General features: G+C 42.1%; 3 protein-coding genes across 12 annotated transcripts; 1 reads left to right on the top strand and 2 right to left on the bottom strand.

The window, feature by feature from the left end:
* Positions 1–29,224: 29,224 nt before the first annotated feature.
* Positions 29,225–125,868, bottom strand: myo6b (myosin VIb). Of its 5 annotated transcripts, XM_029713963.1 has the most exons (35): positions 125,683–125,865; positions 116,073–116,215; positions 96,057–96,126; positions 94,153–94,226; positions 93,655–93,784; positions 93,342–93,447; positions 91,761–91,816; positions 91,562–91,659; positions 91,238–91,402; positions 81,409–81,489; positions 74,708–74,888; positions 73,670–73,814; positions 72,457–72,614; positions 72,074–72,165; positions 65,745–65,817; positions 63,135–63,262; positions 60,818–60,913; positions 55,222–55,392; positions 53,927–53,965; positions 53,717–53,810; positions 53,428–53,558; positions 53,246–53,323; positions 52,826–52,955; positions 52,154–52,244; positions 51,214–51,364; positions 48,928–49,136; positions 48,461–48,539; positions 46,178–46,338; positions 45,795–45,839; positions 45,314–45,349; positions 44,604–44,642; positions 43,241–43,341; positions 32,789–32,920; positions 30,955–31,173; positions 29,225–30,709 (listed from the first exon to the last, which is right to left on the bottom strand). In XM_029713963.1, the coding sequence occupies exons 2-35, from the start codon at positions 116,187–116,189 to the stop codon at positions 30,510–30,512; spliced, it is 3,876 nt and encodes a 1,291-aa protein (XP_029569823.1). In that variant the 5' UTR covers positions 116,190–116,215; positions 125,683–125,865; the 3' UTR covers positions 29,225–30,509. The 5 variants fall into 5 exon arrangements, 4 of the variants coding, with proteins under 4 accessions (XP_029569823.1, XP_029569824.1, XP_029569825.1 ...); XM_029713964.1 differs by lacking the exon at positions 44,604–44,642; XM_029713965.1 differs by lacking the exons at positions 44,604–44,642; positions 45,314–45,349.
* A 1,095-nt stretch (positions 125,869–126,963) lies between these two features.
* On the bottom strand, positions 126,964–133,561 carry LOC115162547 (sentrin-specific protease 6). 5 transcript variants are annotated; one of them, XM_029713960.1, is made up of 20 exons: positions 133,445–133,559; positions 132,831–132,947; positions 132,563–132,715; positions 132,418–132,488; positions 132,134–132,324; positions 131,729–131,902; positions 131,565–131,598; positions 131,051–131,212; positions 130,702–130,889; positions 130,449–130,517; positions 130,117–130,259; positions 129,908–130,024; positions 129,641–129,763; positions 129,454–129,546; positions 128,897–129,264; positions 128,717–128,784; positions 128,502–128,569; positions 128,175–128,243; positions 127,934–128,084; positions 126,964–127,691 (listed from the first exon to the last, which is right to left on the bottom strand). In XM_029713960.1, exons 2-20 carry the CDS (start codon positions 132,920–132,922, stop codon positions 127,545–127,547), a joined length of 2,481 nt encoding a protein of 826 aa, XP_029569820.1. In that variant the 5' UTR covers positions 132,923–132,947; positions 133,445–133,559; the 3' UTR covers positions 126,964–127,544. The 5 variants fall into 5 exon arrangements, with proteins under 5 accessions (XP_029569820.1, XP_029569818.1, XP_029569821.1 ...); XM_029713958.1 differs by lacking the exon at positions 130,449–130,517 and having other exon boundaries at positions 130,117–130,394; positions 133,506–133,561; XM_029713961.1 differs by lacking the exon at positions 130,449–130,517 and having other exon boundaries at positions 130,117–130,394; positions 132,418–132,459; positions 133,506–133,561.
* A 2,439-nt stretch (positions 133,562–136,000) lies between these two features.
* LOC115162546 (collectin-11) lies at positions 136,001–140,460 on the top strand. Of its 2 annotated transcripts, none has more exons than XM_029713955.1 (7): positions 136,001–136,168; positions 137,319–137,473; positions 137,636–137,707; positions 139,214–139,285; positions 139,379–139,432; positions 139,512–139,607; positions 139,808–140,460. In XM_029713955.1, exons 2-7 carry the CDS (start codon positions 137,344–137,346, stop codon positions 140,215–140,217), a joined length of 834 nt encoding a protein of 277 aa, XP_029569815.1. In that variant the 5' UTR covers positions 136,001–136,168; positions 137,319–137,343; the 3' UTR covers positions 140,218–140,460. The 2 variants fall into 2 exon arrangements, with proteins under 2 accessions (XP_029569815.1, XP_029569816.1); XM_029713956.1 differs by having other exon boundaries at positions 136,006–136,168; positions 139,826–140,460.
* The last annotated feature ends 3,719 nt before the right edge of the window (positions 140,461–144,179 follow it).

Genomic DNA, 144,179 nt, shown 5'->3' with positions numbered 1-144,179 from the left:
CGTACTCCAAAACACAACCCTGCCAAGCCGCACTGCTACTTGACACACTGTTCACTTAACCCAGAAGCCAGCCGCAGCAATTTGTCATCCAATTGGCGACTGAAGTCAGCTTGCAGGTGCCCGGCCCGCCAACAAGGAGTTGCTAGATCGCGATGGGACAAGGACATCCCGGCCAGCCAAACTCTTCCCTAACCCGGACGACGCTGGGCCAATTGTGTACCGCCTCATGGGTCTCCCGGTTGCAGCTGGCTGTGACACAGCCTAGGATCGAACCTGGGGACTACTTAATACTTTTTAGCTACTTTGCAACTACTTAGCATGTTAGCTAACCCTTTCCCTAACCTTAACCCTTTAACCTTACTCCTTACTCCTAACCCTAAATTCTAATCTCTAGCCTAGGTAACGTTAACCATCTAGGCTAGCTAACGTTAACCACCTAGCTAACGTTAGCATTAGCTACCTAGCTAACATATCATATAAAATGGATAATGGATATCCACAAATGAATACATACCATGCAAAACATAACATATACTAATTGGAGTGTCATGGATTTCCGTTTACTATGTTACGTCTACCCCTGAGTCCAGGTTGAAGGACTGCCTTTTGCTAGTCTAGCAATACAAATGGTGATTTTCCATCTAGACTTGCCAGTGTTTGGCTCCAAGTCAGAGCAGGTCCGTCGGAGCCATGGCCCAGTGAGACACGGGTCCAGGCCGGGTTTGATGGAAATAGAAAAGTCTGAGCCTTTAGGGTAAAACGCTGGGGTAAATTCTCAGTGGAAATGTGCAATAACATCCCAAATGAGCTTGTGCTTTAAAGGAGCTTATGATAAAAGGTAGACAAAGGGTAAAGCCAGCAATGTATTGGGCAACATCAAAAGACTGCATTGGATTTGTTACCCCAGAAAGATAAAGTGTGTAAACCTCATGAATGATTCCTAGAGAAAATTCACCCCTTCCGGATAAAGAATAAATTCACAAAAGCCTGACAGCACTTAGAGGATTCTACAGTGACAAATCTATACTGAGTGTACAAAACATTAGGAACACCTGCTCTTTCCATGACACCAGGTGAATACAGGTAAAAGCTATGATCCCTTATTGATGTCACTTGTTAAATCCACTTCAATCAGTGTAGATGAAGGGGGGGAGAGATTTTTTTGTGTGCCATTCAGAGAGTGAATGGGCAAGAGAAAATATTTAATTGCATTTGAACGGGGTATGTTAGTAGGTGCCAGGCACAACAGTTTGAGTCCATCAAGAACTGCAATGCTGCTGAGTTTTTCACACTCAACAATTTCCCATGTGTGTGAAGAATGGTCCACCACCCAAAGGACATCCAGCCAACTTGACACAACTGTGGGAAGCATTGGAGTCAACATGGGCCAGCATCCCTGTGGAACGCTTTTGACACCTTGTCGTCCATGCCCCTACGAATTGAGGCTGTTCTGAGAGCAAAAGGGGGGTGCAACTCAATATTAGGAAGGTGTTCTTAATGTTTTGTACACTCAGTGTACATTATACTGCAGGCCACTTATTTGTGTTGGCTACATCGTTTCCAGTTGCGTGATGTTATTTTGTTTAGAGTGATTACTGCCCCAGAGAGAATGCTAAACATAACCATCAGATGTCTCTCTTTTCCACAGATGGTTCACGTTTTTGACAAACTTCCTGGGTTCAAAAATCTTCGTGTTTTGGGATTTCGGTTGGTTGAATTTCGGTAGGTTGTTCAAGGAAATGTGAAAGTACTAAGAAGTGAGCCAACTCTTTCATTTAATTTAACAGGCACCATTAGTCATATCATCACTTCTCAGAGAGTGTACTGTATATGTCATTAGCAAAGGAAAAACAAAGCAGTGCTATATTAGCCAGAGGTATTTCAAACTTTGGTCTTTGCCATATCTGCTAAAATGCTAAGATAGGAAATACTGCGAGAAAGACATACTATTTCTCCAATATAAGCTCTGCTTTGTTGACAGATCTGATGATGTGTCAGTCCGCTATGCTGTGGTGTTTGAGACTAATGGAGAAGACCGTGAAGAAGAATCTGTTTCCACTATAGAACCAGGCACAAGAACAAGGACAGTTGTTTACACAAATGGACACAGACTGAAAGATATGGTTTCCAAGGCCTTAAGCGGAGAGACGTCCCTGCCTGTGGAAATACATACACTCAGTTTTGAACCTGGTAAGCTTCATTTAAAGCTCAGGTCAGTTGGGATATAATCATTGAGGAGAATGCTAACTTTTCATTTTCCCCCTTCAGATCCCACTGTTTCTCTAAGAGAGGAGTTGGAAGCGACAACCTTGGTAACCTTGCCAGACGAGGGTGTCGGGCACACTGAAGGTTTTTTCCCAACTGTTGCTGTCGGGGAGGACTATCTTGAGGCTTTTACAGACATGCCTGAGGAATACACCATTGTCCCTTTCATTGACTCAGTTATTGTTCTTCCTGCTGAGGCTACCACTGCCAGAGCCCCAGATACACCCCCCGCGGATATTAGTGAGGGTCCTCCCTCAGTAGAAGCAGTAGAGGAGACTGTAGTGGATGCTAGAGATGAGACAGTTGATGAAGAGGCTACAGATGAGGCACTTGGCATAGAGGAGCCTCCAGTGGATGTTACAGAGGAGATGATTGAGGTAGAGGAAACTGTGGATGCCACTGAGGAGACCATTTACATGAAGCCTGCAGAGGATGCCACAGAGGAGACACTTGATATAGAGGAGACTGTGGATGTGACAGAAGAAGACTACCTTTGGGTTTGGCCACCAGTAACAACAATGGCGGCCATTACGGAACAGCCTTCCACTGAGGAGACACTTGATGTAGAGGAAACTGTGGATGCGACAGAAGTCTACCTTTGGGTTTGGCCACCAGTTACAAGAACGTCTGTTATGAAACAGCCTACCACAAAATTGATTACTCCCTTTCCTCCTGAGAAAGATGTTGTAGATGAAGAAACCCTCCCAACTGTTGAACCTGAGGAAGATGAAGGTAACATTCCTCTTATAACACGAGTGACAACATTTCTGGGAGCATTTTTTGATTTTAATTTCAATCTTTTTGACTGAAATGGATTTGAATGTCATTTTCTGATATTTTTGATTTTCTTTAAAAGGACCCACAACTACTGAGGCGGCTTTAGAGGAGCAACTGGACAGAGAAAATCTAATGATCACCGCTACAGCATCTCTAGAAGTAGAACCTGCATCCATCGGAACATTCACCACTGCTACAAAATCACAAACCGTGCCTTCGTCGGAGGATGACATCATCCAAGCAGAGCCTGAGGAAATCCCCTCGGCATCTTTTCCCCCTATAGCCCATGGACCTTCAGAAGGAGGGGACACCACCCGAGAACAGGAACCACTTGAGACGGCCGTGGACATCTCTACTGATGACTCTGACATGCAGGAGGATGTAGAAAAGGTACAAACGGACGGTACAGAAGCCGCCGATACGCTGGATGAGTTTGGCAGTGGATTGAAAGGTCCATTTGAGTCCACTGCAGCCCCCGGACTCAGAAACATGAGCACCCCTTTAATGGCCACTACTGAAAAGGACAAAGAGATGGTGGTTTTCTTTAGTTTGCGAGTCACTAACATGATGTTTTCCGAGGACCTGTCCAACAAGAGCTCTCCTGAGTACAGGTCATTGGAGAATACTTTTCTTGAGCTGGTAGGTAGATACAATTTTGTGTTCGATATTATGTTTCTGCATGCCTTGTTGTCATACTTGTATTTTTAGCTCCAAACTCTTCTTTCAAACTGTTTGATAATCTAATTGTGCAGTAAGTAATGGTTGGATGTGGTTTGAAGTGACACCTCAGTAAGAACTAAAGATTTGAGTAGCCCCAAGTGACAAGAGGCTATTTTTTAACGTATACAAGTGATATACTGTAAACCTTAAGGCGTCTGCATTAGAGGTCAACCGATTATGATTTTTCAACACCGACACCAAAAAAAAGCCGATACCGATTAATCGGACGATTTTTATATGTATTTGTAATAATGACAATTACAACAATACTGAATGAACAATGAACCCTTTTATTTTACCTTAATATAATACATAAATAAAATCTAATTAGTCTCAAATAAATAATGAAACATGTTCAATTTGGTTTAAATAATGCAAAAACACAGTGTTGGAGAAGAAAATAAAAGTGCAATATGTGCCATGTAAAAAAGCCAACGTTTAAGTTTCTTGCTCAGAACATGAGAACATATGAAAGCTTGCGATTCAATATTCCCAGTTCTTCAATATTCCCAGTTAAGAAGTTTTAGGTTGTAGTTATTATAGGAATTGTGACGCTTCGACTATTTCTCTCTATACCATTTGTATTTCATATACCTTTGACTATTGGATGTTCTTATAGGCACTTTAGTATTGCCAGCCTAATCTCGGGAGTTGATAGGCTTCAAGTCATAAATAGCGCTGTGCCTCAAGGATTGCTAAGAGCTGCTCGCAAACGCAGTAAAGTGCTGTTTGTGTCACGACTTCCGCCGAAGTCGGTTCCTCTCCTTGTTCGGGCGGCGTTCGGCGGTCGACGTCACCGGTCTTCTAGCCATCGCCGATCCACCTTTCATTTTCCATTTGTTTTGTCTTGTTTTCCCACACACCTGGTTTACATTGCCCTCATTACTTGTCATGTATTTAACCCTCTGTTCCCCCAATGTCTGTGTGTGTAATTGTTTTTTGTCAGGTTGGCAATATAACCCGGCTGGTTTGCGCCGGGTTATATTGTTACACACGTGCTTTTGACAGCCTGTACTTTGTACTTTGTTATTTTTGTACATTGTGCTGCCTCACTTGTTCTGTGGGCATTTCTTATTGTGACGCAGTTGCGTTCTATTCATATATTGCCTCAGTAAAGTGCCTTGTCCACTAATCTCTGCTCTCCTGCGCCTGACTTCCAATGCACCAGCTACACCCACACCTTGACAGAATTACACACCTCTAAGATGGAGTCAGCAGGAGCAGGTACCCCGGGTATAGGGGTTGAGGAGCGCGTCCGGGAGCACACTGCGATTATCCACCGCCTCGGCGCCGCCATGGACCGCGTCGTCGCCATGGACCGCGTCGTCCAGACGATGGACCACTGGGAGAGACAGAGAGTCCCTCCAGCGTCTCCCCCAGCACCACAGGGGTCTCCACTACTCACCCTCTCCACACCCGGTTCCAGTGGCATTCGTCTCACACTTCCCAGGGAGTACGACGGGACGGCTGCACGCTGCCAGGGTTTCCTGTTACAACTGGACCTTTACCTAGCAACCGTCCACCCGGCTCCTTCGGGCTGTGAAGAGGTGTCCGCCCTCATCTCATGCCTCTTGGGGAAGACCCTGGAGTGGACCATTTAGAGGATTTCACTCGCCGTTTCTGGGCAGTCTTCGACCACCTGCCCGAGGGTAGAGCGACGGGTGAACATCTCTTTCATCTGAGGCAGAGGACGAGGAGCACCCAGGAGTTCGCTATGGACTTTTGGACCCTGGCCGCCGGCGCGGGATGGAACGACAGGGCCGTGATCAACCACGATCGCTGCAGTTTGCTCGAGGACGTCCGTCGGAAGTTGGCCTGCAGGGACATCACCCGCACCTTCGACCAGCTGGTGGACCTGTCCATTCGGCTGGATAACCTGCTGGCCACCCGCGGAGGTCCAGACGGGGGTCTGTCGGTTCCATCCCTCAGCACCACCGCTCCGATGCCCATGGAGCTGGGAGGTGCTGCGCTCAGGGAGACCGGAGGAGGTCTCGTGCACCATCTGTGGCCGCAGAGGTCACACTGCCGGTCGGTATCGGGTTGGTTCCTCTAGGAGTCGAGGCAGCAGGCAGGGCACTCTGGCGTCACCCCAGGTGAGAAGCCACCATACTCACCCAGAGCCCTCTGTTGCACACATGTTTTTGTTTGTTACTTTTCCTGAGTTTTCCCCGCATTCCCAGCATAAGGCGCTCGTCGATTCAGGCGTGGCTGGGAATTTTATAGACACATCATTCGCCCATAGTTTAGGGATCCCCGTCGTTCCAGTGGCTATGCCCTTCCCAGTTCACGCCTTAGACAGTCGACCATTAGGGTCAGGGTTGATTAGGGAGGCCACCGCTCCTCTGGGCATGGTTATGCAGGGGGGTCACACGGAGAGAATCGGTCTTTCTCATTGACTCTCCTGCGTTTCCTGTGGTGCTAGGCCTACCCTGGTTAGCTTGTCATGACCCCACTGTTTCATGGCAATGGAGGGCTCTCACGGGGTGGTCACGAGAGTGCTTGGGGAGGTGTTAGGGGTTTCCGTTGGTGCTACTAAAGTGGAAAGTCCAGACCAGGTCTCCACCGTGCGCATTCTCCCCGAGTATGCCGATTTGGCTCTCGCCTTCTCCAAAAAGAAGGAAACTCAATTACCACCCCATCGACGGGGGGATTGTGCGATAAATCTCCTGGTAGACGCCGTACTTCCCAGGAGTCACGTGTACCCCATATGTCTCCGAATCCCTGCGTCAGGGCACATTCGGTCCTCCACTTCACCCGCCTCCTCGAGTTTCTTTTTTGTGAAGAAGAAGGAGGGAGGTCTGCGCCCGTGTATTGACTGTCGAGGCCTAAATCAGATCACTGTGAGGTACAGTTACCCGCTACCTCTTATCGCCTCTGCAATTGAGTCAATGCACGGGGCGCGCTTTTTCACCAAACTGGATCTCAGGAGTGCTTACAACCTGGTGCGTATCCGGGAGGGAGACGAGTGGAAGACGGCGTTCAGTACGACCTCAGGGCATTATGAGTACCTCGTCATGCCGTACGGGTTGGTGAATGCTCCATCAGTCTTCCAAGCCTTTGTAGATGAGATTTTCAGGGGCCTGCACGGGCAGGGTGTAGTGGTGTATATTGATGACATTCTGATATATTCCGCTACATGCGCCAGTCATGTGTCCCTGGTACGCAGGGTGCTGGGTCGACTGTTGGAGCATGACCTGTACGTCAAGGCTGAGAAATGCCTGTTCTTCCAACAGTCCATCTCCTTCCTAGGGTACCGCATTTCCACCTCAGGGGTGGAGATGGAGAGTGACTGCATTTCAGCCGTGCGTAATTGGCCGACTCCCACCACGGTAAAGGAGGTGCAGCAGTTTCTAGGGTTTTCCAATTACTACCGGAGGTTTATCCAGGGTTTTGGTCAGGTAGCGGCTCCCATTACCTCACTGCTGAACGGGGGCCCGGTACGTTTAGAGTGGTCGGCTGAGGCGGACAGGGCTATTGGTCACCTGAGGGATCTGTTTACCTTGGCTCCCATTCTGGCCCATCCGGATCCCTCTTTGGCATTCATAGTGGAGGTGGACGCGTCCGAGGCTGGGATAGGAGCCGTGCTCTCTCAGCGCTTGGGTACGCCACCGAAGCTCCGCCCCTGTGCCTTCTTCTCGAGGAAGCTCAGCCCGGCGGAGTGAAACTATGACGTGGGGGACCGGGAGCTGTTGGCTGTCCTCAAGGCCTTGAAGGCGTGGAGGCATTGGCTTGAGGGGGCTAAACACCCTTTTCTCATCTGGACTGACCACCACAATCTGGAGTACATCCGGGCAGCGAGGAGACTGAACCCTCGCCAGGCAAGGTGTTGTTTTTACCCTTTCTTACAGACCAGGTTCCCAGAACGTGAAGGCAGACGCACTCTCCCGGCTGTATGACACAGAGGAGCGGCCCATGGATCCCACCCCCATACTCCCGGCCTCCTGCCTGGTGGTGCCGGTAGTGAGGGAGCTGGACGCGGACATTGAGCAGGCGCTACGTGCAGAGCCCACTCCTCTCCAGTGTCCCACTGGGCGTCTGTATGTTCCGTCTGCTGTCCGTGACCGGGTGATCTATTGGGTCCACACGTCACCCTCCTCTGGTCATCCAGAGGAGGTACTGCCTACCACCGCTCAGTCAGACTGTTCTATCAAATATCAAATCATAGACTTAATTATAATAAACACACAGAAATACGAGCCTTTGGTCATTAATATGGTCAAATCCGGAAACTATCATTTTGAAAACAAGATGTTTATTCTTTCAGTGAAATACGGAACCACTCCGTATTTTGTCGAACGGGTGGCAACCCTAAGTGTAAATATTGCAGTTACATTGCACAACCTTCAATGTTATGTCATAATTATGTAAAATTCTGGCAAATTAATTACGGTCTTTGTTAGGAAGATTCACAGTTCGCAATGAGCCAGGCGGCCCAAACTGTTGCTTATACCCTGACTCTGCTTGCACTGAACGTAAGATAAGTGACACAATTTCCCTAGTTAATATTGCCTGCTAACATGCATTTATTTTAACTAAATATGCAGGTTTAAAAAAATATACTTCTGTGTATTGATTTTAAGAAAGGCATTGATGTTTATGGTTAGGTACATTTGTGCAACGAATGTGCTTTTTTGCGAATGCACTTTTGTTAAATCATCACCCGTTTGGCGAAAATGAATTAGGCTGGGATTCGATGATAAGTTAACAGGCACTGCATTGATTATATGCAACACAGGACAAGCTACTTAACCTAGTAATATTATCAACCATGTTTAGTTAACTAGTGATTGTGAAGATAATTTAATGTTTTTTATAAGATAAGTTTAATGCAGCTAGCAACTTACCTTGGCTCATTGCAGCCACAAGGTCCTTTTGACGCTGCACTCGTGTAACAGGTGGTCAGCCTGCCACACAGTTTCCTCATGGATTGCAATGTAATCGGCCATAATCGGTGTCCAGAAAGGCCGATTACCGATTGGTTAATCTTCAGCTACCAAACTTCGGCTTGTCTCAAGAAAAAATAGGGTGTGCTCAAACAGCCCCAAAAAAACCTGCCAAACACCAAAACGCTGTCATAATATATGTCCAAACTGTTTAGACTGGGACGCATACGGTTAGCTTTATCCTCACTGGTGCTATATCTTAATGCATTGGTGGAGAGTTCTCACAGTTCATCAGAAGTCCTGTCCATATAAAAACTGGCTACATTTTGTTTTACTTAGAACCATTTCTCTGAGCCCAGACGCTCGCCAAATCCTGGAGCCAATAATCGGGTACTGGAAGACAGAGGACGTTAGCTTCAATATCGGTATTTCCATATTGGAACTACATCTTCCAAGCCTCAGAGAGAGCATGACCTATTTATTTTCTATATTTTCTGTACATACAGTTGAAGTAGGACGTTTACATACACTTAGGTTGGAGCCATTAAACTCGTTTTTCAACACTCCACAAATTTCTTGTTAACAAACTATAGTTTTGGCAAGTCGGACATCTACTTTGTGCATGACACAACTAATTTTTCCAACAATTGTTTACAGACAGATTATTTCACTTATAACTCACTGTATCACAATTCCAGTGGGTCAGAAGTTTACATACACTAAGTTGACTGTGCCTTTAAACAGCTTGGAAAATTCCAGAAAATTATGTCATGGCTTTAGAAGCTTCTGATAGGCTAACAACAGAACAACAGCAAAGGACCTTGTGAAGATGCTGGAGGAAACAGGTACAAAAAAGATAGTACTTTTTGGAGAAATGTCCTCTGGTCTGATGAAACAAAAATAAAACTGTTTGGCCATAATGACCATCGTTATGTTTGGAGGAAAAAGGGGGATGCTTGCAAGTCGAAGAACACCATCCCAACCATGAAGCACGGGTGGCAGCATCATGTTGAGGGGGTGCTTTGCTGCAGGAGGGACTGGTGCACTTCACAAAATAGATGGCATCATGAGGTAGGACAATTATGTGGATATATTGAAGCAACATCTCAAGACATCAGTCAGGAAGTTAAAGCTTGGTCGCAAATGCGTCTTCCAAATGGACAATGACCCCAAGCATACTTCCAAAGTTTTGGCAAAATGGCTTAAGGACAACAAAGTCAAGGTTTTGGAGTGGCCATCACAAAGCCCTGACCTCAATCCTATAGAGAATGTGTGGGCAGAACTGAAAAAGCGTGTGCGATCAAGGAGGCCTACAAACCTGACTCAGTTTCACCAGCTCTGTCAGGAGGAATTGATCAAAATTCACCCAACTTATTGTGGGAAGCTTGTGGAAGGCTACCCGATTCAAGTTAAATAATTTAAAGGCAATGCTACCAAATACTAATTGAGTGTATGTAAACTTCTGACCCACTGGGAATGTGATGAAAGAAATAAAAGCTGAAATAAATCATTCTCTCTACTATTATTCTGACATTTCACATTCTTAAAATAAAGTGGTGATCCAAACTGACCTAAAAACAGGGAATTTTTACTAGGATTAAATGTCAGGAATTGTGAAAAACTGAGTTTAAATATGTTTGGCTAAGGTGTATTTAAACTTCGACTTCAACTGTAGCTTCTAAAATCTAAAAAAATAATTACAACCTACTATTTGCTTTCGTTGACTAACACTTGCCTGTGAGTTGCACTTACCAAATAGTCTCTACAACCATGACTTGTCAATGGTGTGATTGATATCAATCACCAAAGTTAAAAGTTTGAAAGATTATAGTCTAAAGATTGATTACTAAATCACAATTTCTTAGCTGATTGTTCATCTGTGTATTTCCCTTATTTTGTCTTCTATGTTGTTTGTTTTGTCTAAGACATTGACAAAGTGTATTTGCTTTAATCCTGTGCATTCTGCTCAAGTTTTGGTTTTTCAGGGTCTCATTGGTGCTAAGAGTTAACTCATGGCAAAGAGGTTTGTTCATTAATGAACCATGTTTTAGGATGTGTATACAATCTTTAGGTCTGTCCACTAAGATTTGCCAAGGTTTTATTAGGTAAAGAAAGTTAGGAATTTCCGTTTCAGGTACAAAAGAAACAGTTCATAGTAATGGCAATATGGGTAGTGTGTGTGCAAGACACTATTTCTTTTCACTTATGCCAGAACACGAAATAAAATGTTGATATTGGTATCCTGTTTATCTTAAAGCTGAGATCCGCGATCGGCGAAACAGCGTCACTGGCCGTCGCAGGTCCATTTGTTTTTGTTTTGGTTTAGAGGAAATTAGCATCCTGTCACGACTTCCGCCGAAGTTGGTGACTCTCCTTGTTCGGGCGGCGTTCGGTGGTCGACGTCACCGGCTTTCTAGCTGCCACCGATCTACGTTTCATTGTCCATTTGTTTTGTCTTTATTGTACACACCTGGTTTCCAATACATTATTATTTATTCCCTATTTAACCCCCTGGTTCCCACATGGTTTTGTGTGTGTTTGTTCTTTGTTAAGTGTTCGCTATTGCTGTGAGCTGGAGTATTTTCCCTGCGTGGAATTATTTAGTTGGTTTATTTCGAGTAAAGTACATTTTTTACTCAGTTCTGTGTCTTGCGCCTGACTCCGTCCTACCCGCTGCACGTTGACACTTGACACATCTAGCATCGTGGTAAAAAAAATCGTAGTATAAACTCTGCTTTTCTATCTCGCATGCAATGATGTGCAGTGATGTCAGAGGGAAAAAACTGTGTTCGTTGTTTGAAGTAACGTCTTTGTTGTTGTAATATCACAAACGGACGTGGCAGTTTCATCGCTGTGGATTTCAGCTTTAAAATGTTAAAAACAGTGACCGAATCAAATATTAGCTGGAATTGGTTTTTAGGAGTATCCAACTATTGTTGAAAGCTTAGAAGTTTGCTTGGAATAATTTGTAATCTTGTGCTATTTTGCTTTTTATTCTCAATTTATATGTATCACAATGTTTGTAATACATTCTGACTAGTATGCATGCTTGCTTTAGCTTGCTACATACATTTGAAAGAGGCACTGTGGTCAAGGAGGGTATTATTTTCACATGTTGGCTTCTTACAGTATGTGTGCATACGTGTGAGTAGGACTCTAGTAGTGAATGAATTGTGCCTATGGTTTGATGAACTGAATAAGTGCCTGATATTGCAAAAGCAGGAAAGTCTCCATCTTTTGTTCCATGATGGGAGTGAGCTTTGCTAAACTCCCTTATAGCAAACTGTATGTGGACAGCCCTGGGTGGTCTGAATCAGGGGTCCCAGTACTATAGGCAATGTTTGCCTCAGGGGGTATCTGACTGAGTAAGAGGCTTTAGGTAATTCTGGTTAGCACAAGCACCACACATGTTCTACGTGAGCTCTCTTTTTAGTAGTCTCAATCCGCTTATTTCAACATCAGTCAATTGTGTGTGTTTTAGTGTGCACGAACATGCATGTATGAGATTTCAGGTACATCTTTTGAGGATATGGGCAGGATTACAGCTAATGGCATGGGTAATACAATTGGTTCAAGTGCACAAGAGAGAACAAGTGCTTAGGGAGCGAGCTTTTGTCCCAATACAAGTAGTTTGTAATGAATTGGTACGTCGTCACACTGTATACGTCTGCCAGGTCAGCACTACCATTGCTATGTTGGACAGCCCTGCCTAGTACAAACTATAATCACTTAAGCCCATGAAAGATAAACGCTGCTCTCTTTTAGAGATCTGAATTCATACCAATTGCAATTGAATCTTTGGATTCTTCCAACTTGCACTCATTGATATACATCAGTGAAAGTAGTATCTGTTGATGTTTGTATTTAGTTTGACAGTGGGAAATATACTTGGATTCCGCAGAAGTGCCTTAACTTCGTGTTATGTAAAGTCGTCAGCCTTTAACTTGGGATGTACACTGAGTATACCAACCAATAGGAGCACCTTCCTGATATTGCCCTCAGAACAGCCTCAATTCATCAGGGTATGGGCTCTACAAGGTGTTGAAAGCGTTCTACAGGTATGATGGCCCATGTTGACTCCAATGCTTTCCACAGTTGTGTCAAGTTGGCTAGATGCCCTTTGGGTGCTGGACCATTCTGGGTACACACGGGAAACTGTTTGACGTCAAAAACTCAGCAGCGTTGCAGTTCTTCACACAAACCAGTGCGCCTGGCACCTACTACCATACCCCATTGAAAGGGACAAAAAAAATGTGTCTTGCCCATTCACCCTCTGAATGGCACTCATACACAGTCCTTGTCTCATTTGTCTGAAGGCTTAAAAATCTTTCATTAACCTGTCTCCTCCCCTTTATTTACACTGATTGAAGTGGATTTAAGAAGTGACATAAATAAGGGATCATATCCTTTACCTGGATTCACCTGGTCAGTCTATATGTCAAGGAAAGTGCGGGTGTTTGTAATGTTTTGTATACTGGGTGTACTGTATTGCAGTCATGGCTCATCCTATATAACTACTGCTTTACACACCTTTTCTATTTATATACTGTCCATAATGTCTATATACACCATTATTAGTACAAGTCAACATTTTGGACATACCTACTCATTCAAGGGTTTGTAGAATAAAAGTGAAGACATAAAACTATGAAATAACACATATGGAATCATGTAGTAACCAAAACAGTGTTAAACAAATCAAAATATATTTTATATTTGAGATTATTCAAAGTAGCCACCCTTTGCCTTGATGACAGCTTTGCACACTCTTGCATTCTCTCAACCAGCTTCATGAGGTAGTCACCTGGAATGCATTTCAATTAAAAAGTGTGCCTTGTTAAAAGTTCATTTGTGGAATTTCTTTCCTTCTTTAGTGTGTTTGAGCCAATCAGTTGTGTTGTGACAAGGTAGGGGTAGTATACAGAATATAGCCCTATTTGGTAAAAGACCAAGTCCATATTGTGGCAAGAACAGCTCAAATAAGCAAAGACAAACGGCAGTCCATCATTACTTTAAGACATGAAGGTCAGTCAATGCAGAAGATCTCAAGAACTCTGAAAGTTTCTTCAAGTGCAGTCACAAAAAACATCAAGCACTATGATGAAACAGGCTCTCATGAGGACCGCCACAGGAAAGGAAGACCCAGAGTTACCTCTGCTGCAGAGGATAAGTTCATTAGATTTACCAGCCTCAGAAATTGCAGCTCAAATACATGCTTCACAGAGTTCAAGTAACAGACACATCTCAACGTCAACTGTTCAGAGGAGACTGCGTGAATCAGGCCTGCGTAGTCAAATTGCTGCAAAGAAACCTCTATAATAAGAACCTCCACCAATAAGAAGAATAGACTTGCTTGGGCCAAGAAACACGAGCAATGGAAATTAGACCGGTAGAAATCTGTTCTTAGTTCTGTCCTGAGTCTGTCCTGAGTCAAAACGTTATGCCTTTGTGAGACGCAGAGTAGGGGGTACGGATGATCTCTGGATGTGTGGTTCCCACCGTGAAGCATGGAAGAGGAGGTGTGATGGTGTGGGGGTGCTTTGCTGGTGACACTGTCTGTGATTTATTTAGAATTCAAGGCACACTTAAGGCACACACCACAGCATTCTGCAGCAAAACGCCATCCTTCTGGTTTGGGCTTAGTGGGACTATCATTTATTTTTCAAAAGGACAATGACCCAACACACCTTGAGGCTATGTAAGGGCTATTTGACCAAGAAGGAGAGTAATGGAGTGCTGCATCAGATGGCCTGGCCTCCAAAATCACCCAACCTCAAACCAATTCAGATGGTTTGGGATGAGTTGGAAAGCATATTTCTATCGGTCTAATGTCCATTGCTCGTGTTTCTGGGCCCAAGCAAGTCTCTTCTTCTCATTGGTGTCCTTTAGTAGTGGTGTCTTTGCAGCAATTTGTCCATGAAGGTCTGATTTCAAGCAGTGTAGAAAATAGTAAAAATAAAGAAAAACCTTTCAATGAGTAGCTGTGTCCAAACCTTTGACTGGTACTGTATATGTTGTCCCCTAATCAATCTACACACAATACCCCTTAATGACAAAGCAAAAACATGTTTTTTGAACTTTTTGTAAATGTTTCTACAACTTGATTGGAGTCCACCTGTGGTAAATGTAATTGATTGGACATTTATTTATTTTAATTTATTTTACCTTTATTTAACCAGGTAGGCAAGTTGAAAACAAGTTCTCATTTACAATTGCGACCTGGCCAAGATAAAGCAAAGCAGTTTGACACATACAACAACACAGAGTTACACATGGAGTAAAACAAACATACAGTCAATAATACAGTAGAAAAATAAGTCTATATACAATGTGAGCAAATGAGGTGAGATAAGGGAGGCAAAGGCAAAAAAAAGGCCTTGGTGGCGAAGTACATACAATATAGCAAGTAAAACACTGGAATGGTAGATTTGCAGTGGAAGAAAGTGCAAAGTAGAAATAGAAATAATGGGGTGCAAAGGAGCAAAATAAATAAATACAGTAGGGGAAGAGGTAGTTGTTTGGGCTAAATTATAGATGGGCTATGTACAGGTGCAGTAACCTGTGAGCTGCTCTGACAGCTGGTGCTTAAAGCTAGTGAGGGAGATAAGTGTTTCCAGTTTCAGAGATTTTTGTAGTTCGTTCCAGTCATTGGCAGCAGAGAACTGGAAGGAGAGGCGGCCGAAGGAGGAATTGGCTTTGGGGGTGACCAGTGAGATATACCTGCTGGAGCGCGTGCTACAGGTGGGTGCTGCTATGGTGACCAACGAGCTGAGATAAGGGGGGACTTTACCTAGCAGGGTCTTGTAGATGACCTGGAGCCAGTGGGTTTGGCGACGAGTATGAAGCGAGGGCCAGCCAACGAGAGCGTACAGGTCGCAGTGGGGGGTAGTATATGGGACTTTGGTGACAAAACGGATGGCACTGTGATAGACTGCATCCAATTCATTGAGTAGGGTATTGGAGGCTATTTTGTAAATGACATCGTCGAAGTCGAGGATCGGTAGGATGGTCAGTTTTACAAGGGTATGTTTGGCAGCATGAGTGAAGGATGCTTTGTTGCGAAATAGGAAGCTGATTCTAGATTTACCTTTGGATTGGAGATGTTTGATGTGAGTCTGGAAGGAGAGTTTACAGTCTAACCAGACACCTACTGTAGGTATTTGTAGTTGTCCACATATTCAAAGTCAGAACCGTCCAGAGTAGTGATGCTGGACGGGCGGGCAGGTGCAGCCAGCGATCGGTTGAAGAGCATGCATTTAGTTTTACTTGTATTTAAGAGCATTTGGAGGCCACGGAAGGAGAGTTGTATGGCATTGCTCTGGCACCCCAATGGTGGAACAAGCTCCCTCACGACGCCAGGACAGCGGAGTCAATCAGACACCTGAAACCCCACCTCTTTAAGGAATACCTGGGATAAGATAAAGTAATCTTTCTAACCCCCCCCCCCCAAAAAAAAAGATATAGATGTACTATTGTAAAGTGGTTGTTCCACTGGATATCATAAGGTGAATGCACCAATTTGTAAGTCGCTCTGGATAAGAGCGTCTGCTAAATGACGTAAATGTAATGTAAATGTAGTTGGTGAACCAGGCGAGGCAATCATTTGAGAAACCAAGACTATTGAGTCTGCCGATGAGGATGTGGTGATTGACAGAGTCGAAAGCCTTGGCCAGGTCAATGAATATGGCTGCACAGTATTGTTTCTTATCGATGGCGGTTAAGATGTCGTTTAGGACCTTGAGCATGGCTGATGTGCACCCATGACCAGCTCTGAAACCAGATTGCATAGCGGAGAAGGTGCGGTGGGATTCAAAATGGTCGGTAATCTGTTTGTTGACTTGGCTTTCGAAGACCTTAGAAAGGCAGGGTAGGATAGATATAGGTCTGTAGCAGTTTGGGTCAAGAGCGTCCCCCCCTTTGAAGAGGGGGATGACCGCAGCTGCTTTCCGATCACAAAAGAGAGGTTGAACAGGCTAGTAATAGGGGTTGCAACAATTTCGGCAGATAATTTTGAAAGAAATGGTCCAGATTGTCTAGCCCGGCTAATTTGTAGGGGTCCAGATCTTGCAGCTCTTTCAGAACATCAGCAAACTGGATTTGGGAGAAGGAGAAATGGGGAAGGCTTGGGCGAGTTGCTGTGGGGGGTGCAGTGCTGTTGACCGGGTTAGGGGTAGCCAGGTGGAAAGCATGGCCAGCCGTAGAAAAATGCTTATTGAAATTCTCAATTATAGTGGATTTATCGGTGGTGACAGAGTTTCCTATCCTCAGTGCAGTGGGCAGTTGGGAGGAGGTGCTCTTATTCTCCATGGACTTTACAGTGTCCCAGAACTTTTTTAAATTGTGTTGCAGGAAACAAATTTCAGCTTGAAAAAGCTTGCCTTGGTTTTTCTAACTGCCTGTGTATATTGGTTTCTAACTTCCCTGAAAAGTTGCATATCACGGGGGGAATGATGACTCATATCACAGAACGGGGAATGATGACTCTGCAGTCCCTGGGCGAAAAACAGTAGGGGTTTTGGAAAGTGGTCGATCTGAGAACATTGACACGGTGCGCACGTGCATGTGACGACTCCATTTTACTTCTTTCAGTCTTTGAACGGATACAACGTCTCCCGGTCGGAATATTATCGCTATTTTACGAGAAAAATCGCATAAAAATTGATTTTAAACAGCGTTTGACATGCTTCGAAGTACGATAATGGAATATTTAGAATTTTTTTGTCACGATATGCGCCGGCGCGTCACCCTTCGGATAGTGTCTTGAACGCAAGAACAGAATGCAGCTATTTGGATATAACTATGGATTACTTGGAACCAAAACAACATTGGGTGTTGAAGTAGAAGTCCTGGGAGTGCATTCTAACGAAGGACAGCAAAGGTAATACCATTTTTCTTATAGTAAATCTGAGTTTGGTGAGTGCCAAACTTGGTGGGTGTCAAAATAGCTAGCCATGATGGACGGGCTATCTACTCAGAATATTGCAAAATGTGCTTTCACCGAAAAGCTATTTTAAAATCGGACACCGCGATTGCATAAAGGAGTTCTGTATCTATAATTCTTAAAATAATTGTTATGTTTTTTTGAACGTTTATCGTGAGTAATTTAGTAAATTCACCGGAAGTGTTCGGTGGGTATGCTGGTTCTGAACGTCACATGCTAATGTAAAAAGCTGGTTTTTGATATAAATATGAACTTGATTGAACAAAACATGCATGTATTGTATAACATAATGTCCTAGGAGTGTCATCTGATGAAGATCATCAAAGGTTAGTGCTGCATTTAGCTGTGGTTTTGGTTTTTGTGACATTATATGCTAGCTTGAACATCTAGCGGAACATCTAGATGTAAGAGGTTTTAAGAGAGGTGGATTTTTAAAAGTAGAAGTTCAAATTGTTTGGGTACAGACCTTGATAGTAGGACAGAACTCTGCAGGAGATTGCAACAATGCCCCCTTTGTTCTATCTTGTCTGAAAATGTTGTAGTTAGGGATGGAGATTTCAGAGTTTTTGGTGGTCTTCCTAAGCCAGGATTCAGACATGGCTAGGACATCCTGGTTGGCAGAGTGTGCTAAAGCAGTGAATTAAAACAAACTTAGGGAGGAGGCTTCTAATGTTAACATGCATGAAACCAAGACTATTACTGTTACAGAAGTCATCAAAAGAGAGCGCCTGGGGAATAGGAGTGGAGCTAGGCACTGCAGGGCCTGGATTCACCTCTACATCAGCAGAGGAACAGAGGAGGAGTAGGATAAGGGTACGGCTAAAAGTGTGAGAATTGGTCATCTAGGACGTCCGGAACAGAGAGTAAAAGGAGCAGGTTTCTGGGGGCGATAAAATAGCTTCATGGTATAATGTACAGACAAAGGTATGGTAGGATGTGAATACAGTGGAGGTAAACCTAGGCATTGAGTGATGAAGAGAGAGATATTGTCTCTAGAAACATCATTGATTTGGAAAGGAATACACCTGTCTATATAAGGTCCCGCAGTTGACAGTGCATGTCAGAGCAAAAACCAAGCCATGAGGTCGAAGGAATTATCCGTGGAGCGCCGAGACAGGATTGTGTCGAGGCACAGATCTGGGGAAGGGTACAAAAAACATTCTGCAGCATTGAAGGCCCCCAAGAATACAGTGGCCTCCATCATTCTTAAATGGCATAAGTTAGGAACCACCAATACTCGTGCTATAGCTGGCCGCCCGGCCAAACTGAGCAATCGGGGGGGGCCTTGGTCAGGGAGGTGACCAAGAACCCGATGGTCACTCTGACAGAGCTCCAGTGTTCCTCTGTGGAGATGGGAGAACCTTCCAGAAGGACAACCATCTCTGCAGCACTCTACTAATCAGAGTGGCAAGATGAAAGCCACTCCTCAGTAAGGCACCTGAAATCCTCTCAGACCATGAGAAACAAGTTTCTCTGGTCTGATGAAACCACGATTGAAATCTTTAGCCTGAATGCCAAGCGTCACATCTGAAGGAAAACTGGCACCATCCCTATGGTGAAGCATAGTGGTAGCAGCATCATGCTGTGGGGATGTTTTTCAGCGGCAGGGACTGGGAGACTAGTCAGGATCTAGGGAAAGATGAACAAGGGCAAAGTACAGAAATATCCTTGATGAAAACCTGCCACAGAGTGCTCAGGACCTCAGACTGGGGCGAAGGTTCACCTTACAACAGGACAACGTCCCTAAGCACACAGCCAAGACAATGCAGGAGTAGCTTTGGGACAAGTCTCTGTCCTTGAGTGGCCCAGCCAGAGCCTGGATTTGAACCCGATCTAACATCTCTGGAGAGACCTGAAAATAGCTGTGCAGCGACGCTCCCTATCCAATCTGACGGAGCTTGAGAGGATCTGCAGAGAAGAATGGGAGAAACTCCCCAAATACAGCTGTGCCAAGCTTGTAGCATCATACCCAAGAAGACTCGAGGCTGTGATCGCTGCCAAAGGTGCTTCAACAAAGTGCTGATTAAAGGGTCTGAATACTTATGTAAATATGATATTTCTGTTTTACATTTTTAATACATCTGCAAGAATCTCAACTTTTTTTTGCTTTGTCACTATGGGGTATTGTGTGTAGATTGATGAGCGAAAAATGTAATCCATTTTAGAATAAGGCTGTAATGTAACCAAATGTGGAAAAAGTCAAGGGGGCTGAATACTTTCCAAATGCACTATATATGTCACGGTCGTGATAATGGATGGACCAAGGCGCAGCGTGATTTGAGTTCCACATCTTTTTATTAAGTGAAACATCTCAACAAAACAAATAAACAAGCAACGAAACGTGACTTACGTGGTGCAACAAGCACAAACACAAACAATATCCCACAAAAGCAGGTGGGAACAGGGACACCTTAAGTATGATCCCCAATTAGAGACAACGATAATCAGTTGCCTCTAATTGTGAACCATACTCACTCCCAAACATAGAAATGAATCGACTAGAACACCCCCTAGAACCAAGGGCTCTCTATGGTCAGGGCGTGACAGTATACGTATACTGAACAAAAATATAAATGCAACATGATACAACTTCAAAGATTTGACTGAGTTTCAGTTCATAGAAGGAAATCAGTCAATTGAAATAAATAAATTAAGCCCTAATCTATGGATTTCACACGACTGGGTATATAACTCAGTGTATATCAATACAAATTGGATTGCCTGCTCTTACTGACAGGGAGGCAGACACTGCAGAGTACAAAGAAGCCTACAGTACTGGAGGATAGAAAGTTACTGGTACAGTCTTGGAATGGAAAATTCTGTTTTAAGAGCTAACATTTACTTTATATTGTAGTAATATAAGATACATGAAAACACAAGTCAGTCAGCTCATATTAAGTTAGGGTATTTGTCAATCATGAGATAAGATGTTTGGAATACTATAGGTCAAACTTGATTCTTAATCAGATTTTACTATGCATTTAATGCATTGCAATGTTGCGATGCAGGTCAAACAGCGTAGCAATCCCTGGGTTTATCCTTTAGAAAATGGGGAACTTTCTGCCTCATTGCTTTTAGATCATTTTAAATAAGCTAACCTCAACTAAACCAGTCAAGTCAGTTAATTGACTACTAAGAACTCCAAGTTATTTGATCATTGAATAATTAGGTAGTGTAACACAGCTGCATCCATTTAAGTTGAAACAGATTTCTTCTTATAATTTTAATCAGCTACATATCTAATAAAAAAATACTTAATCAAAAAATCCATACTCCATCTCCAATTTTAAGTTGTTGCCCAAACCAGGGATCCAAAATGATGTTCCTCATTAACCAGTGTGTCCAATTATTCTGCAATATAATGTTTTCTGCCAAAACTAATGTGGTCAGAAGTTTGAATTGGTAAGTACAGTATTCACACAATACTTGTAAGTATTGACAATAACTGTATATTTTCCTAATAGCTTAACTGTTGTTTGAATGGGCTATCAAAACAAATGTAGCAATATTTCAATACAAAACAACTATTTCAGGCCCAGTTAAACGAATAATCAAATTTCTGTTAAACGTCATAGCCCATTTGTGATTTATCCTAGAGCCCCCTGCTTCCCTTTTGTCATACGACTTATTTTACTCCTGTCTCTACTGGTTTGTGTAACAACCAATAACATTTGATATGGAGGTTTCAGTAACTTCATACAAAAACACTACCTATTTGATTGATTGGAAAATTTTAACATGTTCAATAATTGAGACTATGGTAGGGGGGTTTCACCAGGACATCCAAGAAGAACCAGTAGATACAAGTGTAACATTTGGACAAGTATGGGCGGGTTTGTCATAGACTGCATGCAATTACATTCTGTAGGTTCGTGTACATAATTTGATATTAAGAAAAACATTATTTTAGTGACATATTGTACTCTACAGTTTTCAGTTATTTTCTCAAACAAACATTGCAAGGTTATTGCTATACGGACCTAGCTTGAGCAAAGCAGGATGTTAAGACTACAGCACAGCGAGGATTGCTAACTTGTTGATTTGAAATGTTGAGACAAATGGATGTACAGTATCTGAGAAGTGCACCTGTCTAGCAGTCCATTTGCTGGAGGCCTTGAGCATGGTGCTCTGTTTGTGTGGTAAATGAGGTTGTATGAGGCCAATAGTGACCTGGCCCTCTGCCTGCCAGTGATAAGTGGAGTAACCAGATCAGATAGAGCTCCTTAATGCCTCTTATCTCTTTGTATACAGGCATGGAACAGCTGAGTTAAGGCACCGTAGTCTCTCCTCACAGTAATTGGTTTTCCTGCAGTTCCTTGTCTAAATGCAGGTACCTTACTCTTGAAGACTGAGAGAGCAGCTATAATAGCAATGCTCAGTCTTATTCTCGCTGGCAGTCAGGGACATTTTTTTAAATTGCCAATCACGTTTTAGAAATGGACATGCTAGATAGAGATGCCATAGATATGGCTAAAATATAGAGCTTGACGGATTTGAGATTGTTCTGGTGGATTTGAACTGTTGTATTGTTGGTTTTTGTATTTGTTTCTTGGACAGATTTTCACGGACAGATTGGTTGTCGTACAGGTCTCAATGGCCTTGCATTCTCAATGGCCTTGCATTCTCGGTTTCTTATATTTGAACCTTTTTCTCTTTTAACGTGGAACAAACACTGCTTGACTGTCCATAACACCTTACATAATAGTTGCTAACTAATGCTGGGTTTTGTGCTACATTTGGTAACGTTGATAATTTCCTTGTAATTGGCAGGATTTTACTATTGAGAAGGATGAGATTATTTATACATGCATTTTATCAGTAAAAACACCCTGACCTGAATACAACTGCCCGGTTACAACCTGTATAGATGTAGAACTGACAGACTGTGTGGTCCTCTACAGCTTTTGACGTGTTCCAGATAATGTTCTCCCAATCTTGGTCCTGGGAGGAAACAGATGTGCAGTTTTGTTGAAATGAAACTGTCAAATGAGAGATAAAAAGTGGAACTTTTTAATAAAACATTACATTTAACTTTTATGCTTCCAGGAGCCAGATGAATTCACTAGTCCTTCATGGAGATGGAATTGGTGATGATTTTAAGATGACCTTCATGTAAAATACTGTATGCCAAATTGTCATGCCGTGTCCCAAATGACCATAATCATTTCGAATCGAAATGGTATGTTTGCCATAATTTTATTTTATTTGCCATAATGCCGTCTTGAGAATAAACTAGCCAACCAACACCGTTTCCTCCTTGAAACTAAAAGCGAATCAAATCAGATAGTTTTGAATGTCAACAGAATTAGAAGTCAAATTAACATGAGAGAGTGGAATGACAAATGTGACTAAAATAAAATTGATGAAGCATTAAATGTGTGCTCTATACATACTATGTTTGTTCTTTCCCCTATTTTCTAGATTCTCCCATATCTGCAATCTAATTTGACAGGATTTAAGCAATTGGAAATCCTCAACTTCAGGAATGGTAGTGTTGTGGTGAACAGCAAGATGAAATTAGACAAAGATGTGCCACATAACGTGACACAGGCCGTGCACAGTGTGCTCGAAGACTTCTGCAACACTGCATCTAAACGACTAGACATTGAGATTGATAGTCGCTACCTGGACATAGAACCTGGTAAGATATCTCTATATTGGCCTCAGAAAGTTCTCACTTTTCTATGTGATGGGGGATATCATAGACAGAATCAGCTCCTATCTAAGTTATGGCATACTAGAGGTCCCATGTCTTAATTATACTGTACTTCTAGAATGCTCAATCTGGAAAGGTCAAAAGAATGCATGCCACAGCTTTGTCCTCTGCGAATCATGTCAAAAATTATTCTCCAATATAGACTCACAAGCACTTCTCTGGCTGAAACCTAATCACCTGCACCTTATTTAAAGCAGACGCCTTCATTCACATCAATCAATGTGTCCTCTAGTTTGTCCTTTGCATGTGAGGACAATGAAGGAACAAAACAGGGAGAGACAGGCGGACAGCATTTAATTAATGCAAATTATTTATCTTCTTACTCATTTCAGCTGACCAAGCAACTCCCTGCAAGTTCTTAGCCTGCAATGAGTTTTCCCAATGTATGGTAAACAGTTGGACTGAGGAGGCTGAGTGCTTGTGTGACCCTGGCTACAGCACTATGGATGGCCTGCCCTGCCAGAGTATTTGTAGCCTAGAGCCACACTACTGCTTCAACGGGGGCCTTTGTGAAATCATCCAGGACCACGGAGCCACCTGCAGGTACCACCGAGCTAAACGATCAAGCGAACTGAGATAGCTATGGTCCTAACCAGTGGATGCTGCTGAGGGGAGGACAGCTCATAATAATGGCTGGAATGGAGCGAATGGAATGGCATCAAACCACGTTTGATGTATTTGATACCATTCCACTCATACCGCTCCAGCCATTGCCATGAACCTGTCCCCCCCAATTAAGATGCCACCAACCTCCTGTGGTCCTCACCCTCTACAAACTGAAACGCTGACAACAGCTCTTCTTGATGTTGTCTTGCAGTAAAAAAAAATAAAAAAAATATGTCAATTCTGCAAGATTCAAAAATGCTCCAGCATGTGCCTAGAGGCACTGTTCAATCCGAAAGGCTTTTTGATGTATTGTTACCATAGTAGAAGACCAACAGCTGATAGGGTTGACTCTAATCCTGTTTTCTCTTTAACATTTAGATGTCCGGTAGGGAAATACTGGCACTATCACGGAGTGCGCTGCAATGAGCTCGTGTTGCTGCCTGTAGACCCAACCATTTTCATAGCCTGCCTGGTGGGAAGCCTCACCTTGGTTTGTGCCACCATAGGCATCTTGGTATTCATAAACAAGAAATGTATCGGGACCCGAAAGACCGTGACTTTGGTGTAAGCAGGCCTTTTGAACCTTTTTCATTTGTTTTAGAGTTTTGCTCCAATAGCTCTACCAGTTGTTGTTTTATAGCTTGGCTATTACAGCCGTATCTGCTTTATATTATAGACACAGTCTTGCTCCCTATGCCTTTGAGAACACATTGAGAGTGAACCCTGTTTTTGAAAATGACTCAAGTATCAGGCATAAGTACCCCACCAACATGGAGCAGTGGTGCTCGTTCTTCCCAAACAGAGCAAGAAGCTTCTCGCTCAATTGAAAATATACATCTTAGTATTGAGCTAATCCATAGAGCTCAATTGGCCCCATGTTCTAAATAAACTAATACTACTAATTGAAACCTTAAGCAATCACCTAATATCTACTGATTCCGCTTATGACAAATGATCATTACGAGCCCCAGGAAACAACTTAGTATCCTTTCTATAGTAAGAATAGGGTTGACAAAATAAGAAAAAAGAAGAGCTTAAATCTTTGAGATTTAAAGTAAAGCTTTAAGGAAGTAAAAGTACTCACAACAGAAATGTGCTGTGGTATATCTTAAAAATATCTAGAACAGATTACATAAGAAAGGCTTAAGAAAACACTCAGTGAGCACGCAAGGCATTGCCTGAGGGAGACCAATAGGTTGAAACGCGGTGCGTGCTCTCCGAGTGTTTGTTATGTGATACGTTTTATTTGTTGAAGATAAAGCACTGAGTACTTTCCTTCATTAAATCTCTTTTTTTCAAAGGAGCTCTCTTTCCTCGTATTTTGCATGATCTGCTCTTTTGCGCTCCTTTTCTTTCCACTCTCTTATGGCTTCAACAAACATTTGGGGTGGTTAGTTCCTTCAACAAACTCTGAAGGAACACTTTACTGCTTCATTGTACAGTGAGATATACTTTCATACACTTAACCCATGTAATAATATCCTCATGATACAGTATCCATGAAATTGGTTGAACCCTCAATGATACTGTTTAGAGATTAAATGTCTGTCTATATATCAATTCGTAAAATATCTAAGTCATGTGCATGCATTTCAATTCCCCTGCACTTATGGGCCAGATTATATATCTATTGTATTGCAGTGATTTTACTTGAGATCCTTTGTGGTCATGATCAATGTACCCAAAAACATCCAAGCCCTGGTTGATTTGAGGTCAGACATTTTAGACTACTACGGTAGATGTGGTGCAGTTTCAAGAGAATACTCTATGCCAAACCATGCTGGGAAGGCAAAGGGGGGATACCTAGTCAGTTGCACAACTGAATGCATTCAATCTAAATGTGTCTTTCGCATTTAACCCAACCCCTCTGAATCAGAGAGGTGCGGGGGGCTACCTTAATTGACGTCCATGTCATTGGCGCCTGGGGAGCAGTTGTTGGGGGTTCGAACCAGCAACCTTTCATTTACTGGCCCAAACCTCTTAAAAGCTAGGTTACCTGTAGTAATAGAGCCATGTACTTGTAGATGTCCGGTGTAATACTCATTTATCATCATTGCAGAAAAATATTACCCAACCTCCACCCTCAAGTGATGTCTCCCCTTGAAATTATATTTAGTGCCAAACGCTTGCCTGCTTACCCCTTTGCTCAGCCTTTTAAAAAGCTTCTAGTGAGTTCCTTTTGAACTATGAACAGTGTAAAGCTGTGTTTCTCTTATGCTTTTTCACAGATCCCCAGACAGCTCTACACAACCAGACACGACAAGCTAGTCTCTGAAATGGTAGATTTACATCACTGTATACCACACAACAAGGTAAGGCCAAAAATCTGATCTTGGGCTCAGTTTGAATGAGTCATATTGTACCATGTGCAAATATGTTTATATATTACTTTAAATACTTTCTTGGAAATGTATTTAAAAATCATTAAAAGGTAAGACATGAATTGATAAGGTTGATTCAGAGTTATTACTTAACCAAATCATATTTTTGAGCTTTCCATTGTATTTCTTTAAATCAAAAAGTATGATTCAGAAAACGTACTGGTTGTGACATTTTCCATCTAACATGAGCATAATTACTTACGAGTAGGAATTATTTTAAAATGGATGTGAATGATAATTGCAATATTTCTGCATGCTAAAGTGAAATTATTCACCAAATGATTGTCTGCAAGATAACCTAAAAACAACCATAATGTGTATTGTTTGTAATATACACTAACGTTCAAAAATGTACCAGTTTTGAAAGAAACGCAAAAAAAATTGGTCCATTAAAATAACATCAAATTGATCAGAAATACAGTGTAGACATTGTTCATGTTGTAAATGTCTATTGTAGCTGGAAACGGCAGATTTTTTATGGAATATCTACATAGGCGTACAGAGGTCCATTATCAGCAATCATCACTCCAATGGCACGTTGTGTTAGCTAATCCAAGTTTATCATTTAAAAAAAATCATTAGAAAACCCTTTTGCAATTATGTTAGCACAGCTGAAAACTGTTGTGCTGATTAAAGAACCATTACAACTGTCCTTCTTTAGACTAGTTGAGTATCTGGAGCATCAGCATTTGTGGGTTCTATTACAGGCTCAAAATGGCCAGAAACAAAGACCTTTCTTCTGAAACTCGTCACTCTATTCTTGTTCTGAGAAATGAAGGCTATTCCATGTGAGAAATTGCCAAGAAACTGAAGATCTCGCACAATGCTGTGTACTACTCCCTTCACAGAACAGTGCAAACTGTTTCTAACCAGAATAGAAAGAGGAGTGGGAGGCCGCGGTGCACAACTGAGCAAGAGGACAAGTACATTAGAGTGTCTAGTATGAGAAACATACGCCTCACAAGTCCTCAACTGGCAGCTTCAAAAAATAGTACCCGCAAAACACCAGTCTCAACGTCAACAGTGAAGAGGCGACTCCGGGATGCTGGCCTTCTAGGCAGAGTTGTAAAGAAAAAGCCATATCTCAGACTGGCCAATAAAAAGAAAAGATTAAGATGGGCAAAAGAACACAGGGTTGTACGAGACCTTCAGTCTCTTGGCAATTTCTCGCATGGAATAGCCTTCATTCCTCAGAACAAGAATAGACTGACGAGTTTGAGGAGAAAATCTTTGTTTCTGGACATTTTGAGCCTGTAATCAAACCCGCAAATGCTGATGCTCCAGATACTCAACTAGTCTAAAGAAGGCCAGTTTATTTGCTTCTTTAATCAGAACAATAGTTTTCAACTGTGCTAACATCATTGCAAAAGGGTTTTCCAATGATCAGTTAGCCTTTTAAAATGATAAACTTGGATTAGCTAACACAACGTGCCATTGGAATACAGGAGTGATGGTTGCTGTTAATGGGCCTTTGTACGCCTATGTAGATTTTCATTAAACCAGCAGTTTCCGGCTACAATAGTCATTTACAACAATAACAATGTCTACACAGTATTTCTGATCAATTTGATGTTATTTTAATGGAGAAAAAAAGTGACCCCAAACTTTTGAACGATAGCGTATGTAAATTAGTCTGGCATGCTATAATCAGCTGTTTGAGTCATTAAGGGATAATTTCACCTTGACATTTAGCACATATTAATTTATTTTAAGTGGGTGTTTAATAATGACGTACCGTTGAGCATGTATCATTTAAGTTAACTATTTTAATTGGGGTATATTTATATAATTTACCACTATTTTGGATATATTATTTCACAGTTCAATATGATTACAAAGGTTATATGCAATTTGTGACATGGAATAACATTTGGTATACCCTTTTTCACTTGTCCCCTTTTCAGTTTTGGCGACCACCAAATGAATACCGAACTTGTTGCCTGTTAAGGGCTTCAGATAACAAATGCTTTGAGGTAATTGTTCTTTGATGGCTCACCTCTTGCCAGTCTACACACAGACTTTAAAAGCAACATAAGTCTCGGTTGCTTTGAAGTTGAGCTGTATATACATGTCATGGCAGTGGACTCCTCTATTACTGGAATTACATGGTGAAATGTACCTAGGATAGGATGCATCATTTCAGACAGTGTGGGGATATTATATGCTAGACTAGAGGGTTGTGTTAAGGCTAGCAATGTTTTTCAGATACTGTATATCCTTCACAAAGGTTGTTTTCTTTCCTCACAATGAGGAATTTATGTACACATTGATACACATGGTGGTCTCATGACCTTAGATGAGATTGTTGTTTCAATGTTATTCTAACTTGTGTTCAATGTCCCAAAAAAGAAAATGAATGTGAACTTTGACTCCAGTCTTGTTTTGAAGCAATACTCTTGTATATGATTATAGCCTCGTGTTGTGTAGGTGAAAAATGTAGCAACACATCTGTGTGAAGAAAAAGTCAGTCCTATACTACTGGTCAATACATTTCCACCATTTACTTGTGTTTTGAGTACAGGATCAGAACACACTTGGAGAATGTGTAAAGATTTTTTTTACACTCTTACATTTGATAGTAAAAAAATAAAGTATTTTCCTACAAAGTTTTTTGGGGGATCAATTGGTTGTTTCATTGAATTGCTAACAATCACAATGCATTTCAATTGTTTTTCCATTATCGGATTCTGTTATTTTCTCATGATTATGAGAAGATCCATTCAAAGTCAAGTTTTTATTTTTACTGCCCTTCATGGCTTCATTTGGATCAGTAATACAACATGAGGACCACCATTTTTTCATCGTTCATTCTTAAATCAGTCATCTTGTTAGATTCTGTAATCAATAAGCTAGTCTAAGCTGTTTAGGGAGGTACTAATAGAAGACCTGACTTAATGGGCAAGTCTTGCAATTAACTAGAGTCTACACAATGATAAAAGGTTGAATGCATTTATTTCCTATATTGCAATACTCAGCATACAATTGAAGTTGAATCTGAAATCGCAAAAAATTTTACTATACAGAAAAGAATACAAACAATTAGATCACTCATTATCAAATTATAACTGGGGATCCACAATGAGATGAATTACTCATATCAGAACATCAAGGATAGGCAAAAGAAGTCAAGCAATCTAGATTGAAAGACCAATACAAATCACACCTAGAAACCTTAAACTTTCAACAATGTTATTAAAATAGTTGGACAATTCGGTTTTTAGGATTTTATATTAGTGGTGAACAGAAAGTGCTTGGGAGTTCCCTCTGAAAAGACGTTTACAAGTTCTACAATTTCTTTTAAAAAGGAGTTATTAGATGAAAATACAATCTGTCACTATGGAATACAAATACAGTGACTCCGATTTCTTTCACTATGCCATATTCGGAAAGTGTATATTTTCATTGCACCCCAAAGAGGTTTGTGCTCTAATTAACCTCCTGTATGGTTAACAGTGACATGTAAAATACACTCTTCGACAAAGTCGTAAACAAGATCTTATTTTTGATAAATATATAATGTCGTCTGCCTTCCTATGAATCATCTATCATTGCAAAGGTCCTGCAATATCGGTTGTTAATAGATGTGAGCTGGTGCGCTTTCATTGTCATGAAAATACAAAATGTAAAATAAGCTTCTTTAAAAAAAATAACAGCAAGAAATTCAACATCAAGGATACAGCCTGCCCCAGCATTATGGAAATACCAGCCCTATAGACAGAGAACCTTCTCTAATCGGAAGTGGAACATTGCAGCTGCATTATCCTGAAAATGTAAACGCTGAAATGTGTCGACAAAATCAATTATTCCTAGAGCTCTCCAGTCATAAAGCAAAATATTTGCAACAATTTATTCAATCAAATACAATAGTTCCAACAGTGGCTAGATTTCATTTAACAACTAAACATGAATATACAATTAAGACTGTCTTGAGGAACGGCCGATCTGAAACTTCTCATTAATACCAAATAAAATAGTTAAGGCCTCGTAGTAAAACTTTCATTCAAGCGTAGGTCATTGCTTGAGGACGAGATGTAAATTGGTATGTATCTTCACAGCAAACTAACAAAGAATCAAAACCAACAAATCTAAGTAAAATGTTTAAATGCCATCAGTGAGATAACCGTTAGCCTCAAAGACTGCTATAATAGAGAGTGCTTCTGTTTTCTCCCCTTTGTTTACTGCATTCCTTTTGTGCCCATGGACATGGGTGCTCCTCTGGTTCACTGGAGGAGGTTCTGCAGCATGGCTGTGGCGTACGTGGGCCTGGCCTGTCTGCTTTCGATGGCGCTTCGCAGGTACATGATCCCGTTGCAGCGTTCCCAGATCTCCTCAAACTGCCGAGGGAGGATCTCAGCCCCCCTCTTCGTGGTCAGGCCCGTCTCCTCCAGGCTGAGCTCACACATCTCCATGTCATCTTTTCCTAAAGATGGGGTGGGAGAGAGAGAGGAGGGGAGGGACACTGACAGTCAAAAACAGGATTTAATACACACACAGGAAAGGATAACATATGATTGACTAGGGATCGTTTTTTAGGATAGGATAACCACATTCACATGTGCACACTCAAAACATGCACTATGACATAGAGCACAGAGTTTCATATTACAAAACACATCAATGTACATATAAAGAACATATGAGGCTGATCTAGCCCGAGGGACCCACCTGCCACCAGAAGGATGGGCTGCTTATCTGGGTGTAGCTCCATCTGCCTGGCGATCCAGGGCCCGTCAAAGTGGGCGTACCACCAGCCCTTCTTCTTGTTCTGGGGGTCCTTATACTGGTCACCGGGACGGATGAAGGGGATGCGGAAGTAGCGCTGCTGGCGGTTCATGGCTATCTCCTGCTGCTGGGCGGCCACGGCTGGAGCCGGGTTCTGTTGGGCTGTGTGTGGTGGGTTTGATGTTTTTGTTACTGCTACAATACTGCTTTATTATGACATTGTATGATTACTGGGGCAAATAAATGTGGAATTATTTTCTAATATTTTTTTGGTAAGAGGAGCAATCCTGTATTTACACAGCAGTGTTAGAACATGACTGAGTTGAATGATTGAATCATAGGGTGGTGGAAGGAAGCAAAAACATGAAACTCTTAAAATATGGGACATCAAAGATGGCATAAAATACACAAACAATGCTATGGGTGAAAAGCCAGGTAAGCTGCTTTCTCCCCTCTTACATGGCAGACTAAAATGTGTTCAACATGCCTTTTAGAAGTTTTCACATCAAGAAATGAAAATGCAGTGAAAGCAACAACATTTGTTCTTGGAATTAAAATGTATGGAAAAGAAGGGCAAAGAAAGGAGACTGGGTAGCTTTCATGTAACTAAATAATACTTTCTTTAAACATGATTTTCAACCGCCCCTGTTGTCTGAGTTGAATACATCATGCTTGACTGGATAGAGCAAGCGGTCATGGTAGCGCACAGCTAAACCCGATGATGCGTTGTGGCAGCTGAGTCTAATTGGAACAAATACTTTTGACGCAGATGGGAGCTAGGTTTTGGAGCCAGGCTTTTAAGAACACTAATTGAATGTCAGGAATAACAGGAAGGCAATTTATAAAGTGGACATTAATCCTCCTCCATCATTATCAGGAGAAGAGACGGTGAAGCTGTGAAGACAAACCCCACTGTTTTTACCTCATGTAACCCACCAGGGGCTCACTGAAGCATTGCGGCTTCTTCTTGGGTTTTTGCCCTCCATGTTAATCCGACATGAATGCAATTGTGAGACTTTTTCCCTTTGGGAAAGTACATTGACGAGTGGGCAAATGAGTACCATGCTAGAAAATTAGGTACTCTGTGTGGACATACAAGTAAATAATGTAAAGACTTGAGTAAATGAGGAATACAAAGTATATTGAAAGAAGGTGCTTCCACACAGGTGTGGTTCCTGTGTAAATTAAGCAATTAACATCCCATCATGCTTAAGGTCATGTATAAAAATGCTGGGCAGGCCCTTATTTTGGCTATCATGGATACATAGGATGACAATGCCCCCATCTGTAAAGCACGAATGGTCGCTGAATCGTTTGATGGGCATGAAACCATATGCCATGGCCGTCTCAGTCACCAGATCACAAACCCAGTTGAACACTTATGGGAGTTTCTGGGGCGGTGCCGGAGACAACGTTTTCCACCACCATCAACAAAACACCATATTAAGGAATTTCTCGTGGAAGAATGGTGTCGTACCCCTCCAATAGAGTTCCAGACACTTCAATGTCAAGGTGCATTGAAGCTGTTCTGGTTCGTGGTGGCCCAACGCCCTATTAAGACACTTTATGTTGGCGGTTCCTTTATTTTGTCAGTTACCTGTAGCACAACTTTCAAGGTCAAATATGGTCACAGAAAGAAAACAGATGAAAAAAGGATGTTACTGTTGAAAACATGGTAATAGCGGGGTTAAGAGAAAACGTGTTAATGTCTGAACACAATCCTGGGTTGAGGAGGGTAGCCTACAGTAGCACAACAGCCCAGGATGGGGTATCTCACCGTAGTCAGTGATAGATTTGGGGGCCCTCTGCTCCGTGGCTGTGTCACGTTTCTTGTTCTTGGACTTCCAGGCGTGGTAGACCTTTAGACGGCGATGGAACTCCTCCCTGCATGCCGCCAGCAGCTCAATATCTACACAGGGATGACATCAACAGAACTTAACCACAGTGAATGAGCATAAAACATTTTTTCCCCAAATATGTAGCCAAATTTCTATTATATGTAAATAGTTTTATGATTAATGAATGCCATAATGTAGTATTGTTAGTTACTTCTCCCTATTAGCTGAAATATCTATTTTTTTAAAATTCATTTTAGCTGTCGCGCTAGCTGTTTGGGCCATACATTTTCACAAATCATGGGAATTTCACGTGCCATCTAGACACTGCCTACCTTCGAGGCACGTGTTGCTAGGCAACCCCCCGGACTTGCCTGGGCAGCCCCAGCTAAAGCCAGTGTGAGAGACTTGATAGCAAACATTAGTGCTATGAAACTCAATAAATACTGCACCCACAAAACGTCTTTGCTAGATTCATGATAGTTTTGTTAGACAAAGCAAGGAAAGTGAACTTCAAAACATCATGTAGTTTTATTGGGATTTGCAGCTGTTGCTGGTAAGTAATGAATCTGCTAGCTTCTGAAATACTGTAACTTACTCATCCTTTAAGGTTATGGGAGTAGGTCTTTATTATCTGTTATGCCTCCATCAGTGGAGGCTCTTCAGAGGAGGAAGGGGAGGACCATCCTCAAGGGAAATTTCATTAAAAAAAATTGTGAAACATTACAAAAGTAATAATTTTTAGATAAAACTATACTAAATATATTAATATGTCACCAAATAATTGATTAAAATACACTGTTTTGCAATGAAGGTCTACAGTAACTTCAACAGCACTGTCTGGGGTAGCAGCATGGTGTAGCTAGCTTCAGTCCTCCTCTGGCTACATTGACTTCAATACAAAACACAGGAGGATTGTAGGTCTCACCCCCTTCCATAGACATATATGGTAATTATGACCACTTCCGGAGGACGTCCTCCAACCAATCAAAGCTTTTGCAGTATGAACTGACATGTTGTCTATCCAATCATCGAATTAGGATCAGAGAATGAACCTTGTGTGTTGTATTGGGATTGTGCCACAGAGCATTATGGGGGTTGTATGTGTTGAGAAGCTTGGTGACATTGTTGGATAGAGATTAAGAGTGAAGAGCATTTTGGATATTATTAAATTCAAATTATAGGAGATGGAGGAGATATATTATAAATTGTTTCCTTGGTTTAGAACTTTATTTTTATGTCCAGTTATTGCAATTTAATAAAATGTGCCTTGCTAACTTCAGTAGCTAGCTAGCTACCAGCACTAGTGTGCAGTTTTCTCCGCCAGAATGGTAGAATGGCCAACGCTGCCGAAAATGTTGGACTTTTTGTTGAAGAACCACTTTCATTCTCTGGGGTACACGGAAAAGGTGTGAATTAAAACCGAGGGTCGACCTCTGCCTGAGATCAGTTTCATGAAGAAGGATGAAAAGGTGAGGGCGTTCAATACCAACTGGAATCAAAAGTATAGCTGGTTAACGAGGAGCCTTTCATCAAGCCGCCTGTATTGCTGGTCTTGCCTGCTTTTTGGAAAGTCTGAGCCTTGGTCGAAAGGTGGGTACAGTGACCTAAAGAACATTGATCGTTCAGCTAAATGGCAAAACAAAAGTGGGAAGCATATAAATGACCACATCAGATTCATGTTTCTGGGAAAAAGCTGCATCGATTAACCTGGGCCTGGAAAACTAGGAAAACTCTGGACCCTATAAGGTATGACAGGGATTAATCAGTTGTAAAAAGGTTTCATATGGGCTATGTAGGACCCGTTTTTACTAATCAGGTCACATGGGGAGGAATAAAACCCTGTCAAAACTGGATCTACCTTATACAGTATTTGTTTATATAAGTTATATTTAGACTAGATTAGGAGGGGGATTTCCTCTACCCAGACACATAGACAACAACTGATAGACAATATAACTCACAGAGCTTGCTTTATGCATGTTTGCATCATGCAGGCCTATGCAATTGTAGGCCTTATAAAACATTTGGATCGTTTTTTCAAACTATTATGTTAATTGATTAATTCCAGTTAATAATTTTGGATAAATTTCAGCATAGGCTGTATGCAGCTGCTCTAATTAGTAGCCTACAGTTCAGCAAGTAAAGCATCATAACGTGCAATTACCTCTGCAAGCTCCTTGTAGTTGCCCTTGTTGGCGGAACTTTCCCTCTCGTCGTGTCCTCTAAAAGCAAATGCTTGCATGCCCAACAGTGGTGTTGATAAGCCGCTTGAGAACGTCCCTGTTTCTTCTTACTTTTTCGTTGTGTTGCGCAGTTTGAATACACAGACCTTCGTCTTAAAATTCCAGTCTGCTTGCAGTTGTCAGTTATCGTCAGGTATGTGGATGATCAGGGCTGTATTCAGGAATGTTTCTTGGGCTACTTTGATGTGTCAAGTGGGCGAGATGTGCAATCTGTGTTTGACTTTTGAGATGTCTGAGTTTAACTTCATAGAGAAATTCGTTGTCCAAACCTAGGACTGCGCAGCTATAATGGAATGTATCTGCTATTTATATTTACAGCTAAGTCCCTCCTGTTCCCTGATTAAGAGGTGATGACTATTCAACTACACTACCATTGTCAACTTTCTCCTGACATGAACTGAAGCCACGTCTCATGTGCCTGCTCATCCACTGGCACATTGATAGTTTCCCCTCCAAGTACAGTCGTGGCCAAAACTTTTGAGAATGACACAAATATTAATTTTCACAAAGTCTGCTGCCTCAGTTTGTATGATGGAAATTTGCATATACTCCAGAATGTTATGAAGAATGATCAGATGAATTGCAAAGTCCCTCTTTGCGATGCAAATGAACTGAATTCCCAAAAAACATTTCCACTGCATTTCAGCCCTGCCACAAAAGGACCAGCTGACATCATGTCAGTGATTCTTTCGTTAACACAGGTGTGAGTGTTGACGAGGACAAGGCTGGAGATCACTCTGTCATGCTGAGTTCGAATAAGAGACTGGAAGCTTCAAAAGGAGGGTGGTGCTTAGAATCATTGTTCTTCCTCTGTCAACCATGGTTACCTGCAAGGAAACACATGCCTGTCATCATTGCTTTGCACAAAAAGGGCTTCACAGGCAAGGATATTGCTGCCAGTAAGATTGCACCTAAATCAACCATTTATCGGATCATCAAGAACTTCAAGGAGAGCGGTTCAATTGTTGTGAAGAAGGCTTCAGGGTGCCCAAGAAAATCCAGGAAGCGCCAGGACCGTCTCCTAAAGTTGATTCAGCTGCGGGATCGGGGCACCACCAGTACAGAGCTTGCTCAGGAATGGCAGCAGGCAGGTGTGAGTGCATCTGCACGCACAGTGAGGCGAAGACTTTTGGAGGATGGCCTGGTCTCAAGGGCAGCAAAGAAGCCACTTCTCTCGAGGAAAAAACATCAGGGACAGACTGATATTCTGCAAAAGGTACAGGGATTGGACTGCAGAGGACTGGGGTAAAGTCATTTTCTCTGATGAATCCCATTTCCGATTGTTTGGGGCATCCGGAAAAAAGCTTGTCCGGAGAAGACAAGGTGAGAGCTACCATCAGTCCTGTGTCATGCCAACAGTAAAGCATCCTGAGACCATTCATGTGTGGGGTTGCTTCTCAGCCAAGGGAGTGGGCTCACTCACAATTTTGCCTAAGAACACAGCCGTAAATAAAGAATGGTACCAACACATCCTCCGAGAGCAACTTCTCCCAACCATCCAGGAACAGTTTGGTGACGAACAATGCCTTTCCAGCATGGTGAAGCACCTTGCCATAAGCCAGAAGTGATAACTAAGTGGCTCGGGGGAACAAAACATAGATATTTTGGGTCCATGGCCGGGAAACTCCCCAGACCTTAATCCCACTGAGAACTTGTGGTCAATCCTCTAGAGGCGGGTGGACAAATAAAAACCCACAAATTCTGACAAACTCTAAGTATTGATTATGCAAGAACGGGCTGCCATCAGTCAGGATGTGGCCCAGAAGTTAATTGACAGCATGCCAGGGCGGATTGCAGAGGTCTTGAAAAAGAACGGTCAACACTGCAAATATTGACTCTTTGCAACTTCATGTAATTGTCAATAAAAGCCTTTGACACTTATGAAATGCTTGTAATTAAACTTCAGTATTCCATAGTAACATCTGACAAAAATATCTAAAGACACTGAAGCAGCAAAATTTGTGGAAATTAATATTTGTGTCATTCTCAAAACTTTTGGCCAAGACTGTACTGTGAGTACACATATCAAATGTATCTCATTACTGTATGTAGAGTCAATCACATACACAATCACATTATTACATCAATGATTTTACTCCTTGCTTGGACCAACTCATTCTTAGCTCTTTTGTCTAAGTGTGTAGTGTGTTGTGTTGTTTTTTTTCTTCCCAGTCAAATCCTGTCCGGCACTGGTCAAGCCTAAGAACACCAACTCATGCCTCATACCCTCATTCAATCACTGCCGTGATCCCTTTCCAACACTGTAAGTAGCCCTCTCATTCCCATTCCTCATAATACTGTACTATAAACAACTTTTTTAAATGCTTTACATACTGACCAAACCGCTCGCGTTGCAAAATAAATTTACACAAAGATGTTATTAAATCATTGCACCCACACTGCTCGCGAGCGCCAACGAGCGCCTGCGTTGCCAAGTGCTAAAATAGAAGTCAGGTCTATTTGTGATGCTGAACGCGGTGCAAGTCCTGCCTCTCCCATCTCCTCATTGGTTTATAGAAGCATATACCCACATGCCATCTCCTCATTGGTCACACCCATGTGGGTGATTGAAAGATGAACTGAGGTCGGTCATGGTAATACACCTTATTATGAAAGTTTAGATGCCAATCGCCATATAAAGTACAAAGAAGAAAAAGCCTGGAAGGAGGAGAGATGACCCTATTACAGGGGCTAAGTTACTGGCTTACTGGTGCTCTTCCATGCCGTCCCTAGGAGGGATTGTGTGACTTGAGTGGGTTGAGTCACTGACGTGGTCTTCCTGTCTGGGTTGGCGCCCCCCCCTTGGGTTGTGCCGTGGCGGAGATATTTGTGGGCTATACTCGGTCTTGTCTCAGGATGGTAAGTTGGTGGATGAAGATATCCCTCTAGTGGTGTAGGGGCTGTGCTTTGGCAAAGTGGGTGGGGTTATATCCTGCCTGTTTGGCCCTGTCCGGGGGTATCATCGGATGGGTGCAGTGTCTCCTGACCCCTCCTGTCTCAGCCTCCAGTATTTATGCTGCAGTAGTTTATGTGTCGGGGGGCTAGGGTCAGTCTGTTATATCTGGAGTATTTCTCCTGTCTTATCCGGTGTCCTGTGTGAATTTAAGTATGCTCTCTCTAATTCTCTCTTTCTTTCTTTCTCTCTCTTGGAGGACCTGAGCCCTAGGACCATGCCTCAGGACTACCTGGCATGATGACTCCTTGCTGTCCCCAGTCCACCTGGCCGTGCTGCTGCTCCAGTTTCAACTGTTCTGCCTGCGGCTATGGAACCCTGACCTGTTCACTGGACGTGCTACCTGTCCCAGACATGCTGTTTTCAACTCTCTAGAGACAGCAGGAGCGGTAAAGGTACTCTCAATGATCAGCTATGAAAAGCCAACTGACATTTACTCCTGAGGTGCTGACCTGTTGCACCCTCGACAACTACTGTGGTTATTATTATTTGACCATGCTGGTCATTTTTGAACATTTGAAGATCTTGGCCATGTTCTGTTATAATCTCCACCCGGCACAGCCAGAAGAGGACTGGCCACCCCTCACAGCCTGGTTCCTCTCTAGGTTTCTTCCTAGGTTTTGGCCTTTCTAGGGAGTTTTTCCTAGCCACCGTGCTTCTACACCTGCATTGCTTGCTGTTTGGGGTTTTAGGCTGGGTTTCTGTACAGCACTTTGAGATATCAGCTGATGTGAGAAGGGCTATATAAATACATTTGATTTGATTAGAAACAATGGGGTTGACCGTTTTATGCGTGGATTAATTGTCAGAGTAGAGGAACTTGTGCATTTCAGGTAAAATAACAACAACGTTCATATCCCAGAACAAATTATCTAGCAACAGCAAGCATTAAACATTTATGGCAATTTAGCTAGCTAGCTTGCAGTTGCTAGCTAAATTGCCATAAATGTTTAATGCTTTTCGACCTGTCTCCAAATTATTGTAATTGGTTCAGAGTTTGTTTTGATATTTCAACCTGCGTGTCATGATCGCGTTTAGTGTGGGGGGACAAAATACATTTGTGCATGATGGCGCATGAACGCGTCCAGTTTGGGCATGGTGTTCGGTTAAAATAATTAGTCTTTGACGATTTTTTAAACACACTTTGTCGTCTCTGTGCGTTCCGCGCCTATACCGTGGGTCTCCCATCCTGCTACATTTTTTCAAGTCACCAGCCTCCATTAATGTAAAAAAAACATTTGGTACAGATAATATTAGGGTGATTCCACGCGAGAGGGAGACGAAAATATTATTGGTATCTCAAATTATTCTGGAAATTCTTACATTTGTATCACAAACCATTTTTGAGAAAATCATGAAAGTGGCCATTTTAGGCCCTTTTTAGACCTATACATGCCTCCTGTAAGACTGATCAGTGAACCGTACATGATACAGACAACATCTTATTGTCATTATAATCCTTATAGTGTGCTTTAATATATGGAGTATGTTTAGATTCTGAAATAAACAACCCTTTTTGAATATATTCATTTTAAGCAGTGGTGTAAAGTACTTAGGTAGTACTTCAAAATATTTTTACTTAAGTCGTTTTTGGGGTTATCTGTACTTTACTACATTCCTAAAGAAAATATACTCCCATACATTTTCCCTGACACCCAAAAGTAATTTCATTTTGAATGCTCAGGCAGGACAGCAATATGATTCAATTCATGCACCTATCAATTATGTCAGTGAAGGAGTGTGCCCCTGTCTGTCCGTGAATAAAACACAATTGTTGTGTCTGGTTTGCTTAATATAGTATATTTGATGTATAGCGTTTACTTTTACTCAAGTACGACATTGAGCACTTCTTCCACCACTTAAGTATGTTTTAAACCAGATACTTAGACTTTTACTGTGTGACTTTCACTTCAGTCATTTTCTAGGGTAAGGGAAAGGGGATACCTAGTCAGTTGTACAACAATGCATTCAATTGAAATGTGTCTTCCGCATTTAACCCAACACTTCTGAATCAGAGAGGTGCGGAGGGCGGCCTTAATCAACATCCACGTCTTCAGGGCCCGGGGAACAGTGGGTTAACGGCCTTGCTCAGGAGCAGAATGACTATTAAGGTATCTTTACTTTTACGTAAGTATGACAATTCAGTACTTTTTCTAACACTGACTTTAAGACCTTTTTTGAACAATGTACAGTACTCTACAAGTACATAACATTTCCAGAGTGAGCTCTCTGCTTATTATGAAGTTATGGTACATTTTATGAACACCACCAACACAGTGAATGGTAAATGGATTCAAAGGGAACTCCCTCTGCTAGCGACTTGCTGAATGTGCAATCCTAAAGGAGGGCTGTGATTGGTTAATTGACCTATAATGTCAATTTCTATGTATAAAATGGGTAATATCATTAAAAGTACCAGAGAGCCCACTCTGGAAATGTTATGTGTTTGAAGAGTATACTGTTCCATAAAAATAAGCAACATTAAAAAAAGGGTAGTTTTGAGATATTCACATTAATATTTGTAATGATGAATAAATTAATGTGAAATATTTTATTTCAGAATCTAGACACTCCATATATTAAAGCAAACTATAAGGAGTATAATGACACCACGATGTTGTCTGTATCATGTACAGTACACCACTCATAGGGTCTTAAAGGAGGCAAGTATAGGTCTAAAAGGGCCTAAAATGGCCACTTCATCACGATTTCCCCCCCCAAAATGTGTGATACAAATGTAATAAGCATGTCAAACATCCTTCCTCCCAATTAAGTTTTTATGTGAGAATTGACAAAACAATCTGAGATACCCAAAATAGTTTCTGCTTCCGCTGTAGTAGAATCGCCCACTCTTTAAGATAATACTCAAGTTCTAATCTTCACCTGTCAGGAAACGATGAACACATAAAAATTGGGGGTTGTGAAAACAGGTCACAATTCAGTTTTCCTCACAGCAAAATGCAAGGAGAGAAAGTGGCAACAGGATGGGTGTAAATAATTAAAAAGGGCCATGGAGAATGTAACAAAGTTGTTGCAACCCTCCCAATTTACATTTCCACCACAATTAATGCATTAGGGTGATTCCATTTGATTTGAACTAAACACTATACATACAAAATTATGTGGACACCCCTTCAAATTAGTGGATTTTACTATTTCAGCCACACCCTTTGCTGACAGGTGTATACAATCGAGCACACAACCATGCAATCTCCATAGACAAAGATTGGCAATAGAATGGCCTTACTGAAGAGCCCAGTGATTTTCAACGTTGCACCGTCATAGGATGACACCTTTCCAACAACACAGTTCGTCAAATTTCTGCCCTGCTAGAGCTGCCCATCAACTGTAAGTGCTGTTATTGTGAAGTGGAAACATCTAGGAGCAACAACGGCTCAGCCGCGAAGTGGTAGGCCACATAACCTCACAGAACAGGACTGCAGAGTGCTGAAGCGTGTAGCTACCAAGTTCCAAACTGCCTTTCGGAAGCAATGTCAGCACAATAACTGTTCGTTGGGAGCTTCACAAAATGGGTTTCCATGGCCCACGGAATGGGTTTCCATGGCCGAGCAGCCACACATAAGCCTAAGATCACCATGCGCAATGCCAAGCGTCGGCTGGAGTGGTGTAAAGCTCACTGCCATTGGACTCTGGAGCAGTGGAAACACAGTCTCTGGAGTGATGAGTCACGCTTCACCATCTGGCAGTCCGTCGGACAAATCTGGGTTTGATGGATGCCAGTACAACGCTACCTGCCTGAATGCAGCTGTTTTTCATGGGGCTGTTTTTCATGGTTCGGCTAGGCCCCTTAGTTCCAGTTAAGAGAATTCTTAACGCTACATTCTAGACGATTCTGTGCTTCCAACTTTGTGGCAACAGTTTGGGGATGCCCCTTTCCTGTTTCAGCATGACAATGCCCCCGTGCACAAAGCGAGGTCCATACAGAAATGGTTTGTTTAAATAGGTGTGGAAGAACTTCACTGGCCTGCACAGAGCCCTGACCTCAACCCCGTCGAACACCTTTGGGATGAATTGGAACGCCGACCGCGAGCCAGGCCTAATCGCCCAACATCAGTGCCCAACCTCACTAATGCTTGTGGCTGAATGGAAGCAAATCCCCGCAGCAATGTTCCGACATCATGTGGAAAGCCATCCCAGAAGAGTGGAGGCTGTTATAGCAGCAAAGGGGGGACCAACTCCATACTAATGCCCATGATTTTGGACTGAGATGTTTGATGAGCAGGTGTCCACATTCTTTTGGTCATGTAGTGTATTTGCCAATAGCAGAAGTGGTCAGAAAGTAACTTTTTGGAACTGAATGACAAAACATTTAGGAGATAGAGGTGCTCAAAGTTGACCCATTTTGCATACCCCACCCTACCATGAGACACCCAGTCTTCATCACTGAAAAAAATACATGGTTGAATTTGATATCATTTAAAAGCCTACAAACAGGGCTGTCAAACAATTGTATAATTTATTTGAATAAACATTGTCAATTTCTTTTAAATACACATTTCATTTTTTTCCCTTTAATGTCAATTTCTCACATATATTGTAGCTTAGACCCTATTTTCCATCATCTGAGGTCTTTGTGTTGTGCTTGCCATTGGTTGATACACAGCATGCTCTTTGGGGAAGTTTTGGTACGAAGCGCTCCCCAACTGACAGCTGGCCTATTCATCTAGCCTATTCATCTCGCCTATTCACACATGTCGAATCAGACTGAGGCGGTAAGACTTTCCTCCATGTTTTTTTATTGAAACGGGTACAAAGGGAAAAACTCTAATTCACCTTAAATGGTAATAATTTCCCACTCTGCCACAAGGCCGTACCCTCATCAACGTAGCAGCTGCATGTACACTCTCCTGTCGGCTCTTAATCCTACACCCTCACCCAAATAGAATTCCTCTATCAATTTCGGCCCGGTTGCAATTTCCTCGAAATGACCTCTCACTTTAGCTATCTGTGAAAATTACAGGGGAAATCACGCCTAGGCAGGAAAGTCTAGAGCGGGGCGAAAACCCATTTGCTATACCTTTGAAGAGGTTGCGTTACTGGCCAGATTTTCAATTATTAACATTGGGGCTGAATTAATGATGCCGTGAGTGATGGAGGTGCACAGAGCTGGATCATGAATCTCCCCGAGAGCTCGCCACCTTGCCCAGGTTTTCCTGGTTGCGGAAAAGTCTTACCGCACGAGGTGTTGATGACATCCCGCAGCTCGGCGTACTTCCACTTGCTCAGGTCGTACTTCCTCACGCCGGCGGCTTTGAGTGCCTGCACCTGTGGACCCCTGCATTCCCCGCAAGGAAGGGAGAGAAGAGAGGAATCAATTTTCAAAAGTCAGAGCAGTGGGACGTCTCGGAATCCCCGCTCGGATCAGCGCCGCCATAGTGATGCGGTGGTCATTTTCAAAGACTAAAATACTGGTAACAATCACAAAAAGAATCAAGTGCTAAGTGGGGCAAAAAGGGGAAAATCTGTGTCTGACTTCGTCACTGCTCTCCGACATCCCACAGGCAATTACAATCCCACTGCACATGTGTGGCCATTTAGTGTGACCATTTCACCCTATAACCTACTCCCTAGTCCCCACCCCACCTAACCTAAGTCAGTGTGTTCCTGGGCTTACTTAGCACAGTCTGCAGCCCTTTAACCGCCTCCCGCAGCATGCTTCTGAGATCTCTAATTAACAACCCAACAGGCAGGATTTGGCCCCTATTTACGGGTGGCCCTCCAGGTCTGTATGGGAGTCTGTGTGGCAGGGTCAAGGCCTTGGGCCGTTGTAGAGGAATCCTTGGGTCTTCTAGTGCTAATCCAATCTTCGGACGTTAAGCCTCCCTGTAAGAGGAGGGCCAGCCTGGGCAGATACCGGAGTGACAGAAGAATGTCAGGGAGACTATGTTGTGTGTGGTGGTGACAGCTCACCTGACCTTTGGGGCTGAGTGCTGGATAGTCGCCATGTCACCCACTCAAAGTTCTCCGGGGGAAACAGGGATTGAGTTTAGCCACGGTGACTTGAAAGTGCGCTGGCCAACTAGCTCTAACAAAGAGCGCTTATTATAGATAGCATGCAATTCCCCTTACTATGGAATCCATAGTAAGGGGAAACAGCGTCACTGGCCGTCCCACCACTGTTATTGTTGCCGATCTGATCAGCTTTTTTACCGTCATGAAAAAACAGTGTTTGTTGTTTGCAGTAACCTCTGCAGTAGTAACTTTCTTAAACCAGCTTTAAGGAAGTTAGTTGTGTTCAAAGTGCAATAGTTGTGTTCAAAGTGCAATAGTTGTGGTCAATGCCACAGCTGGCACACAATCAGATTTCCTCCCAAAATACACACACGCATGCAGACACGTCTAATTTCAAGATTCAATAAACTGATCAACAAGATAACATCCTTGGTAAAATCTCTTCCAATTCCCTTTGCGCACTAGGATTAAAAACAATTTTAATAATGAATTCGAATTTTTCGGAAATGATTCATTTGATTAATCGATTTGGGTGATTCAGGTGATCATTGATCCGAGAAAAAACGATTTCTCTCCATTACCCACCAAGCCAGAAGTTGTGACATTTCCAGCGCCATTTCCTCCCTATAAACACATTCATACCAGCACACAGAAATTACTATAACAGAATAATACATCAATGTCTCTGATTCATAAACATCCATATATCAGTAGTATAATAGTATTTCCCATTGGTCACAGAGACCAGGGTGGCTTCCACTATGAACTGTGTGTGCAGCCATCTGATACGTTGATGTCAGCGTGCGTTGTGACAGTCACACACTGTTGTGACACTCGTGGCGTGTTGACAGCTGTGAAAATTGGAAGCTGCTTAAATGTATCCCTCAGTGACAAGTCATGAAGAAGTAATCGTATCTGATGAGTGAACAGGTAGGCCAAGTGTCAGTACACCAAATACAGTACTACTCTATTCCGACTGTAACTAACCATGGCTAAACTCATCCATTTGTTTGATGGTAGTAGCTACTGATATCCTTACTGGAGTGGTTAAGTGTGAGTCCTAAGTAGTTAGCTAATTAGTCCTACCACGAACGTTGGTTAGGAGTTAATTCTACAGTACATTCCCACCGAGTAGTAGATCGGTTTAAAGAGGGGGAGGGGGCTTTGTGTGTTTTATCAAATAGTTGTGCAAAGTTATCAGATCTAATACAATAGGAATGGAATATCAATGTTTGCCATATCAATATGCTTTATAAGAACAAATACAATGTATTAAAAAGTCCCAGAGAACATACATTGTGATTGCCTTGAGGTTTTGAAGTCCACCAGCACTGCAAACAGAGGATATGATGATTAGGATATATGAGCATATGATTGTTGCAACTCAGAAGAATCAGCAGAAACCGATCAAAAGCAGATTGGCATGTTCTATTATACGTTGCTGTTTAGATTTGTCACGCAACGGTTGTCTGTTTGCATTGGGCTAGTAACAGACGTGCTTATCCCTTGGCACTGTTGATTCATGCCCCGGGCCGGGACCACAACGGCGGATTGATTCGTGACTGGAATGTGGTGTTATTTGGTTCGATCCAATGTGAAGAGTTAGAGAATTTGCATATTGTTTTTGATGGCTTTGCACGGGCTGGTATTAATCCAGGATATAAATTGATGAAAGATTAGATTTGAGGTTGAGATTAAAGCATGCGGGGGAGTGAGATTAATGGGTTGTGTTAGGTTACTGGAAGCAGGAGGCTAAACTAATGGCTAATGTCTTACATGGATCTCACTGTGTCTGGATAGAGACCTGAGAAAGACCCATTTCTGAGAGAGGGGCGAACAAAAGGAGAAAAAAATAGGTTATGCATGCAGTGGACAGGTAGTGGTCTCCTTTCGGACCTAGATGAAACACAACACCTATTTTTATTTGACTTGTTGAATCCTTACCAAATCCTGCCGCAGAAGCTCCCTTGAGCTCTTATTACAAAATGTTCTGGGTTAAACAACAACCTTGTCCACGTACTCAACCTTGGGTATGTCCTGCAAAAACCTCATCTAGGGCTCGTGTATTGAGACACTACAATATATGAATAACAATATACAGCACAGTGTGTGTGTTCGTGTGTCCATTTCTGTGTGTGTTTGTTTGTATCCGTGTGTACCTGCGCAGGCTGAGGTCCATCAGGGCCTCGTCGGTGATGAGTTCGGCTTCACTCTGGGCGATCCTCATGGCCAGCTCTCTGTCCCTCTTCTCCTGCTCCAACACGGCTGACCGCTGGGCGTCCTCCTCTCGCTCCAACGCTATCTGGATGTACATCTCCGCCTGAACGCACACATTGGCGGCACCATCATCATTATTCTCAACACCGCCATTGCATCATCATGAGTGGTTCATTTATATGTGCTTCATATAAGGAAGCTGTTATCGATGTGAAACATCACTACAGCAGAGAAAGAATAGATAATGTTTATCACTAGACAGTTACTTTCAGACAGTCAATAGCAGAAACTTGGTAGGATTAAAACGTTTTACACGCCATAGATTGACATTTTCATGACGATTGACATTACACGCCACTTTTAATCTGTAAACACTGCCAGTAAACACAACTCGGATGTTCTTCTTCTCACACTTTTTGGGGGGGAGAAAGCCAGCCACCTCTGGAGATTAGAGCAGGATCATGGGCTGTGTCAGACTGTCTTAGTCCTGGGGAGCGATGGAGCCTCGACTGGCCCTGAATGCCAGGAGAACTTAGGCAATTACAGTGCCTGCTGTGTGGCCTGATTAGACATATAACCTGGTTCAAGCAGCTGGTATCGAGTCTGTCCCTGTGACTGCGAACCTAGACGATGCAGACATGCACCCAGCAGACAACTGCAACAACAACACGGCAGCCTAATCAGAGAGGAAGGTCAGAGGGAACTTTAGGCCTTGTGAGGAAGTTGGAGGACGATAAACAAGGTAGCAAAGAAAGTTGGAGAGGAGGAAACTGAGGGCAAGGTGAAAGTAGCAAAACTCGGAGGGAAAAAAAAGCACAGCCCCCCCCACCACTATTCTAAGGCTTTGAAGTAGGATGAGCCAAGGCTAAAGACACATCGGAAACTCAGCTTTGTGCATGTGAATTGGGCTACTAAAAGCAACGGGTGGAAGATCTATGAATATCAATGCTGTGCTGGGGTGAGCTTGGGAGGGCAGATGTGGGTGCCTCTGCTTGCGGTCCATGAAATGAACTAGCATCAGTACTTCTAGTACTCCGACAGTAGCAGGAGTGCTTTGACAGACCTGGGCTTCCAGCCCGGGTAGATTAGAGACAGTGAACGGTGGTGAACCCACAGGATAGACACCATCGTAGGAGAAAATAGGAGGGCATGGAAAAGAGGAGGACTTGTGTGTTGAGAGGAAGAGAATGGGATGGCGGGGGAAGAGGGAAGTAGGGATTACAGAGAGAAGAGAAGAGGAGAACAGGGAAAGAAGACTGTCTAGAGAGGAAGTAGGGGATTAGAGATGAAAGACTACCAAAATAAGAGGGCAGGATAAAGGAGAGCAGTAGTGAAGAAAAAGAAGAGAGATGGATGAACATAAGTGATGGATGAGGAAGGAAGAGGTTTGATGGAGATGGAGGGTTGAGGACCAAAGAAGATTGTGGGAATGAGGGGATAGAGAAAAAAAGAGAGCGGGAAAGTGGGCCTGAGGCTGGGAAGAGAGGACAGAGGAAGAGAGAAAGAGAGAACAGCATATGGTAATAAGGGACAAAAGAAAAGGGGGATGAGGGTGGGAAGAGAAAATTAGGAAAGCGCATATGGGATTACAGGGCAGAAGAGGACAGAAGGGGGATGGGAAGAAATGGTAGAGGAAAAAAGGAGGTAACAGCAAACGGTAATTGAGGGCATGATCATCAAGGGAAGCGGAGGACAGGCACAGTGGGAGGGAGGAGGGTGGTTCTGGGAAGGCAAGGGGAAGGAGAAACTCAGCAGGAGTGATCCATCACAAGAAAGGGACGGCCCACTGGGAAATCTGACCAATGCCACGACCCTGGTCTTAGTACAACAAACACGACAGGTAAGAAATCAATCCATTACTGCTCCATAGAAAGTCATTGGAGACTAGCAGGAATTAAGGTCAATGTCTGAGGAAGTGGACCAGTGTTAGGGTCTCTCTAGTGGGAAAGGAAGGGTCAGTAACTCCCGAGTGGCGCAGGCACTGCATCTCAGTGCTAGAGGCGTCACTACAGACACCCTGGTTCGAATCCAGACTGTCTCCCAACCGGCCGTGATTGGGAGTCCCATAGGGCGGCGTACAATTGGCCGTCCGGGTTTGGTCGGTGTAGGCCATCATTGTAAATAAGAATTTGTTCTTAACTGACTTGCCTAGTTAAATAAAGGTTACATAATAAAACATTTAAAAAAACAAAGCTCTCCTTTTGCACTTCAGTGGGGTCACAAACCTGCATTATCCTCTCCTCTTCCTCCCTCCTCTTCCTTTCCTCTTCTTCCTGCTTCCTCTTATGCTCCATCTCCAATTTCCTAATGAGAGGGGACAGGGATGACAGAGGACAGAGGTGGTTAAAATCACAGATGTCCTCAATGACACGATCAACTCATGAATAATGTATAAGCTCAATCTCTGAACATCAACTCCGGACATATCCTGTTGGGGGTTTCTTTAAAAGTGTTAGTCATGTCAATGACTTCAACTAAAACAGTGCAAGCATGGACAACTCCAATCATGGAGGGCTGCTGTTGGTGCACTGTGCAGGCTTTTGTTCCAGCCCAGCACTAACACACTAGAACCAAAAGCCTGCACACAGTGAAGCCATCCACTACTTAAATTGCCTACCCCAGTACTATCAGCCCATTTGTGTTCTCGTTTGTACCCCTGATACCACCATCATTCACCCATCCCTCCACTTACATCCTTCTATCGTCTTCCTCCTTCTGGCGTCGCTGGTCCTCCTCCTCTCTTCGCCTCCTCTCCTGCGCCATCTCCTCCTCGATGCGCCGCAGCCTCTCCATCTCCTCTTCCTCCTGCTTCTTCTTCTGCATGGAGGAGAGCAGTTGCTCCGAGCGCTTCACCAGCCCCTGGTACTCCTGGTCAATCTCCTTCCGGGTCATTACTGTTGCCTATAGGAGGGGGCATAGGTCAAAGGAGTTGTGTCGTAGGTCAACGTCTTTGGCATAAACACATAGGCTTATTACACAATTTTGTATAGGCTAAAATCGGAATTATTTGGACTTGTGTTGTCAAAGTGTGTCATGGTCATTATTATAAATGCATACAGTATATACAGTAGGTTTAATAGGACTGATGTTTTTCATGATGACTTAAACAAATGAGATACAATTAAAAGCCTGTGGGGTAAACGTTAAAAGTAACATTACATTCCCAATATCCCAGAATCTCGTTGAATTAAACTTTCCTAATTTCCTCTGCACATACAAATTTGAATTAAAACTGTCCATGGGTTGGAGGGTTTTCCCGACTGGAACTGGGTCTGACGCCATTGACTAAATGACAGCCATTGTTTATAACTCATGTGAGATTCAGCTAGCGATGCTAACGCTACAGGCTTCATATCGGGCTGAGAACATCATCAGGCGCTAGTGAACACAGAGCGGATGCTGACAGAGGAGCGCAGGGTTGGGCAGACGCACAGAGGTGACTGAACTAGGGAGTAAGGGAGGGAAGTAGGGAAAGAGAGAAAGGGAGAAAGATAGTTGCTCACATGGAAAAGGTTCTGCTTGGGTTCCAGTCATCTAGTCTAAGGGATGGCTACCAGCGCTCTAGCTAGCTACCTCTGCCAATAACACACATCCGGGTTACAAAGACAAAGTTTACAGACAACACTAAAATAATTAGGGAATCAAATTCAGAGTCTGGATAGCATGTGTATGCCATACATCTAGAGGCCCCAAATAACACAGGGAGACAGGCGAGTTCCCTAACCATATTTATCCATATTAGAGGATTACACATCAATCAACCAATGTTCCCTCTAAGCTGTGTGCACGCGCAAAGCTCCACCAGGACTGCCGCGCAGAAGAAATTCCAGCCCGCGAAGAGACGCACGAGGTAGAACTTCACTCAACTTTACTATAGTTGGCCCCGTTCGTGTGAACTATCAACATTTCCCTCTACTTTGGGAATTGTGATCGGATCAACATAGTATTAGCCCCTTTTAATGCAACAAACAGAAACAAATCTAACTATGCAAGACAGTCTGTGATTTTGTTTTAGGCAAAGCGCATTGTCGGTGGATTCTATCGAATTGATGGGCACGAGCGGTCGCGAGTAGTTGCGCTTGTTTTGAGATCAAAGTGCATAGCCGCGTGTAACCTCATGTGCACATTTGTTCATATTCTTTGCTAGTTAGTGAGTTACTAGCCCAGTTACAACTCATTTCTGGTGATTGCTTCCTAAAAGAGCACACAACGTGTAAATCGAGTCAAGTAAAGATCTTTTTCATGCCTTAAAGGGGCAGTGTTGTATTTTGAGACACGTTTGAATAAGCCAAGAAGCCAATAGGCAGTGGGTAGCATATGCTTTTTGTCTGAGTCTCTGTAATAATAATAATTGTATGGGAATAATATTTAATTTTATTTTGTGATGTGGTTTCTTGCATCAAACACACAAAACATTTCAGTCACGTCCTTGTTTGAGTGGCTCAACAGGATACTGCCAAGCCCTGAATTTTTTCAAAAGTCTCATGGAATGTAGGCCAACATTGAACACCACACATTGGCTGCTACTCTAGGCTGTATCATAGAACAGCTGTTTCAATAGCTATGTTAAAATATTATGGGACGCATTTTCTCCATTGTTTTTGATGGTAGGCCACTCTGGTAGGAGTACATTATAATCAAAAAGCCACAGTAGCCTATTTGGCCACTGTTAAAACTGTAATTTTAAAGCCTCAGAATTTTCCCAACTTTGCGCTCAGTGCTGAAATTGTTTTGAGGGAACATCAAAAACAACCCCAGGAAATGGCTTCCTGATGAGATGACTGAGAGATTAAGATCTGCGGGATTAGATCAGAAAAGTAAGAGAGGCGAGTCACCCTGTCCTTTTTGGTTTAGGGTGAAGTTGCCCCTGGATGCTGATCTTGGGTCAGCTTTGCAATTACCAGATTAGGATAGGGGGAGGGGAAGCTGATCCTAAATCTGTGCCTAGGAGCAATTTCACCCACGGAGCTGTCCTCACCTTAATCTTGGCCATAAGGGTGTCGATGGAGGCCCCCAGCTCCTGGATCTGCTTGGCCATCTCCTGCTTGCCCTCCTTCAGTGCGCCCACCACCTCGTTGAAGCGCTCCATCCGCGTCTTCAGGTTACGCACCTTCACCATGCCATCGATGCTGTGGCCGCAACACACACATACGTATGAACACACACACATATAGGAGCAAATGCAAGTATACGTGCACCCACATAAGTGTGAGCACTAAAGCGCGCAAGTGCCAACACACACACGCATTGTATTGGTTGAGATATAAAAAAGCCTATTTTAGTTTTTATGCTTGAAAATGGTTTCTTGTGTGAAACTGACATTTTGTGCTAGCTACATAATAACTTTTTCACAGATCATATACAGTGCCTTCAGAAAGTATTCATACCCCTTGATTTATTCCACATTTTGTTGTGTTACAGCCTGAAACCAAAATGTATTAATCAGATTTGTTTTACTCATCAATCTACACATACCACATAATGAAAGTGAAAACATGCTTTTACATTTTTTTGCAAATGTATTTCAAATGAAGTACAGAAATCTCAGCTGCCTTTGGCTTTATCTGTCACACAACCTATCACACACATTCTAGGGTCCTGAGCAGTCAATTCAAAAACTCATCACACGGATGGTCCCATTCACAAAAGCAATATATATTTTCAGAAGGCAATACGACAACGACATACTGTATTTTCAAAAGCAATACAGTAAGACTAACATTTCTTAATGCAATATGGTGACAGAGTGTGCCAGGAGTCACGGCTGAGGTCTCCAGATTGTGCAGTTAGAAGTTCAAATCAATGTGTAGAAGCTATCAAAAGGCACAGTGTTAAGCACTTTCAAACAAAGGGAATGTGTGTGTGTGTGTGTGTGTGTGTGTGTGTGTGTGTGTGTGTGTGTGTGTGTGTACACCCACCGTGGCTTATGTTTCCTCTTACAGAGCCACATACGGACGGTCTTCTGAATCTTAATAAGGGCAGAGGCACGATACTTCATCTTCTCCTTCACTGTGTGTGTGTGTGTGGGGGGGGTAGAGATAGAGAGCAGGAGAGAGAAAGTGTGTGAGTAAGACAGAAAGCGAAAGAGTGAGAGAAAGTGAGAAAAGAGAAAGTGAGTAAGAGGGAGATCCAATCATCAGCATAGTATTGGGCCTATTCACACAAACAGAGATGAAGCTACACACACTCCCTATGATCTGTTGACTGAACTTGTAGGGATATTAAGTTGGAGTTTTTTGAAGGAAAATAAATGGAAGTGCAGCCAGCCGTACCAGTGCATATAGCCTCAGCTATGAGATATCCTGAAGGGGAAGTTTAGCCACAGCAGAAATCGTTTAACCTTTTTTGTTACGGTGGTTGTTTTAAAAGTTATATTCCTTTGTTTTCTTTTTTGCCATTTTTAAGGCTGTCTAGTGACTAATGGTAAAGAATGATGGTGTAACGCAACTGACCCTTAATGATGATTCAATGCATCAATGTTTTAATTGTATCTGTCCTTAACAACTAAATACATTATTATTTATAACTAGGAGGAGTGCTACTGTTCTACAGGATGTCATCCAGCTCAGTGCAAGTATGAGTCAGCGTACATTTGATGACGGAAAGGGCGCACCACTGGACCTTCTTCCAGCGGCTGATGACCAGCCACTGGTTGACCTTCTTCACCAGCTCTGCCAGGTGGTCCGGGTCCGACTTCATGATTTGGTCAAACTCTGCAAACTGACCCAGAAACAGGACATCAACAGAATCACTCAAAGTCATTTGGGCCTATGTAAATCGGCAGCTTTTCTCTAGCTCGTCCTGGGGACCCTAATGGGTGCACATTTTGGTTTTTGCCCCAGCACTAGACACAGCTGATTTGAATAATCAAAGCTTGATGAGTTGATTATTTGAATCAGCCGTGTAGTGCTGGGGCAAAACCAAAAACGTGTACCTATTAGGATCCCCAGGATCGAGTTTAGGAAACACTGCTGCAGAGTATTAAAAAGAGAGCAGAAAGCAGTGCTTACCTTCCCAGGACGGAAGAATACTCTGGTCAACCCAAACTTGTAGTCACTCTCATTCAGCCCTAGTGCTTTGAACAAAGCCTGCAGAGGAGCAAGAACCAAACCCATCAGTCTCTTAAAATGTATAAACACCTGAGCAAGGTTACATATGAAATGTAATACTGTTCTTTGGGGGAGCTATCTACCTTGCAGAAGAACCTGGGGTCCAGTCGTGTGAGCTTGTCAGGCATGTATTGCTTGTACATGTTGTAGAGCTCATGGAAGGGAGCTCGGGAGGGGAAGCCGCCCTGCATTAGGTCCAGCACTGACACCATGCCTGGTGAGGAAAGGGAAGAGAATGTCTTAGAGGTGTGTGTTCGTGTGTCTTTACTAATCTTTATAACTGATTATGAACTAATGTTTACTTCGTTTTTTTACAATGTGATTGTGTTAATGATACTCTCAAAACGATGTTCTTCCTCTCCAAGCCCATACCTGAACACTGCAGCTGAGACAGAATCTGGGCTCCTTCAAATTGGTGGCTCACCATCTTTAAGTTGGGTTTTACACAGCGAATGAAGCTGGAGCCCTTTGAAAGACAGGTAAATCATATCCATTACATATCCATCAATCACATCTAATCTGAGGCCAGTTCCTGACTACCAGTGTGTGAGAGAGGACATCAGGTATGGCACAGATACTCACAGTGCTGCGAAGCTTCTCCAGCAGTAGGTTCAACTGGGTCTGTGAAGGCAGGCAGAGAAAAAGCTTCCTTAATACTTAGTCTAAGTCTGCACAAAAAGGGGGTAAGGAGCACTTACAAACAAATTTGGATTATATTTGCCATTGCACACTTACAACTGAAGAAAAGCAATAATTATAATGTTGACAAGTAAAACATGTGAATAGGTGAGGGATAACAGCACACGGAAAGACAAAGGAAAACCATGCATGACTCATGACGATTCTGCAAAAGCCACTTGCACTGTTCTCAATGTGATTTACTTTTATAAGTCCTAAATTAATTTGGATGATTTCTCAAGATATATTCAAAATGGACTGCAACTGTGCCAAGTAGATACTTTTTGGGATGTTTTCCAGAAAAAGTGAACGATAACTGATGAATGAATGCGTGTCCTGAATACACGCATCTTTCACTGCTCATAGTAGGGATGAATCTTTTAAACATAAATAAAACTTGACTATGTTCCCTTCATCACAGCATTGCAATATATTGCCTCACAATGCCTAACTTTTATCATTATTTTATGTTTTATTAAAGCACATATGTCATTAAGCTGAAAAGATCCGGTCTTGGTCTTTTCTCTGCAACGCTACCCTCAGGTCATTGTGTCCATATTATCTTATGAATTAGTGCTAAAAGCGTCAACTCAAGCATCACGGCACACAAAGACCATAGACAAGGACAGGTGGAGGGGAAATATGAAAGGAAGTCAGTGATGGGTGCTCTGTGTGCATCTGCTGATACAGTATGGTGTTGTTGAAACAATCTACAGTGAGACAAGTTACCTTCTGTCCCTGGCTGACTATACTTCTTTGTGACCGACTTTAGCCTGGCTGCTACTTTCTATCTCTGACTTTTTCCACACTTTTTCTTTCGCCCCCCTCTCTAGCTGACAAGGATTTCTTGGGAAAAGATGTAGGAGACTGGAGGTCTACAGAGGAAAGGAGGGATGGAAGAAAAGCGGGAGGGAGGGGAGAGGCGTTAGAAGTTCAAAGGTAAAAGTTGGAAAATAGTGCACAGCGTTTTCTCTAACGTGTCAGATAACATCTGAAACAACAATCTGAAATAAGCAATAGGAAAAGCGTTAGACTACAAACTAAACACACTATTCACTTCAATAGCGAAAGCAGAATGTGAAACAATGTCAAACGCTGTAAGAATTTTAGATTTACACAAACCAATAAGAACTTGTGGTGTGTTTTTCCTTCAAAAGTGACATCTCAGAGCCAGGTGCTGCTACAGTCTCCTTCCTCACCTTGAATTTATTGCCCACACTGATGAAACTGAGTTTGCCAGCCTTCTGCTTGGAGTCCTTGCTGTTGTTAGAGTTCTCAAAAAGCTCTCGCACAAACTTGTCCTTGGACTCACACACAAGGCTCTCCAAAGACATGTGGAGGGCATCATTATTCTTCTCTACAAACTGGATCTGCAAATGCACGCACACAGAAAAAACATGACAAATACATAAACAGACTTTGCTGTGTGTGCTAACAAGTAGTGATAGGGGAAAACATCAATACAGTTACATATTGCAATATTATTTTGGATGATGTTATAAAGATAGAGTACCTTTTTTTTTGGTAGTGTTAGTTAGTGCTAGTCGGCTGTACCTGAGCCAAAACTCTGGTATTTTTCATCCTATAGCTTGTTCTCCACACAACTACTGACCACAACCAAACAACTTCTTACCACACAACTACTGATCACACAACTTTTGACCACAACCACACAATTTATGACCTCAACCACACAACTCCTGACCACAACCACACCTTTTGACCACAACCACAGAACTTCTGATAGTAACCACACAACTGCTTACCACAACTTTTGACCACAACCACAGAACTTCTGACAGTAACCACACAACTGCTTACGACAACTTTTGACCACAACCACAGAACTTCTGACAGTAACCACACAACTGCTTACGACAACTTTTGACCACAACCATACAACTACTGACCGCAACCACACAACTTCTGACCGCAACCACACATCTTCTGACCACAACCACACAACTTTTGACCACAACCACACAACTTCTGACAGTAACGACACAACTGCTTACCACAACCTTTGACCACAACCACACAACTTCTGACCACTCATCTACTGAACACAACCACTGATCCCAATCACACAACTTCTGACAGTAACAACACAACTACTGACCACAATCACACGATTTCTGACAGTAACCACACAACTACTGACCACAAACACACAGCTACTGACCACTCATCTACTGACCACACAACCATTTACCACAGCCACACAACCTTTGACCAGAATCACACAACTTCTGACAGTAACCACACAACTACTGACCACAACCACACAGCTACCGGCCACACAACCTCACAACTACTGACCACAGCCACACAACTTTTGACCAGAATCACACAACTTCTGACAGTAACCACACAACTACTGACCACACAACTACTGACCAGAACCACACAACTGCTTACCACAACTTTTGACCACAACCACAGAACTTCTGACAGTAACCACACAACTGCTTACGACAACTTTTGACCACAACCACAGAACTTCTGACAGTAACCACACAACTGCTTACGACAACTTTTGACCACAACCATACAACTACTGACCGCAACCACACAACTTCTGACCGCAACCACACATCTTCTGACCACAACCACACAACTTTTGACCACAACCACACAACTTCTGACAGTAACGACACAACTGCTTACCACAACCTTTGACCACAACCACACAACTTCTGACCACTCATCTACTGAACACAACCACTGATCCCAATCACACAACTTCTGACAGTAACAACACAACTACTGACCACAATCACACGATTTCTGACAGTAACCACACAACTACTGACCACAAACACACAGCTACTGACCACTCATCTACTGACCACACAACCATTTACCACAGCCACACAACCTTTGACCAGAATCACACAACTTCTGACAGTAACCACACAACTACTGACCACACAACTACTGACCAGAACCACACAACTGCTTACCACAGTTAGTGACCACAACCACACAACTACTGACCACAACCACACAGCTACTGACCACTCATCTACTGACCACACAACCCCACAACTACTGACCACAGCCACACAACTTTTGACCAGAATCACACAACTACTGACCACTCAACTGCTGACCACAACCTCTGACCACATCTACTGACCACTACCACACAACTACTAACCACAACCACACAACTTCTGACCACTACCACACAACTGCTTACCACTACCACACAACTGCTTACCACAATTAGTGACCACAACCACACAACTTCTGACCACAACCACACAACGTCTGACCACAACCACACAACTTCTGACCACAACCACACAACGTCTGACCACAACCACACAACGTCTGACCACAACTACACAACTTCTGACCACAACCACACAGCTACTGACCACAACCAACCGGCCTCACAACTGCAGACCACGTGTAACCACGGCAGTCCAGGTCCTCCACATCAGTCTTCATCTGCGGGATGGTCTGAGACCAGCCACCCGGACAGCTGATGAAACTGTGGGTTTGCACAACCAAAGAATTTCTGCAAAAACTGTCAGAAACCATCTCAGGGAAGCTCATCTGCGTGCTCGTCATCTTCACCAGGGTCTTGACCTCACTGTAGTTCGCGATCATAACAGACTTCATTGGGCAAATGCTCACCTATGATGGTACTAGCATGCTGGAGAAGTGTGCACTTCACGGATTAATCCTGGTTTCAACTGTACCGGGCAGATGGCGTCGTGTAGACGAGTGGTTTGGTGATGTCAACCTTGTGAACAGAGTGCCCCATGGTGGCGGTGGGGTTATGGTATGGGCAGGCATAAGCTACGGACAACGAACACAGTTGCATTGTATCGATGGCAATTTGAATGCACAGAGATAACGTGATGCGATTCTGAGGCCCATTGTTTTGCCATTTATCCGCCGTCATCACCTCATGTTTAAGCATTATAATGTGCGGCCCCATGTCGCAAGGATTTGTACACAATTCCCGAAAACTGAAAATGTCCCAGTTCTTCCATGGCCTGCATACACGACAGCGTGTTCCAGTTCCTGCAAATATCTAGCAACTTTGCACAGTCATTGAAGAGGAGTGGGACAACATTCCACAGGCCAATCAACAGCCTGATCAACTCTATGCGAAGGAGATGTGTCACGCTGCTTGAGGCAAATGGCGGTCACACCAGATACTAACTGGTTTTCTGATCCACACCCATACATTTTTTTTTAAGGTATCTGTATTCCCAGTCATGTGAAATCCATAGATTAGGAACTGTATATGAACTGTAACTCAGAAATCCTTTGAAATTGTTGCATGTTGCGTTAATGTGTAGTTGTTTTTATTAAAACACATAGGGTGTCTTCAGAAAGTATTCACACCCCTTTATACCCCCTTTACTTTATCCACATTTTGTTGTGTTACAAAGTGGGATTAAAATGGATTTAATTGTAATTTTTTTGTCAACGATCTAGACAAAATACTCTGTCAAAATGGAAGAAAAATTCTAACATTTGTAAAAAATTATGAAAAATAAAACACTAATATATCTTCACTAGATAAATACTCAACCCCAAGTCAATACATGTTAGAATCACCTTTGGCAGTGATTACAGCTGTGAGTCTTTCTGGGTAAGTTGATAAGAGCTTTCCATACCTGGATTGTACAATATTTGCACATTCTTTTATTTTTAAATTCTTTAAGCTCTGTCAAGTTGGTTGTTGATCATTGCTAGACAGCCATTTTCAAGTCTTGCCATAGATTTCCAAGCCAATTTAATTCAAAATTGTAACTAGGCCACTCAGGAACATATTAATCAATGTCGTCTTGGTAAGCAACTCCAGGTATATTTGGCCTTGTGTTTTAGGTGATTGTCCTGCTGAAAGTTGAATTTGTCTCCCAGTTTCTGTTGGAAAGCAGACGGAACCAGGTTTTCCACTAGGATTTTGCCTGTGCTTAGCTCTATTCCGTTTCGCTCTCAAACTCGCCCCACGAAAAAACATTATGCCAGTTTGACATTATGGGGTATAGTGTGTAGGCCAGTGACAAACAAATATACATTTAATCCACTTTAAATTCAGGTTGTAACAACAAAATGTGAAAAAAGTAAATGGGTGTGAATACTTTCTGAAGGCACTGCATGGAAAATACACGTTTCAAAATTTGGACCAATCGATTAGCCGAAAGAACAGGTGACTCTCAGTCAACCAATATAAAGGTAAACTCAACTCAGGTAAACTCAGAAACTCCCCTTTTCAGGACCCTGGCTTTCAAAGATAATTCGTAAAAATCCAAATAACTTCATAGATCTTCATTGTAAAGGGTTTAAACACTGTTTCCCATGCTTGTTCAATAAACCATAAACAATTAATGAACATGCACTTGTGGAACGGTCGTTAAGACACTAACAGCTTACAGACGGTAGGCAATTAAGGTCACAGTTATGAAAACTTAGGACACGAAAGAGGCCTTTCTACTGACTCTGAAAAACACCAAAAGAAAGATTCCCAGGGTCCCTGCTCATCTGCGTGAACGTGCCTTAGGCATGCTGCAAGGAGGCATGAGGACTGCAGATGTGGCCAGGGCAATAAATTGCAATGTCCGAACTGTGAGATGCCTAAGACAGTGCTACAGGGAGACGGGACGGACAGCTGATCGTCCTTGTAGAGGCAGACCACGTGTAACAACACCTGCACAGGATCGGTACATCCGATCACCACACCTGCGGGACAGGTACAGGATGGCAACAGTTACACCACGAGTTACACCAGGAATGCACAATCCCTCCATCAGTGCTCAGACTGTCTAAAATAGGCTGAGAGAGGCTGGACTGAGGGCTTGTAGGCCTGCTGTAAGGCAGGTCCTCACCAGACATCATAGGCAACAACGTCGCCTATGGGTACAAACCCATCGTCACTGGACCAGACAGGACTGGCAAAAAGTGCTCTTCACTGACGAGTCGCGGTTTTGTCTCACATGGGATGATGGTCAGATTCGTGTTTATCGTCGAAGGAATGAGCGTTACACCGAGGCCTGTACCCTGGAGCGGGATCGATTTGGAGGTGGAGGGTCCCATTGTCAGTGTTCTGCCATGGCCAGCGAAGAGCCCGGATCTCAATCCCATTGAGCACGTCTGGGACCTGTTGGATTGGAGGGTGAGGGCTAGGAGAAATGTCCGGGAACTTGCAGGTGCCTTGGTGGAAGAGCGGGGTAACATCTCACAGCAAGAACTGGCAAATCTGGTACAGTCCATGAGGAAGAGATGCACTGCAGTACTTAATGCAGCTGGTGGCCACACCAGATACTGACTGTTACTTTTGATTTTGACCCCCCCTTTGTTCAGGGACACATTCAATTTCTGTTAGTCACATGTCTGTGGAACTTGTTCAGTATATGTCTCAGTTGTCGAATCTTGTTATGTTCATACAAATATTTACACATATTAAGTTTTCTGAAAATAATTGCAGTTTACAGTGAGAGGACGTTTCTTTTTTTTGCTGAGTTAATTTATTATTCAGGAACAGCCATAGTGTCTATAAATGGAAAAATACATGTTTAAAAATGTAGACCAATCAAATCATATCGGCACCTAAGTATTGTGACAATATTGTATCGTGAGGTCCCTGGCAATTCCCAGCCCTACTAACAAGCTGAGAAGACTATTACCAGCAGCAGTATTTGAAATTGCTGCATAGTTACACAACGTCTGAGATATAACTGCATATAGTCTGACAAAGTTACATCATACAAGGTTAAACAGCAAGCAATCACAAGAGCAAATCAAAATATAATCGATGTGCGTGATGGTTACCGTCTCGTAGCACACAGCTCCGGCAAAGTGTCTGACGATGAAGCCTTCATCATCTCTGACGTTCCTGTGAACAGCCAGCTTCGACTTCCTAGGGACCTGAGAGATGGCAGCAACATATTAGATTGATATACAGTTGAAGTCGAGGTTTACATACACCTTAGCCAAATACATTTGAACTAAGTTTTTCACAATTTCTGACATTTAATCCTAGTAAAAATTCCCTGTCTTAGGTCAGTCATGATCACCACTTTATTGTAAGAATGTGAAATGTGAGAATAATAGTAGAGAGAATGATTTATTTCAGCTTTTATTTCTTTCATCATATTGCCAGTGGTTCAGAAGTTTACATACACTCAATTAGTATTTGGTAGCATTGCCTTTAAATTGTTTAACTTGGGTAAAATGTTTCAGGTAGCCTTCCACAATCTCCCCAAAATAAGTTGGGTGAATTTTGGCCCATTCCTCCTGACAGAGCTGGTGTAACTGAGTCAGGTTTGTAGGCCTCCTTGCTCGTACACGCTTTTTCAGTTCTGCCCACACATTTTCTATAGGATTGAGATCAGGGCTTTGTGATGGCCACTCCAATAGCTTGACTTTGTTGTCCTTAAGCCATTTTGCCACAACTTTGGAAGTATGTTTGGGGTCATTGTCCATTTGGAAGACCCATTTGCGACCAAGCTTTAACTTCCTGACTGATGTCTTGTGATGTTGCTAAAATATATCCACATAATTTTACTACCTCATGATGCCATCTATTTTGTGAAGTGCACCAGTCCCTCCTGCAGCAAAGCACCCCCACAACATGATGCTGCCACCCCCATGCTTCACGGTTGGGATGGTGTTCTTCGGCTTGCAAGCCTCCCCCTTTTTCCTCCAAACATAACAATGGTCATTATGGCCAAACAGATCTATTTTTGTTTCATCAGACCAGAGGACATTTCTCCAAAAAGTATGATCTTTGCCCCAATGTGCAGTTGCAAACCGTTGTCTGGCTTTTTCATGGTGCTTTTGGAGCAGTGGCTTCTTCCTTGCTGAGCGGCCTTTCAGGTTATGTCGATATAGGACTCGTTTTACTGTGGATATAGATACTTTTGTACCTGTTTCCTCCAGCATCTTCACAAGGCCCTTTGCTTTTGTTCTGGGATTGATTTGCACATTTCGCACCAAAGTACGTTCATCTCTAGGAGACAGAATGAATCTCCTTCCTGAGCTGTATGACGGCTGCATGGTCCCATGGTGTTTATACTTGCGTACTATTGTTTGTATAGATGAACGTGGTAACTTCAGGCGTTTGGCAATTGCTCCCAAGGATGAACCAGACTTGTGGAGGTCTACATTTTTTTTCCTGACGTCTTGGCTGATTTATTTTGATTTTCCCATGATGTCAAGCAAAGAGGCATTGAGCTTGAAGGTAGGCCTTGAAATACATCCACAGGTACACCTCCAATTGACTCAAATGATGTCAATTAGCCTATCAGAAGCTTCTAAAGCCATGACATAATTTTCTGAAAATCTCCAAGCTGTTTAAAGGCACTGTCAATTTAGTGTAAGTAAACTTCTGACCCACTGGAATTGTGATACAGTGAATTATAAGTGAAATAATCTGTATGTAAACAATTGTTGGAAAAATGTATTGTGTCATGCACAAAGTAGATGTCCTAACAGACTTGCCAAAACTATAGTTTGTTAACAAGAAATTTGTGGAGTGGTTGAAAAACGAGTTTTAATGACTTCAACTGTATGTAACGTGTGTGTGTGTGTGTGTGTGTGTGTCTGTCTTTATTTCTGTCTTGTGTAAGATAGACTTGGCTGAAGTGGTGATGGCAAAAGTCTTCTTTAAGACCCTCATCATTGTGCATGATTAATATTATATGACCATACACATCTGAGAGAATATTCCACATTTCCAAATGAAAATTATGATTAATATCGTCTAAAAACTAGCTGTAGCCAGCCCAGTCTAATCTGTTGGTCTGAATATATATCAATGCTGCATTTCAAACAGGATTTTACACCTGTCAAGCTTACAGAAAGCGGGACAAAAGTCCCCTAAGAAAAGGGACTGGGGCTGCTGGTTCACAATAGCTCTAATGTTTCACATAGACCAAGTACCAGAATGTCCATTACAATACCATTGTGACCCCTTGGCATGAAAGTGTGGTGAGAGGGCAGTAACAGTATAAGAGTATCAGTTCACTAAATGTTGATCTAAGGTCAGTTTAGCATTTTTCAACATAGATGGTTCAAGTTAGGATCCATGGTGGGTAAACTGATCCCAGATATGTGCCTGCAGGGAACTTCGACCCACAGCTCTCACCGTCAGTCTAAAGTGGTCTTTGTGCTGGCTGTGGATGGTGTTGGCAAAGTGATGGTCGCTGGGTTGTGGTAGACGGTTCTCTTCATCCAGAATGTCCAGGATGCCCACTAGTTTTGCTTCCACCAGGTCTATGGGGATAAATTAATGCATTATTCACACTCCACTGGCTTCCAGTTGAAGCTCACATCTGCTACAAGACCATGGTGCTTGCCTACGGAGCTGTGAGGGGAACGGCACCTCCGTACCTTCAGGCTCTGATCAGTCCCTACACCCAAAGAAGGGCACTGCGTTCATCCACCTCTGGCCACCTCTGCGCCCCCCCCCCCCCAAAAAAAAGATATAGATGTACTATTGTAAAGTGGTTGTTCCACTGGATATCATAAGGTGAATGCACCAATTTGTAAGTCGCTCTGGATAAGAGCGTCTGCTAAATGACGTAAATGTAAATGTTATTACAGATGTAGTCAGCAGCATAGTCAATTCAAGTCAAATTATTAAGATACGAATAAGATAAGAAAGTACTTTATTTATGTGCAAGGGGGAAATTTGTCTCGTGCTACTAATGTTGTAATGCGGTCTGTGTTTTGAACATTTCTCAATGTCACTGTGTGAAGTCATATGCAAAATAAAGTTCAATTCTAACATATTCCAGAGAGGAGCGGTCAACTGTCAGAATGTCTGGAAAGATGCAATCGGTGTCTCAATGTTCCCTTTCCTGTGTATCTTTCTACTGTGCGCTGTGTCTGAGGCTTTGGGTGTTCAAATTGGAGGCACAATGCCTTGTATATCCGGATGCTCATCATAATCTCTCCTAGTGAATTATTCATACAGGACATTCTGTTTGGAATAACATCTGAAGGAGGCACACCAATACATTTGCATGAATAGGCACCTGGGTATAAATTGGGGGGAGGGGGGGGGGGGGGAGAGATTGATGAGCGAATTAATGGACAGCCAGCAAGTAATTTGCAAGTCTTACAAACATTATTCATGGCTGCCAGTTAACCTGGCTGACTAATCAAAACCCTGTTTGATATACAAATCGAAATAGATCACATTGCCACCTACGGGACATTTGATCCTATTCAATGGAGGTTGGGGTTGTGAAAACATAGGCAGAGGGGAACAAAAGAGCACTGACAATCACAATGGCAACTTCCTGGTTTAATGACCACATGTTGTGGTCCCTCTTCGCCACCAACTCCAGAGAAGTTATATTGTATAGGGCCCTATAAAATCAGTATTCTTTTTTGCCTAATTCTGTTTTCTATGTATTGTTTTTCCAAGTTTATAATTTTCCCCTGTTTTTACAGGTTTTCGGTCTTAAACTTCTTATAGAAAAACAACAAAATGGAATGTTCTAAGTCCAAAACAATGCCTAAACCACATCAGGAAAACACTTAAGGTCTGGGAAAAAATCGAAGAAATTTTAATTTTTGAGAGTAGATACCTCTTTCATTCAAGTGCACACCAGCAAGAGACTTGTTTGGTTAGTGGTGTTTCTGTAGCACACGTGATTTCAGAGTTTGCTTAACAAATCACCACTCGATTGATGCAAATAATCACAATATCCTTCTGCCAGGTAGGCATTGGCTACTTTGTAGTTAACATTGAGAAGGTTTTTGACTTCATCGCTAACGGCTACATAAACTGGTAGACAAACGTGGACACACAGACAGGGGCATTCCTGCATTTCCTCTTCAGAAAGTTTAAGGAAAATACGAATCCCTGATGCATTTTGTTAATGTCTTACGATAATCTTAAGCAAATTAATACATTTTCTAATCTATTCAATACATTTAGTTGATTTCCTACAAAATTCAATAAAAATGTATTATTTTGTTGACTTCCGATGTAATTTCTGGATTACGTGATACCGTCAGCGTTCTCCGCAGATTTTATAGGGCCCTAAATGTGCAGTCGAAGGAAGTCATTGCAAACTCATGTCGTGGGGGTGATTTCATGCAATCACAGTTTCTGAAAAGTGAGAGTGCTCTGTCAAGGGCTGTATCTCTCATCATGTCTTGTATGAGCCTTAAAAAGACAGGGCTTCAAGTTAATCATGTCTCTGTATGTCACGCTAAGGCACCCAGAAGCTGGAGATTTCCACTCCAATCTCCACAACACACACACACACACACACACCTCTCCTTGCCTCTCCGTTTGGTCCCTAGTGGCAACTCCTAGTCAGCAGTCAGACACAGAAAGAGATTGCATCTTTTCCTTCTAAAGCCAGTCCTTGCATTATGTTTGACATTGTAGCTTACAGTACAGGTACAATATGCATCGCATAGAGACTTACAGAGTGCTGTCCCACATATTAAACCAGTAAAATAGTTTAGGAGCTGCTCTTGGGGAATTTGACTTTGCACTATGACAAGTTGATAAACTGAATGTGTGAAACAGGCTGGGAGAAATGTCCTGTTTCATCTAAATATACTGCAATATCAAGATATATTTTGGGCGTATGAAAGAGCTCCAACATAGAATGAAATATAACATAGCAATATATATGTGCTTCACAGCCTACTGCAGAAGAAATACACAAGACATGTCTAATAATAATAATAATATGGAGTAAGGTGACAATGGTTTGGCATCGGCACCCACCTATGCAGTCCTGGTTGTCGACATAATGAACTTCATTGACTCCCAGTCCTTCCCTCTGATATAGCTCTTGCTCCTGCAGAAAGAATGGTAAGTCAACACTAAAGTAATAAGATGTTGCTCCTAACCAGTTTTACCAGGTCAGATCTTTTTTCATCCTCCTAATGGTTAGTGTGTAATCTGATCCTAGATGTGTCAACAATCATGACTTACTGAATCAAGTACACAAACCCCTTTCCAAAATTGATAAAAAAAAAAAAAAAATGTAAACATGCTTCTCTGGGTAATTTCAGGCCAACAAACACAAATATCTCTGCACTCCAATGTGATTCAAAGACCATGAAATCCCTTAATTTTAATTTTGATCATTAATTGGAGACCTTAAAAATGAATGAATAAAACAAGAGCTCCCAGAAGAGAAAACCCTGTCATCTCCACAGAGAGAACGATTACCATTCTAATGAGAGTAACGTGTGGACTGACTCTTGCAGGGAGAAGAGTGTGTTCGGTGTATGTGAGTCCTCTTTAGTGTTGCACGGTATACCGAAACTTCAGTACTTTGTTGATACCCCCTCCAAAAAAGGACCATGCATATAGCAAAAAAAAAAAAAAAAAAAAGGGGAGGTCACAATTTGGTTTGTACACCTGTTTAAATTTTTACATTACATTTACGTCATTTAGCAGACGCTCTTATCCAGAGCGACTTACAATAGTGAATGCATACATTTCATACATTTTTTGTTCCGTACTGGTCCCCCGTGGGAATCAAACCCACAACCCTGGTGTTGCAAACACCATGCTCTACCAACTGAGCCACACGGGACTAAATGGATATGCTTCTTAATAAAAACCTATTTGAAACAAGCCATAACACTTCATTATTATCATGGTATTTTAAATGATTAAATATTCATCAGCAAATGAAGAAATGCCAGGTTGAAGAGGATCTGTTGCATTTTTGTATTGACAACATTAAGAGAGTCCAATTAAAGATATGCCTACCTTGTCCGTTGGCTTTTCTGCATATATATCAATGCACAAAGCCATTAAAACGAAGTCTGATGGGTTCTCACATTTTCCCCCAAATATTCACATATCACCAACCCTGCTGCTGAGGTCATTCGACCGTTCTTCAAAGGGAAGACGCCGTAATGACAAAGATAATGTAGCCTAAGCTACTGATAATAGGCCATTTACCAGATTAAATCATGACAGGAGTGTTTGATTCTTATTAAAGAGATGGAGCCCAGACAGACTACTTTAGGAAACTTTCTGGCTGGACATATAGGCCTGTAGAAAGAATCAGCGAACTAACACACAGCACACCCCAGTAAAAGTGCCCGTCAATCAAAGCCACCAGTGTATGTCAGACACAAGAGCAAATATTTCTCCTTTCCTTAAAACATATTAAAAAACCTAGGCCTATCTTATGCTTTCCGAAGATAATGAATTGCCAAGGAATGTATGAAGGGGAGAGCTATGCTATAATATGAAGATGAAACTGACAATAATTCAAACATGTCCACAGCCTATTTATCAGCGACGCTGATTATCGAGGGGGAGAATGTTGGAAAGCTTTTTCAAATACTGTGTGTTTAAAGACTTGACTTACTGTGTGAGGTGAATAAGAAATGACTTAAAAGACCAGCTGGGCAGGTACTTCAATGGGTGCTCAGGCGCAAGCGCTCCGTCAACATTAAGAGGACAAAGAAACCAGCCACACGCTCATTGTTCACATGGAGCGCGTATATGATGGTATGAAATAAATCAAAACTTGTTTCTCACAAGTGTAGCAGGCTGTGAGCAAATAACATTTACACTCCGAGAATAAGAACAGTAAATGACTGTAATTAATACACGCATTAACAGAAATGAATGTTACCAAATGACATGGATTAACGGTAAATTGCCTGTTTTATAAAAAGGTAGGTTACCACATGGGCATTCACAAAACTGCATTGCGGGCTGACACTGTATAGCCCAGGCTACTATTCTACTTTGTGGGGATAGGAGGGCGGCATTTTTTTTTTTTGTCTCGCCTAGTGTGACATATCGGCCAGGACCGGGGGTATGATCAGCGTTGATTAGTCTATAAATTAAGAAAAGGTTCCGTATCAAATTATACCATGCCAGGTTGGAGAGGATTGGCGCATTTTCCATTCGACACATTATAGGCCTCAGAGCCACAACAACCTTGTCGATTGCTGTTGAATAATTAATCAATAGTCAGACGCATCCAACCTTCTTTAAAAGACAGATTTATTTATTTACCAGCAAGCAATAAAAATGTGCATTGTATAAAATAAAGTCCACACATCAAACTATAAAAAATAAATAATGAAGTGCCATAGCCTATAGCGCTCTACACCTCCGCACATCATCAGTTAGAAAGTGGAGGAGATGTAGAAAGTTTAATAGACTAAGTTAGCAAAACAATTTCTTACAATCATTAGTAAACACCCCTGCTATTAGGTAAAGTTTATCTACATGAAAGTAAAGTTAATACAAATAAAACCTAAAATGAATGTAGGCCTAAACGGTTTTGACAGTTATTATATTTTCCTGACGGTCTTCATCCATCAGTTACACGGTTATTCAATTACCGTTTACTGCATTTGTAAAATTTGACACACTCGCAATTGAAATTTGACACACTCGCAATAGCAATGTAAAACTGGGATCCCCCTCTTTTTTAAACAAAGGCCAGAACTGCTTTCAAAAGTGTTTTCCCACGATTGCATTAAGAATCGTTGTGCATTGACTGCTTGTCCGATGGCTCTCAGGACTCGAATGCGCCTCGAGAGGAATATTTATCTTGCATACAACAGGTAAATGCAGTGCATTCGGAAAGTATTCAGACCCCTTGACTTTTTCCACATTTTGTTACATTACAGCCTTATTCTAAAATGGAATAAATCATTTTTTCTCCCTCAATCTACACACAATACCCCATAATGACAAAGCAAAAATAGTTTTAAATAATTTTGCGCACATTTTTCTAATATAACTGAAATATCACATTTAAGTAACTATTCAGAACCTTTACTCAGTACTTTGTTGAAGTACCTATGGCAGAGATTACAGCCTCGAGTCATCTTGGGTTATGACGCTACAAAGCTTGGCACAACTGTATTTGGGGAGTTTCTCCCATTCTTCTTTGCAGATCCTCTCAAGCTCTGTTAGCTCTGTTACCACCACCATGCCTCACCGTAAGGATAGTGCCAGGTTTCCTCCAGACGTGACACTTGGCATTCAGGCCAAAGGGTTCAATCTTAGTTTCATCAGACCAGAGAATATTGTTTATCATGGTCAGAGTCCTTTAGGTGCCTTTTGGCAAACACCAAGCAGGCTGTCATGTGCTTCTGTCTGGCCACTACCATAAAGGCCTGATTGGTGGAGTGCTGCTGAGATGGTTGTCCTTCTGGAAGGTTCTCCCATCTCCACAGAGGAACTCTCGAGCTCTGTCAGTGACCATCAGGTTCTTTGTCACATCCCTGACCAAGGCCCTTCTCTGCCAATTGCTCAGTTTGGCTGGGCATTCAGCTCTAGGAAGAGTCCTGGTGGTTCCAAAATTCTTCCATTTAAGAATGATGGAGGCCACTGTGTTCTTGGGGACCTTCAATGCTGCAAAAATGTTTTGGTACCGTTCCCCAGATCTGTGCCGAGACACAATCCTGTCTCGGAGCTCTACGGACAATTCCTTCAACCTCATGGCTTGGTTTTTGCTCTGACATGCACTGTCAACTGTGTGACCTTATATACAGTGGGGGAAAAAAGTTAGTAAAGTAAAGTAAAAGTAAAACACCCCCAAAGCATGTTTCCACCTCCATGTTTGACGGTGGAGATGGTGTTCTTGGGGTCATAGGCAGCATTCCTCCTCCTCCAAACATGGCGAGTTGAGTTGATGCCAAAGTTGATGCCAAAGAGCTCCATTTTGGTCTCATCTGACCACAACACTTTCACCAGTTGTCCTCTGAATCATTCAGATGTTCATTGGCAAACTTCAGACGGGCATGTATATGTATTCTTGAGCAGGGGGACCTTGCGGGCGCTGCAGGATTTCAGTCCTTCACGGCGTAGTGTGTTACCAATTGTTTTCTTGGTGACTATGGTCCCAGCTGCCTTGAGATCATTGACAAGATCCTCCCGTGTAGTTCTGGGCTGATTCCTCACCGTTCTCATGATCATTGCAACCCCACGAGGTGAGATCTTGCATGGAGCCCCAGGCCGAGGGATATTGACAGTTCTTTTGTGTTTCTTCCATTTGCGAATAATCGCACCAAATGTTGTCACCTTCTCACCAAGCTGCTTGGCGATGGTCTTGTAGCCCATTCCAGCCTTGTGTAGGTCTACAATCTTGTCCCTGACATCCTTGGAGAGCTCTTTGGTCTTGGCCATGGTGGAGAGTTTGGAATCTGATTGATTGATTGCTTCTGTGGACAGGTGTCTTTTATACAGGTAACAAGCTGCGGTTAGGAGCACTCCCTTTAAGAGTGTGCTCCTAATCTCAGCTCGTTACCTGTATAAAAAGACACCTGGGAGACAGAAATCTTTTTGATTGAGAGGGGGTCAAATTCTTATTTCCCTCATTAAAATGCAAATCATTTTATAACATTTTTGACATGCGTTTTTCTGGATTTTTTTGTTGTTATTCTGTCTCTCACTGTTCAAATAAACCTACCATTAAAATTATAGACTGATCATTTCTTTGTAAGTGGGCAAACGTACAAAATCAGCAGGGGATCAAATACTTTTCCCCCCCCACTGTAGACAGTTGTGTGCCTTTCCAAATCATGTCCAAACAATTGAATTTACCACAGGTGGACTCCATTCAAGTTGTAGAAACATCTCAAGGATGATCAATGGAAACAGGATGCACCTTAGCTTAATTTTGAGTCTCATAGCAAAGGGTCTGAAGGCTTATGTAAATAAGCTATTTCTGGTTTTTATTTTAAAAAACTGTTTTCGCTTTGTCATGATGGGGTATTGTGTGTAGATTGATGAGGGGGAAAAAAATGGTATACATTTTAGAATAAGGCTAGGTAAACTATTCTACTATGCGGTTGTCTGATTTTGCTTTAACAACATTACATGGCAAAAATAGTAGCACTGAAAAGTTACATCCTAAATGTTATAATACAGGCTTTGAATTACTTTGCCAGCAGCTACAGTATGTTACACACCGCTGTCTGAGTTGAGCGCAGCTGTTTTGAGCATTATAGAGGACAGACTATTTAATTCCCTTCCTCTGAACATCGGCGTGTCATCAACAATCGTGCATGTCAGTTCAGTGCACACAGTATAACAGACAAAATAAAATATTTGAGAATACAGTTATTTGGGAATATATTTCGTAGAACAGATATGCTTCTGTCTGTATTAGGCTATACCATCTCCAAACCGGATCTACACTGATCTCAAAAAAGACCTCTCCTGAATCCATTACGGAGAACTTTCTGGGCTGCATTGTTAGCTCCTCACTCATGCTGAGTTAGCACACTTGAATAATGCAACAATGCATGTAGAAATGTTTAAACTGTTAATTACTGTTTGCAAAACAATGTCCATACAGGCTAGAACACTTTTTATTTTTGTAGGCAAATTTTCCTTGCTAGCTTACAGCTGAAGCAAGATCAATTCACTACCCTAGTACTTTTTGTGATAATTTGCAAACGATAACGCAAAATATGCTGATTTCAAAGATGATTCTCACCAAAAACGTTATTAATTCGCTTCGTCTCCCTCGCCACCAAAAGCTTATTCACCTTTTCACCTATCTGGTTTCCACTAGATTCCATAGCCACAAAGTCAGATTCCACAGCCACATCTGCCTCGCAAATGATGTCATTACATTCTTAAAGAGACAGCGCAAACTTTTATAAAAGAAGAGATTCATTCTTCGATGCAAATGTTGTTATTAAGTAGTACAATAAAATAATCTGTTCTCCTAGCAGTCGCCAATAAAATAAGTCCTAAATGGTAGGGATTATTTGTCATCTGTAGCCCCTGAAATCAGCTAAACTCAATGAATGCACACACTCCTATTGAATAATATGCATTCACCTGTATTGTGAATAGACCTAGGCTACATCTTGATTTACCCAGTTAATCAATAGAGATTTATCTTTCAAATAAATGATTACCATTGTCGTTTTGTATTTAGATTGGTAAAAACAAAGTAAAATTGATTGTATGATTATATAATTGATTCATTAATGCATACATGGCTTCCTTAAAAAAAAAACACTAAACCTGGTATCAAAGTCAAAATTCTGGTATCGTGACAACACTAGCGAGCCACCTCCACACCCCCAGACTTCATTCTCACTCACCTCTTTCAGGATGCGCTCGTTGAAGAACTGCTGCAGCTTCTCGTTGCAGTAGTTGATGCAGAACTGCTCAAAGCTGTTGTGTTCAAAATATTCTGAGGGGGGTGAGAAGCAATATGAAAGTGAAAATGATCTGCCACGTCTGAAGTGGGAATGAATAATGCTCATTTTCAGGCAGTTACTGGTACTGAATATATCAAATTATGTCAGTAAAGATTTTAGAACGTGACGAGAAAAAGAGTTTATGTGAGGACATGAAGGAAACGAACACCTACAAGATAAATTAACGGAAATATGGCTAGATAGACTCACAGGCAGACCGAGAAACAAACTTACAGAGAAACAGACAAACTGTCAGACAAACTCACTGCTCTAGGCCGACTTACCGAAGCCGGCGATATCCAGCACCCCGATGAAGTTGGAGGAGGTTTTGAAGGGGAAGCACTGGTTGACCCTCCTGACCACGTGATCGAAGAGGCAGCTGTACACGGCCTTGGCCAGGGCGTCCCGGGCGTTGTTCGCCTGTTCCACCCTCAGAGGCACCCTGGGGGGAAAAAACTAAGTGAGAGGCCGAAACTGGGACACTGGGCTACTCTTTAATTTGAAAAAAAAAAGCCTTTTTAATCAATACAGCCATAGGTAAGGAGGTCAAAAGACAAGCCATTAGAAGAAGTGACTGTACTCCCTGAACTCTGGCTGACTAATTCTCCTAGCACTCTCCAACACCATTTGGCTTCAATTATTCAAAGGGGTTGATGATTATGAACAAAGTGGTGTTCTTCTGAAGTGAGCAAGTTCAGCTATGGTGTAGCACTCCTTCCTGCACTCAGTCTCATGGCTGGTAGCTACACTGTGGACTGGAATACTCATCAAAATTCTAACATTCCAAAAGTATTCTGCTCTCCGTTTTTTTCTGGACAGGCATCGAGCTGAAGCAGCAGGTTCAGAGCAAACCTTTTAACTTTTGAAGTTACTGTAGGTGCCATTACTGCTCACTTTCCCCACCCCATATTCTCATCTATAATCTATTCATGTTCAGTCTCATGTTTTATTATCACCTGAAACAATGTATTTATGCGATCTCTGATGAGAGACAGGCTCTCCTCCATAATGCATTACAAATACTACACTTGAATGTTCAGTAGCGGGGCAAGACTCCGTGAAGATGACGTACGGCATAATCAAATAAGCCACGATGTAAATGGGGCATTAGTCTTTAAAAGTATAAAAGTGCAGCAGCAGTAGAGATAGTTTAATGCTGCATTCAGACGAGGGAAGCAAAAACCGTCATATCAGTCGGCATAGCGGGACAAGAAAGCAAGAAAGATGGTGATGGCAAAAGTAAGCCAGCACGACGGTATGCATTGCTATAGTGATTTCAGTAAACAAAACTGTGCAAATCAACATCCGGTAGAAAACAACACTACGGCAGACGGCAAAAGTCAAACATTTTTAACTCTGGTGGCAAGTCCCATCTATTGTGGCGGCTGATGGCATTCACCGTCAGCCTCAAGGTCATTTAAAGTCGTGCTCTCATCGAAAACAATGACTTTGGGTTTTCCGTCTACCATCTAAACGCAGCATTAGAGGTAGTCTTACTTGATAACTGTTCCTTTGGCGCCCCCTGCTGTGGTGAGCATGACCCTGGTGGTGAGGCTGACTCTCAGGTCCTCCTGGTCTAGGCCCAGCAAGTCAGCACAGTAGGCCAGCTTCTGACTAGACTGGTTCATCAGGATGCAGCCGCCTGGAAACACACACACACACACCCCGCGCACGCACCACGCGCACACCCCAAAAAATTATTGGTGCGCACAAAAAGAAAATGGAGCAATGTCCATTATGCCCCCTCAATTGGATTTTGGATGGATTTTAGTACTTTCTTTCTCCTGCTAAATGCTTGAATACAGCCATACTGGGAATACACGCCACACATTCTGCAGAAGAAGTACTGTCTTTGTCACAGGCAGTGAAGTAGTAACGTACTTTTGAAGGGCAGAGACAGACAGATGGTCTCAGAGAGGGAAATGAACTGTCAACATGTAACCATTTCAACAGAGAGTGAGCACCTTGCGACGTTCCAGGTAATATCTGCTCTCGAGGCAGCAATCGATTACATCATCCATCTCAAGATAAGCTTGAATCATCACTTTTCTTATATGACAGATGTATTGCATCACTCTTGTGCAGCTGGTAGGAGAGTGGATTCAGAGTCCTTTTCAATGGGTGTACTTCAAAAGTGGGACAGTGAGACCCTACAAAGAATGTGTCAGCCAGGGGTGGGGAGTAGACCTCCTGCCACGTTATAGAAACTCAACAAGGGATTCAATGCTGTCAGAACAATAAAAGGACCAATAAGCCCCATTGAGCGTATGCAGATGAGTGCTTGCGCGCGCACACACACACACACACACACACACACACACACACACACACACACACACACACACACACACACACACACACACACACACACACACACACACACACACACACACACACACACACACACACACACACACACACACACACACACACACACACGTCTGTATGCTCATGTATCTGCGTAAGTGTGTGTACATTCTAATACTCCAGAGAGCTACACTAAGAGAGAGACGTTAGTTATGTAACTTGATTTACCCGATGTACTCCCGGTTTCCTCAAAGTCAATGTTGCCCAGGTGCAGCACCCCGGCCACCACCCTGAACAGGTCCAGCTTCTCCGTGTCATCCAGGCCAATCTTCTTCATGGCGCCGCACATCCTGTTGAAGTCTCTCTGGTCGTCCAATAGAGGGTCCTTCAGGGCACCCAGCTTCACATGCTGGAGGACGGAGAGACAGGAGAGTCAGGATACTACACCTAGGCCCGTATTCACAGAGAGTCTCAAAGTAGGAGTGCTGAACTAGGATCAGTTTCGCCTTTTAGATTATACTGAATATGATTATGGACAGGGTGACCTGATCCTAGATCAGCACTCTTCGTGAATACAGGCCCTGTGCTAGCTAAAGTCAAGAGTCTTTCCAGTGCCATCGTGTGACCCGACTAGGAAAAACTCCTGGCCTCCCTTCTAGGCTGTCATTTTTCATGTGAGAGCCATCACACACACATCACACCTTCCTACAGTAGGAACAAGACTGCCGTGCTACAGTAGCCTTGACTGACCTAGCGTCAAATGCTACGTCTCACCCCTAATATCAGAAATTAGAAATCCACCACTGACAGATAAAAGCAGAGGCATAGATAAGTACAGTGGATTTGTGGTTTCTGGTTTGAATGAAGGTTGGCAGACTTCAAAGCAGAGGCACACTAAAGCGAATGTCACAGTGTGATGTTGTTCCAACACGACTTCACTTCCGTGAGATTTTGGTTGTTGGATTCCCCCTGACCAGTCATAAGTGTGTGTCTGTAACAGTATCTCCTTAGACGGATAATTCACCACACTGTGACATTCTGAGCCTGACAGAAGCTGGATAAAGAAAAATCCCATGCACATTGATAAAGAAGCATGCTCTGCATAGCTCCTGTTTGCACTACAATCTCAAGCATGGAGTTTACATAGTGAGCAAAACAAAGAGTGTCTTCTAAGGAAAGCATCATCACCTCATCATCCTGCATTACATAGACACGAGGCAGGGCAAAGAGACGTGCAAGCTTTATTAGTTACACCGCAACTGTCATGAGATCATTGCTCTCTCAACACACTGAATAGAAGCTGTGAAAAGGTACATTTGGTTCATTGTTAAAATGGTAAATTCATAGGCCTGTTTAAATTTGCCAATTCACACATAGCCTACAACAGATTTGCCAGACTTTCACCTAAGCCAAAGCACCGGAAGTTATTTATTTCTAAAGACAATCCTTGATACAGTTTGGCATGAATACTTCCTATACCCTATATCTAAGGTTGGGCGATGTCAACCTTTGTCCTATTGTGATTATGTACTCATAAAACCGCATATATATGATGGTATTGCTCCCTATTGGCCAACCCAAAAAAGTATAATAATGTGAGGGTTTTTAAACTCTGCTAAAAACCACCGTAGGCCTATAGCGCGAAATTGCATACTAACAACTGGACGAATCATGACGAAAGATAATGTTGAAAGCATGGGTAGAGGCTAAGTGCAGGCAAATCTTTTTTAATATTCCTTTCTGGTGAAGCTTCAGCATGGAAGAGGTTTGTGTGTGTCTGTCTGTGTCAATGTTGCACACACATGACGGCGCAAAGTGACAGTCAACTGATGAACGGGCTGTCTTGTCGCAGAAAGTTAGGCTATAAATCAAGGGCTACATAGAAGAAAAGTCTAGACAGTCTTCAGAACTAGATAATAACTGCTATATTTGCATCCTCCTCCTATCTTAATATTGTTTGTTCAATCTCTCATAAAGCTATGATTGAGAATATGCCTAGGCCTATAGACTAAGACTTTCATTCTTGTTCTTTTTGAAAGCGCCAACAACTTCTTAGGATATTTGAATATTTGGGAAATATACTGTTATGAATATCCAGTACATTACTTTAACTAGTCTTGAAGGGCAATTCCACCAATTTCTAACCTTATTTTCATCATATCCAGTACAATACCAGTGTCTACATACAGTACATTCAGAAAGTATTCAGACCCCTTGACTTTTTCCACATTACAACCTTATTTTAAAATGTATTAAATATATTTTTTCCCTCATCAATCTAAACACAATTCCCCATAATGACTAAGCAAAAACAGTTTTTTAAAATTTTTTAAGCAAATGTATAAAATATTGAAAAACTGAAATACATTATTTACATAAGCATTTAGACCCTTTGCTATGAGACTCGAAATTGTGCTCAGGTGCATCCTGTTTCCATTGATCATCCTTGAGATGTTTCTACAACTTGATTGGAGTCTACCTGTGGTAAATTCAATTGATTGGACATGATTTGGAAAGGCACACACCTGCATATATAAGGTCACACAGTTGACAGTGCATGTCAGAGCAAAAACCAAGCCATGAGGTTGAAGGAATTGTCCGTAGAGCTCCGAGACAGGATTGTGTTGAGGCACAGATCTGGGGAACGGTACCAAAACATTTCTGCAGCATTGAAGGTTCCCAAGAACACAGTGTCCTCCATCATTCTTAAATGGAAGAAGTTTGGAACCACCAAGACTCTTTCTACAGCTGGCCGCCCGGCCAAACTGAGCAATCGTGGGAGAAGGGCCTTGGTCAGAGAGGTGACCAAAAACCCGATGGTAACTCTAAAAGAGCTCCATAGTTCCTCTGTGGAGATGGGAGAACCTTCCAGAAGGACAACCATCTCTGCAGCACTCCACCAATCAGGCATTTATGGTAGAGTGGCCAGATGAAAGCCACTCCTCGGTAAAAGGCACATGACAGCCCACTTGGTGTTTGCCAAAAGGCACCTAAAGGACTCTCAGACCACGAGAAACAAGATTCTCTGGTCTGATGATTCCCTGAATGCCAAGCATTAAGTCTAGAGGAAACCTGCCACCATCCCTACGGTGAAGCATGGTGGTGGCAGCATGATGCTGTGGGGACGTTTTTGAGCGACAGGGACTGTGAGACTAGTCAGGATCGAGGGAAAGATGAACTGAGCAAAGTCCAAAGAGATTGCAATTTCAGTTTAATCCACCTGAAAAGACAGAACAAATAATACAACAAATATTGTGGTTAAACTCAAATATACTAATTGATTAAAAAAAAAAAAAAAAAATCGAATAAATATTTAAAAAAGGTATAATTTTAGTGAATGATATCATAAATAGGACTGGTGGAGTTATGTCACACATGCAGCTAACACAGACATATGGAAATAAGTGCTCTACACAAAATTACAACCAACTAATTTCAGCGTTACCACAAAAATGAAAGAGGCAAGTAGAAAGGGAAAAAAGTAAGGAACTTGTATGTCGGCCCTGCATTAAAGAACATAAACGGTTAAAGAAAAGTGTGATAAATAAAAATATATACCAATTTCATTTAAGGACCAAAAAACGGACAGCTGTGCCATATAAATGGCAAAATAGTTGGTTAGAGATTTTCGATGTACCCATTCCATGGCACATGGTTTATGAATTGATACGCAAAACAACGCCGGATTCAAAACTGAATTACTATACAAAATTCTTGCAACCAATAGAATGTTATATATATGGGGGATACAATCTTCCCAGCTCTGCAGATTTTGCTGTGAGGAGGCAGTCATTAGATCATTTCTTTTGGTATTGTCCATATGTAGCTCGTTTTTGGTCACAGGTCCAGGAATGGCTGAAGAATTGCAACATTTGCCTAGAACTAACGCTGCAGATAGCAATACTTTGAAAAGCCATAGTCAATCAATCAATAATATAATAATTATTTTAGGAAAAATGTTTATCTTTAATTTATAATCTGTAGAAGCTATGAGAATAGAAAGATTCAGTACTTTTGTGAAGCATCACAGCACAGTTGAAAAATATATGGCAAATAGAAATCCAAAATGGATGGTGTTAAGAGATAGATGGGAGGGGTTGAATGGAGCTGAAGGGTGGGACTAATAACAAGATAACCAATGTAAAACATACGGGGTCTGTACAATGTATATAGGTTCAGAAATTGTGTGAAATAGCACAGTTACAAATAGAAAACAAAAATCAGAAATAGAAGGACTAAAAATAAACAAAATATAACTATTGTAAAATAGATTGTGTCTGTAAAATGTGTATAAGATGTATAAACTGAAGGTAGAAGCCTAAGTGTTATTGTTTATTAGTTTACTCCAATTGGGGGAAGTCCAAAGAGATCCTTGAAGAAAACCTGCTTCAGAGCACTCAGGACCTCAGACTGGGGCGAAGGTTCACCTTCCAACAGGACAACGACCCTAAGCACACAGCCAAGACAACGCAGGAGTGGCTTCGGGACAAGTCTCTGAATGTCATTGAGTGTCCCAGCCAGAGCCTGGACTTGAACCCGATCTAACATCTCTGGAAAGACCTGGAAATAGCTGGGCAGCGACACTCCCCATTCAACCTTCCAGAGCTTAAGAAGATCTGCAGAGAAGAATGGGAGAAACTCCCCAAATACAGGTGTGCAAAGCTTGTAGCGTCATACCCAAAAAGACTCAAGGCTGTAATCGCTGCCAAGGCTGCTTCAACAAAATACTAAGTAAAGGGTCTGAAAACCTATGTAAATGTAATTTCTAAAAACCTGTTTTTGCTTTGTCATTATGGAGTATTGTGTGCAGATTGAGGGGGGAAAAAACAAATTGAATCAACTTTAGAAGGCTGCAACGTAACAAAATGTGGAAAAAGTCAAGGGGTCTAAATACTTTCCAAATGCACTGTATGTGAAAACTGCGCATTTTTACAAAGAAAGTTATACCCGATTAATATAAAAAAAATTTAAATTTTTTAAAAACAGTGATTATCAAATACTATGAGATTAGCGGTAACGTGGGGAGCAAGAAAATAACCTCCCTCTGGCTAGAAACCCGTTGCAAATTTTGAAAATCTGTGTTTTTCTTCCTTTAATCCTACCCTGTGATCACACAGAGAAGCATTTTTCAGGAACTTTCTTCTTATCTTGTTAACCACGCTCCGTTTTCATATATGTAGACACTGGTATAGTGCTGGAGATAATGAGGTTGAAAAGTGGCAGAATTTCCCTTTAAAGCTTTTATGATAGGTCTAGTAGGAGGATTGGCCAATTGGTTTTCAACCTCGCATGGAGCAATTTTTCCAGCCCCACTTGGATAATTTCTTTCTTATTAAACTTAAACTTGATTAAACGTGTCATTAGATTGTTCAATAAGATATTGATATTGTTTCTTCTCTACATTACGTTTTTAGGCTTTCAAAACTTTTTGAGAAGGAACCCCGATTAATTCATTGTTTAAATGGGAGAAAGCCATGCATGCATAAAATGATGAAAGCCCATAGTTATATTCGTAGCCTATTGAATGGAGAGAGAAGGGAAAATAGGCTGTTTTTTTTTTAAACAGCTAGACTCAAGATAGTTCACAGAAATGACAAAATATTGGTTTCCTTACCCTGAAATCAGACTATGGACAAGGTATTACAGCAATCCAAGCTTTGGTTTAGTTTCCCTTGCACAATTTCCAAATGCTATTGTTTTAGAATTTGTGTTACAAATCCCAAGTCATGGTACCTATATTATAATTTTTCACGCATCATGTTCTAATCATCTATAAGTGACTGTTGAGCTTCACAATACATTTTAGATACTTTCGGAAGGAAGCAAAAAAAAGATATACATATCTTGAAGAAAACAGTCCTAATGTTGGAAAAACAGCCTTGTCACCCAGAGTCACATTTGTTTATTTTGCAAGCTATAGAACACAATATTTTACAAAAGTAGGTTTTAAAAAGCACCATAGAGTTTAGTCTGCTTCAAGATAAAAATGAATTGCCAAGGAAAATCTGGTATCGTACAGACAACACTACTTTTGGGTTGAATTGGAAATGATGCCTCAAAAATACTAATATCGACTAGATCCCGACCGATTTATCGGGTGACCGACGTTATCGGCCGATATTAGCCTTTTACGAATGTAGAATTCTGTGGCTACAGTCCTACAATTGACAAAAACATAGCTAAATACCAATACATTGAAAATGTGTCCTATGTTGTTGTTTTCCAGCTGGCTAGCATGAGGCAGCTCAGTCTTCAGAGCCTAGGCACATTTTTTGCTGGAATCAGTGCAGTTTATCCTCCTTTCACTAGAGTAAGTTTTTCCATAAAAAAATCTTGTCTTAGAGCCTCCCGAGTGGCGCATCGGTCTAAGGCACTGCATCTCAGTGCTCGAGGCGTCACTACAGACCTGGGTTCTATCCTAGGCTGTGCTACAGCCGGCCGCGACCGGGAGACCCATGAGGCGGCGCACAATTGGACCAGCGTCGTCCGGGTTAGCGGAGGGTTTGGCTGGCTGGGATGTCCTTGTCCCAGCGCGCACTAGCAACTCCTGTGGCGGGTCGGGCACATGCACGCTGACTTCGGTCGCCAGTTTTACGGTGTTTCCTCCGGCACATTGGTGCGGCTGGCTTCCGGGTTAAGCGAGCAGTGTGTCAAGAAGCAGTGCGGCTTGGCAGGGCCGTGTTTCAGAGGATGCATAGCTCTCGACCTTCACCTCTCCCAAGTCCGTACGGGAGTTGCAGCGATGGGACAAGACTGCAACTACCAATTGGATATCACAAAAAAGGGGTAAAAGTAAAAATTAAAGAAATATATGTTAGTACCAGTCAAAAGTTTGGACACACCTACTCATTCCAGAGTTATTTTTTTTTTTTTTTACAATTTTCTACATTGAAGAGAGGTAGAAGACAATAAGCTGAAAGGTACAGTACCTCAGGACTCTTACGATTCTGCATGATCTGTTTGTCTGTGTCCTTGCTGGCAAAGTATCTGGTGCATCCTCGATTCAAATACTATGAGGGACAAAGGAGAGCATACACAAACAATTAGCATTTCAGAAATGACACATCTGTAGACACAACCTATAAGCTAAACTATGTTGGATATGTTTATAATTGAGTGACAGAGACATTGGCATAACATTTGATTAGAATGAGACGGATCACGATTTGGGCAAATTGCTTTTCGAACAAGAGACCAAAAGTGGATTGTGCAAAGTGAATGCCTTAGGGACAAAACGCATTTTTCATACGTCTGGTCCTGAAAATACAGTATCTTACCCTAAGCCAGTATATTTTTTATTAATAAATGTTGTAGGGTAACAATGCATGCAAGAACAGTGGCTTTGTTTTTTGTCATGTTCAAAGATGAACTACCTAATATCCAAACGTGGCTTCACAGTTCACTTGGCTTTAATTGCATTGTAAACTCAGCAAAAAAAGAAACGGCCCTTTTTCAGGACCCTGTCTTTCAAAGATCATTCGTAAAAATCCAAATAACTTCATAGATCTTCATTGTAAAGGGTTTAAACACTGTTTCCCATGCTTGTTCAATGAACCATAAACAATTAATGAACATGCACCTGTGGAACGGACGTTAAGACACTAACAGCTTACAGATGGTAGGCAATTAAGGTCACAGTTATGAAAACTTAGGACACTAAAGAGGCTTTCTACTGACTCTGAAAAACACCAAAAGAAAGATGCCCAGGGTCCCTGCTCATCTGTGTGAACATGCCGTAGGCATGCTGAAAGGAGGCATGAGGACTGCAGATGTGGCCAGGGCAATAAATTGCAATGTCCGAAATGTGAGATGCCTAAGACAGTGCTACAGGGCGTCAGAAACAGGATGGCAACAACAACTGCCCGAGTTACATCAGGAACGCACAATCCCTCCATCAGTGCTCAGACTGTCCGCAATAGGCTGAGAGAGGCTGGACTGAGGGCTTGTAGGCCTGTTGTAAGGCAGGTCCTCACCAGACATCACCGGCAACAACGTCGCCTATGGGCATAAACCCACCGTCGCAGGACCAGACTGGACTAGCAAAAAAGTTATCTTCACTAACAAGTCACAGTTTTGTCTCACCAGGGGTGATGGTTGGATTCGCGTTTATCGTCGAAGGAATGAGCATTACACCGAGGCCTGTACCCTGGAGCGGGATTGATTTGGAGGTGAAGGGTCTGTCATGGTCTGGGGCGGTGTGTCACAGATCATCGGACTGAGCTTGTTGTCATTGCAGGCAATCTCAATGCTGTGCGTTACAGGGAAGACATCCTCCTCCCTCATGTGGTACCCTTCCTGCAGGCTCATCCTGACATGACCCTCCAGCATGACAATGCCACCAGCCATACTGCTCGTTCTGTGCGTGATTTCGTGCAAGACAGGAATGTCAGTGTTCTGCCATGGCCAGCGAAGAGCCCGGATCTCAATGCCATTGAGCAAGTCTGGGACCTGTTGGATCAGAGGGTGAGGGCTAGGGCCATTCCCCCAGAAATGTCCGTGAACTTGCAGGTGCCTTGGTGGAAGAGTGGGGTAACGTCTCACAGCAAGAACGGGCAAATCTGGTGCAGTCCATGAGGAGGAGATGCACTGCAGTACTGAATGCAGCTGGTGGCCACACCAGATACTGACTGTTACTTTTGATTTTGACCCCCCCTTTGTTCAGGGACACTATTCAATTTCTGTTAGTCACATGTCTGTGGAACTTGTTCAGTATATGTCTCAGCTGTTCAATCTTGTTATGTTCATACAAATATTTACACATGTTAAGTTTGCTGAAAATAAACACAGTTGACCGTGAGAGGACGTTTCTTTTTTTGCTGAGTTTAGTTTATTGCTTCTGTTGATGTGACTGTCACTGTGGAGACTTGCTATAATCATACCGTGAAAAATACCCAAAATAACAACTATAATTGTTGTTTTACCCCTGTAGCCCACTTGGTAGAACATGGTGCTATTTTACTCACATTAGGCTGTCAACCATGTCCAATCATCTCCATGTGCATGTTTCAAAAGCCAGTCATGTATAACTTCTCATTATTTGGAAGAAGAACACAGCCTCTAGCGTCACACACGTCCATCTTTCGAAAGATGGAGGGGTGCGACACTATTGGTTGACTCAGACAAGCACCTGGAAATAAAATAGAGACGTCCAGACACTACACGTTCGAGACAGAACTGTAGCTAGCTAGCCAGCAAACCAACCAACCTACCTTCTCCTGGACTATCAGCTTTTCATACCACAAGGTAAGATTAAAAACATAAAAGCTACTGCAATGGTGATATTTACTATTATATATATTTTTTAAATTGAACCTTTATTCAAATAGGCAAGTCAGTTAAGAACAAATTCTTATTTATAATGACGGCCTACAAGGGAACAGTGGGTTATCTGCCTTATTCAGGGGCAGAATGACCGATTTTTACCTTGTCAGGTCGGAGAGTCCATCCGGCAATCTTTCGGTTACTGGCCCAACGCTCTAACCACTAGGCTACCTGCCGCCCCGTAAATATTAACCAGAGCCAACTTGTTCTCAGACAGCAGAATTTAAATATAAACCGCTAACTTGTGGCTATCAATAGTTGTTGCTTAACTTAGCTGCGAGGCAAGCTAGCTAGCTAGCATGGTAATGGTACAGTATAGTTACAGTAGCTCTAGCATTCATTTTCATAGGTTAGTGAGAACTGTCAAAGTTGGTTATATCTAAAATATAATGCAATCTGCTAATGTTACCAAGGTTAAGTTAGTCCATTTTAGTAAATGCTATTCAGCTAGCTAAGTTTATTAGCTATCTAGAAAACAGCTTACAGTATGGTCATGTTTATCATTTGGTAATGTTACAGTAGCATTATTTTTCAAATGGGGGGAGCTTTCAGAGTTAGCATCACCTCATTGACTAGCTAGCTAGGTAGCTATATTATTATGCCAGCTAAGTTAGATAATGCTTTGATGTCAATGCTTTGATATCCAGGGGACAAACTATGGTTATAAACATCTCTAGCCATAGCTAACATTACCCATGTAAAATCAGTCAGTCCCTGATATAGCGAGACTTAAGTGCAAATCAATCCCAGAACAACAGCAAAGGACCTTGTGAAGATGCTGAAGGAAACAAGTACAAAAGTATCTATATCCACAGTAAAACGAGTCCTATATCAACATAACCTGAAAGGTCGCTCAGCAAGGAAGAAGCCACTGCTCCAAAACCGCCATAAAAAAGCCTGACTACGGTTTGCAACTGCACATGGGGACAAAGATCGTACTTTTTGGAGAAATGTCCTCTGGTCTGATGAAACAAAAATAGAACCGTTAGGCCATAATGACCATCGTTATGTTTGGAGGAAAAAGGGGGAGGCTTGCAAGCCGAAAAACACCATCCCAATTGTGAAGCACAGGGGTGGCAGCATCATGTTGTGGGATGCTTTGCTGCAGGAGGGACTGGTGCACTTCACAAAATAGATGGCATCATGAGGTAGGACAATTATGTGGATATATTGAAGCAACATCTCAAGACATCAGTCAGGAAGTTAAAGCTTGGTCGCAAATGGGTCTTCCAAATGGACAATGACCCCAAGCATACTTCCAAAGTTGTGGCAAAATGGCTTAAGGACAACAAAGTCAAGCTATTGGAGTGGCCATCACAAAGCCCTGACCTCAATTCTATAGAAACTTTGTGGGCAGAACTGAGAAAGTGTGTGCGAGCAAGGAGGCCTACAACCTGACTCAGTTACACCAGCTCTGTCAGGAAGAATGGGCCAAAATTCACCTAACTTATTGTGGGAAACTTGTGGAAGGCTACCCGAAATGTTTGACCCATGTTAAACAATTTAAAGGCAATGTTAACAAATACTAATTGAGTGTATGTAAACTTCTGACCCACTGGGAATGTGATGAAAGAAATAAAAGCTGAACGAAATAATTCTCTCTACTACTATTCTGACATTTCACATTTTTAAAATAAAGTGTTCCTAACTGACCTAAGACAGAATTTCTACTAGGATTAAATGTCAGGAATTGTGAAAAACTGAGTTTAAATGTATTTGGCAAAGGTGTATGTAAACTTCTGACTTCAACTGTATGTTATTTTCCAAAAAGCTTAAAAATGTATTGGATGATCTATGCATATTTACATTGGATGGTTCCCACATTGATCGTGTCCCCACTTATAAATATCTGGGTATCTGGATTGACGAAAAGCTATCTTTCAAAAAGCATATTGATGAGTTGGTTAAGAATAATTAAAATGTGCTTCCTTTAAAGGATAGGGCATGCCTTTGGTTAAATAGCAGAAAACAAATAATTCAGTAGACATTCATTCCGGCTTTAGACTGTGGCGATATCGTCCATATGAATGCAGCTGCCACTGTATTGAAGCCATTGGGCGCAGTTTATCATTGGGCACTACGCTTTATTATGGGCGATAGGTTCAGTACACATCACACTGCATTCTGTATCAGAAAGTAGTCTGGCCCTCTCTTAAGTCTTGTTGTTCATAACGCCCTCTTGTGCAAACTTCCGCCATACCTTACTTCATCTTTAAATTACAGACATACGAGTCACCAGACCCGATCTCAGGGATGGCTAACTCTGGAGATCCCTTCAGTCTCCACTGGGTTAGGTAAATGTGTGTTTAGTTTTTTTTGCACCTTCCTTGTGGAATGATCTCCAGAACTCTAAGGTTGGAGGTTTTGGTGACGCTAGGACGGTTCAGATTGTTGACTTTTTTACTGAGGAATGTGTTTGCTTTTCATGATCGTGTTTTGTAAGTTACAGTGAGGGAAAAAAGTATTTGATCCCCTGCTGATTTTGTACGTTTGCCCACTGACAAAGGAATGCCCAGTCTATAATTTTAATGGTAGGTTTATTTGAACAGTGAGAGACAGAATAACAACAAAAAAATCCAGAAAAACCCATGCCAAAAATGTTATAAAATGATTTGCATTTTAATGAGGGAAATAAGTATTTGACCCCTCTACAAAACATGACTTAGTACTTGGTGGCAATACAGAGGTCAGACGTTTCTTGTAGTTGGCCACCAAGTTTGCAAGCATCTCAGGAGGGATTTGGTCACACTCCTCTTTGCAGATCTTCTCCAAGTCATTAAGGTTTCGAGGCTGACGTTTGGCAACTCGAACCTTCAGCTCCCTCCACAGATTTTCTATGGGATGTCTGGAGACTGGCTAGGCCACTCCAGGACCTTAATGTGCTTCTTCTTGAGCCACTCCTTTGTTGCCTTGGCCGTGTGTTTTGGGTGATTGTCATGCTGGAATACCCATCCACGACCCATTTTCAATGCCCTGGCTGAGGGAAGGAGGTTCTCACCCAAGATTTGACGGTACATGGCCCCGTCCATCGTCCCTTTGATGCGGTGAAGTTGTCCTGTCCCCTTAGCAGAAAAACACCACCAAAGCATAATGTTTCCACCTTCATGTTTGATGGTGGGGATGGTATTCTTGGGGTCATAGGCAGCATTCCTCCTCCTCCAAACACGGCGAATTGAGTTGATGCCAACGAGCTCCATTTTGGTCTCATCTGAACACAACACTTTCACCCAGTTGTCCTCTGAATCATTCATATGTTCATTGGCAAACTTCAGACGGGCATGTATATGTGCTTTCTTGAGTAGGGGGACCTTGCGGGCGCTGCAGGATTTCAGTCCTTCACGGCGTAGTGTGTTACCAATTGTTTTCTTGGTGACTATGGTCCCAGCTGCCTTGAGATCATTGACAAGATCCTCCCGTGTAGTTCTGGGCTGATTCCTCACCGTTCTCATGATCATTGCAACCCCACGAGGTGAGATCTTGCATGGAGCCCCAGGCCGAGGGAGATTGACAGTTATTTTGTGTTTCTTCCATTTGCGAATAATCGCACCAACTGTTGTCACCTTCTCACCAAGCTGCTTGGCGATGGTCTTGTAGCCCATTCCAGCCTTGTGTAGGTCTACAATCTTGTCCCTGACATCCTTGGAGAGCTCTTTGGTCTTGGCCATGGTGGAGAGTTTGGAATCTGATTGATTGATTGCTTCTGTGGACAGAAGCAATCTATCAATCAATCTTTTATACAGGTAACAAGCTGAGATTAGGAGCACTCCCTTTAAGAGTGTGCTCCTAATCTCAGCTCGTTACCTGTATAAAAGACACCTGGAAGCCAGAAATCTTTCTGATTGAGAGGGGGTCAAATACTTATTTCCCTCATTAAAATGCAAATCAATTTATAACATTTTTGACATGCGTTTTTCGGGATTATTTTGTTGTTATTATGTCTCTCACTGTTCAAATAAACCTACCATTAAAATTATAGACTGATCATTTCTTTGTCAGTGGGCAAACGTACAAAATCAGCAGGGGATCAAATACTTTTTTCCCCTCACTGTACTTCTTTTAAATTGCTTATACATACTAGGTCGACCGATTAATCGGAATGGGCGATTAATTAGGGCCGATTTCAAGTTTTCTTAACAATCGGAAATCAGTAAGTCGCTCTGGATAAGAGCGTCTGCTAAATGACTAAAATGTAAAAATGTAAAATGTGGTAGGCAAGTCAGTTAAGAACACATTCTCATTTTCAATGACGGCCTAGGAACGGTGGGTTAACTGCCTTGTTCAGGGGCAGAAAGACAGATTTTTACCTTGTCAGCTCAGGGATTCAATCTTGCAACCTTACGGTTAACTAGTCCAATGCTCTAACCACCTGCTTTACATTGCACTCCACGAGGTTACTCGAATGCAGTAAGAAGCTAAGGTAAGTTGCTAGCTAGCATTAAACTTATCTTATAAAAAACAATCAATCAATAAATCAATCAATCATAATCACATGGTTGATGATATTACTAGTTTATCTAGCCTGTCCTGCATTGCATATAATCGCATAGGTACACGTTGCTCCAACCATAAACATCAATGCCTTTCTTAAAATCAATACACAAGTATATATTTTTAAACCTGCATATTTAGTTAATATTGCCTACTAACATGAATTTCTTTTAACTAGGGAAAATGTGTCACTTCTCTTGCAAACAGAGTCAGGGTATATGCAGCAGTTTGGGCCGCCTGGCTCGTTGCGAACTGTGTGAATACTATTTCTTCCTAACAAAGACAGCCGACTTCGCCAAACGAGGATGATTTAACAAAAGCGCATTTGCGAAAAAAGCACAATCGTTGCACGACTGTACCTAACCATAAACATCAATGCCTTTCTTAAAATCAATACACAGAAGTATATATTTTTAAACCTGCATATTTAGCTAAATGAAATCCAGGTTAGCAGGCAATATTAACCAGGTGAAATTGTGTCATTTTGCGTTCATTGCATGCAGTCAGGGTATATGCAACACTTTGGGTAATTTGTCAGAATTTTACGTAATTATGACATAACACTGAAGGTTGTGCAATGTACAGGAATAACGTTTTGTTTTCGAGATGATAGTTTCCGGATTCGACCATATTAAATGACCTAAGGCACGTGTTTCTGTGTGTTATTATGTTATAATTAAGTCTATGATTTGATAGAGCAGTCTGACTGAGAGATGGTAGGCAGCAGCAGGCTCGTAAGCATTCATTCAAAATAGCACTTTCGTGCGTTTTGCCAGCAGCCCTTCGCAATGCATTGCGCTGCTTATGACTTCAAGCCTATCATCTCCCAAGATTAGGCTGGTGTAACCCATGTGAAATGGCTAGCTAGTTAGCCAGGTGCGCGCTAATAGCGTTTCAAACGTCACTCGCTCTGAGACTTGGAGTAGTTTTTTCCCTTCCTCTACATGGGTAACGCTGCTTCGAGGGTGGCTGTTGTCGATGTGTTCCTGGTTCGAGCCCAGGTAGGAGCGAGGAGAGGGACGGAAGCTATACTGTTACACTGGCAATATTAAAGTGCCTATAAGAACATCCAATAGTCAAAGGTATATGAAATACAAATCGTATAGAGAGAAATAGTCCTATAATTCCTATAATAACTACAACCTAAAACATCTTACCTGGGAATATTGAAGACTCATGTTAAAAGGAACCACCAGCTTTCATATGTTCTCATGTTCTGAGCAAGGAACTTAAACGTTAGCTTTTTTACATGGCACATATTGCACTTTTACTTTCTTCTCCAACACTTTGTTTTTGCATTATTTAAATCAAATTGAACATGTTTCATTATTTATTTGAGGCTAAATTGATTTTATTGATGTATTATATTAAGTTAAAATAAGTGTTCATTCAGTATTGTTGGTATTGTCATTATTACAAAAAAATAATAAATAAATAAATAAAAATAGACTGATTAATCGGTATCGGCTTTTTTTGGGGGGTCCTCCAATAATCGGTATCGGCGTTGAAAAACCATAATCGGTCGACCTCTAATACATACTATGTTTTTGTTGCATTAGAATTGCAAATATTGTGAATTTGTATGACTGTGTGCAGGGCTCCCTTGAAAAATAGGCCTTGGTCTAAATAACATTCCGTTTAACCCCCTTGGCCTATATGGATAGGGCTAAATTGAAATATTTCTTACAGAAGAAATATCGAAAAGAATATGCATAACCATCATGGTAATTAAAAGGGAACAGTTTGGAGATTATGGGTAAATTATTTGAGTAAAGTTGAGAACAGTTCATCTGAAACAAGACTGAATCCAAACATTACACTGTTGATTTTATGTGCAGTCAAAATCGTCTATACGTTTTGCCGCATTTGTTGATAACAAAATCTGAAAATACCCTGGATACATTCAGTAACATGAAAAGAATGTTCTTGGAACATTTTGGGTAGGTGCAACATAATACAAAAATATAACAAGGTTTGTATTGAGGTCTAACTGGTGTTTTAAAGTGGCCACACACAGTCTCCAAAGTGTGCCAGTTCCTAAGTAATTCTAATGCCCTTTTCTGACTCAAAGAAGATTCTTAAACTATAAGGTGCTTTTTTTCAGCTCCCCGAACTGTGCCGTTGACGAACTAGAGCGAGCACGCTTGTAGATGTTTTGTTTGGACCACAGCCCTGCATCCCTGCCTTTACACAATTGTTCTTGTCGTTTACACGATCCAAAAACAGTCCATTATTAACCATAATCTGGGTCAGGTGGACATAATTTCAAAGCTTGTTCTGTTGCCAACACGACTAGCTAAATAAAAAAATACAATCTTATAGTGTTAGGCTTTCAAAAGGTAATTCAGAGAAACAGATTGTAATATTTGTGCGCATAGAATGGAGTCCATTCAGATGCGTGGTCCGTTGCCAATTTTCTTCACAATACAACAAGCCAAGGCTCATTCTGTTTAGGACAACCCAGGGTATTATGCCATGTCATCTTGTAACTGTACATCAAACATATTGATCATAAATGTTGACACTGTATATACTATGTGAGTTTTACGATATGGAAATATGAAGTGCACATTTGGACTCACAGGTGCTTGGCTTGCTTGTATAACATCAAAGTGCTAATTATTATAATCATCACATCATCTTTGAGAATACATAGAGTCCACGTAACTTACAGTATTTCCCCCACTCAGACAACAAAAAGTTAGCAAAATGTCCCAATTAGCGGGAGGGACGGGGGCAACTTCTTGTCAGAACCCAGTCAGGCATGGGGAACAGGGAGTTCACACGCGAGTGCTATTTGCAGCATTCTTTGAAAGGACTCTTCCTTCCATCCTCTCAACCTGGTATCGAAAGACGCTCTCTAGTTACACTCCACAGTAATACACAGGTCACCCTCTAGATTGTGCAGTATGCCCGCTTGTGTATGCATAGTGTGTGTGTACCACTGACCCTGAAGCTGTCAGGGGAGTCAAGGTGCAGCCTCTGTCTGATGTCCTCGGAGGCGCCGGCACATAGCCTGTAGAAAATGTGGTAGTTCCTCTCCTCTTTACTCTGCATGCAAATCCTTGACTTCTCCAGCAGGTAGTGGGACACGAAGCCACCCACCACTTTATTCTGTCACACACACACACACACACACACACACACACACACACACACACACACACACACACACACACAATGTGGGCCAATGAAGCAACAATGAAATTTACCAAAACACAGAATTTACTTTTTAGGCTGAAATTGCATTAGCCACAGAAAATGATGGCTAACCTTTTCATTGAAGTGGATTTCCACAAATTTCCCAAAACGACTGCTGTTGTTATTTCTGACTGTCTTGGCGTTTCCAAAGGCCTCAAGCAGGGGGTTTGCTGAAATGTACAGGCACAAAATAAGTATTGGGATCTCTTCCACTTTGGATGGCCAAAGAACGATTTGGAAGTTATTGGTGAAGTTATTTGTTAAATCCTACCTTGAACAATTCTCTCATCAATATCTTGACCCGTTCCGTATGATGTTGTTAAATATCTATAGGATGAAGAATAGCAATGATGCTACAGTATATGACGTTAATCTTTGGACTAGGGCTATTAACTCAAGTTAACTTTTTGTAATTTGAGTGGACACATTTTTTCATCATGATTAATCGCATTGTCTGAAAGCGTTCAAAATACACTGAAAACATCCAAAATACATAATCTATACAGCTAAAAACGAGGTTAAAGGAAGTGTGCGTTTATCAATTTACCTGATTTTGCTAACGTCAATATTCTTGTAATAATTAAAATTACAGCTCAATTTGAGCAAATTCAGAATTTGCGTTGAATCGTAATTAGTAAGCAAATCCTGCGATTAACTTCATAAAAAAATATATATATATTGTTTGACAGCCCTACTTTGGAGATGAGTGAAATTACAGAAAACATGGCTTATGCACTGACGTCATTACACAACATCGGGCTCGACATACAGGGCTGCCTGCTGGCCCAGGGAGGTTGAGGAAACCCTCTGGGTCTGTCAATCATCCATGTCAGTGGCCCACTTGTGCCAGTGATACAAATATTGTAATAATGCTATTTTCAATCTAGGCTATATAATAATTGATTAAAAAAAATAAGAAATTCCTAAAGCTATTAGGTATGTAGATTATTTATCACGCGCGCACAGCACACTGCCTATTTTGAGCGGAAAATCTGTTGGGCAAGAGTGCACAGCTCTCAACTGGTTGTCGTGTGGAATAGCTCACAGCATAATGACAGCGGTATGGTAGGTACTAGGAAATACTTCTTAAAAATTGGTCTCCTGACGTGGTTTAAGCATTGATGTGGACTTGTGAAAACCTGAAAAATACTCAGAATCCTGGAAAAACAAAACCAGGAAAACTGAATTTAGCAAAAGATAAGAGATTTTATAGCCTGCTGACTGTTCAAAATCGCTAACAATAACAGCCTCCCTCCAAACAATCAATGTAACTATGACATTGTTAAGTTAAAATGTAATTATTTGTGTCTAGAGGGTAGGTTATTATAGGCTATAGGATACTTGTTCGACCCGCAAATTAAAGATAAAATCACCTGATATTGAAATTAGACCTTTTCTGTTAGATTTTGCACTGGGAGAGTATTTTTTTCTTCAGTTCAGGCCAGCAGCTTTCAGTGGACACTATCAAGGCGTTTCACTGACAAATATACCTGAACGTCAAGCCCTAAACATGGTACGTTTGGTTAAAGGTAGAATCAACTATATGAAGTTGCAATGAACAGCACTGCAGATATTGAGATGAGCGCGATGCAATACTTTGCTCTCACACAGTCACACAGAGTTACTGTGCACATGCAAGGGTGCGCTTCATGCTGCTTCAACGTGACAGCTACAGGACCAAAACAGCTGAGAAGTTTAGTCTCGCGCTACAACACTCTTAATTGTTGCGGAAATTGACCCATTGTTTACGTCGTGCATGCAACGTTATCTCGCTCAGTCTATCTTTAATATTTTCAAGGTTGTCTGTAATAACTAACAAGATCATAGTAGTCAGTAGTATTTTAGGCCAGACCTGAGGACAAACTTTGTGTTTTCTGTCTTCCCGGCCCCAGATTCTCCAGACACTATGATAGACTGGCTCATCTTCAGCACCCTCATGTCCCGGTATGCCTTGTCCGCTGAAAGACAGAAAGCCAAAAAAAAAAACACATAATCAATCAAGTAATGATCTGATGCTTTGGCAACACTTTTACATGACATAGTCCTAGGCTTTATTCAAATGTATGTCAAATGTAGCCATTGCTTTACATTTAAACACACTGCATTTATGACCAGTAACCAGGCAGTATAGCAGCCACTCATGTAATAGAGATGTCTGCCCTCACCGATAGCGTAGACGTGAGGTGGTAGAGTGCCCAGGGACCGGCCCTGATAAGACTTGATGGTCTCTGGAGCGTACAGTTTGGGTATGTCATAGTAAGGGTTCACCGCAATCAAGATGTTGGCCACATAAGTCTGTGTAGCAAAAAGTCACATTTTTAATCATCACATGAGCTAGAGCACACGTGGCCAAACTCATTTCATGGAGGGCCGAGTGTCTGCGGGTTTTCACTCCTCCCTTGTACTTGATTGAGAAATGAAGGTCACTAACTAGTAAAGAACTCCCCTCACCTGGTTGTCTAGGGCTTAATTGAAAGGAAAAAACCAAACATCCACAGACACTCGGCCCTCCGTGGAATGAGTTTGACACCCGAGAGCTAGAGCATCTGAATTTCACAACTAGGCCTATGACCACCAGATGTCTCTTACAGGAAAAGAATGGTCTATCTTAAAGGCCTAGGATTAATATACAATTGATTTGTAATGAGATGAAGACATCTTACATAAATCTTGTCTTTACTATACCGCACTCGGACGTTGTTTAAGAGTGTGCCTTCATTCAGGTACATAAGAGAACCTGAAAGAGAGAAAAACAGTCACTCATGAGAAAGCATCCTTTAAAGAGGTTCTCTGTTACTTTTGAAAACTTTTTAGCCAGTAGTTATGAAAGTAGCACTCACAAGACAGAAGTGGTCCACAAAAACTGCTTACTATGTCACATATGTGCAGATACTGTATGTGCAGCTTGCATGGCGCCGCAGAATTCTACGGCACGTTATTTAAGTGCCAACCACTGGCACCATTAATGCTAGTTTGACCACCAGAGGGCATCTTTGAGAAGCATTTGATAGCCTTCAATAGCAGCTGTAGTAGAAAATGTAAAACCTTTTTTGTAAGAACATAGTATACGGGACTGATTTTAAGAAATCTTGCTTCATTAATTTGCTTAATATTATGGGGTTTCTTATCCAAGAAAAACTAAAAACCCTCTGGGTTTCTGTTAGGATGGAAAAGAAAATATGGTGCTGTACAACGTGACTGTTGGGAGTAGGCTACAGTACTTGGCTATTTAGCTAAAGAATCCCTGTGTTGTGCGGGCACGCGGTTGACAGGGGTTCAATTCCCCAACGGGGAGGAAGGAGTAAGGTGTCAAAGGCCAAAACATTTATTTCTGTTTTTAGAGGGAGAGAACCGCTGGGCCAATTGTGCGCCGCCCTATGTGCCTTCCAATCACGGTCGGATGTGATACATAATAATACTTTTTGTTGTATTATTTGTTTTGTCTTTTCTGGTGGATTAAACTGAAATTGCAACCAATCACGGCCAGTTGTGATACAGCCAACCTAACTTAGAAATACATTTGGCGATAGAATTCTCCCCCTACCCTCCTTCTAGGCAAGTCTATTAATAGACTAATATATATAATAATAGCTAATAGATATAATGGCGCTGTACAACATGACCGTGCGTGTTTTTGTAAGAATATTTTCCAGTAAGCAACAATTTGTTTACCTTCATTAGACAACTTTGTTCCAATATTTCTGTAATTCAGTGATATTTATTCCCATAGTAATTTGTTATGGATCCATAACTAAATAAACATCTGCATTTTGAAAGAGTATTTTTATCACCATTTTATTAACGAAAGCATAAAGATATTGATGAAGAAATACTGTACTGCTGTTTTGAGTTAGAAATGTAACACTTCAGAGTACTTAATCATTGAATACATTGCAGGCAGGTGGATGTTCATACCTACAGTAGCCGGGCTATAAAGAGTCTATTGTCCTGCTAATTGGGCCACAAGTGTTTGAAAACCTGTTTTCAAAATGCCACCAGCTGTCCATCACTACTGTAAATAAAAACACAGCATCTTGTTTACATTCTTTATTGTAACCACAATGTCACAAATAAATAACGTGACCGGCCAGGAGTGGGCTGCAGTAAGAGCAAAATAATCCTAACAAAATATAAGAATAAAAACTTTAATGTAACAACAGTTTTAGTAAGTAATACTGAAGTCGTGCACAATTATCAGTTTCTATTTAGGTTTATGTCGCCCATTCATTGTCAGAGACACAGTAGGACCCGAAAGCATAATCAGTGCTCTAACTCCCCCTTGCGCTGGTCTGGAGCAATGAAGTGGTGACGCAGGGTACCGTACTAAACCACAAATTACCTCGAAGTCATGCAGCATAATTGCAAAACTTTTAGCGGGGCAACCACTGTATGAACTACACATTGACACCTCTAGCCTAAAGCGGGAGGTTTAAAAATAATAATCTTAGTCACCCAAGTACCGGAGCATGTCTTTAAAAACATCTGCACATTAAGTTACATACAACAACATTAAGTCCATTCCAGTCAAGCCAACTTGAAGATAGATAAAAGTAAAGTGTGAACTTACAGTTGTCCTCCATATGTTTGTTGACATCCTCCTCAGCAGGGAACACTTGGTTCATAGAAGCCAGAAAGGTCTGCAACATCAAAAGCATTTCTGTTATAAACATTTACACCCTCTTTTAATGTGAAGTCCTCCACCAGTAGCGGTACACTAAGAGCCAGACAATTTATTTATGTCTCATAAGGACCTCCTGAACATGTTCTAGTTCAATTTAGGAGATATATATAGATATGCACTACCGGTCAAAAGTTTTAGAACACCTACTCATTCAAGGGTTTTTCTAGAATTTTACTATTTTCTACATTGTAGAATAATAGTGAAGACATCAAAACTATGAAGTAACACATATGGAATCATGTAGTAACCAAAAAAGTGTTAAATCAAAATATACACTGCTCAAAAAAATAAAGGGAACACTTAAACAACACATCCTAGATCTGAATGAACGAAATAATCTTATTAAATACTTTTTTCTTTACATAGTTGAATGTGCTGACAACAAAATCACACAAAAATAATCAATGGACATCCAATTTATCAACCCATGGAGGTCTGGATTTGGAGTCACACTCAAAATTAAAGTGGAAAACCACACTACAGGCTGATCCAACTTTGATGTAATGTCCTTAAAACAAGTCAAAATGAGGCTCAGTAGTGTGTGTGGCCTCCACGTGCCTGTATGACCTCCCTACAACGCCTGGGCATGCTCCTGATGAGGTGGCGGATGGTCTCCTGAGGGATCTCCTCCCAGACCTGGACTAAAGCATCCGCCAACTCCTGGACAGTCCGTGGTGCAACGTGGCGTTGGTGGATGGAGCGAGACATGATGTCCCAGATGTGCTCAATTGGATTCAGGTCTGGGGAACGGGCGGGCCAGTCCATAGCATCAATGCCTTCCTCTTGCAGGAACTGCTGACACACTCCAGCCACATGAGGTCTAGCATTGTCTTGCATTAGGAGGAACCCAGGGCCAACCGCACCAGCATATGGTCTCACAAGGTGTCTGAGGATCTCATCTTGGTACCTAATGGCAGTCAGGCTACCTCTGGCGAGCACATGGAGGGCTGTGCGGCCCCCCAAAGAAATGCCACCCCACACCATGACTGACCCACCGCCAAACCGGTCATGCTGGAGGATGTTGCAGGCAGCAGAAAGTTCTCCACGGCGTCTCCAGACTCTGTCACGTCTGTCACGTGCTCAGTGTGAACCTGCTTTCATCTGTGAAGAGCACAGGGCGCCAGTGGCGAATTTGCCAATCTTGGTGTTCTCTGGCAAATGCCAAACGTCCTGCACGGTGTTGGGCTGTAAGCACAACCCCCACCTGTGGACGTCGGGCCCTCATACCACCCACATGGAGTCTGTTTCTGACCGTTTGAGCAGACACATGCACATTTGTGGCCTGCTGGAGGTCATTTTGCAGGGCTCTGGCAGTGCTCCTCCTGCTCCTCCTTGCACAAAGGCGGAGGTAGCGGTCCTGCTGCTGGGTTGTTGCCCTCCACGTCTCCTGATGTACTGGCCTGTCTCCTGGTAGCGCCTCCATGCTCTGGACACTACGCTGACAGACACAGCAAACCTTCTTGCCACAGCTTGCATTGATGTGCCATCCTGGATGAGCTGCACTACCTGAGCCACTTGTGTGGGTTGTAGACTCCGTCTCATGCTACCACTAGAGTGAAAGCACCGCCAGCATTCAAAAGTGACCAAAACATCAGCCAGGAAGCATAGGAACTGAGAAGTGGTCTGTGGTCCCCACCTGCAGAACCACTCCTTTATTGGGGGTGTCTTGCTAATTGCCTATAATTTCCACCTGTTGTCTATTCCATTTGCACAACAGCATGTGAAATTTATTGTCAATCAGTGTTGCTTCCTAAGTAGACAGTTTGATTTCACAGAAGTGTGATTGACTTGGAGTTACATTGTGTTGTTTAAGTGTTCCCTTTATTTTTTTGAGCAATGTATTTTATATTGAGATTCTTCAAATAGCCACCCTTTGCCTTGATGACAGCTTTGCACACTCTTGGAATTCTCTCAAACAGCTTCATGAGGTAATCACCTGGAATGCATTTCAATTAACAGGTATGCCTTCTTAAAAGTTAATTTGTGGAATTTCTTTCCTTCTTAATGCGTTTGAGCCAATCAGTTGTGTTCTGACAAGGTAGGGGGGTATACAGAAGATAGCCCTATTTGGTAAAATACCAAGTCCATATTATGGGAAGAACAGCTCAAATAAGTAAAGAGAAACAACAGTCCATCATTATTTTAAGACATGAAGATCAGTCAATATGGAAAATTTGAAGAACTTTGAAAGTTTCTTCAAGTGCAGTCGCAAAAACCATCAAGCGCTATGATGAAACTAGCTCTCATGAGGACTGCCACAGGAATGGAAGACCCCGAGTTACCACTGCTGCAAAGGATACGTTCATTAGAGCTACCAGCCTCAGAAATTGCAGCCCAAATAAATGCATCACAGAGTTCAAGTAACAGACACATCTCAACATCAACTGTTCAGAGGAGACTGTGAATCAGGCCTTCATGGTCAAATTGCTGCAAAGAAACCACTAATAAAGAACACCAATAAGAATAAGAGACTTGCTTGGACCAAGAAACACGAGCAATGGACATTAGACCGGTCAAAATCTGTCCAAATTGGAGATTTTTGATTCCTACCACCATGTCTTTGTGAGACGCGGTGTGGGTGAACGGATGATCTCCGCATGTGTATTTCCCACTGTAAAGCATGGAGGAGGTGGTGTTATGGTGTGTGGGTGCTTTGCTGGTGACACCTGTCTGTGATTTATTTATAATTCAAGGCACACATAACCAGCATGGCTACCACAGCATTCTGCAGCGATACACCATCCCAGCTGGTTTGGGCTGTCGTGACGTTGTATTAGTTAATCATTCGATGAGCAGCAGTCGTCACATTAACGGTTTATAATTGCGTGATTAAATGAATCAGGCAATTATTAACTCATAAACCTGGGGCACCATGGGAAAATTCGTTTTATTGAGTTTCTATTTCCCAAATTAACTCAAAGAATATCAGAATATCGATTTTACAACAGGCGCTAATTAATCAATTTCCTCTACAGTCTCATTCTGAACGTTGCATAATCCAGGAATCTGCACAAACCTGGGTCCCACCAATGAGTTCGTACCACACCAATTTTAGTTGATTATTTATTTACTAGAAAGCTAAAATGATAATAAAAGATAAACATAAACAAAAACACAGTCTAGGCTATTGATTAGAACTTAGTATAAAGGACCAACACACTATGAAGCGTGTTAAGCAAAATAGGGATTTCAAAAAGAGAGAAAAAGAGAAAGTACACGAGAGAAACATACATTTGGGTGCATTTGTCAGCTATCCTTATTATAACCCTAACCTTGCCCCGAACTGCCGCTCTTATGGGTCAGAATATAATGATGTAATTACGTGTTGAAGGTCTCCGTGGATTCTCCGCGTGGACTGTTTAGGCTTCTCAATGACGCTCTTCTCTGGTGCAACTCTCTGGTTGTCCTCACGATGTCAGTGTCCTTTTGGCTTAGTGGCCTGATTCCTCGCCCTTGTTCTGAAAGGGATCTTCAGAGGACAGCCAGCTCTGTAACTCAGAGCTCACAGCGTAGGAATGGAAACAGTGTAGATACCACGATTCGATGGGGAGTGGAGACCGGGTGGTCCGGCTTGAATTCACCCGCTTAGACATAGCTACTCATCCGTAGCATGGGTAGAAAAAAGATTTGTCTTCAACCTTGTGTTGCGTTCGTTGACTTTTCAGACCTTAGCTGCAGCACGGGTCACTTAGTCTGATATGTTCATTCTTAACTCACATGTCTTATACCCTCGGGTCAGAAGTGGGTGTAACCGCCTTTAGGGCAATTCTCTGGGCGTACCAAGTTAAGGCAAGGTCTAGATTTAACTCCAATCCAATTTTAGACAACTAACATCACATTTCATCTTTACCTAAACATTCTCTTTGATATGGGCATTTTCCACACAACGTCCAATGTATAAACATCAAGCATATACTATGAAAACTCTTAAAGTTACAATGTTTCCATTATAACATTTAACCTTTAATAACCAGACAAAAATGACAATAATTTTCATAATACATTTATCGTCATGACCACCATTGTGGCTGACGGAAACCATTGTTCCAAAGTCCCTTTATTGCATGTTTAATGTTCTGAGGCTGGTTCTCCATAGTGAGAGGACAAAGGATTTTAGTCTGTTGCCTAAGCTTTACAATGGCGTGAGGGGTCATAAAACCCCCACATCTTCCTATCCCTTGAGATCCCTTCTCCTCTGGTGGGGATGAAATCTCTCTGCAGGATTGTGGTCATTGGTAACCTGAGCCGAGCAGGACAGTCATGACAGGGCTTAGTGGGACTATCATTTGTTTTTCAACAGGACAATGACTCAACACACCTCCAAGCTGTGTAAGAGCTATTTGAACAAGAAGGAGAGTGATGGAGTGCTGCATCAGATGACCTGGCCTCCACAATTCCCCGACCTCAACCAAATGGTTTGGGATGAGTCAAACAGCAGAGTGAAGGAAAAGCAGCAAACAAGTGCTCAGCATATGTGGGAACTCCTTCAAGACTGTTGGAAAAGCATTCCAGGTGAAGCTGGTTGAGAGAATGCCAAGATAGTGCAAAGCTGTCATCAAGGCAAAGGGTTGCTATTTGAAGAATCTCAAATATAAAATACATTTCAATTTGTTTAACACTTTTATATATACTACATGATTCCATTTGTGTTATTTCATAGTTTTGATATCTTCACTATTATTCAACAATGTAGAAAATAGTAAAAATAAAGAAAAACTTTTGACAGGTAGTGAATATATATATATATATATATATATATATATATATATATATATATATATATATATATATATATATATATATATATCCACATATATACATACATACACACATATATATATATATACATATACACACACACACACAAAGTCGGAAGTTTACATACACCTTAGCCAATTACATTTAAACTCATTTTCACACAGTTCCTGACATTTAATCCTAGTAAAAATTCCCTGTCTTAGGTCAATTAGGATCACCACTTTATTTTAAGAACGTGAAATGTCAGAATAATAGTAGAGAGAATGATTTATTTCAGCTTTTATTTCTTTCATCACGTTCCCAGTGAATCACAAGTTTACATACACTCAATTAGTATTTGGTAGCATTGTCTTTAAATTGTTTAACTTGGGTCAAACGTTTTGGGTAGGCTTCCACAAGCTTCCCACAATAAGTTGGGTGAATTTTGGCCCATTCCTCCAGACAGAGCTGGTGTAACTGAGTCAGGTTTGTAGGCCTCCTTGCTTACACAGGCTTTTCAAGTTCTGCCCACAAATGTTCTATAGCATTGAGGTCAGGGCTTTGTGATGGCCACTCCAATACCTTGACTTTGTTGTCCTTAAGCCATTTTGCCACAACTTTGGAAGTATGCTTGGAGTCATTGTCCATTTGGAAGACCCATTTGCGACCATGCTTTAACTTCCTGACTGATGTCTTGAGATGCTGCTTCAATATATGCAAATCATTTTCCTACCTCATGATGCCATCTATTGTGTGAAGTGCACCAGTCCCTCCTGCAGCAAAGCACCCCCACAATATGATGCTGCCACCCCTGTGCTTCGGCTTGCAAGCCTCACCCTTTTTCATCCAAAAACACCGATCTTTCTGCCCATGTGCCGCTGCAAACCGTAGTCTGGCTTTTTTATGGCGGTTTTGGAGCAGTGACTTCTTCCTTGCTGAACGGCCTTTCAGGTTATGTCGATATAGGACTCGTTTTATTGTGGATATTGATACTTTTGTACCTGTTTCCTCCAGCATCTTCACAAGGTCCTTTGCTGTTGTTCTGGGATTGATTTGCACTTTTCGCACCAAAGTACGTTCATCTCTAGGAGACAGAACGCGTCTCCTTCCTGAGCGGTATGACGGCTGCGTGGTCCGATGGTGTTTATACTTGCGTACTATTATTTGTATAGATGAACATGGTACCTTCAGGCATTTGGAAATTGCTCCCAAGGATGAACCAGACTTGTGGAGGTCTACAACTTGTTTTCTGAGGTCTTGGCTGATTTCTTTTGATTTTCCCATGATGTCAAGCAAAGAGCAACTGAGTTTGAAGGTAGGCCTTGAAATACATCCACAGGTACACCTCCAATTGACTCAAATGATCAATTGAGTCAATCAAAAGCTTCCAAAACCATGACATCATTTTTGTGAATTTTCAAAGCTGTTTAAAGGCACGGTCAACTTAGTGTATGTAAACTTCTGACCCACTGGAATTGTGATACAGTGAAATAATCTGTCTGTAAACAATTGTTGGAAAAATTACTTAAGTCATGCACAAAGTAGATATCCTAACCGACTTGCCAAAACTATAGTTTGTTAACAAGAAATTTGTGGAGTGGTTTAAAAACGAGGTTTAACGACTCCAACCTAAGTGTATGTAAACTTCCGACTTCAACAGTATATATATATATATATATAGCTAACAGCGTGGTTAGTTAGCTAAGTCTTAAGCCTTGTTCACATTGGCAGTTTGAAGTGACAAAAAAAAAAAATACGCATATCTGATTCAAATCTTTTTTTTAAGTCTGAACGGTCAAAAAGCAAAAAAAATCAGATATTTCAAGCCACCTTCATAGGTAGTTTGAAATAAGATACAAATCTGATTCCTGGCCATGGGACAAATCTGATTTATTTGGCATAACTTGTTGCTTGCTAGCTACTCTGCTGACAGTTTAGAAAATACAGTGGCTTGCGAAAGTGTTCACCCCCCTTGGCATTTTTCCTATTTTGTTGCCTTACAACCTGGAATAAAAATTTATTTTTGGGGGGTTTGTATCATTTGATTTACACAACATGCCTACCACTTTGAAGATGCAAAACATTTTTTTTTAAAGACGATAAATAAAACTGTTGCCGGCCAAAATGGCCGGAAGAAAAAATATCACATTGCAAATTAATGCTTTTTATTCATTGTTGGAAATACCAGTCAAGTATTTGTCATGCTTATCGGTCTATGCGTTCATTTGGCCTGTGTGCATTTTCTTTAGTCATCATGCATCTTATTTATCTAACAAAACTATGACGCGCGCACAGCATACAGAGCCTATTTTGAGCAGGATTTCTTCTGCAGCTCCTCGGCTGGTTGCTGCTGGAGTAAAACATGTTTTTGTAAGTCCATTCATTGCTCAACAATTCTCAATGCAATCGCATGTTAACCTCTCTAGGGTAGGGGGCAGTATTTGCACGGCCGGATAAAAAATGTACCCGATTTAATGTGGTTATTACTACTGCCCAGAAACTAGAATATGCATATAATTGTTTGATTTGGATAGAAAACACCCTAAAGTTTCTAAAACTGTTTGAATGGTGTCTGTGAGTATAACAGAACTCATATGGCAGGCAAAAACCTGAGAAGATTCCTTACAGGAAGTGCCCTCTCTGACCATTTCTTGGCCTTCTACACTCTCTTTATTGAAAACTGAGGATCTTTGATGTAACGTGACACTTCCTACGGCTCCCATAGGCTCTCAGGAGGCAGAACCTTGAATGATGACTTTGCAGGCCATGGCTGAAAAACAGTAGCGCATTTGGATAGTGGTCGATCAGAGAACAATGAGACTGGGGGCGCGTGCACGAGCCAACACCATGTTTTTATTTTTTCGTCTTTGAACGAAAACAGGGTTTCCCGGTCGGAATATTATCGCTTTTTTACGAGAAAAATCACATAAAAATTGATTTTAAACAGCGGTTGACATGCTTCAAAGTACGGTAATGGAATATTTAGAATTTTTTTGCCACGAAACGCGTCGGGCGCGTCACCCTTTGTCACCCTTCGGATAGTGTCTTGAACGCACGAACAAAACAGAGGATATTTGAACATAACTATGGATTATTTTGAACCAAACCAACATTTGTTATTGAAGTAGAAGTCCTGGGAGTGCATTCTGACGAAGAACAGCAAAGGTAATGCAATTTTTCTTATAGTAAATCTGAGTTTGGTGAGGTCCAAACTTGGTGGGTGTCAAAATAGCTAGCCCGTGATGGCGAGCCATCTACTCAGAATATTGCAAAATGTGCTTTTGCCGAAAAGCTATTTTAAAATCGGACATAGCGATTGCATAAAGGAGTTCTGGATCTATAATTCTTAAAATAATTGTTATGTTTTTTGTGAACGTTGATCGTGAGTAATTTAGTAAATTCACCGGAAGTTTGCGGTGGGTATGCTAGTTCTGAACGTCACATGCTAATGTAAAAAGCTGGTTTTTGATATAAATATGAACTTGATTGAACAAAACATGCATGTATTGTATAACATAATGTCCTAGGATGGTCATCTGATGAAGATCATCAAAGGTTAGTGCTGCATTTAGCTGTGGTTTGGGTTTATGTGACATTATATGCTAGCTTGAAAAATGGGTGGCTGATTATTTCTGGCTGGGTACTATGCTGACATAATCTAATGTTTTGCTTTCGTTGTAAAGCCTTTTTGAAATCGGACAGTGTGGTTAGATTAACGAGAGTCTTGTCTTTAAAATGGTGTAAAATAGTCATATGTTTGAGAAATTGAAGTAATAGCATTTCTAAGGTATTTGAATATCGCGCCACGGGATTCCACTGGCTGTTGAGTAGGTGGGACGATTTCGTCCCACATACCCTAGAGAGGCTAACAGTTTTGGTGCACGATTAAAAAAGGTACTATTTTTATTTCTCAATTGGTAATTGAAGCGTGCCTCCCATTCAACATTCAAGTGCAGGCAACAGGCTATCAGTGTGTCACCCACCAGTTTACAAATGTGAGCTAGAGGCAGCATGCATTTGAAAATTGATTTAAATTTGTGAAACCTGAATGTTTTATCTCATATTTTGAGGCATGCCTTACCTTGCTTCAAAGTAGCCTATAGGCAAAATCTGACCACAGAACCGTGGAGGCAATTATTTATAAAGGCTTCAAAAGCCGTGCGTTTCAAGTTTGGGGAAGCTTACAATTTATCCTACCTTTTATACCATTCTGTGCGCTAGTTATTATTTTCATGGAACATTTGAATAATTACATTTTCGTTTTTCAAAATCATTGTACGTGGTTAATCATAAACTCTGAATTAAAATGATAAAAATGTAAAAGTTAAAAGTCAACTAATGTGAGATCACCAGCCTCTGCCATGTAGACACGTTGATACGCTGTGATCCATTAGATGCTAAAGAAATGAGTGTATGGAATTCATAGCCTATATGCCAATGCAGCAGTAGGGCTGGGCGATATGGCCAAAATATCATATCATGGTATTTTCAAATTTATGATGGTATTTGACGTTTTTTATAAATAAAAGTTCTACATTTGCTTTAAGAGCAGTGCGTGACCCAAGGGTGGCAACACATATTTTCAAAATTATTTCAATTGGTGTTTCTCCATTCTGATTGTTTTATACTGTTCAATTCAACTTGAACCTGAAGTAATTTGCTGCATTTCCTGCAAAAAAACTAGGCCTTATTTTTAACCAAATGTTGCATTTGCGATTTAGATCAAAACACTTGGGTGATGGAAATAGAATGTTTATTCTAATTCTATAGTTAGAATATAAATAATAGTGGGAACTTTGAATACAGTGTTGTTTGACACGACAACGAATGAAAATGCCATGGACGAGTTATTGTGACAGGGTAGGAACCAAAGTGATGTTCAGTGTTTCCTAGGGGACCTTATAATCTTTGTCTACATTAAATCTTTATTCATATAGCCAACATATTCATGCTTCGCCTATTTCTCTTTGATTTAGAAGATACTGTTGCACAAACAACATGCTGATTTAAGCCTCCACCAGTACTGGTATCAGGCTGACTCAGTACTTTTAATTGGCTAGTTAGCGATTAGCATTAGTGGCTAACACGAATTAGTTTAACTTGCTAAGAAAATACAAACTAGCTGTTTGCAGATGTAAGAAACACAAACTAATATTGTAGTTATAGAACGCTTGTGGATTTATATTAAGCTCAAAGTGGAAACAACATCGTTGTCATCAACATTGTTGCATGTGCTGCATTGACCATGCAGACTGAACGAAAGTGTATCGTGGTCAAGCAACAACAAATGCGCTCCTTGAGTGACAGGAGGTGGGACCAGGTCTGTGTGGAAAGCGGCATGACTCAAGTAGCGGAGTAAACTATACAAATGGACGTTGCACACGGCGTATCACATTTAACAAACCAAACCTTCAAATACCGCTATAGAAGGTAAAGTAAAAACCAGTCCGTGCATAAATACCGGTATATAGTAAAATACGGTATACCGCACAGCCCTATGCAGCAGTAGGCCTTCCATCGCTCTTTCACACCGGGGATTGGTGATTATCGACGGGGAGATTGTTGGAAAGATTTTTCAAATAGCTTACTGTGAGGAACTATAGTTTTACTATATTTTCATTGATAATGGATGTAATGCTAGGTGCGCGCACTCCCTCAACATTATCAGGACAGAGAAACCAAACATGCTGATTGCTCATATGGAGCACTCCAAACAAATTGACAAATCTCATAAATTATGGTAATGAAATAAACCAAAACTCGTTTCTCACAAGTGTAGCAGGTTGTGAACTCTGCAAACAATGTTTCCACTCAGAGAATGAGAATGGTAAATGTCTGTAATTAATACATGCATTAACAGAAATTAATGTAACCAAATGAAGGGAATTAACAGTACATTTACAATTAGTGATATACTGTATAAGGGGAATTGATTAAAAAAAAAAATCTATCAAAGTCCAAACAATTCCCTCAATGAATGCGTAAGAATTGGTGGGAGACAGCTGAGCCATTCTGGAGAGACTCGCCTATATCTTCGCCACACACCCCTCCCCTTCTTTTCTGATCATTTTATATTATACTCAAGAAACATTATCATCTTCACACATATTTTAGATGCTTTTCACTGACAGTCGCCATTCAATCAGCTAGGCCTACTGCCACGCGCACTGCCCAAATTGCGACCTTCCAAAACAGGCATCGGCCTACGAGCTTGCAATTTGAAACAATCCACAGCATTGTTTTAAAAAAAATATTAAATAAGCTAATACTAAGCTAAAGTATTTTGAATGATTTTATTTATTTCCATAGACAGTTGAAATTATATAATCTTGGCAAATGTATTTCCATTTACTTCCCTATTGGACCCACCGCAATGTCATTTCTCTCTTGTTCTATTGGTTTTTATATCAACTTTCTTTCATTGTTCAGAAGCCAAAAGGCAAAATCCTAGTCATATTAGCAACCCATCGTAGTTGTTGCATCTTTAGATTCCCCATCTCTGTCATGCCTATCAGGTGAGCTGTTTAGAATAGTGTTTACCCGCAAATTACATTTTGGCTGCTTCATTACATGAGTTGCATATTCTGTTAAGATGCATTACCATCATCTAAATGTGGTTTCTGTCATTCTAAGCACAGTGGGTGGACACCCTAATGGGTTATGCACCAAATGCATATGAGTCCGGTAAATTTCTGAAATGGCTGGTAAATTTAAATCTTACCGGTCACGGTGCCACATTTTCCTAACAGAAAGCCTGCTAAAAAAGATACAGGTGTCTTTCCTAACTCAGTTGCCGACAAGGAAGGAAACTGCACAGTGATCTCACCATGAGGCCAATGGTGATTTTAAAACAGTTAGAGGTTAATGGTTGTAATATGAGAGAACTCAGGATGGATCAACAACATTGTAGTTACTCCACAATACTAAACTAAATGATAGAGTGAAAAGAAGGAAGCCTGTACAGATTAAAACATGCATCCTGTTAGCAACAAGGCACTTAATTAATACTGCAAAAAACATTGGCAAAGAAATTAACTTTTTGTCTTGAATACAAATTATTATGTCTGGGGCAAATCCAACACAATCACTGAGTACCACTTCATATTTTCAAGCATGGTGGTGGCTGCATCATGATATGGGTATGCTTGTCATCGGCAAGGATTAGGATTTTTGGGGGATAAAAAGAAACGGTATACAGTTACGGTTTTGACTTAAAATCGGCTTAAAAATCTTGAAGATTTTTTTAAAAGAATGGGCAAATATTGTAAAATCCAGGTGTGCAAAGCTCTTAGACACTTAACCAAAAAAACTCGTAGTTGTAACCCCCACCAAAGGTGCTTCCACAAAGTATTGACTCAGGGGTGTGAATACTTATGTAAATGTCTCTGTATTTAAATTTTCAATAAATGTGCAACAAACTTTAAAACATGTTTTCACTTTGTCATTATTGGGTATTGTGTGTAGATGGGTAAGAAAATACATCCCATTTAATCCATTTTGAACTCAGACTGTAACAACAAAATGTGTAATAAGTCAAAGGACGAACACTTTCTGAAGGCACTGTAAATTGAAAGGAACAAGCTGCTTGTGCGAGAAACAAGGGCAGGGACATGGCAGGCTGAATAATTTAGTGGGAGGGAAACAGGATACGAGCTGTGTGTCCTGGCTAGCGATATGAGCTCAGACTTGATTCTGTACTGTTACTGTGGGAACCCAGCTGTGTATTTACAACACCTTATACACACTGTGACAGGCCTAAACCCACTCCTGCCCAGATCATTTTATGAGCTCTACGTATGTATAGGTATGTGCGCGTCTGTGTGTGTGTGTCTAAGCTGCTTACCCCACTGGCACAAACAGCATGTAAGCAAAAACAGAATAAGCTTTGTGTGCAGCGGCTAATAAAGAGCTGCCAACCCCAACAACAATGGGAGCATTACTCCCCGCTAACAAGACATAGCCAGGATGCTCTAGCCCCGGTCTGACAGAGGATCATAGGCAGAGCTGTGATTTAATGAGCAGAAGTGAGCAGTGAATGTTGTTCAATTAGGCCCTGTATCCCTTAATGACTGGTTCTGGGCCTGTTTTGCTGTTAAACAGTTCATAATGGTTTCTGGTTAAGGATAAAAAGTAAACAGAGGGTAGTAAAGCCTTGTTCATAATGCAGCCCTTACAATCCCACCCCCGTGGAATTCTAATTCGCAAATAAAAAAATATAAAATGTGTTAGTTTAAAATAGAGATGTTATTTTTGCATTGGATGCGTCTCAATCCCCCGCTCCGCCTATGTCGCACTTCCGGATCTGCGGTGAAATGTGACAGGGGTAGAGCGGTGTTGGTCAAACCATGAGACATCCCGAAAATCGCTGTTCTCACAAAACTGTCTGTAGCGTCCAAACGGTTTGGCTACAAACTATGGCCTACAAACCCCTCTATTACTCTCACAAAAACAATGGTGTTTTCCGTTTTGCTTTATGACCTCCATAAGTGCCAGGAGACTCATCTGAAGTCTGTACAGACGATCTGCCATCGTCTGTCTGTAGCGTCCGAACCATTTGTAGCGTCTGAACTGAAGCATGGTGGTCGCAGCATCATGCTGTTGGGACGTTTTTCAGCAGCAGGGACTGGGAGACTAGTCAGGATCGAGGGAAAGATGAACAGAGCAAAGTACAGAGATCCTTGAAGAAAACTTGCTCCAGAGCAATCAGGACCCCAGACTGGGGAAAAGGTTCACCTTCCAACAGGACAACGACCCTAAGCACACAGCCAAGACAATGCAGGAGTGGCTTCGCGACAAGTCTCTGAATGTCCTTGAGTGGCCCAGCCAGAGCCCGGACTTGAACCCGATCTAACATCTCTGGAGGGACCTAAAAATATCTGTGCAGCGACGCTCCCCATCCAACCTGACAGAGCTTGAGAGGATCTGCAGATAAGAATGGGAGAAACTCCCCAAATACAGGTGCACCAAGCTTGTAGGGTCATACCCAAGAAGACAAGGCTGTAATCGCTGCCAAAAGGTGCTTCAACAAAGTACTGAGTAAAGGGTCTGAATACTTATGTAAATGTGATATTTCAGTTTGACATTTTTAAAACATTTGCAAAAATCTTTAAAAAAAAACAACAGTTTTTGCTTTGTCATTATGGGGTATTGTGTGTAGATGAGGGAAAAAACGATTTAATCAATTTTAGAATAAAGCTGTAACATAACAAAACGTGGAAAAAGTGAAGGGGTCTGAATACTTTCAGAATGCACCGTTGTTGCCAAACATATAGGGTTAAATACCTGTAAAAAAAAATAAAAAAATAAAAAAAATGTTTCCTGATCTTTCTTATATCTCTCAGATATAGGAGACACTTCAGAACAAACTTCCTTTTGATATTATTTTGGGACTATCAGATACACATAACATGAAATGACCCAGGGAATCGATAGATCATCATTCAGAGATGCACAAAAACAATAAAATATTAAAAATAGGTGAACCTTTCCTTTACTGCTAAAAATGCTGGAATACTGACTGTCCAAACAGTATGTTAGAAGTGATCAAATCAGATGTGTGTGTGTGTGTTCAGACAGCACTCATTTGCTGACATGGCTATGCTAGTTGTCGTAGTAACAACGGGTGTGTGTGCAGTGGTTTAGCCTGATAGGTGGTGGTGCTCCCTATCACTCAGAAGTTATGTAGCAAGCTAAGGGGACAACAATGCCTTCCATAGACGTTTCCAAGTTGCTTTGAATGTTCAAAATCATAGTAAGAACACTTTTAAAGCCTCAAAGCATAAGATGATCCAACATTATAAACAAGTAATTTTTTTCTAACCACAGCAGTCAACTGTTTAGCTTTCTAGCACATTCAGTAATTTATTTGTAAACAATTAACAAGCTAGTTGGCTACCACATGTTCTTCTCAAAACTGTCAACAGAGTAGCTAGCAAGCAACAAGATATGCCAAATATTAGTCTAAAAACCACTTGTAGGCAAATAAATCAGATTGGACCTTTCAGACAAGTTACATGACCAGGATTCAGATTTGTATCTTATTTCAAACCACCTACGAAGGTCGGCTTGAAATATCTGATTCCATTTGCTTTTTGGCTGTTCAGACTGCAAGATAAAAAAAGAAGATTTGAATCAGATATGCAAAACAATTATATTTGAGTCACATCAAACTAGAGGTCGACCGATTAATCGGCATGGCCGATTAATTAGGGCTGATTTCAAGTTTTCATAACAATCGGAAATCAGTATTTTTGGATGCCGATTACAATTTTAATTTTTAGACCTTTATTTAACTAGGCAAGTCAGTTAAGAACACATTGTCATTTTCAATGACGGCCTAGGAACGGTGGGTTAACTGCCTTGTTCAGGGGCAGAACAACAGATTTTTACCTTGTCAGCTCAGGGACTCAATCTTGCAACCTTATGGTTAACTAGTCCAACGCTCTAACCACCTGCTTTACATTGCACTCCACGAGGTTACTCGAATGCAGTAAGAAGCTAAGGTAAGTTGCTAGCTAGCATTAAACTTATCTTATAAAAAACAATCAATCAATCATAATCACTAGTTAACTACACATGGTTGATGATATTACTAGTTTATCTAGCCGGTCCTGCGTTGCATATAATCGCTTAGGTACACGTTGCTCCAACCATAAACATCAATGCCCATCATAAAATCAATACACAAGTATATATTTTTAAACCTGCATATTTAGTTAATATTGCCTGCTAACATGAATTTCTTTTAACTAGGGAAAATGTGTTACTTCTCTTGCAAACAGAGTCAGGGTATATGCAGCAGTTTGGGCCGCCTGGCTCGTTGCGAACTGTGAAGACTATTTCTTCCTAACAAAGAAAGCCGACTTCGCCAAACGGGGATGACTTAACAAAAGAGCATTTGTGAAAAAAGCACAATCGTTGCACGACTGTACCTAACCATAAACATCAATGCCTTTCTTAAAATCAATACACAGAAGTATATATTTTTAAACCTGCATATTTAGCTAAATGAAATCCAGGTTAGCAGGCAATATTAACCAGGTGAAATTGTGTCATTTTGCGTTCATTGCACGCAGTCAGGGTATATGCAACACTTTGGGTAATTTGTCAGAATTTTACGTAATTATGACATAACACTGAAGGTTGTGCAATGTAACAGGAATAACGTTTTATTTTCGAGATGATAGTTTCCGGATTCGACCATATTAAATGACCTAAGGCTCGTGTTTCTGTGTGTTATTATGTTATAATTAAGTCTATGATTTGATAGAGCAGTCTGACTGAGCGATGGTAGGCAGCAGCAGGCTCGTAAGCATTCATTCAAAATAGCACTTTCGTGCGTTTTACCAGCAGCCCTTCGCAATGCATTGCGCTGTTTATGACTTCAAGCCTATCAACTCCCAAGATTAGGCTGGTGTAACCCATGTGAAATGGCTAGCTAGTTAGCCAGGTGCGCGCTAATAGCGTTTCAAACGTCACTCGCTCTGAGAGTAGTTTATCCCTTCCTCTACATGGGTAACGCTGCTTCGAGGGTGGCTGTTGTCGATGTGTTCCTGGTTCGAGCGAGGAGAGGGACGGAAGCTATACTGTTACACTGGCAATATTAAAGTGCCTATAAGAACATCCAATAGTCAAAGGTATATTAAATACAAATCGTATAGAGAGAAATAGTCCTATAATTCCTATAATAACTACAACCTAAAACATCTTACCTGGGAATATTGAAGACTCATGTTAAAAGGAACCACCAGCTTTCATATGTTCTCATGTTCTGAGCAAGGAACTTAAACGTTAGCTTTTTTACATGGCACATATTGCACTTTTACGTTCTTCTCCAACACTTTGTTTTTGCATTATTTAAATCAAATTGAACATGTTTCATTATTTATTTGAGGCTAAATTGATTTTATTGATGTATTATATTAAGTTAAAATAAGTGTTCATTCAGTATTGTTGTAATTGTCATTATTACAACAACAAAAAAAATGATGTATTTTTTATTTTTATATTTTTTTATTTTTTATAAAATCGGCAGATTAATCGGCATCGGCTTTTTTGGCCCTCCAATAATCGGTATCGGCGTGAAAAATCATAATCGGTCGACCTCTACTTCAAACTGCCAATTTGAACAAGAGTTAGCTAACTAACCATGCTGTTAGCTAGCTACAGATGAAGTCGGAAGTTTACATACACTTAGGTTGGAGTCATTAAAACTCGTTTCTCAACCACTCCACAAATTTCTTGCTAACAAACTATAGTTTTGGCAAGTCGGTTGGGACATCTACTTTGTGCTTGACACAAGTAATTTTTCCAACAATTGTTTACAGACAGATTATTTCACTTATCATTCTCTGTATCACAATTCCAGTGGGTTAGAAGTTTACATACACTAAGCTGACGGTGCTTTTAAACAGCTTGGAAAATTCCAGAAAATGATGTCATGGCTTTAGAAGCTTCTGATAGGCTAATTGACATAATTTGAGTCAATTGGAGGTGTACCTGTGGATGTATTTCAAGGCCTACTTTCAAACTCAGTGCCTCTTTGCTTGACATCATGGGAAAATCAAAAGAAAATCAGCCAAGACTCAGAAAACAAATTGTAGACCTCCACAAGTCTGGTTCATCCTTGGGAGCAATTTCCAAACGCCTGAAGGTACCACATTCATCTATACAAACAATAGTACGCAAGTACAAACACCATGGGACCACGCAGCCGTCATACCGCTCAGGAAGGAGACGCGTTCTGTTTCCTAGAGATGAACATACTGTGGTGCGAAAAGTGCAAATCAATCCCAGAACAACAGCAAAGGACCTTGTGGAAACAGGTACAAAAGTATCTATATCCACAGTAAAACGAGTCCAATATCGACATAATGGGGCGGCACGTAGCCTAGTGGTTAGAGCATTGGACTAGTAATGTTCCAAGGCCGTCATTGAAAATAAGAATTTGTTCTTAACTGACTTGCTTGGTTAAATAAAGGTAAAATAAAAAAATATGTAAATAATCTGAAAGTCCGCTCAGCAAAAAAGAAGCCACCGACATAAAAAAGCCAGACTAAGGTTTGCAACTGCAAATGGGGACAAAGATCGTAATTTTGGGAGAAATGTCCTCTGGTCCGATGAAACAAAAATAGAACTGTTTGGCCATAATAACCATCGTTATGTTTGGAGGAAAAAGGGGGATGCTTGCAAGCCGAAGAACACCATCCCAACCGTGAAGCACGGGGGTGGCAGCATCATGTTGTGGGGGTGCTTTGCTACTGGAGGGACTGGTGCACTTCACAAAATAGATGGCATCATGAGGTAGGAAAATGATGTGGATATATTGAAGCAACATCTCAAGACATCAGTCAGGAAGTTAAAGCTTGGTCGCAAACGGGTCTTCCAAATAGACAATGACCCCAAGCATACTTCCAAAGTTGTGGCAAAATGGCTTAAAGACAACAAAGTCAAGGTATTGGAGTGGCCATCACAAAGCCCTGACCTCATTCCTATAGAAAATCTGTGGGCAGAACTGAAAAAGCGTGTGTGAGCAAGGAAGCCTACAAACCTGACTCAGTTACACCAGCTCTGTCAGGAGGAATGGGCCAAAATTCACCCAACTTATTGTGGGAAGCTTGCGGAAGGCTACCCGAAAAGTTTGACCGAAGTTAAACAATTTAAAGGCAATTTGGCTAAGGTGTATGTAAGCTTCCGACTTCAACTGTATATACACTCAGGCTTTGGAGAACTCATTCAGTGAAAGCAAAGCACTGGGGAGTGACATAAGGTATAGTGCATGAGGTGGCTCTTTTTCCTCTAAATGATATTTTCCACCAGGTAACGCAATCCCCACACTTTCTGCTGCTGTTGCTCCCATTATTTATTGATTGCCTCTGTTAGTGACACTGATATAGCGCAGGGTTGTTTTACATACTCTTACATTTATCATATTATCTGTTCAAACATCTCTGTAATTCAGGTCAAGTGCTTTCTGAAAGGGGAACATGCTGCAGTGTACCAGCCAAGGATCTAACCCACACTGATACCATCATGTGGTAGCAAATTCAGCTCTTGTAATGAACCTAGGGTCAACAGAGGTTAGGTTTTCGATTAGGGCCGGGACGATACCAGCATCATGATACTCGTTAGTATCGTGGCAAGGAAACAAGACATAAAGTGGATATAACTTCTTTGGAAAACAGCCTTAATGTTGAAAACAAACATTATGTTGAAATCCAGTCACATTTGTTTATTTTCCAAGCTTTAGCACACAATATTTTACATACAGCAGGTTTTCATTTTTCATTTTTGCCATGTAAAAAATATTGCGATACCGGTATCATCACAGCCCTAATTACGACATTACGTTATTCACCTAGTGACCCAATAACAATGATTCGGCCCTCCTGAGTGGCGCAGCGGTCTAAGGCACTGCATCGTAGTGCCAGAGGCATCACTACGGAACCTGGTTCGAGCACAGGCTGTGTCGCAGCTGGCCGCGATCGGGTTACCCATGAGGCGGTGCACAATTGACCCAGCGTCGTCCGGGATAGGGGAGGGTTTGGGGATATCCTTGTTCCATCGTGCTCTAGCAACTCGTGGTGGGCCGGGCGCATGCACGCTGACTACGGTCACCAGCTGTACGGTGTTTCCTCCGACACATTAGTGCGGCTGGCTTCCGGGTTAAGCGAGCACTGTGTCAAGAAGCAGTGCGTCTTGGCGGGGTCGTGTTTCAGACACATGGCTCTCGACGTTCGCCTCTCCCGAGTCCATACGGGAGTTGCAGCGATGGGAGAAGACTGTAACTACTAATTGGATATCACGAAATTGGGGAGAAAAAGGGGTAAAAAGTAAAAAAATATGTATATAAAAATGTATAAATAAAATACAGGTTGGAGTGATTGTGTGACGCGTATGTAATACAGAACATAAGCAGACACATTCTAAATCACAGGTGTAAAACTCATTCCATGGAGGGCTGAGTCCGAGTATATGCTGTTTTTTGTTATTTCCTTTCAATTTGTGTCCAATTAAGACCTAGACAACCAGGTGAGGGGAGTTCCTAAATAAATCAATAACCTTAATTGATCAATAAGTACAAGGGAGAAGCTAAAACCAGCATACACTCGGCCCTCCATGGAATGGGTTTGACACGTGTTCTAAACTGTGCCAAGTCTGACTGACCTTGCCCTTCCGGTTGAATGGTTCGATGGTGAGGACGCCAGCTCCAATGTCCACGATCATGCCCAGTTGAAACCCATCGGTGGGGTGGGGCGCCCACACTGGCTTCCCATCCTCCATGGCTAACTACAGCTACCCTGTGGGCTCTGCACAACATGGAAAGAGGAGAAGAGTCAGGAGGTAGAAGCCTGATGATATGCATGCCAACAACAAAATACTACTGAATTTCCCCTTGTGGGGTAGTTTAATAAAGTATGAAGCTATTGATCTATCTACAAGTCTACCTTCTGTACATCCCTGATTGAATAAACATGCCATGCTTCTTACTTCATTCAGATAAACAAGTATAGGCATATACAAAATTGTATGGCAACATTCATCCAACCATGTAAGTGTGTGCAACCCTAGTGTGTGCTTGTTTTCCCATTCCATTGTCTTGTTATTCCCTTGATTGACAGATCCTGTAAAAGTGGATTTGCCATATAAAGGGAACAGGACCTAGGTATATCTCCAGAGAGACTCTCCACTTGAGAGCAGAGTTTGAGTCATTTTGACAGGGAGCCAAAGGTGGTGACTTCAGAGGGGACTTCAGTAAAACTTGGGCTCTCACAAACTGAAAGTGTACAATCAAGAATGAAGTGTAGTTTTTGCTTGGCAAAATAGTTATTGAGTGCTGCTAACAATGGTGCAATTACACTGTAAATCAAGGACTAATGCTAAACATTTAGCTAGCCATTTCTGGTCACCTAAATAGTTACTATTTGGCCTATTTTGAGACCAATTATATTTCAAAAATGCTTTTAGTGGGTGAACTGAGGGAGCCAAGCATGTACCAGCTGTTGATGGTGGCATAACAATGACTCCCAACAACAGCAGTCAGAACAGGAGCGTGAAATACACCCCGTCACACCAGCCCCTAGAGGTTTGATCTGTCACTGTGTGAGGGGTGACTGGAGAGCTCCATTGTACAGCATCACTCAGTGATTGTTCTCCTAGTTAGCAGCTTCCCAGAAGTGTGTGTGTGTTTGTGGTTTCTCAGGACAGAGGGCTTGCTGGGTGTTTGGCGGTGACCCAGTTACAGCATGGACGCCTGGGAGATTCTTCCAGTGCACTCGTTAATTATTCAGCTTACGCTTGGCCAATCACTTAGTGATTAGATCAACAATGCCTGTTAGCTTGGGCATGGAGCTGAACTCAAAAGCAGACTAAGTTTAGGCCTACAGTAAATCTACTAATGTAGGTCCTATGAGTACGTGGACTGTATTAGGTCAGTTCTGTAGTTGGTTTGACACAGGCAAAATCAATTTTGTTCCCAACATAGGGTGTGTCATCATTTGGCAGTGTCACCATGCAGAGGCTTACAATTATGTTCCAATGCTAGAGTTAAGGAACAACTGTGTGCACCAGAGCCATTCATCAAAAATATAAATTAAATAAAACATCCAAACATGGATTGACTTCAACATTCATACTCCATGCAAATCATCAACAAGCACACCCAACACATACAATAGTGCTGATAGCTGTACCGTACACTTAATTGGTAATCCCATGGTGTAGGGTTCCCATACAGAACTGACCCTTGGCTCAGCTATCCAATTAGTTTGTGGGATTGAGGTAAAATGTCAGAGATTGCAAAGTGCTGAGATTTAGCAACTGAAAAGAGGAATTGGCCTATACGTGGCATAGTCGTTACTGTACCAGCATGTCTAGGCCTAATCATATTTCAAAGCAATAGTCCTACATACATTATGGAGATAAAGGCTATTAAAGGTTTAGGCCCACTGTCATATTTATTCTGGTCTGATGTCCTAAATTTCATATTTTTCAGATATTGGCCTAGGCCAGCGGCAGTGGTGGGAAAAGTACTCAATTGTCATACTTGTGTAAAAGTAAAGATACCTTAATAGGAAATGACTGAAGTGAATCACCCGGTAAACTACTAAAGTCTAAAAGTATTTGGAATGGAATTGCTAAAATGTACTTAAGTATCAAAAGTAAAAGTATAAATAATTTCAAATTCTTTATATTAAGCAAACCAGACTGCACTTTTTTATTTATTTTTATTGACGGATAGCCAGGGGCACACTACAACCCTCAGACATAATTTAAAAATGAAGCATTTGTGTTTAGTGAGTCTGCCAGGTCAGAGGCAGTTGTTTTGGGTGTCAGGGAAAATATATGGAGTAAAAAGTACATATTTTCTTCAGGAATGTAGCGAAGTTGCCAAAAATATAAATAGTAAAGTAAAGTACAGATACCCCAAAAAACGACTTAAAAACGACTTAAGTAGTACTTTAAAGTATTTTTACTTAAGTACTTTACACCACTGGCCAGTGGTGGGCAATAATTTTTGCTTGAGAGCCACATCGGGATTTAAAAATTCAGCGGAGGGGCGCAGTTTTTTCCCGGAACAATTTGTTAGTCAAAAGCAATTTGCTGGCAAGAAAAAAGGCAGTTATTTGAGAATGTATAGTCCTAGGTCCATTATCATTTCTACATACTCTATCTACACTGAACAAAAATAAAAAATGCAACAATTTCAAAGATCTTACTGAGTTAGAATTCATAAGGAAATCAGTCAATTAAATAAATTGAATTAATCCCTAATCTATAGATTTTACATGACTGGGAATACAGATACCTTTTAAAAAATTTAGGGGCTCAGAAAACCAGTCAGCATCTGGTGTGACCACCATTTGCCTCATGCAGCATGACATCTCCTTCCCATAGAGTTGATCAGGCTGTTGATTGTGGCCTGTGGAATGTGGTCCCACTACTCATCAATGGCTGTGCGAAAATGTTGGATATTGGCGGGAACTGGAACATTCTGTCGTACACGTCGATCCAGAGCATCCCAAACGTGCTCAATTGGTGGCATGTCTGGTGAGTATGCAGGCCATGGAAGGAACTGGGACATTTTCAGCTTCCAGGAATTGTGTACACACCCTTACGTCATGGGGCCGTGCACTATCATGCTGAAACAGAAGGTAATGGCGGAAGGATGAATGGCACGACAGTGGGCCTCAGGATCTCGTCACAGTATCTCTGTGCTTTCAAATTGCCATCGATAAAATGCAATTGTGTTTGTTGTCCGTAGCTTATGCCTGCCAACACCATGACCCCACAGCCAACCATTGGGCACTCTGTTCACAACAGCAAACCACTCGCCCACACAACGTATACATGCTGTCTGCCATCTGCCCGGTACAGTTGAAACCGGGATTCATCTGTGAAGAGCACACGTCTCCAGCGTGTCAATGGCCATCGAAAAGTGAGCATTTGCCCACTATGCAGTCACTTTACCCCTACCTATGTACAAATTACCTAGACTAACCTGTACCCCCGCACATTGACTCGGTAGCGCCTGTATACAGCCTCGTTATTTTTTTAAATTTTTTTTTTACTTTAGTTTATCTAGTAAATATTTTCTTAACTCTACTTCTTGAACTGCATTGTTTGTTAAGGGCTTGTAAGTAAGCATTTCACGGTAAGGTCTACACCTGTTGTATTCGGCGTATGTGACAAATACAATTTGATTTGAAGGCGGGTATGGGTGCAAACCCACAGTTTCTTCAGCTGTCCGGGTGGCTGGTCTCAGACGATCCCGCAGGTGAAGAAGCCGGATGTGAAGGTCCTGGGCTGGTGTGGTTACGTATGTTCTGCGGTTGTGAGGCTGGATGAACGTACTGCCAAATTCTCTAAAATGACGTTAAAGGCATCTTATGAAATGAACATTCAATTCTATACAGCTCTGGTGGATCTTCCTGCAGTCAGCATGTCAATTGCATGCTCCCTCAAAACTTGAGACATCTGTGGCATTGTGTTTTGTGACAATACTGCACATTTTAGAGTGGCCTTTTGTCCCCAACACAAGGTGCACCTGTGTAATTATCATGCTGATTATCTTGGCAAAGGAGAAATGCTAAATAGCAGGGATGTAAACAAATTTGTGCACAAAATTCGAGATAAATACGCTTTTCGTGCGTATGGAACATTTCTGGGATATTTTCTTTCAGCTCATGAAAGATGGGACCAACACTTTACATGTGGGGTTTATATTTTGTTTAGTATAGTTTTAGACGTTCAAGAGTGGCCTGGAGTGTTTTTGAACCCAAAATAATAACCCCCACCTGAAAACATGGAGGACATTGGCGCAACCAATTCATTATTTATAACAAATCCTGCTATGCCCTGCGACGAACCATCAAACAGGCAAAGCGTCAATACAGGGCTAAGATTGAATCATGCTACACCTGCTCCGACGCTCGTCTTATGTGGCAGGGCTTGCAAACTATTACAGACTACAAAGGGAAGCACAGCCGCGAGCTGCCCAGTGACACGAGCCTACCAGACGAGCTAAATCACTTCTATGCTTGCTTCGATGCAAGCAACACTGAGGCATGCATAAGAGCATCAGCTGTTCTGGACGACTGTGTGATCACGCTCTCCGTAGCCGACGTGAGTAAGACCTTAAAACAGGTCAACATACACAAGGCTGCGGGGCCAGACGGATTACCAGGACGTGTGCTCCGGGCATGTGCTGACCAACTGGCAGGTGTCTTCACTAACATTTCAACATGTCCCTGATTGAGTCTGTAATACCAACATGTTTCAAGCAGACCACCATAGTCCCTGTGCCCAAGAACACAAAGGCAACCTGCCTAAATGACTACAGACCCGTAGCACTCACGTCCGTAGCCATGAAGTGCTTTGAAAGGTCGGTAATGGCTCACATCAACACCATTATCCCAGAAACCCTAGACCCACTCCAATTTGCATACCGCCCAAACAGATCCACAGACGATGCAATCTCTATTGCACTCCACACTGCCCTTTCCCACCTGGACAAAATGAACACTTATGTGAGAATGCTATTCATTGACTACAGCTCAGCGTTCAACACCATAGTACCCTCAAAGCTCATCACTAAGCTAAGGATCCTGGGACTAAACACCTCCCTCTGCAACTGGATCCTGGACTTCCTGACGGGCCACCCCCAGGTGGTGAGGGTAGGTAGCAACACATCTGCCACACTGATCCTCAACACTGGAGCTCCCCAGGGGTAGGTGCTCAGTCCCCTCCTGTGCTCCCTGATCACCCACGACTGCATGGCCAGGCACGAATCCAACACCATCATTAAGTTTGCAGACGACACAACAGTGGTAGGCCTGATCACCGACGAGACAGTCTATAGGGAGGTCGTCAGAGACCTGGCCGGGTGGTGCCAGAATAACAACCTATCCCTCAACGTAACCAAGACCAAGGAGATGATTGTGGACTACAGGAAAAGGAGGACCGCGCACACCCCCATTCTCATCGACGGGGCTGTAGTGGAGCAGGTTGAGAGCTTCAAGTTCCTTGGTGTCCACATCAACAACAAACTAGAATGATCCAAACACACCAAGACAGTCGTGAAGAGGGCACGACAAAGCCTATTCCCCCTCAAGAAACGAAAAAGATTTGGCATGGGTCCTGAGATCCCCAAAATGTTCTACAGCTGCAACAGAGAGCATCCTGACTGGTTGCATCACTGCCTGGTACGGCAATTGCTCGGCCTCTGACCGTAAGGTACTACAGAGGGTAGTGCGTACGGCCCAGTACATCACTGGGGCTAAGCTGCCTGCCATCCAGGACCTCTACAACAGGCGGTGTCAGAGGAAGGCCCTAAAAATTGTCAAAGACCCCAGTCATAGACTGTTTTCTCTGCTACCGCATGGCAAGCGGTACCGGAGTGCCAAGTCTAGGACAAAAAGGCTTCTCAACAGTTTTTACCCCCAAGCCATAAGACTCCTGAACAGGTAATCAAATGGCTACCCGGACTATTTGCATTGTGTGCCCCCCCCCCAACCAACCCCTCTTTTTACGCTGCTGCTACTTTCTGTTTATCATATATGCAGTCACTTTAACTATACGTTCATGTACATACTACCTCAATTGGGCCGACCAACCAGTGCTCCCGCACATTGGCTATCCGGGCTATCTGTATTGTGTCCCGCCACCCACCAACCTCTCTTTTACGCTACTGCTACTCTGTTCATCATATATGCATAGTCACTTTAACCATATCTACATACTACCTCAGCCTGACTAACTGGTGTCTATGTAGCCTCGCTACTGTGTATAGCCTGTCTTTTTACTGTTGTTTTATTTCTTTACTTACCGATTGTTCACCTAATACCTTTTTTTGCACTATTGGTTAGAGCCTGTAAGTAAGCATTTCACTGTAAGGTCTACACCTGTTGTATTCGGTGCACGTGACAAATAAACTTTGATTTGATTTATTTCCAGCAAACTAGATACGCCCCATTTTATTGCAACACACACTATCATTAATGAGAACCATCAATGGGGAGAACATTATCCTAAAAAGGGAAACAAAGGTTACACTTCAAAACTGCCTTCATGTCAAAGTCCCAACCAATAAAGACAGGGTAATAGACAAGACAACAGGTGTGGCCACTGCCCTACATCTGTTAGAGAAAGTGCGCTTGGTCAGTGTCTAGGTAAGGTTGGGTTAGCAAGCCATGAGATAAAAATCAGCCATAACGGGGATCTTGGAACTATGTAGTTAAAATAAGGAGCCAAGCTTATGCGAACAAGGTTTGTATGCTGAATATAGATATCCCTTAAATATTTAATAATATGCAAACTATACATACATACATACATACATTATACTTAAAAAGTCCACTGTACCACAAGGAGAACCAAATGTGAAGTGCCCCCTGCTCACTTGAGGTATTGTTATATTGCCCTGCTTTAAATTACACTGATCCCATCTTTACAATGGAGTTCTTGTTAAAGAAAAGGTTGACCCATCTTGAATGTTACATTGTTTTTGTGCATCTCTGAGTGATGTTCTATCGATTCCCTGTATAGAAAAGGTGTGTGCCTTTCCAAATCATGTCCAATTGAATTTACCACAATCAAGTTGTGGAAACATTTCAAGGATGATCAATGGGAACAGGATGAACTTCAGCTCAATTTCAAGTCTCATAGCAAAGTGTCTGAATAAATAAGGTATCCTTTTTCTTTTTTGAATAAGGCTGTAAAATAACAGAATGTGGTGCATTTTCATTAGTTTGTTACTGTAGGCTATACGTAAAAACCAAAAAAATCCAAAGTGTTCAAATAATTTTTTTTCGTGGACTGCCTTTGTTACAATTATGAAACAGAAAGCAAGTCTGTTGGAATGGGGTAACAGCTTATTTTTATAATGTCAAATAAAAATACCCCAACCACCAAGACGCATGGTCAGCAAGACTCGTGGTGAAATTGTGAAAACATCAGTAGCCTAAACATCATAAGCGCCAAACGTGCTTGGTAAAGTGAAATTCAGAACAAAAACAATAATGGCATTATAATGAATATAAGTGTCGATAGGACATTCAATTATTGTCTCTTTGTGCTTACATGGTGTGCGTCTTTACTCAATGGAATAGGTTAGAGCATGTCCATGTCACAAACAACGAAAGCTGGTGAGTGCGTTGCGGATGTTTTTTGCTTGAGATGTATGGTCTGCTCTCTTAGTGATGACATTTTGTGCTGATAATCGGCCCGTAGCATTGGCACCGTCTTCTATCGAAACGGTGCAGTCTCGTCCCCTCTCCTGTCTCAGATTTGGGAGAGCATGGCTCTTGCAATGACAAGATGGTGGGCTCAATTCCCGGACCACCCATACATAAATGTATGCACACATGACTAAATCGCTTTGGATTAAAGCAGCTGCAAAATGGCATATGTAAGACAGTGTTCCCAGGGCGGTTTTATTAGGCCCCCCAAGTTATCGGAGCATTTATTTATAAAAAAAGTGTGTGTTGGTGGGGGGGGGGGCATAAAACACCAGCAAATAAGTTCCAAGTAAATCTTATTTCGGAAATCTGTTCCAAGGTTTTCCCACACATCTTGTTCTGTCCTTAGCACAATACTTTTCCACAGTCCACTGCTTCCATGTTTCATGACCTCAACAGGAAATATCACCAATAACTACAAAGACATCACATAACTAACATCCTTTCTGATGTTTAAAGATTGAAGTCTGCCACAGTTTTGTCAACACCAAAGCAGCAGAGGGAGCATAAAGTAAGACATTTTAACACAAAATGGGCACAATGTTCAACATCAGAAATGCTATGCTACAGCATTATAACATTTCACATCTTGATAGTGTCTGTCATGTAGTCAACTATCACATTAATAAACCATCCACCTAATACAGGTCCCATTATGGGTAGCTTTGAGTCTACATGTGTCTACATCCTCTTATGGCTCGTAAGACTGAACGGAAGTGAGATATTTGTCAGGCCTGTTGAAGTATGTAAGGTGTGGTCCCCAGTCAGCCCATTACGGGGAAAAAAGTATGTGGGGTGATGCACAGACACCAGTGCAGTAATGGGGGAGACCAAGGTTCATAGGTTAAGGAGGGTTTCCTGGAACACACATACACAACGAACCTCCTACCTGCCTCAAGCTTCCTGTTCCCTCTATGGAAGAGAGGATATGGAAAATACCTTGGGATATCTGCTGTAGCCAGACAGGATGTAGGGAAGAGTGCAGTGGTGCTGGTGAGTCAGTGGTCAATGCAACATTAGCCTCCATCCTAAAGGAGGCCATTCGGGGCTTGTCAGAGAGTAACTTGTTTTTCTTAGCGGGCATTCTATCAAAATCTATTATTATACAGAACAGACAGCATTGACTAAGCACATTATTAATGAGCCTAATGCAGGGTGACCTAACTAGCAGACAGCGGGTTTGAAATGATTAGTCAAATATTATATCTGTTTGGGCTTCTTGCGATCAATATGCAGTCTACAAATTATTTGTAATTATGTTCCGGCACCATGAGCATCCGTTCAGGAACAAAATAACCCTGCGGCTGAATCTAGTTGATGATCCCTGGTTTAGTGCATTGGCTGTACATTCAGAACATAGCTACTTTGATGGTTAAACTCCGCTGTTGATAACCCAGAAGTATGCCACTAATATTTTTGTGATGCTTATTTCATGGCAATTCAAGAATCATGGCATGCACATCACTTCAATAAACAGTAAGAGCTACTTCATAGCTTTGTCAAACAATCATTGGATAAAACTATTTACTAGCTATTGTCTAATAAAAATGTCACATGCACATACTTACATTCTAACCTGACAGCTTAAGTCACATGTCGACATATTTACCTAGCTAAATATGGAGTATCAATCAAGACAATGGCTACATTTACCGAACAAAAGCAGGCAGGCTCGAGCTAGACAGTTATACCGTTATGAGCTAACTAGAGCCCTATAATAACATTCGCAAATGGCATGCTTAGGCAGCTTCTGTAGTTACAGCATTGTGAGACAATTCCACTTAGACATTTTAGAGACATAATGCAACGCGAAATTAAAATTAATGCGGATAATTTTAGCTACATCAGTATTTTTGACGAATAGTTAGTATCAATCTCATTCGTATTTGCAAACTGCGCTCGCTCCACCATCATCACATAGCTAGCTAACGATAGCTAGCCACTGCCAGTTAGCTAGCCACGAGCTAACAAGTGTAGCCTACAGGTTATATCTAGCTACCTCGCTAAATGGTTTGCAGGAATACTAAAGAGGAACTTACAACAATGTAGCCCTTAAACGATACGTCTGTATTCTTGATGTGGCTCAATGAAAAACTGGTTAAAATTCCCGCATACAAAATATAATTGACAATATCCGAACTCTTATTTTGGTACTCTGTCGACCGGTAATTCAGCAGCAGCCTACCCACAGCTGAGCAGACTGAAGTCCAGCTGGGAGGCAGAGATGACGTCACTGGGAATGCGCTTCTTTCCAGGAACAGTAACCGTCATCATAATGATACCTGTAGCATAAAGGTCGTGAAGTTGTATTAGTTGCAGCGTAACTTGATAATCTGCATTCGTATGTACTATATTGTCGAAGGATATTGATTCTCACTTGAAACAGATGAAAGTAATGCATTTGTCCTTGTTTAAATGTTGATAGCTACAGGATTGCTTTTAAATTATAATATTGGTTTCCCCTTTTCCCCAGATGATCATGGGGAAAAGTACAGAGGGCAGATGATAGATGCAAATTAGCATACATCACAATGGTTTCAATAAAAGGTGTGTAAGTTTCTACTTCAAGCTCATAAATATTTGAGAGACTGGTAATTTAAACACATCACCTGAAGACAACATATCCCCCATTGAAGCCTATAATGGGTTGGTAGATCTAATTAGGACATATGATACCCATTGCATCACATTTCCCACAGGGAGAACGCATATAAATGTGACATGAAATTTTCACTTTCTTTGTTCATGTTATAATCCTGTCCTCCATGTTCAGTTCACATGTCAAAGACCGCAACTGCACACAATGCCAGTCAAACAGTCGTTTTCTGGGTAACTGACCACAAGGGTGAACCATTGGAGGAATTAACCTTTATCCAACCATATAATTGATTGGGATCAGTGAGAGCATCTCATTGACAACCTGAGGAAGAGAGGATGAGTCAAATGAGCCAATTCGAGACTGAGGATAGAAGGATAGGAAAGCTTTGTCTTTCAGGGAGGGACTATGACAACTGGAGAGCTGAGGTTGAGCCAATGGAACAGAGGACAATTTAATCAGATGAATAGAGCAGTACATCTGAGGCTGAGCTCCTGTCAGCTCTGTTGAGCCAACAGACCACCATGCAAGGGGAATCCCACAGCCGGAGATAGGCGTAACTAAGGAACAAGGCAGAGCACACGAGGAAACTGCAGTTAAATCAATATCTCTCCTAAAGTGGGTTGGTCGATAGGGCTGTTAATAATTTCCTACAGTCTTGTTTTTGCATAGGCAACTATCTGGTCCTTAAAATAACTGCTTTATAAAAAAGACCAAACAAGAATTGGTACTTAAACATTTACTTTATTTTTCACTTCTACTTCAAATGAAATGTAACAATGCTAGGCTGCTCGCTTAACAGATGGGCAATCCAACAAAGTGCCCCTCACAAATAATGCAAGTGCTATGAGAACTTAGACATTCAAAAACGTACAAAACAATGTACTACAACAATCTCATGTCTCTGACATTACATTTTCAAGCATAACAGGACATTAAGAATAAACTGGAACCCTTTATAGAACAAAGCTAAATTTTCACAGAAATTCTCAATTTATGCAATTTTAATCTGTGATGTGACAACTAAGGGAAGAATCATATCACCATCCTATCAACCAATAAACATTGCAAAACACAGATACTTAGTCACAAGTGCAGCCATGAAAAAAGATTATGCCTTAAAATTAAAAAGGTGAGGTGTGTATGTATATATACATACATACACACACACAGTAACAATGTGATACAGAGTAAGGTAAAGGAACTAAATGTACCGTCACTGAGCCAGGTCCATTGGACCAAGGGAGATTAAATAACCCCACCAAATCAAATGGTGAATTTCATCGTATTGAATACTATATCCATTTAAATGGAGGTTGAGTCATTTGTGTCCTCTTGTTGATGTTGAATTTTGAGGACGAGTTTCCTGATATCTGCTCGCTTGCGCTTCACCAGCATCAGTGGAAACCATTCCTTCAGGTCCATGGGCGGCTCAAAATCTTTTGGGGGATTCTAAATCCCAAAAAATTGTAAAATATATTTTTTAAAAGACTTCTTTAGAAATCTCAGAAATATTAGCATTGTACAAGTCTCATTCGTGGGGCCAGGAGTTATCTAACCAGTATTTGTTTCCTGATCATATTGCGGTCAGAATTTAAAAAATATATATATAAAAAAAAAAAAAAACTGACCCAATTCATCCTATAGTAGCCAATTGATTTTTATGTACTGAAGTCAACAATTTATGTCCTCACCTGGAAAAAGCTCTCCACATATTGAAGCAGGTAAACGCCACAGTCGCTGTAGTTGTCCTGCTGAGGGACCTGGGGGTTTGAGCCCCTCATCGAATCTTCAGAGAAACTCCTCAGACTGCCTTTCCTCACCTCCCACTCCACCTCTAAGTATCTGCATTCATACACATTTCCAAACTCAGTCTGTACTACAGTCGCAAAGGTGTTGCTAACCTGATAGGTGGATAAATAGATAAAATCTTACTCTTGCAGGATCTTCACGACCCCCGATCTCACATGGCCTCCTAGGGAATCCATGATCAGGATACAAGGTCTGTTTGAGGAAAAAGCAAAAGATTTGATATGATCAGACAGTCTGTGATAATTCAAGGTATTGCTTACCATAAGGACATTGTAAATCTTATCAGTTTATGGTACATACAAAGAATGATTCTGGTGCCATCTAGTGACATGAGTGAATAACATTTTCTTGCAGGAATAATAAATGTTCAACTAGTGTGAGAACTACAACAGTCTACAAGGCAGCTGTAAGGTAAAGGAGAAGGTTAAAACCCCAGCCCATGGAACTTACTGTTTACAGGTAGTGGATTGGGAGGAGACATCGGCACTGTCCTGCTGTTCACTCTCATTGCACTGGTCCTTGATAGGGAGAAAGATTTTTAGTGTCAAATTCAGACGTAACATACTTTATAGAATGGCCTGAAAGACACTTTCTCCAATCACCCCTTTTGATAGTAGTATACTGTCAAAAAAACTAACATCAAAATATACATACAGATCCATTACCTGATTTGAATCCTGAAGAGAAGAAAAGGCAAAGATATCCTTTTCCATTTCATATCCGTTGCAATCATCTAAAACATAGTTCACATTCTCCCAATTCAGCAGTTGAGCAGTCATGACTAAACGCAATTCCATTTATAATGCAGTTAACGATCAACTAGACTGTATTCTCTCCTCACTCACCTGAGAGGAGCTGCTTCTTTATCAGACCTAGACCATGGACCCCTGTGGTGGTGGGGCTCACACTGAGTTCCTTCATGACCGACTCCAGCTCCTCTCCGCCCCCACCGTTTGAGCACACACACAGCCTCACCCCTATGGTGAGGTCACAGTCTGGGGCTTCTGGGCCTGGCTGACCCCTGGTGCTGCTGCCTGGGGGGCTGAAGAACAGGGACATCGGGTTGGGGGAGGTGTAGTCCATCAGGAAGCACTTGTCCAAGCTGCTCTCTGCTTCCTCCAGCCAGGCTGGGAATGGGGAGTGTGGAGACAGGGGCTCCTGCTGGAGGTCCTCTAGGCCAGGGAAGCAGATGACTGCCAGGAACCAGTGTGCCCTGGAGAGAAGAGGGTGTTTTGACATGGATGGAAAGAAGAGTTGAGAAGGTGACTCAGGTAAACTAAACTAAAACATATGGGAACTTTGACATTTGGGAGGAAAGCATACCTTAAATAAGATGCAAAGCAATATCATGACAATTTATGACAGAGTATATACTGTAATAGTATGCATGAGATGGACTCACGATTCATTTATGGGGACAAAGATGAAGTCCTTCTGGAAGAGGTCAACATTCCTGGTCCATGTTCTCACTCGGTTGTGTCTCCTTTTCTTCACACTAGAATGAACGGTTGAGGTTGAGTTTAATTGTCCCACAGAGCTGGAACCTATTGGGCACTGGTTGAGTAGAGTCGGCATACTACAGTACTTACGGTAGGTCCTCAGAGCATGGGGTCTTTCTCTGCTCTGTCTGGGTGAGGCACTTGTAAAAGAAGGAGCTGAACATGTGACTCCTGTTGGCATCCTCCTCTTTCAGCATTGCAGAGACCAAATATCTTGACAAACAATGAGGTATAACGTAAAGCAAAATTAAGCAATTTAATTCCATAGGAATGCAGATACTGAACATACACCAATGTTAACCCACTACAATACCCACGGTGAGCAATGTAAAAGCAGATCTTACAGATTTTACTCACTTCAGGTAAAAGTCAATGATGACATCATTCAAGAACTCTCCCTCGTTGAGACAGTGCAGGTCTTCATTGGTGACAGAGATCCCCCCTCTGGCTGGAGGAGGTGGGTACAGTATTATCCTAGCAAGACGACAACCCAAACATCACAATGGGGTTAGCAGAAGTAGTCTATTTTTCACTATAACAAAAGCACAAAGGGAATTGTCATTCACCTCTTGACTGGCCCTTTGAAGGTTGATTCAATCTCCACTATTTCATCATCATCCAAGACTTGTATTGGGGCAGGAGACAGGCATGCTGGGGGAGGAGACAGGCATGCTGGGGGAGGAGACAGGCATGCTGGGGGAGGAGAGATCTGTGGTCGGGCAAAATAGATTTGTGGTGGGGCAAGAGAGATCAGTTGTGGGGCAGGTGCAATCCATCTTGGGGCAAGAGGCTTGGAAGATAGTGTCTGTTTACTGGAGCCACAAATGGAATCCAAAAACTGCTGCTGAAACGCATCAGAGGTCAGAGGTTTAGATGGACCTGAAATGGCCTGGGATACCTTATGCAGAAATGATGAAGCTGGGCGAGGAGGAGATTTAGGTGGGCATGTAATGAGCTCTGAAACCTGCTGCAGAGAAGAAAATAAATAGAGGACACATCAAATAAAATCCATTGATGCTTCATGAGGTTATGTCATTGTGGATGATGCTCCATTAAATGCCTACAACTCAGAGTGCATAAGTAAATGGATTTTAATTTATTAAACTTTCCACCATGCCCCATCAGTAACATTACATGTTCAACATGCTTACCTTCTCTGGGTTTAGATGGGAGGAATGCATCAGTATTCGGTTGGCCTCCACAAATGGCAATTGTACTGTGAAATCCTCAGGAGCTTTATTTGCTCTGCCAATTTCTCTGAAGATTTTCTCCAGTTCAACTTTCTCCAGGTCAGACAGCATATTCTCAAACACTAAGATTATGTAGTTCTCGCCGAGATCTGCCAAAAGACGACAAACTTCAGATATATAGAGGGATTAAGTTTGATTAAGTCAGCAAACTGAATTTACATTGGGGAAACAGGGGAGTCTACAAGATGAACATCTACAGTATTAAGAGTTCCCTTGGTCAGTTCTTTGAGAAGTGTTCTGTAATACTCACGTTGGCCCTTGCTGTCATACCAGGCACACCTGTTGGCTCGGGACATCTTGAGGAGAAGGCGGAGGCGCTGGGACTCCCCTGAGGTGGTCTTGAGGAAAAGGGCAGGCAAGCTTCGGGCATGGCACCATGCACAGCTGGCCAGACTATACGACCACAGCCGCACTAACATTAACAGATTAGGGATGGAAAAATGTATTAAGGCCTTTACATACCGTCTGTGTGCTACATACCTCAGTTTTGTGACTCACTTTTAACAGCTTCAGCTCTTGGCTGCTCATATGTTCATCCCAGTGGAGGCTGCTGAGGGGAGGTCAGCTCATAATTGCTGGAACGGAGTAAATGGAATGGCATCAAACACATGGAAACCATGTGTTTGATGTATTTGATAGCATTCCACCTATTCCGCTACAGCCAATACCACAAGCCTGTCCTCCCCAATTAAGGTGCCACCAACCTCATGTGGTTTATCCCAATAAGGCACAAATTCAGACTGAAGGGCTTTCTTCATTCTTACCTTGTTCATCAATCTGGATGTACTCGGTTGTAAACTGAAACAGAGTCAAATAAACTGAGTCAGAGGAATACTGGAATATCAGTGTTGTGTTCTCTACTGGTAAAGAGTTTTAATTTTGAAATACTCTACTCAATATTATACTGAAATGATAAAAATAAGCTTACGGTGACATGCTTGGGAGGTGTCCTGCACATTGTCCCCACTCTCACACATCTGCAGACCACATCAATCCCCTCAGAAATGTCAGCAGATGTCTTTTTAGGAGGAGGTGATGTGGGATGGTTCTGTTTGACTCTTCGCCGTTTTGTGGTGGGTTTGTCTGGGACCAACTTTCCAAACTTTGAAGGGAAGCATTAAAATAAGTGAAAAACATGACATAACAGATGGTGTTAATAGGTATAAACAAAATCACATACATTAGGGTTGTATTTGGTGTGTACTGATAGGTCACTCAAATGTGACATGTCCCTTGACTAAGTCGTTTTACCAGTCAAGATTCTTATCAAGAATCCAATTGACCTTTGATCACTGACAGACTACGGCTACACAGCATTGAGTGTTTCTGATACCGGGTCTTTCATTCGCTTCTTCCTTGGTAGTCTGGTTTTGGAGTTGGTAAAGTAATTGCTTGTGAAGTCATCGTCATCAGCGACTGTCTCCAAACTGACACCAGAGGGCGTTGGTGAGGAGTGACTAGTCCCTGACGTTGGCGTACCAGAACAGACTGAGGTTACTTCCTTGTCATCACCTGACAACACAACTACATAAAAACAATAAGCATTGTGTCAAGGATTGCATTTACTCTGTACAGTAGGCTTCTTATGAAATGGCAGTCAGGTGAATAACAATTTACCTGCAGGTTGTAGGAGAGAAGGATTTTTCTTGGGCGATTCTTCTGTTTGAAGACATAGTGCGCCGTCAATCCTATAATGCATTCCAGACATGAGTTGACAAATGTTTAAAATCCTTCATTACCTTTTAAATAAGGGATATCTCACCTTTGGCCATTATTCTGAAGCACTAAAGCAGGGGTAAACGCATGTTGGAAGATGCTGCCTTGGACAACCACTCCTGGAGAGGGTACCTGGCTCAGAAAGTAGTAGTCACTGCGGTTGAGGACTGTGCTGAAATGCACTGCTTCAGTTTGAGAGCTGTGGTGACAAAAAAAGTGAGTTTTAAAAGATGTGGATTTTCAAAAGCAAAAGATAATTGTTAAACATTAATGAGTTTGTAGCTAAGCAAACTAAACTTCATAGAAACACATACCTAGGCATCTTGCCAATTCCCAACATATTGAGTCCAATGGCATTTCCTTTGAGGGATTTTTTCAAAGGTTTATTTGCCCAACGTTTTTTCATTTGTCAGTCAGCAGTGCAGGTAAAACTGTTGGAAAATAAAATATATCCAATGGAGGAAATCCAAATCCATTAGTCACCCATCCATTAACTAGCCTACCCACAACACTAAGCATGAGAACGGCATTGCTGGGTTGCTACCAAAGTCAAGTAAACATATATTCATTGGAAAAACATCAATATTTTTCACTGTCACCGAGGTCCAACTTGCAATGGTTAGCTTTAGCTAGCTTTCTTCTTTCATTCGGTACTATGTTAGTTTGTTCATTTTTTTGTGTGTCTGAAAATAACTATCACTCTTTTCGCAATATTAACTAAACTGGGAGAGTAGACGAATGTTATGCGAATTGAAACGCAAAACATCTTCTGAAATGGATAAACAAACCGTGATAGTTAGCTAACGCAAATGTCGTAGCTAATTTAGCCAGCTAATCAGTTCGCTCGCTAGCTTGATTTGAACGGATTGCACACACAGCTATTATGGTTGGTTAATGTAACTTTTCATTAATCTAGCAAAATACTAGCCTTGTTTTTCCCAGAACATGTCTGCAATTCTGAAGATGACCGAAATGATTCGCACGCCCACCTATAACCACCTATCCGTGGTGTCATCAAAATGTGAACGTTCAACCATGATTGGAGGCTGAGCCAATCAGCGCCTCAGATGCCTGTTCATCACATTGTAACAATGAGCGCCCAAATATACTTAAGTATCAAAAGTAAAAGTATAAATAATTTAAAATTCATTATATTAAGCAAACCATACGGCACAATTGTCTTGTTTTTATTTATTTACAGATAGCCAGGGACACTACAACACTCAGAGGTTATTTACAAACGAAGCATTTGTGTTTAGTGAGTCCGCCAGATCAGAGACACGGGAGGACCAGGGACGTTATCTTGGTGCCATTTCCTGTCTTGCTAAGCATTCAAAAAGTAACGAGGACTTTTGGGTGTCAGGGAAAATTTATGGAGTAAAAATTATATTATTTTCTTTAGGAATGTCAAAAATATAAATCGTAAAGTACAGATACACCCAAAAACTACTTAAACAGTACATTCAAGTATTTTTAGTACTCAAGTTGTTTTTTTTAGGTATCTGTAGTTGACTTTACTATTTACGTTTTTGACAACTTTTATTTTTACTTCACTACATTCCTAAAGAAAATAATGTACTTTTTACTCCATACATTTTCCCTGACGCACAAAAGTGCTCATTACATTTTGATTGCTTAGCATGAAGGAAAATGGCCCAATTCATGCACTTATCAAGAGAACATCTCTGGTCATGCGTACTGCCTCTGATCTGGTGGACTCATTAAACACACATGCTTTGTTTGTAAATTATGTCTAAGTGTTGGAGTGTACCCCTGGCTATCCATACATTTTTAAAAACAAGAACATTGTGCCGTCTGGTTTAAAAATTATTTCTACTTTTATTTTTACATTTGATACTTAAGTACATTTTAGCAGTTACATTTACTTTTGATACTTAAGTGTTTAAAAAAAAGACTTTCAAACTTTTACTCGAGTAGTATTTTACTGAGTGACTTTAACTTTTACTTGAGTCATTTTCTATTAAAGTATCTTTACTTTTACTCAAGTATGACAATTGGGTACTTTTTACACCACTGTACTAGAGATGTTGGTTATGTAATTATTATCCAAGCATGTGCCTTATTCGAGAGGATGATTTGCACGGGATTCATTTCTCTAAACTACCCCCTGTAATTCTTTACTTTTTTCATTAAATTAAGTCTATGACAGAAGCCTGGTGTTTTTTATTCTAGGCGTGATGATATTTTAATATAATGTCTAGACGATATTAAGGCTACAGTGATCACTCGTGCTTGGCTTCCAAATGTATAGGTGTCCCCATAGGCCTAATATTTAAATTGAGGTAATGTGATCATAATCATTATTCTAGAGATCCACGTTAGACGCCCATCCATCCTGCTGATGTGAGCTGCTGGGCAGCACGCTTGTACTTGATATGCATTTATGGATGAGAACGTGAATTTGACACTTCCAAAAATTAACTCAGTGGGGAATGGGGATTCCCTGCTTTGCGATCTGTTGGGATTCATTAAATAGACTTAGACACTATGCTTTTTTATTGCACATTTAATTAAATTGACGCATTTGGCGATGTTTAACTTAAATTCATTGGCACAAAACTTGCGTCAGACAAAAACAATTATTTTGCCTCTGGCTTGCATAACTTTTGATATTGAGTCTCTGCGTGACAAAGTGATTGATGTTAGGATATTTCATTTATCCCGTACAAGTTTATGTGCCAAATAAATTTAAGACGTTACAGGTGTCAAGTTTATGGGCATGTGGCAGCAGTCTGTAGAAGGGAGGTTCCTAGGTGTGAGAAGTGTGCAGAAGGGCACGAGACAAAGGAGTGTGTAGCATTGGGGTAAGAAGCGGTATGTGTTAATTGTATGGGTGCCCATACAGAAATGTCCGGTGCAAGAGAGGCAGGTTGAGGTTACTTAGAGTAGAGCATATTGTGTCGTATGCTGAGGCAGCGAAAGTTGAGGAAGATGGGTCAAGGAGGATTCGTGTGAGTAGTGTAGATCTGTATCAGTACAGAGGGATAGGCCAACGAGTGATAAATGCTTCAGTAAATTTGGCTTTTTAGCGTTCATAACAATGGTTATAAACTGTACTGCAAGGATGGAACGTAAATCACAGAAAATAGAGGTTGTGGTGGCAGCTGCAGAGAAGTATTTGGGTGTGCGAGATTTGACGTCAGAAGAGTTACAGGGTTTGTTGAGTGGTGGTGTCCTGTCCTTTCAGGCTGTTGGCCTGAGGTAGGACCAGATAGGTTTAAATAGTGGAGTAGGGTGGTGGGTTTTAACTGACATTGCAACTCTATTAAGTTGTTGTTTTGTACTAGCTACATCAACCTATTCACAGAACATATTTCTGTATTCTCGTGAAAATCAAGAATGGACCTTTATAGTTTTTAATCCCCTTTTAATTTAGTTTGTGTGTTATCAGAAGTGGATGTTGTCAATGACCCCCATGCTTTCCCATCCAATTATCTTTGGAGCCCCAGCTGCCTTTGGCTTTATCTGTGAAACGACCTATCACACACATTCTAGGGTCCTGAGAAGGAAACATGAAATCCCTGGAAAAACCACCAGTGTGGAACCCCATGTTAACTCATGTGGATCATTTGGAAAAATCCTCAAGCTGAAGCTACTTGCTGCTTTGTGGGTCTGGAAAACTCCACAAAAGGTAGGTTAAATTTAGAAATATTGATGTGACTTGAGACCCATATAACAGTATCCTGTGTGTGTCATGATGAAGCAACCTTGATTGGTTTATCTTTGGATGTTGTTTGGCTGAATGTGATTTGTCACAGCACTCTATTGTTTCATCTGGCATGTGCCAAGGCACTTTTCAAGGGAATTTACATCGAAGCCAGATAAGGAAATGTAGTCTTAGGTCAGATACATTCTCGCCTAGGCTACTGCAAGTTTCACCAATTTTTTTGTTGTTGTTGTTATATTGAGTGATGTGAAAGGGTGGTTTGAGGTCTCCAATCAGTTGTTGTGATGGACTGTATAAAAGCACACTATCACATAGACCTGGGTAATCATTACTCATATCAGACCATGATTACCATGATTAATTGTACCATGATGTTGTCTTTTCTCAATTTACTGCAAACAGTGTTAACTTTGCTCTTCAGATGTACAGGTAACTGCCAAAATAATGGAAACACTAAGTAAATGGGGGGGATACAAAATATTTTTAAAGCAGGTGCTTCCGCACAAGTGTGGTTCCTGAGTTTAATTAAGCAAATAACATCCCATCATGCTTAGGGTCATGTATAAAAATGCTGGGCAGGCTATTATTACCATGTCTATGCCCCCATAGGATGACAACCCACTGGGCACACACTGGTTGAATCAATGTTGTTCCCACGTCATTTCAATTCAATTACATTGAACCAATGTGGAAGAGACATTGAATTGACATCTGTGTGCAGTGGAAATGTCCCCATCCACAGGGCACGGGTAGTCACTGAATGGTGTAATGATCATGAAAATGATGTAAACCATATGCCATGGCCGTCTCAGTCACCAGAAATCAACCTAATTTAACATTATTGGAGATTCTGGAGCAAAGCATGAGACGGTGTTTTCCACCACCATCAACAAAACACCAAATTATGGAATTTCTCGTTGAAGAATGATGGCGCATCCCTCCAATAGATTTCCAGACACTTGTAGAATCTATGCTAAGGTGCATTGAAGCTGTTCTGGCGGCTCGTTGGTGGCCCAAGGCCCTATTAAGATACTTTATGTTGGTGTTTCTTTTATTTTGGCAGTTACCTGTATCTGTGTTTTTGTCAGTGTATATCTCATACAATTTCTTCCAGTCCATCAAACCATCCATGTTGCACGATGAGAGGAGAGAAGCTGATGCCTTGTGTACTTATCACTCTACTGGGGCTGACCCTGATGGAGTCAGCTCATGGACAGCACATGTCAGACGAACCCTGCTCTGTCCAAATTCTCGTCCCAGGACTCAAAGGCATACACTCACCCTTTCATCAAAAATTAAAGAGTCTAAAACACACTCAGAAATCATATAGGACTCATAGGATTACAGTGTGCACTATTTATCAACAGTAATAACATTTCAGAGTTGTGCAGTTTGTGTTTTGATTCATGAAGATTTCTCTCCATTTGACAGGAGAGGAAGGAGAAAAGGGAGTGAAAGGGGCACCTGGGAAACCAGGAAGAATGGGTCCACCAGGGGAGATAGGTAAGCCTCTATCATTGAAAACAGAAGCAAAAACAATGTTCAGCATTCTCTCTGTACAGGTGCTATGCTTTGATGACATCCCTCACAATATCACAAAGATTTGACTCTATGGAGGCTGGACTTGGGAAACTTGGGCGTGGTATGTTTATCAGCATTGTAGGATGTTGGGAGTAGTTATCTGCTTGAGAATTTGGTTGTCATGAAAAGCTTTTTGGACATGCCTACTGATTTCCCTTCGGAAAAGGTCTTTGGATAACCCTTTGGCCTATCACTAGGGTGTCTCACTACATTTGTGGACTTGTTTATTTTACAATAGACTAGAACCATACAGATTTTTTTCAAGAATGGTTTAAAATAATCATATTTCCTTTAACAACATGATTCTATGATGTATTTATTTAATTGGACAGTTATTGCAGGAACTAGAGTAAAGAGCACAGCATGTAATGACAATCATTTCTCCTAGAGGATGTTGTGCGCTGGTTACATCACTGCTAGGCAGTCCAGAGCAACAGAATGTTTACTTTAGGTCAGAGGTTGCGTGAGAAACACTACCCAGAATCCCCTGAATCACTGACAAGTGTTTACAGCAGATGTTAATGAGGACTGGTCATAGAGATAGATAGAGTACTCTAGTGTCCAAAAGTTGGTTTTAGCATGGGCAGCGCCATTGAGGACTTTCACCATGTTGAAGTAGTCAACTGCGTGGGACTTCCTATGGGTTAAGGAATGATCACATAATTCCATCCAGGTCACCAGGAGGGAGCAGCCAATGAGTGAACAAACATTCCATAACTGCAATTGGCAGTAAATTGCAGTATGCACACTTTCAGTTCGTTTGTCATAGAAGTAAAATAATAAAAGTCACTACTTCAAAATGGAGATGGCTCTCACAGACGCCATAATGGCTCAGATACAATGTCTATCTAAGTCTATGGGGCTGGTGGATGCTGTCACCAAAGACAGATTTTTTTTTTATTTTGTTTTATTTAACCAGGTAAGTTGACTGAGAACACATTCTCATTTACAGCAACAACCTGGGGAATAGTTACAGGGGAGAGGAGGTGGGATGAATGAGCCAATTGTAAACTGGGGATGATTTGGTGACTATGATGGTATGAGGGCCAGACTGGAAATTTAGCCAGGACACCAAGGTTAACACCCCTACTCTTACAATAAATGCCCATGGGATCTTTAGTGACCACAGAGAGTCGGGACACCCATTAAACGTCCCATCCAAAAGACAGCACCCTACACAGGGCAATGTCCCCAATCACTCCATAGGGGTGTTGGGATATTTTTTTAGACCAGAGGAAAGGGTGCCTCCTAACAAAACTTCCAGCAGCATCTGGCCTCCCATCCAGGGATTGACCAGGACCAACCCTGCTTAGCTTCAGAAGCAAGCCAGCAGTGGGATGAGGCTTTGTTATTTAACCCACTTATTCCTTTGATTCTGAAATCAGTAACAAAACACTTCTAGTAACAGTAAAACATGTTTCCCTACAGGACATCTGGGAGTTAAAGGACAGAAGGGTATAATGGGACATTATGGGAAGATTGGCCCCAGTGGAGTCAAAGGTAGGAAAAAAACAGAACAACTTGCATTTACACTTCTGTTTAGGGATGCATTGCTATATTTTCCATGTACTTTAACAATGTTTCTACTCTCAGGTGTAAAGGGAGATATGGGTGATCCTGGATCAAGGGGCCCAAATGGTGATCCAGGTACAACATTTATTTGTTTGGAGAAACATTCTAGGTCTAGTTAACAATAAGCCCAAGCCACATTTTTTTGTCTCATCAGGTGTTCCATGTGAATGCACACCCCTGAGGAAAATTATTGGCGAGATGGAGATCCTAGTGACACAGTTATCCAATGAGCTGAAGTTCATAAAAAATGGTACGCTTTCAGGATGTCTGGTTGAATGTTAAATTAGGAATTTCCAATGAGTAACGTAAAGACATAGAGCTATCAGTTTCCTTTCAGTATTAGTTTAAATGCTTGTATCTTAGACCATTTTGCTTTTTCTTCCATTCACAAAGTAAACGCTGGATTTATATGTCTGTGTGATTATAGAAATACAAGTGCTCATTTTTCAGCACTGCCCTCCCCTGCAGCTGTTGCCGGCATCAAAGAGACCGACAGCAAAGTCTATCTGCTGGTCAAGGAGGAGAAACGCTACACCGACGCAGAAGTCTATTGTCAGGGGAGGGGTGGACACCTGGCCATGCCCAAGGATGAGGGGGCCAATACAGCAATCGCTGGGTACATCACAGAGGCGGGCCTGAGCCGGGTGTACATTGGTATCAACGACATAGACCGTGAGGGCCATTTCACCTACGTGGATAGCTCCCCAATGAGCACCTTCAGCAAGTGGAGGGAAGGGGAACCCAACAATGCCTACGAGAATGAGGACTGTGCTGAAATGGTGGCGGTGGGGGACTGGACCGATGTGGCCTGCCACCCCACCATGTACTTTGTCTGTGAGTTTGACAAGGACAGTGTCTGAAGAGTATTTGTTTGAAAGTGGTAGTGAGTTATAGAGAAGCCTTTTATAGAGTTCTACAGATGTTGTTCAGTATGTAGAATTATTTTGACACAGCTGCATTTAAATGTAATCACCCACCAGTGCTAAATATCATTGTACAGTATAAAAGATTGGGTACTGACATGCAAGAACTGTCACGACTTCCACCGAAGTCGGCTCCTCTCCTTGTTCAGGCGGCGTTCGGTGATCGACGTCACCGGCTTTCTAGCCATCGCCGCTCCATTTTTCATATATCCATTTGTCTTGTCTTGTTTCCATACACATCTGGTTTTCATTTCCCCAATTAAGCTACTTGTATTTAACCCTCTGTTTCCCATCATGTTTTGTGTGTAATTGTTTCATGTTATGTGGTGTTAGTTTACGCACTTTACTTTAATGTTCCGTTTTTTGAGCGCGTTTGATTTATGTAGTGCTCTCGTTTTGGAACTATAATAAAAGTGCGCCTGTTCATTATACTCTGCTCTCCTGCACCTGACTTTGCCTCCAATACACCTTTTGACAGAATTACACACCTTCAATGGAGTCAGCAGGAGCAGGTACCCCGGTTAGAGGAGTCGAGGAGCGCGTACAGGAACATTCGGCCATGTTACAACATCTTGGTGCCATGATGAATTGCGTTGTCCAGACCATGGACCGCTGGGAAAGACAGGAAGTCTCTCCAGTGCCTCGACCAGCACAACCGGGGTTGTCTCCATCCGTTCCATCCGGAGAGAGTTCCAGTGGGATGCGTCTCTCCCTTCCCAGGGCGTATGATGGAACGGCAGCACAATGCCAGGGATTCTTGTTACAACTAGACCTCTACCTGGCCACTGTGCACCCAACTCCCTCAGGAGGGGAGAGAGTGGCCACCCTCATCTCCTGCCTCACAGGAAGAGCGCTGGAGTGGGCAAACGCCATGTGGAGAGAAGGAGACACGGCGCCTGACCACTTCGAGGAGTTCACCCGTCACTTCAGGGCCGTCTTCGACCATCCACCTGAGGTCAGAGCTGCGGGGGAGAGGCTCTTCCATTTGAGACGGGACGAGGAGCGCCCAGGACTTCGCCCTGGAATTCCGGACCTTGGCTGCCGGAGCAGGCTGGAACGACAGGGCCCTCATCGACCACTATCGATGCAGCCTACGAGAGGACGTCCGACGTGAGCTGGCCTGCAGGGATGCCACCATTTCCTTCGACCAACTGGTGGATTTGTCCATCCGGTTGGATAACCTGCTGGTCACCCCCGGACGTCCTGAGGGGGCTCTGTCGGTTCCATTGTCCAGCACCCCTGCTCCAGTGCCCATGGAGTTAGGAGGGGCTGCTCATAGGGAGACTGGAGGAGGAGCCATCACGTGCGCCATCTGTGGCCGCAGAGGACACACTGCCGGTCGGTGCCGTGTTGGTTCCTCTGGGAGTTGAGGCAACAGGCAGGGCACTCTGGCGTCACCCCAGGTGAGTTTGCACCACACTCATCCAGAGTCCTCTGTTCATCAACTGTTTGTGCCTGTTTGTTTCCCTGAGTTTTCCCCACATTCCCAGCATAAGGCGCTCGTCGATTCAGGCGCAGCTGGGAATTTTATCGACAGAGCATTAGCCATTAGGTAAGGGATCCCTATTTTTCCTATAGTTAGACCCTTCCCGGTACACGCTCTAGATAGTTGACTATTAGGGTCCGGGCTCATCAAGGAGGCCACCATCTCCTTGGCCATGGTTATGCAGGGGAATCATGAGGAGAGAATCAGTCTCTTTCTCATTGACTCTCCTGCGTTTCTTGTGGTACTAGGCCTTCCTTGGTTGGCTCTGCATAACCCCACTATTTCCTGGCAACAGAGGGCTCTCACGGGGTGGTCGCGAGAGTGCTCAGGGAGGTGTGTAGGGGTTTCCGTTGGTGCTACCACGGTGGAAAGTCCAGACCAGGTCTCCACCGTGCACATCCCCCCCCCCCCAGAATATGCCGATTTGGCTCTCGCCTTCTGTAAAAAGGCGACTAAATTACCACCTCATCGACGGGAAGATTGTGCGATAAATCTCCTGGCAGACGCTGCGCTTCCCAGGAGTCACATGTATCCCCTGTCGCAAGCGGAGATGATGGCTATGGATACATATGTCTCTGAATCCCTGCATCAGGAGTACATTCGGCCCTCTATTTCACCCACCTCCTCAAGTTTCTTTTTTGTGAAGAAGAAGGATGGAGGTTTAAGCCCGTGCATTGACTATAGAGGTCTCAATCAAATCACGGTGAAGTACAGCGCGCTTCTTCATGAAACTGGATCTCAGGAGTGCGTATAACCTGGTGCGTATCCGGGAGGGAGACGAGTGGAAGACAGCGTTCAGTACCACCACAGGGCATTATGAGTACCTCGTCATGCCGTACGGGTTGATGAATGCTACATCAGTTTTCCAAGCCTTTGTAGACGAGATTTTCAGGGACCTGCACGGGCAGGGTGTAGTGGTGTATATCGATGACATTCTGATTTACTCCGCTACACGCGCTAAGCATGTGTCCTTGGTGCGCGAGGTACTTGGATGACTGTTGGAGCATGACCTGTACGTCAAGGCTGAGAAATGCCTGTTCTTTCAGCAGGCCGTCTCCTTCTTAGGGTATCACATTTCCACATCAGGGGTGGAGATAGTGGCGGCATTGCAGCCATGCGTAATTGGCCGACTCCCACCACGGTAAAAGAGGTGCAGCAATTTTTAGGGTTTGCCAATTACTACCGGAGATTTATCCGGGGTTTTGGCCAGGTTGCTGCGCCCATTACCTCACTGCTGAAGGGGGGTCCTGTAAGGTTGCGGTGGTCGGCTGAGGCGGACAGGGCTTTTGGGCAACTAAGAGCTCTGTTTACTTTGGCTCCAGTGCTGGCCCATCCGGATCCCTCTTTGGCATTCATAGTGGAGGTGGACGCGTCCGAGGCTGGGATAGGAGCCGTGCTCTCACAGCGCTCGGGCATGCCACCGAAACTCCGCCCCTGTGCTTTCTTTTTGAAGAAGCTCAGCAGAGCGTAACTATGATGTGGGGGACCGGGAGTTGTTGGCTGTGGTTAAAGCGTTGAAAGCGTGGAGACATTGGCTTGAGGGGGCTAAGCACCCTTTTCTCATCTGGACTGACCACCGCAACCTGGAGTACATCTGGGCAGCGAGGAGACTGAATCCTCGTCAGGCAAGGTGGGCCATGTTCTTTACCCGTTTTGTGTTTACCCTATCCTACAGACCAGCTTCCCAGAATAAGAAGGCAGACGCACTGTCCCGGCTGTATGACACAGAGGAGCGGCCCATGGATCAGACTCCCATACTCCCGGCCTCCTGCCTGGTAGCGCCGGTCGTGTGGGATCTGGATGAGGACATTGAGCAGGCGTTGCGTACAGAGCCCGCTCCCCTCCAGTGTTCCGTTGGGTGTATGTACGTTCCGTCTGCTGTCCGTGACCAGTTGATCTCTTGGGCCCACACGTCTCCCCCCTCTGGTTATCCGGGGATCGGTCGGACAGTGCGCTGTCTGACTGGGAAGTACTGGTGGCCCACTTTGGCTAAGGATGTGAGGGTTTATGTCTCCTCCTGCTCGGTGTGTGCCCAGTGTAAGGCTCCGAGACACCTGCCCAGAGGTAAGTTACATCCCTTACCCGTTCCACAATGACCTTGGTCACATCTGTCAGTGGATTTCCTAACGGATCTTCCTCCCTCACAGGGAAATACCACGATCCTTGTCGTTGTGGATCGTTTTTCTAAGTCCTGTCATCTCCTCCCTCTGCCTGGTCTCCCTACGGCCCTACAGACTGTGGAGGCCCTGTTTACACACGTCTTCCGGCACTATGGGATGCCTGAGGATATAGTGTCGGATCGGGGTACCCAGTTCACGTCGAGAGTTTGGAAGGCGTTCATGGAACGTCTGGGGGTCTCGATTAGCCTTACCTCAGGTTTTCACCCCGAGAGTAACGGGCAGGTAGAGAGAGT

Source organism: Salmo trutta, chromosome 25, assembly GCF_901001165.1.
Source record: "Salmo trutta chromosome 25, fSalTru1.1, whole genome shotgun sequence".
NCBI classification, from domain to species: Eukaryota; Metazoa; Chordata; class Actinopteri; order Salmoniformes; family Salmonidae; genus Salmo; species Salmo trutta.
Note: the sequence above shows the minus strand (reverse complement) of the source record. Positions and strands in the feature narration are given on the sequence as shown.

Bases quoted from the DNA above. Each gene is read 5' to 3' on its own strand.
- myo6b (XM_029713963.1), bottom strand. From the start codon at position 116,189: ATGGAGGATGGGAAGCCAGTGTGGGCGCCCCACCCCACCGATGGGTTT. The intron at 53,811-53,926 runs GTGAGTATCTGT...TGTCTTTCAAAG, and splicing joins TGGAGAAGCTTCGCAGCACT to GGCTCCAGCTTCATTCGCTG. The intron at 51,365-52,153 runs GTGGGTGTACAC...TTGCGGCCACAG, and splicing joins AAGAGGAAACATAAGCCACG to CATCGATGGCATGGTGAAGG.
- LOC115162546 (XM_029713955.1), top strand. From the start codon at position 137,344: ATGAGAGGAGAGAAGCTGATGCCTTGTGTACTTATCACTCTACTGGGG. The intron at 137,474-137,635 runs GCATACACTCAC...TCCATTTGACAG, and splicing joins TCTCGTCCCAGGACTCAAAG to GAGAGGAAGGAGAAAAGGGA. The intron at 139,286-139,378 runs GTAGGAAAAAAA...TTCTACTCTCAG, and splicing joins TGGCCCCAGTGGAGTCAAAG to GTGTAAAGGGAGATATGGGT.
- LOC115162547 (XM_029713958.1), bottom strand. From the start codon at position 132,922: ATGAAAAAACGTTGGGCAAATAAACCTTTGAAAAAATCCCTCAAAGGA. The intron at 129,547-129,640 runs GTAAGTACTGTA...CGTTCATTCTAG, and splicing joins CCATGCTCTGAGGACCTACC to TGTGAAGAAAAGGAGACACA. The intron at 127,692-127,933 runs GTGAGGACATAA...TTTGGGATTTAG, and splicing joins ATGTGGAGAGCTTTTTCCAG to AATCCCCCAAAAGATTTTGA.